The following is a 144179-nucleotide window of genomic DNA, read 5'->3' as shown; positions in this document are numbered from 1 at the left end:
GTCAGTCTCAGGGTTCAAACTATGGATGCCATGTCTTGCCTGGAGCACAATCCAGGGATCAGCAAGTGTGGACCCAAGGGTGATGTGGCAGGGGATCAGTCCTGTCACTATGAAGTCACCCCCATGAGGGCACAGCCATACCCAGGCATTGTATTTATTTCTTAGCTTCTCTACTGCCAGTTTTCTGTTGGATCAAGAAGCTGAACTGGTGACACCCAGGACTGCTATGAGAGGAAAGATGTCACGGGGGCATGCTGATCCCTGTTGGCAGTGGGCCATGGCATTACAGCCAGCCATCAAACAGGCGTAGCAGAAGAATCAAAACAAACTGAAATGTGGGATTTCCCATAAGGTTTTCTCATTCAAGTGCAGCAGTAATTAAGCCTGACTCCACTCAACTTTTTGAAATACTAAGTTTTGTTCCTAGACTTGTCGGGTCTTTAGGCTAAACAGATTGACAGGTAAGATACAGAATATCTCAAGGCCCAAAAGAGCTAATACTCAGTTTGATGTTGAAAGTGCCTTTGAAAAGCGGGATAATGAAATTAATAGTTTAGTTTTATCCTTTTTATATAGATTTGTTCAAAGAAAATTATTACTTGGGATATTTCTCTGTGTTTTCATTAATTATGCAACCTATTACAACAAGGAACTAATTAGGAAATATGTCTGGGTTTGGAAACAAACTGCATCAATACACTTTCACAAAGGGTTTTCATCTTCTTGAGACAAAGATCACTTTCAGCTATAATTAAGGCTGATAAACGTGGTAAAGAGGAAATTAACAAAAAAATAGCAGTGTGCTGAGAAGCTCAAAAGGCTTATGAAAATCTAATTCTGAAAATTAAAAGAAAAAATCAACACACGAGTGAATACTCCTCATGACATTCTTAATTATAGCAAAAAGTCACAGATCTTTCATCAAAAGGAATATTCCCTCTTACTTTCTACGGTTTAGTGTTTCACACCATTTAATTGCTGCTGAGTAAGAATGGAAGTCACTTTCCACACACATTAAGGGAAGAAGCAATCAGCAATAAATTCCTAGAAAACAGCTTCTACAAATCATTTCCTTAATTAAGAGAACTTGGAAGCACTGCCTGATTTACTGTTCCTTTTTTAACACGTTTGTCTTTTGGGAATATGTGTCAGCACCCCAGGGTCTTGTCCCAGGTTCTGTCCTCGATTTATTCTCAAGCTGTGGACGAATCATATAACCTCACTTATTATTCAAGCTTGCTTTGTCTTCCTATAAAAAGGACATATGACATATGAACTTCTAAGTCCTAGGTTGACTCTGAATATAGCAAATGTTTATAATGCCCTCTGAAATTCTAGTACAAAAGGTGGGCTACCATACGAATTACAAGTAGTGAGATATAAGGATATTTCAGATGCCACTCAGGTTCCCATGGGAATCTCCCTGCTCAGTGCACTTAAAAAGTGAAGAATTTTGTGCCATATTTAGTACCACCTGTGAACTGTCCATGAAGAGTAATCATCTAATTTTAGCCCATAACCCCACACAGTAGGTTTATATTGCAGTTTCTTAAAACTACCAGAAAAAAACGCAACAAAACTGACATCAGACCAGACATTACAAGTCTTAGACATGACATCTGCAGCACATCAGTAAGAGGGATTCTGTTACAGCTGATGACAAGGTGAAATCCCTCCAGCTATTTTCATCTCTCAGGTGAGGACTTTCCAGATGATCACGAATCTGCCCTATAGCGTTATCAGCCCACACTCTCCAAAAAATTATGGATGGAATTTAAAATCTTGTTGTCTTCATGTCATCAATCCTGCCAGAGAACTGGATGTGACACACTGGGGTAAGCTAAGAAACCTTCTAAAGAAGCAAACAATGTAGAACTAATGGGATGTTGACAAGGCCCATATGCCTAACAAGAACCTCAACCACTGAGTCACTAATGAGGGTACAAAACAGCATTCCTCCAAGTCCTCACCTGCACAAGTCTGGGAGAATGTACAGATCTACCTCAAATTTGATTTAAAAGAATAAATGGAAAGATAATCTTACTCATGATTGAGTTTGAAAGTGGTATTAGCCTATTCCAGGAGATGTTGCTGTCTATGCAGAAAGATGCTGTAGAGAAGATGGATTCTCTGCTGTTTCCTTAAACAGAAACTGTAGTTGTTGAGAGGAAGGTGTAGTCATGCTGTCTTGGGAGCAATGCATTGAAATTCAAAAGAACATTGAGGTTCCCAGTTCCCCAGTTTTCTCTGTGGAAGCTATGCTTTTAGACAAACTGTCCAATCCAAGGGGCCAAGAAACACTCTTAGCTCTTCAGAGGGAAGATATGGTCATGCAAAATGCATTCTGCCACATTTCCTAGAGACTGGTTCTGCCACTCAATGTTATGGTGGGGTTTAGTGGCTTTGTGTAGCGTAGGTCAGAGACCAGAACGACATCTTGGTTTCATCACAGCTTTCCAACATGACAAGAAATATTGCCTGGAAACACCAAGGTATTTAGGAGACAAAGAAATTAAGATGCTTTCCATCCTGAAAAAAACAGGCCAGAAAATAGCAGGTCTTTTGCTCTTCTAATAAGTTGTATCAGTCTACAGAAGATACAATTGAAAACTCTTTTTCTCTGTCTATATTTAAAGGCTGCATGTGTTGATCAAAGTGTGATATAATTAAATGTTCTTCAAATGCTCAAGCCATATAGCTGAAAGCCTTATTTTGTTATTTTTGGTTTTGTGTTGTCTTTCAAACAAATCATGAGCTGATTAATTATTTAGCAAGTACTAAACTCCCAGCCATCCTCTGTACACAGAGTGAATCTGATCCAAGCAAATGTCTTTTTGACAAATGGCTTCATCCTGCCTGATTTATCGGCATGGTATAAATGGGGTATTTTGACAATGTGACATTAGTTACAGAATTTTCTGTGTGTTGGTGGTCTTATATTCGTGTCAGCTTGCAAGGACGTGAGGAGAAAGGGATTGATATGAAAAGAAAAAATGTCATTTATATCAGTTTGTAAATACGTGCCTTGACAGCACCCATTCCCAATAAGACATACAACTTTGGCACAGCTTTCAGTGGTGAAACTCATCTGCTGACTCTAAGGCAAGAAAATCAAAAATATCATTGCAGTTAAGTGAGACGGTTAAATTATCAACCACAAAATAACTTCTCAAATCATAAATCTCTTCAAGAGCCTCATGTGGAGCAAGATTTTATACAGACCATGATAACATAAAAGTAGGTTAAATTTCACAAGCAAAACCTTCCTTCCTCTCGTGCAAATGAAGACAGGCAGTCTCAGTGTAGGAATTCACTTCCTACAGGGAGAATGTGTCCTTTTCGCTCTTGTTCCTGTGTTTTGCAATACTGTTGCCTTGGCTGAGATGAAAATCCTTTGCCCAATGGGACACAGCTTTCACTGCTGTGGGTGGGATGTGGCATAGCCATCCAGCCACAGAGCTGTTCTCGCTCAAGCCTCCGGTTCACAAATCTCGGACCACAGCCAGGGCATATGGCACTACAGCTGCAGTAAATGCCAAGAGCTTTCTTCCTGCCCTTCAACCTTCTCCACCATCACCAATACCAGCTAAATCCATTACACTCAGAAACTGGAGATGTCCCAGTGAGAAAGAACCCCTGGCACTGTGGAAGATAAGATCCCTGGCAGTGCAACTCCCTGTCGTGCAGTGTAATAGAGTAGAAATATCTCCCTGCCTCTTTAGGTATCTCACTCAAGGTGGTCTTGGAATGGGAGTGACAACTGTTACGATGTATTCATCTATGAGTTTTCATCCACACTGGATGAGGAAGGGAAAGTAAACAATGCAGCTGTGACTGCTGTATGAAGACTGTTGTATCAACACCAATTTACTTGGCAAGCAGGACGTTAACCAAGTAAAGAAGCCTCTAGACTCCATTTCTCCTTCCTTGCTGTGACCTATCTGTCTTCCCCAGCTGAGGGGTGAATCTAGGATTATGCTGCTTATATGAAAACAACAGCGCAAACCTTTGTGAACAGGACAAAAAAGAAACTTTCCTTTCTGAAGAGGAGACAGATGAGCAATCTGAAGCTACCAGTCACTTAAGGAAAATAGTTGAACCATTACATGTTTAGGAACGTGCTTCCTATATCTTCCAAATACACTCTGTGTGGACAGGTGTGCATTTTGCATACATAACGCGGGAAAAAAAAAAGGTCAAACCATGAGAAACTGACTACCCTGAATAATTTATCTCATTCTAATGGTCCCTGGGCATGTGGCAGTGGGAACTTATTAACTCTTTCTAAAATTAATCTGGTTTTAATTGAGTCCCAGACTCAATTTAAGTCAAGGGATACTCTATTTCCTCTTAATCAACTCTAGTTATTTCGTATTTTCTTTTCTTTCTGCCTCACGGCTATCTTTACACAGATCTCCACTGATTTCTCAAAAGAGAAGCTTAAAAGAGTTCAACCTTCAGTCAGCCCTCACACAGCCTGTGCCTCAGCCACTCCTTCACTCCAGTTAGTACAAGTTTAAACATGGGTTAAACTAAAGCTTGTCTTTCGCATTCTCTTTGTCATCACTTTTCTCAGTTCCTGTGAACGTCAATGCTGAGCTGTCCATAACTCCAACAGAGGATTTGTGTATCTTCTTGCAGGCCTTGGATTCTGACAGTGTCTAAATCTTGCATATTGTCTCTGCATTCATTCCTTAAAGATTTTACCCTTCTCAGCCAGCACTGTGAGTGAAGTCCATCTCTCCTTGTTTACATAAGCGCTTGTCCACAGCGAATACAATCCTTTCCTACACATTCAGAAGGCTTCCAGAAAGGAACTGCTCCAGCCCTGGCACAGGAAGCCAAGCACAAGACCTTAGAAGGCTGGTGTGGTACATAAATTCAGGACATTATTAAGCAATTCCTTTCACTGGCTACTGGAGAATGTCTGTCTGATGCAATGAGAAGTGGGCGATGCTCCAACACCATATATGAACATAATTGAAACACTGCAGGCTCTGCTTTTAAGTGACTAAACAAGGAGGAAGGCCCAAGCAGCCTTAAGAAACAGGCTTATTCGGATCACTCCTGACCACAGGAGCCATAGGAGAAGCCACAGCTAAAAGCCTGAACATGTGCCCGTTCTGACTCCAGTTGAGATTTCCTCCCTTGGTTCTGAGCCCTTTCCCACTTAGCGACAAGAAAATATGATTTGGATGCACACTGTAGGAAGGCTGTGAATTTTGTCTTTATTGTAACTCAGTGACGATCTCTTCCTCCAAATGAATAAGCAGCCACAACTAGAAAAATAAAATAAAAATAATATACTTGTTTTCCCAGAAAGGAAAGCAGTTTAAAATTCTGTTACTTTGCTTGAATATACAATCATCAGTCTCCAAACCTCTATTCTCTTTGTTCCTCTCTGGAATGTCAGGTTGTAGAATAAATGCTCAAGGAAAATAAAAGTTTCTTAACCTCTCAGAGCCCTAATTTTTTAAGAATACCAAAGACTTGAAAGGGACTAAGCTTATTCTGTTGTCAAGGTACCAGTATACCACAAGAACTATTGCCCATATTCTTCCTGAGACAACGGTGAATAAAGTACAAAGTGTCATTCATACCCATACGTGAAAAGATTTCAAGGTTTAACAAGAAGATTCTCAGTAGCACAGAAAAAAATTGCTAACCCTTTCTCAAATGATTTTATTATTTTAACCAGTTACAGCTGCCTCAGGATCTCACTGTGCAAGGGACTGTGCAAACGTGGAGTAGCTTTTTGCTAGAAAAGATTATGTTAAAGCTGACTCCAAAAGGCAAAGTATTAGAGAAGGGAAATGTCAAATGCCTAAAAACGGAATCTTCAGCAAGCAGGCTGCACCTTGATTCTAGAGCCCCTAAGAACCACTTGAAGATCAAAAATATCAGAGCATTCTTCCTCTGGAAGTTAGACAAGACAAGGATGAGAAACCCTGTGCCAGGTTTCCCTTGTCTATGAGATCTGTTTGACCATTGCTCTGTTTGTTAGTTTGAAACCAAAGGCATGAAGGAGCAGACCACTGAGAATAACAGTCCTGCCCCTTGTGCAGACACTAATTCTCCTGGGGGACTGCGTGGAGGTGATGGTGGAAGCTTTTTCCCAGAGTCAGAAAGTAGTCAAACTGTACCTCAACAAAGAAGTTTAGTGGACCAAGACTTTCTCCAGTTAGTGGAGATATACTCTTTTTCTGCCTCTGGCCTTGGGATCACACTGAGGATGCCTATCCACATCATTTTTTCTACATCGTTCTTTTAGGTACTTTGATAATTGCTTGTGAAAATTGCTCTGGAAGATATAGATAGCATTATTCTTGAAAAAATGCTTTTAAAGTATTGAAAAGGCTTCATAAACGGAGGGTGATTGTGTGCAGGTGGAGACACAAGGAATGAGGACTTCCTCAAGCTCATCCAGTGACAAGTAAAATATGAATAAAATACCGTTTTCACTGCAATACACGAATTCAGCTGGTAAAGGCAGAAAAAGACACAGAGTTGGAATGCACTTGAAATACAGATTTTCATTCTGGCTTATCTTTATGAATAGGATGGGTTGTTCTTTTTCTTAATGGTTTAAACTTAACCAATGGAACAGCACTTTAGCATGCAAACATCTTCTGGAAAGTATTTGTTCCATAAACAATCCCCCATTTCGTATCATTTACATCTGAGAAACACAGCCCGTTAGGTCAGGACAACAAAAAAAACATAGAGAACAAGCTCAAAAAGTACTGCTAGTACTGAGATATATGCTGTTTTTCCTCCTAATTACTCTTCTAGTTGCAAACATCATTAGTTGCAAATATCTCTTTCCCTGGAGTACAGAAATGAGAAACAAGTCTATTTTGAACAAAATCAAAAAAAACCCAACCAACAGCTACTATGTACAAATGGCGCTTTTTTCTTGAATTCCATCTGCGCATATTGGCAGCATTTTCATAAGCACTTTTTTTTAATTTGCCTAATTTTCCATTGGGAAAACAATACAACTGAATGGGCCTGAGTACATTAATGGGATTGGAGGCAATTCTTCCTATTCCAGTCAGACAGAGATACTGAGGGAAAGATAAGCAAGTGCAGTTATGTTCCACAGGTTGAGACAAAAATAGCTCGATTGAATTTAAAATGCATTTCTTGTTTCTGGTAGGCTTAACTCTAAAGATGTCATTTTAGGTACACAGGAACATCTAACTATGGTCTGCAGCAATTAGCTTTTAACCTTGTCCTTATTTTCTACTGATCACAGTCTTGCCAGAATGGCAGAAAATATATTTGACTAAGAAGGAACCTGGAATCTGGGCTATGAATGACAATTTTGGAAGCTTCCATTTTAGAAGCAAAAGGGCTAACTTACCAGAGAAAATATCTATTCAGCCGGGAGAGAAGTCATTGAATGTTTTGAGGACTGCTTCTATTCAGAACAGGTAGACGGTGTACAGTGGTCTGAGCCTTTATAATCTTTTCTTTAAATGACTTATGCTATTGAAATTCTTATGTAGAAGACTTGAGGTCTTCTGTCATTTGCTCTCGACTTATGGAAAATGAAGGTGCTGTTCCTTGTTCTTTAAAGAAAAGCATCATTAAACTGTTCTAACATCTTGCAGACAGTGCTGCAGTTCTTTCATTCCCTGAATTAATGGCAAAAATGAACAAGGGCAATTATCAAAAAATGCTAGGATCATGTAGCATAAGATGCACTTTATTTCTTTGACAAGCATAGTTTATTTTTAATTATTCTTTTTGCTTTACAGTACATTAATAAATGCTCTGGAGTATATTTAGTGTAAGTAATGAAATCTTAGTAATACAAGGCTTCACTACAAGCTTCTGATGCTTGCTGACAAAGAGACAGAGACCTTGGAGAAGATTTTGTTCATGAAAGATACTTCCATGGAAATTAGCAGCCCATAAATTAATGAGGTTCTCCCAGAAGTGAGGTTGCTGCTTAATTAATATGAGCTCTCTGAATTTGGGAACCCTTTTCAAGCTAGTATACAAACTCCTCGAAATTCAGAGGAGAAAGAGACTGACTCATCCCTTCCTGAAAGAGGAAGTCAGAATGCAGAGGCAGCAGAAAATACCTCCTAATTATAGATATATCCAGAGTGGAGTCATGAGCTAAAACACCAGCCTCTACTGCTCTAGCATTAGTGGCAGTCAATGCCTGTCAAGGCCTAATTATAATGATAGCATCAAAATCCCCACATCTTTCCTACAGGGATCCAAACACAGCAAATGTGCTGTTGGATGAGGAGAGTCTCTAGGGTTGCCAAGCCCCAGGACCTGGAACATCACTACTCTAAGGTGACCTCTAGGTTACAAACCTCCAGGATTTCCGCAGGATTTCACTGTCCTTGGCCCAAACCGCACACCTTCAGTCACTGTTGCCTGGACATGTCAAGTGTTTTAAAACTACTACAACTTGAAACAACCACTTTCTCTCCCCTGCAGCCTTTCTGGCCTCTCTTAGGTGGAGGAGGAGTAAAAGGAAGATAGAACTGTGCAAAGCATGGACAACAAACTCTGAGCAGAGTGTTGGCAGTAATCTGGAGAGCCATACAGTACTATGTCAATACATCTTCCCTAAACAGCAATCACGGGATGACCCAGGGCCCATTTTAAATCCCTTCAGGTTATAATTTATGATCTAGGAATGTATTTAGTGGTATCCTCATCCACTGAAGACTGGTGTTTGTACAGCACCTAGCATGTCAAGGTTGTCATCTATGAATAGGTATCCTAGAAATTACCATGTGCTAACAGCAGCAGTCACAGTACAAGCTAGCAATTCTAAACAGTTCAAAGGAAAAACACAGTTGATGGCATAAACATCTGCTAAGATACATTCTACTAGCCTCCCTGTATGAAAAGTGAATATCTTCTGTTACCATCTTCCATTACCCTTTGACAAGCCTGTGAAGTGGATAGTATAATCAAGTGTCTAAGTGAAGAGTACACCCTGCACCTCCATCACCAATGAATTCAGCCTGATTTCTTGAACTGTATAAGCATGATTCCTCACTAACCGTAGCTAAAATCAGTCATAAAGAGAAGGCAATCACTCAAGACAAACTCAGGGCAAAGACTTTCCTACACTTCATATCTTCCAATGCAGAAAAGTGTCCTGTTTGAAAAATGAAAAATAAATAAGTCCTCCTAACTGTGGGATGGTTCAGAGCAATCACATTAGAAAAGTATTTTCCATGGCTGGCAGCTGCCATTTTTCTACTAATCAAAAAGTGAGAGATGCAGAATTAGTTCTATAATATCAGCTGTTAAATTAATTCGGTCCAATATTTCTTATATTAGCAAGAAGAAATGTCCTCTGCTCCCAGTTTATTTCACTGAGACATGGACCTGACTAATGTCTCTGGCAAGTGTTGTGGCATCGAACAGACTGCAATTTGGCAAGGGCTTTGAAGTGAAGAGATGACAGGAAGAAGAGATACTTCGCCTTCAGCTTTTGGAGACAAAATGTGTGTGTGAAACAGCAGATTATACATAGCACTGTTGTGCAAGATTCCCTATCTAATTCCAACTTTTAACGTGATTTACTTGACCTGAAACACATTTAAAAGGAGACAGTATACTTATTCTCACTTCTGATTTTGAGATAACTATGTTTGAAGTGGAAAGGTTTTTACTACCTTGTATCAACTTCTGGCAGTAAACACACGGTACGTCATCAGACCACAAGCTGTCTCTGAGGTCTCAGATCTTACTATGCAGATACATGTTTAGCTGGGAGGAGGATTATATATACAGCGATGTTTTCCAAACAATAGATCAGCTGGGCACAGGTTATACAGGTTACACATCCAGGTTCCTGACACTGAAACAATGGCCTATGCTGCCTATATAGATAAAGACCTGAATTTTCAGTATTTTAACTCCAGTCACTGGATAACACTAAACATGAAATTCATATCAACCAAGATTTAGCAATAACAAACAGGGAGTCTTATACAACTGAAATTTTTCTGCCTTGCTTTCACTGATCTCTTAGGTGGGATTTTTTTTTTTACCTTTTTTCCTATACAAATATATAGATGCAGGTATCCAGGAGCAATTTGAATTGCTCAAGTTTCTGAGTGCAGTCAGGTGCTTAAACATTTGAATGACCTCCAGTGGAGAAGTGATTAAATTCCACTGAGGAAACTGTGCCTTGCTATGCCAGCTAAAGAGACAATATGATTGCAAAGTTGACAACAAATTCTAGGCTTCCTGGTTAACATGATACCTGACTGATAATGCTGCCATTTTCCCTGTTTAAATCTAAGGCTTTGCTGCTTACCTTCATCAGCACTGGTATGATTTTCATTTTCTTCATTTCACTTGGGAAATAACTTCAGTATTTATCACATCTTTCACTGCACGTGGTTGTATACCTTGAAAATCCTGCTGTACCCAGAGGATCTAAATATGTTTTGAACAGCAACTCAGCGCCATTCAGTCTGAAAGGCAGATAGAAATTATAGGCACCTGGAATATGTGGAACATTAGCATTTTGCATGTGTGTGGCCATCCCCATTCAATCAAAGAATAATCATCGATTACCATAATCTTACTGCCTACCCTGCAACAACTGCAGGTGTAACACAGTCTCTGTTTCAAGGAAAGGGAAGCTAAACCACAGGAACAGATTTAAGGCATATGAAAGTCAGAATCAATGCTGTGACTGAAATCTAAATTGCTGAGTTTTAGTCCACAGTTACATTTTAATAAGTCAAACATTTCAAAGGAAATTGAATAATACTAACAAACGAAGGCCACTACTATACACTAAAGCCCAAAGTCAGAAGGACACTAGATCGCTGGAGAGGGAATTCATAAGCAAACCAGCTGTATTAGTTAATTTCAAGCACAGAAGGAGCTCCTACCAGACATTCACCCCATCAGCACCTCCCTCCCTCCTTGTAGGCAGAGCTGGCAACAACTGAGATGCAACAAGATGAAATGGTACACGAGCTCCATGTCTATAGACCATTGGAATGGTCAAGCTGGACAATGAGGTCTCCAGCTGAGTAACAGGAAATATTCATCTCCTACACAGGTAAAACTGAAGGAATATGAGCTGGAGCCAAAAATACCCTGTATGTCTCCTCATTTCAGAGCTCTTCTGAATTAGATATGCTAGCCTCCCTACTAATCTCCCTTTTTCTCTTTTTTCTTGCCCAATTAGCACTTCATTAACCATCTACCTGCAGGCCTCTTGTCTCAGCCATATTTAGTCCCTAATTACATAACACACAGCTTGATAATCATCACTACAGGGGTATCTGCAGATGTTCTGCAGAAAAATCCAGCTCCTCCAGCCGTGACCCTGAGCTCTCCTGAAGATGATCACTTTGTTATCATTTTGTACATATGTAAACAGTTGCAGGCAACATAATACATTTTTGGATTATATTTCCTTGGTGACAGAAGTGCAGCAACCTCTGCTGAAGGAAGAAGGAACATATGACTGGGGATACTAGAACACCTTTCCATTTCTCAGTACTCATGTTTCCCAGTTCATCATTTTTCTACCTCATCTATTCAAATTGGTGTTGGCAGCACAGATTTACGGTCCTTCCCTTAGTTTCTACTAGAACATCTAAGTGATATCTTTTAGGAGCACAAAACTGGGCAGTTCTGCATGTTGACTACAGCAGTGATATTAATGATTTCTTGGCCTAAAGTGGGTCAAAATTGTTTGCTGTTTTGTTTCTTTAAAGGAACAAAATGCAGGTTACAGCTCCTGAAATAAACATCCTAAAATAAGGGCCAGTTGTTTGCTTGAAGATATTCCACAGTCATTGATCATCAATTCCAGCAATCATATAGTTAGAAAGAGAAGATGAGAAAGTCTAAGGACCACAGATGAGCTGTAAACATTTCTCAAGATCTTATGTCAGAATATGCTCATTTATCACCACCCATGTGAATCACATGTATATCAGTCTGAAAATGAAGTTTGCTTCATGGTCAGGTCAGCAGAAATCTTCAGTTTCCCAGGAAGACCCCGATCCATGTACATGTAGTGCTGGCACTCGTTATGAACTGCTTCTCAGTGAGGTGTTTCCTGCAGAAACACCAGGTATAAAGCTTTTGCTCTGTGACATGTACACCCAAACAGACTGTAAAAAATTGTATGATACAAAGATGGCTCTTTACTCACTTCCAGATGAATTTGAAGACCTCGTTTCCTGCAGACACAATCAGAAACTATCACAACTTCAGAGTTCAACTCTGCCCATTGAGTTACTGAACTCGGATCATCCAGGGATTTCTCAAGCAAGCTTGGCCAGGTCCAGGGGGAAATAAAAAAATCTGTCATTTTCTATTGCCACTGTTTGTATGTAGCAGCTGGTTTCCGAGACCATGTATCAAGGGGGTAAAAAATACAAATTGAAAAAAAAAAAAAAAAAAGAGAAAGTAACAGATATGTACAGAAAAAAGGCTAAAGAGGATAAAAATTTATAGATTTTTATTAAACAAACAGAAAACTGACTGTATGGTACAATCACAGAGTTGTTACTTCATGCAATTACTTTCTGGGTTTTTTAGAATCACAATAAATCAAAATATGACAACATTGCCACCTGAAAAAACATGTTTAGGACAGATAGTGGTGTAAATACATGTGAAATAGCCAATTTACACTAGCTAATCTGCTTTACAATACTCAGAATCACAGGAATAAGGAAAATCCTGAAGAATTCAGAATAGTGATTAGCCAACAATAGCGAACGTTTCTATCCTGCCCCCCAAAACAGGGCAGCTAACCTGAATCAATTGCCACAACTCCAGCAACTCATGAATAATGTATTAAGGTATGAAATATTCAGGAGAATACAGGTTAATAATGCCAGTACAAACCAAGAGGGACAGCCTCGCATTCATCATTTGCTAATGTTCAGCCTTGAGCCAGACCAGAGAGGGAGACACAAGATAAATGACAAAGAGCCAGACAGGTTCATAGTTAAAAACATGATAACTTACCACAGTCTTCCACTGGTGTTGAGCTGGAAAGGAGGGAAAATGATTTGTTGACATTATCTGGGTTTATTTTTGTTTAAATGCTTGGTGATGGAGAGTCAAATGGCACTGAAAAAGACTGTGTAGGGTCCTCGTAGGAGACTTGATATATATTCTTCCAAAATAGAGTAAGTAGACATCTCTGTGCAGTTTTCCAAACAAACTGGTGTGCAAGAAGGGAAATTATCCTTAACTGAACAGTCTTTTACTGATGCTTTTACCTCTATGGGGGATGTACACGGAGGGAAGAGAAAACCAGTGGAATGGATCAATGTAAGGGTAATCTGAAGTGAACCCTTTCTTCAATGTGCAAAGCTGGAGCTATTATATCATGGTATCCATGACTTTTGCAGACCTTGTCACTTGTTGCTGTGAAATCCATTCCCCCAACATTCAGGTGGGCATCATATTTATTATGATATTGAAGGAAAACCAAAGAAAAGTGAAGATAGCTAGACATCAAGCAGACCTACCTACAAGCAGACTATTTTACGGTTCATTTTTGCTTCCCTGAGAGTGAACTCTAGGTATTCTTTAAAATAGTCCATACAACCTTTCAGACTCCAGATTTACCTCAGAATAACCTCAAAAAATGACACAGATTCTAGGGAGTCTTTTATAAGAGTGTGAACACCAAACATTCATGTCTGTAAATACTGAGTAATGGCTGAGCCTTAGCCTCGGTCACACGGGCAGTGTATGAGGAGAGCCCATGGTGGAAGAATCTCTTTTCACTCAGTACTTTCTTGATAAGCCATCTCCCAGTGCCTGATATGGGGGGGCAAGGCAGAATCAGGAGATAAATCAGTGGGTAAGAGGACCTAATACATGCTTTAAGTCTGAAGATGACTTAATATGGAGCAGCACAAAAAAAAAAAAAAAAAACATTAATTGAGGTTGAAGTCTTTCAGGTACTTTATTGTTATTATTTTTCAGAAAAGAAAAAAATGTCTGTTCAACCCCAATCGGTTTACCTTGTTCTATTCAAATACAGTGAAAGGTTTATGTAAATTCGTTATTTTCTCCAGAAGTGTCATCTGGCTTTGCTTTTTATTAAATATTAATACATTTGTCTAGAGAAAAAAATTAAATTCCTTCTTTGGCAAATCCTCTGGAAGTAGAAAGTTAAACTGGAGGCATTAGGGTTAGTATTGTCTTCAGGGGAATCTCATCAGAGCAGATCCTTTTCCAGGGCTAATTTTCATTTCATGAAAACTTTTCTGTACTTTCCAGAGCTACAGTAGTAAGCAAGTGAAGCAATAAACTGAGTACAGGCGCTGACCGCGGAACCAGGGCTCACAGCTAATCCTGTCCTTGCAAGGAAGTTCAGGATGTACTTCTGTAGTCACTTGCTCTGTCATTTTAATTTGAGTGATAACTTGGAACTTTCTGCTTTGGAAAATGTGGACATATCAGATTACTCTCACTTTTCTTTCCTTCCCTCTCCATGCCTAAATAGAAAATAGCCGTGGCTCAGGGAAATCCTTTCCTTCACCATCCCTTGATATCCCTTGGCATCACACTTACTTGCCAGACATTGGGAAGGACAGATCCCTCCCCATGTATCAGCTACAACTACCCAAAAGGAGGTTGTGGAGAGGAGGGAGCTGGCCATTTCCTTCCAAGTGACAGGGGACAAGGGGGAATGGCCTCAAGCTCCACGAGGCGAGGTTCAGGCTTGACATCAGGAAAAACCTTTCAGGGAAAGGGTCATTGGGCACTGGAACAGCTGTCCAGGGAGGTGGATGAGTCACCTTCCCCGGAGGTGTTTCAGGGACCGGTGGACGAGGTGCTGAGGGGCATGGTTTAGGGAGTGTTAGGAATGGTTGGACTCGATGACCCAGTGGGTCCCTTCCAACCTGGTGATTCTATGATTCTATGATTCTACATGGACACTCAGGTCTTGCCTCAACAGCATTAGGGTTCGACATCTCCCTCCACACATAGATACACTCAGCAACACCCCCAAATGCCAGGGCTCCCTCATTCCTTTCCCAAGCCAAGCTCTGTCTTGCTTCTGGTGGGCACTCAAACATTTCACCAGGCTGCAATTCTCAATGCTGTGTTCACTCTCACATATAATTCTATGTGCCATCCTACTCTTTCCCAGACTTTGTCCATCATCGGACAGAGAAGGCCATGGCCGAAGAAACTCAGTAGTCATGTCTTGTCACACTCCAGAGCCAGAGCATTTGTGGAAAATCCTTGTTCTGTGTCACTTGCAGTTGACAACTATAATATTACATGAGAAGAAAACCAGGATTTCCTCAAAATGGAATTCAAATGGGATTTATTTTCTTAAGTTCACAACTCTGCATTTTCAGAGTCTGCTTCCAAGCATATGTACATTCACAAAAAGAAAAAAAAAAAAAAAGCCAACAACAATATTTTCATAGCAAGTTGTAGATGAAGGGAATTTTCCTTTTTTCAATGACTCTTAAAGAGCAAACAAACCATTTCCCAACCATTTTGACCCTCCAGCCTGAACCCCTCTGACCACAAACATATTTGATCCTATGTAAGGACTTTCCTGTATTACCTGCAGAAACCCAACCATCCCCATCCCATTTAGTTTCATAGCTCCACACTCACAATGTCCTTTCAGCTTAACCAGTTCACAGGCTTCTCCTATTTCAGCTCATGTTTCTTTGCACAATCAGTTTTCTTTCTCTTTTTGGCTAAGCTGTCTCTTTTTCTTTCCCCGCACACATGCACCTCTTTCCACAGCCAAGTGGCCATTTTCTAGACCAACAATTAGTTCTGTGAGGTTTCCACATGGATGATCTCCCTGCATTGTCAGTCACATATCAGTACACCAGTGTCTGTATTGCCAAAATAATCTCCACATCTCATTCCTGACCTTTCTCTTTGTTCTGATTAGAGGGGCAGAAAAAAAATAAGGGACAATAAAAGACATATCTTCTTTTGCCTGTCTTCCACATTGGATGCCTTCTTTTCTATTCTCAAATTCTTTCGGGTTTAGAAATTCTGTATTGTTGTGATCTGCCATAAAAGATCCATTTTCAGCACCTGTGATGTGATTCTATTTCAATCTCTCCTCCTTTTCAACTCACACATTTTGTTCCTTTCTTCTTGCCATATTTGTAACAAAAGGAGCTCTCTGTGTTATATCAAAGTGAGACCTTCCTAGGGGACCATTCAATTGACTTCCTTAAAGCCTTGTGTTCTGCTGCATGTAGAGGCTCTTCAAAAAGTACCAACACTAATATTTCAAGAGAGTTCCATCTCCCCTTCTCTCCCACTGTTCTGGTCAGGGAAACTGGACAATGTAAAGACCTGGATATTTTCCTTCTGTTTGTCAACAGTTAATAAGGAATAGGGCTCAGGTGTGCAAACCTGCAGTAGGCATTTAACAGAAAGGGGACGAGACCCTGAATCCAAATATCAGCAATATATGGAGAAAACTGGATCAAAACCCAACCACAGAGAGAATTTTCTCTTGATTTGATCGTTGGGAAACATATGTGTGTTGACTCTGTTCACCAGTCAGCTATGAAAGTATCAGTGCAGTAAAAGTACTCTCGTGTTCTGCTCTGGAGTTCACAAGGACTAGAAGAAACAGGAATTTGACCTAAACACAAACTGCCATTTGTATAAGTCTTGCTGTAAGTATAACGGTTCCTTTTCAGGGGCTCATATTCAGCGGTGTGAATATGCCCTGTCTTTTGAAGGTCTTGTTTTTGTAAGCCAGTTCTTTAAGGTGAGTGGATGACTACGCTTTCCTGAGCTCTCACTGATGAGTCAACAGTCATGGCCTGAGGCAGACAAGATAAACCCTCCTTTTCCTTTTGATATTATCACTATACGGGGTCACTTCTGGCTGTAGTCAGTAAGTAGCAAAATAAGACTCCCTCTTAGTCTAAAGTGAGAGAACATGTTGTATGCAGGAGTCTGAGTGAGAGTGTGTCTGTTTTAATATCAAAAGAAATTAAACTAATGATGTGAAATGAATATGAAAATTTGCAACAGAACAATTTGATTGTTCTGGGAAAACACATCTCCCATTTTTAATCATGCTAATTAATTTCAAAGATTAAGAGGATTCATAGATGAAAATAAAGCATTAAGATTAGAAGAAGGATATGCATTTTACTGGCATTTAGGTATTCATAGGATTTTTTCATATTCATTTTAAAAGCATAGATGATGAAGATATAAAAACAATACTTAATATTTATATACTGTAGTACTTTTCATCTTCAAAGCATTTTGCATACCCTGCCTCAGCTGCAGAAGACTTGAAAAGAAATGGATTTCATTTTATAAAGTAGAAGATTCAGTTACCTCCATGTTAGACTGTAGACAAAATACATCCCTGCCATTAATTTCAATTTACTTGTTAAACTGCAAACAGGTGTAAATCAAGCAAATTTACCATTGAAAAAAAAATCTAGCTATTTGAAACTATAAAAATGAAGTCTTAAGGAGAGGGAGATAAGTATTCACACAGCTTCATGGGTTAGGAAAGGTGAAATTCATTCCTGTGCACAAAGGTTTTCATGGGCACATAGATCCTATCTGACCTCCTAGTGAGTTTCACCTGCAATCTCCAAATAAACAGGTCCACGTTATCTACTGCACAGTTCACTGCAAAACCAACCTGTCTTTCTCCCTGTTTCATTTCAACCCAACCACAAAAGTGCACAACCTAAACCGTTCTTCCCAATTGTCCCTGTTAAAATGAGATGCAGACCGTCTTAACGAAGAAAGGAGCTCCTGATCAGTACATCCTAACTGACATAATTTGGTAACTTCCATTCAAGAAGGTCTTCCCTAAATATTTTCATTCCAGGCTATGGTTTGTTGTAAAGATCAGTGTTAAATACTTTTTGTGCTGTTCACAAAGCGAACTGCAAATAGATCCCACACACACCTTAGCAACACTGGGATTGCCTTCCAATTTTATTGTCATGATGTGACACCCCTGATTTCCAATATTTTATTAATAGGGCAATGCAGGAAAGATGTTGCTGTCAAAGCACCCCTTTCACTTTTTATGAGTCCTTTGGTACATAAATTCCCACATAACCTAGGAAAGGAGGTATTTACTGTGGTATCACTTTATTAGTCACCTTCGGCCTCGAAGTTCCCCTTTCTCCAACTCCACCTTAAATTCATCCCCGAGCTGCCCACTGGAGTAGCTCCTGGTGTCTCTGAAAAGCCCTCGCTCAGGCTGATAATAGCACTCCAGTGTAATGAAGTAATCTAGTTGCACCTTCCAAACATAAATTGCATGTTAAACATCATGAGATAACTACAAATTGCTTGGGGTACTCTGCCTGCTCAGAGCCCAAGCCCTGACCTTGGTCAACCACCACGGTCCCTCAATGCACCTCAGGCTCTTGCAGTACCACCTGGTTCACAGCCACAAACCCTGGAGAACAGCTGTGAAAACAGCATCTTGCAAACTACGAGCATGTAGCTTAAATAACCAAGAGGAAAAAAAAAATGCATCCAAATCCTTTAATTGCTTCCATCTCTAAAGAACGAAGAAGAAAAGGGGAGAAAGAAACAGCATTCCAAACTGTTTGCTTACAGATATGGATACATATAGCTTATTGTGCACACAAGTCTGTGCTTTCTAAAATCTCTCCTAAATAAGAACACAAGCAAATTGCCAGTGAGGATCTCTTATCTACACTGCCTTAAAAGAAGTCAGCAAAAGACTGATTCAGCTCTGATGGAGAAGAAGTGCCTTGCAGCTCCACCTGAACGTGCAAGTAGAAGGCAGGTTCAAGCCGGCTGGAATAGTTATAATGAGCTGTTTACTGTTCTGCTTGGCCAGGAGGTGTTGCTGTCATGGTTTTTTTTAATTGCAAAGTCCTTCTGTAGCACAATTTACTTTCATTTGATCATTGCAGTCACTGATGACATTTAGAGAGAAAGAGTTTGTGTGAGATATGGTGACTACAGGAAGTGTTGCTATCTGGCGAGCAGTATAATATACTGTGTAAAAAGGAAAATCCAAAAGGGGTTGCATTTATGAGACACAACTATAAAACCTCATTGCAACAGTTAAAGACAAACCTCTCAAGCACATGAAAGTTAGCTAGTGACACAATGCAGTAACTCTAATTTGATCACATTTGCCATATGCAGAGAAAATACACAACCCAAACCAGAACTCCATCTACCTGCTGCTTTAAAAGGTAGTGTAATAAATTGCTCTGCATTGGAAATGGTTATTTGTCAAATGAGCCAGAAGGGAGTATCTGAATTTGGGGGCAGTGGAAAACGGAGATTTGAAACCATTTAAAAATATTTAATGATAAAACCTTAAAGCCACATTCCTACTGTAAAAAAGTTTACTGACTAAAAAAAGTAACTTTTCTTAACTGAAAACTGGCTAAAAGGCATGTGAGTATGCATACACATAAATCATATGTACATATCCACTCAAAGGTGGTGTGCATTCATGGATACGTATTACAGATACATTGCATATAAACATATGCTTGCTTGATCAGATAAAAAGGTGATAATAATAAAGATATTGTTCAGACTTATTTAAGAAAACTGCTGAGAGAAGGAAAATAACAAATTGCACCAGCAGTTTATGATGTTTCCAGTTCTCTTCTGTGATGCAAAGAAGTTTTTAAGGAGTGTGGTCTAATGTTTCCAAAAGGTCTTAAGCTTGTCATGGGATGTTGACAAGTATTTTCTGGACTGTGTTAGGCTGGAGTCATGGGGTGTTTGGTCTTGTGGGTGATTCTGATTTTAGTCTTTGCTCCATGATTTTCTGAGTTTGAGGAGAACTGGGATGAATAATCAGGTTGTCCTCTCTTATCCTGTCTAGTCCAGCAAAATGAACCCTAACCAGTGTTAATTCATTATTGCAGGGCACTACTGTCACAAATGATCCTGGAAGGACAGAATTGTTGGATAAGTAGTTTTTTCCAATGTTCAGGGCAATCAATGAGTCAGGGAAATCTTTCTAATCTAATATTAATATTCCAGGATGTTATACAACAGCATTTAAAGTTCACGCTTTTCAAATCAATAAGAACAGATCACTTGCACACAAGAGTTTTAATTCTGAATAAAAAAAACATACCCTAGAATGTGACAGCAGGCACAGAGCATCAAGACATAGGAGCAGAGCCAGGAGTGATGATTCAGCCTTGGCCACAGTCCAGCACCCAAATTCTGCCATCCTGGAGAGGCTAACAGGTACCACCAGGGTCAGGGCAAAATGAGGACAGAGCTTTGTTTGGAAACCAAGAAAAAGTGGGGTAGAAGCTACAGACAACTGAACCAGAAGGTAATCTTTTTCAAAACGTGAAAGATGAGTTCACTGTATCCCAAGTAGGAAAATAATATCTTGGCAGCAGAGTGACTACATGATTTAACTTCTTGTACAAGCAGAAAGTAAGTAGATGTATGAAACTGCATTGAAGACTGAATAACTTGAGAGCAAAGATATATGAATACTTAACCACAGACCTGTTAAAGATTTCATCTCAGAAAACTCTCTCATCTTAGTCCAAACTTTCTATAGAACAATAATTTTAAAATATTTTTTTATAAAATAAAGAAAAATGCTTGACTGGAACAAATTAACCTAAAATTCTATATCTGACTAATTGATCAGAGTGTGTCCCATTACTGGCTCCTCATTCATTACAGGATATTTTCCCTCAGACTTGTAGTTACAAGCCTCACAAGGCACTGAGATCCAGCTCTGCATAACTGGAGTGTGGACTTACAATCAAAAACGTTATGGTGTCAACACAGGCACAGCGATAACCAAGAGCCAAATACCAAAATGTCAATACTCTAAAAAAAAATTACATCAGTCAAACGGTCAAGATATAGCACATAATGTGTTGAAACTATGCAACTTGACATTTATAGATCAATATGTATTTGAAGCTTTTGTTTTCCAAAAGTTTTGATCTTTTAATATTTCATCCCAAGTTTTAATGAAAACAAGTGTCTAAATATCAGAATTCCTCAAGGGAAACTTCATTTTTCAGTCCTCGCTAACAGTAAGACCAAACTTTTCTTCCTGAATCATGGAAAATTGCAGATATGTATGTGGGATCAGAATACACTTCCTATTGCTCAGGTGAAAATCTGACTAGATACCTTGAAGACTTCACAGGTTTACAACCTTCCCACATCAGTCCTTCCCAACAAAGCTTGAACCTAGTCCAGTTTAAAATAGGGTCTCAGATGCATGGGGTGCAGAAGCTTCCCAACACTTGGCTTCCTTCTTCTTGTAAACCCAAAAGCTTCAGCGGAGGAGCTGCTGCAAGAAGAGGTGTTGTCCACAGACATGGCCCAGGTACCAGGGTTCCCAAATCCATCATGTGCTCTCTGCCTCCAGCTGGCCTAAGGGCTGGTTTCCTCAGCAAGCTCCATGTGTTAGAGGAGTCATCTACTTTAAAACTAGATTAGTTCTGCTTTACTGAACATCCAAAGCTTATGATATCTAGCATGCTGAAATTTTATTGCCTTTAACGTTGTATTATAAGCACTTGAAGTTTCAGCAAAACTAAGGAAAAACTGTTTATTCTAAGAAATGCTTGAATTGGCAATCCAATAAACTCTCTAATAAGCTGCAAACTTAAGTCATCACTGGACCACAACCAACAATATAATTAGCCTGATGTACATCTCAGCCCTTAATCACTGCGCAAAAAAAACCGTGACACGCAGCTAATCCTAACCATTCTAAGGACAGGACTGCAAGGTAAGTCCTCAAAACATGAAAGCTTTGAGCAGTCTTGAATTGTTATAATTTTCCCTTTCTGCCCTGCATTATTATTATTATTGCTGTTCATTGAGGTTCACCTACGAAACAGAAAACACAGCAGAGATGAGGCCATTATTGCTGCATGCAGACACACAGCTAGGAACAGCCCCTGTTCCCAGAGTGCAAGAGCAAACAAAATAAAAGGGTGAGAGAGGAGAGGCAGTCAGTGAGGGAAGATTTCACCTACCCACCTAGTCTTGGTGCATCACTGGCCTTCACTTTGGTACTGGTCCTTTCCTGGCTTTGCAGACAGGCTATTCCCTCCTGAAAGACAGAGCAGATTCACTCATTTGTTTCACTACATTCTTCACAGTCAGGGAAAACAGTGCTTGACGTGCAACAACTTTCATGGCATCTGCATTCACTATCATCTCCTGTTAAGGGCAAGGTGCTGTAGGATGCGTCTCGTAACTTTTCTCCATCTCATGTTAACAGGTCGACAAGGCAAGGGTCCTCTTGTTTTCCTCTCAACCATTGCTTAAGGCTAGAATCACAGAATTGCAGAATCACAGAACGGTTGTGGTCAAAAGGGAACTCTGGAAATAGTCTAATTCAACCCCCTGGTAAACCAGGATTACCTACAGAAGGTTGCGCAAGAGCCCATACAGTGGATTTTTAATATCTCCAGAGAAAGAGATTACATGAACTCCCTGAGCAGCCTTTTCCAGAGCTCTGTGACCTTCACAATAAGGAAGTTTATCCTCATGTTGAAGTGGAACTCCCTGCGTGCCAGTTTGTGCCTGTTACCCCTTTTCCTGTCACTGGGCTCCACTGAAAAGAGTCTGGCCCCATCCTCTTGACACCCATCCTTTAAATATTTATAAGCAATGATAAAAGCCCGTCTCTGTCGTCTCTAGGATAAACAGGCTGAGCTCACTCACCCTCTCCTCATGAGAGGTGCTTCAGTCCCCTAATCCTCTTCATAGCCCACCACTGGACTCTCAACAGTAGTTCCTTGCCTTTCTTGAGCTGGGGAGCTCAGAACTGGACACAGTACTCCAGAATGTGGCAATAACAGCTCAGAGGAGAGAGAGGGTAACTTCCCTCAACCTGCTAGCCACACTACTCTTAATCCACCCCAGGATACCATTGGCCTTTTTGGCAGCAAGGGCAAATTCCTGGCTCATGGTTAACTAGTCTACCCGGACTATCAGATCCTCTGCAGAGCTGCTTTCCGGCAAAAAGAACCTCAGCTTCTTGTCAGAAAAGACGTCCTAGTCCATATGGGGTCAGAAAATAATGTAATCTCACTGCGTATACCATGCAGCATATGGTAAAAGATGAGAACACAATCCACCACTAATTCCAAATCTTTCCGTATAAAAAATATATTCAGGTGTTGGCTGGGAACTATTATTTCCTGTAGCCTGCAAAGGGTTCTGGATGAATTGCCTTTTATGCTTAACACTTTCCAGGCTTGTGCTCAGCCATTCTTCATACCATGTATGCAGTGAACATAAAAGACCTTCCCTGTCTTCTACTAGCTTTATTAGCTTACACTAGGAAAAAAATCCCTTGGCTTAATGAAGATATACCTTTTTTAATATCTATGTAAGTAAAATGAGAACCAGACCTCCTGAGTGAAAATGAGGATGAGGCTTTGAACAACCTGATCCAGTGGAAGAAGGATGTCCCTACCCAGGGCAGAGGGGGTGGATCTAGATGATCTTTAAGGTCCCTTCCAGTCCAAACCATTCTATGGTTCTACGATACTATGTCATGTTGCTAATGATTTTCACTTTTAGTGTAGAAATAATGCAGAGGAAAGTCAGCCACAGAATTTCCCTGGCAGAAGGAATAATACATAAAGATGAGATTCATCTCAGACATCTTTACCAATCCAAAGTTTGGGTGTCTCAGCATCTTACATAGGAGGTATAGAGAGGAAGGGTTGAATCTGTTTTAGATATCTGTCTTGGGATGAGATAAATCTTCACTGGAAATGTTTCTTCCTCCCTTTCATTGACTGTAAAGGAAATTTATAGTAGATGCTGAGGCTAGAAGACTAAACTTACATGAATCCCATCTCTGATCTCTGCATTTGTTAAGGACCTGCAATGCTTCAAATGTTCAATTTCACTACAAGACAGTGTTTCAGCCACTCAGCATTCATGGTGAGCCCAGCGTCTGCACTGATGCACCAGCTGAAGAGAAGAAGAAGAGCCCCTGTCTTTCCTAAAAATCCTCTAAAGACCCAGAACCAACAGCTTTGTTAGTAATTTTTTTTCTAGATATCCATACTGAAAAAGCAAATCAGAATATTCCTTTGTTTGATCCCAGACATTGTTTTTCTTCACAAGTTGTCTGCTGGAGTATGAAATTTTGTTTATCCAGAAAATCAATGATTTCTTCCATGTTATTTGCTTTACTTTCATTTGTTTTAAGTTAAGCACAACCAGGTCTGTTCCACTCAAATCAGAAATTTGATGCCTTCTGTGCATAATAAAATACACATTTTTGTTCTCTTTTCCAAAAACAGTCCTCAGACAAATAGGAATAATTTGTTCAACATGAAGTATTAGTTTTCAACAAGGAAATTATTCATCCAAGGAGACTCAAAATATTAGGATCATTAACTAATTACAGCTTCTGATATCCCTAGTGCAGTGCCAAGAGGACATTTTCCACGTTATTAAATTCCAGCAGGCTGGAATCAATGTATTTGCGAAGACCAATGAAGCATCAGCTCTTTTGAACATGACCCTGTGCAACGTATTCTAAGTAAGACACCAATTTACTGAAGCGCGGGTGCTTTCTTTTTACTTTTATTAGGCCATTGTGTGTCGGCTGCTGTATGTATTTAATCCTGTTGAATGCTGTGACATTTAGTGACACGAGGGCTCTGAGCTCATGGAGATTGTGTTGCTTCATGTCGCTGAGAGCAGATACCCGTTTAACCACCAAACATCCTATGATGTTCTTAAAGGCACCTGGCATGGTCTTGGCTGTGTTTGACACACAGCATCCAACTGCCTCTAGCTTGAAGTTTGTTATGCAAACTGCCTCCCAATGTGCTCTGTAGAGACAAATACAATTTCAGGCTAAAACAGAAATTTATCAAGTGAGGGATAAAGAAGTCCAGGAGAGGAGAAAAGATATTTTCAACTTAGAAATCGATGGAAGTGGCATTCTTCACATCAGAAGCGGCCCAAGAGCAGAGTCTTTCACTATAAAGGGGAAAAGGTCTTATTAGGGGAAAAGGGGGTATGTAGTGCCACTATACATTGCATCAATTTACAGCACTGGGTGCTTCACAGGGAGCTTTTTTGCTGGTGATGTTTAGGTCAACACAAAGCCACTTTTCCAGGCAGATATAAATATACGTCTCAAAAAGGCACCTGCCCTGTGGTCCCTTAGGCATCAGCATTATCTCCTTTACCCTGACCCGATTCTCACATGTTTCTAAATTCTGATCAATTCCTATCAGCCTATGAGCTTGCTCTCCAAAACTTCTGCCTGCTAATCTCCCTTTTGAATCTACCAGTTCTTACAGCTCACTAGAGTTTTCTTCTAGAATAAGGAGATCAAGAACCTAAATCAAATCTCTCTTAGTGAGCTGAGTTTTTGTACATTCTTTCTGTTATATGCTTGAATAATTCTGAGCAAAACATTTGTTGCTGAGGTCTGCACCATATAACTTGACCATTGACGTAGTGATGCAGAAGACAGAAGAAGAGACATACTGGGTTAATGAACTATACACACATCTATCCTTTCTGCAAAAGACCTTGGAAGTGGAAATTATTAAGGTTTCCTTTGAGTCATTCTATTTATCAGATGACCTTAGTCCTTCTAAATGTTTCACCACTGGGGTTTGATATTATAATGATGTCACAGAAAAAGTTCTGGAGTACAAAATTTCAAGACGGTCTGAGCATTACAAAATTATGTCCAAAATTGCTTCTGTGCCCAGGAACAGCTCTCCTGAGTTCTCTACTGAATGAAGACTCAGCATTTGAAACAAAAAATCATACAACCTAAGAAAAAACATGTGTAGAGACAGTTCAATCCAACCTGTCATGACCTTCACATTTTAAATTTATCCTTAAACCTTTTTTCCAATTGAGTAATTCATACTTTAACAGTTTATGATTGATATGCAAAACCAGATTTATTTGTATATCTAATTAGCCAATTATTTGTACTTCCCATAATGATAGCTTTCTGTTTGTTTTGCTTCATGTACATGATCAAAAGCCATCAGAGAGATAGCTCAGATGGTAGAAGACTTTTACGCTCGTAAGTATTTTTAGCTATAGCAGAAACATATGACATTGTGTTGAATATTTTCCCTTTGTTTGATGAGAAATCGGAAGCCATTACCAGCTAGCTGCTTCCCATTATAATCTGTATAACAAATATCAGAAGTTGCCAACCTAAGAATCATAGAATCATAGAATGGTTTGGGTTGGAAGGGACCTTAAAGATCATCTAGTTCCAACCCCCTGCCATGGGCAAGGACATCTTCCACTAGCCCAGGCTCCTCAAAAACCCATCCAACCTGACCTTGAACACTTTCAGGGAGGGGACATCCACAACTTCCCCGGGCAACCTGTGTCAGTGGATCAACATCCTCATCATGAAGAATTTCTTCTTAATGTTTAGTCTAAATCTTCCCCTCTCTGATTTATGGCCATTCCCCCTCATCCTGACACTACATGCCTTTGTAAATTGTTCTTCCCCAGATTTCTTTTAGGCCCCCTTCAGGTACTGGAAGGCTGTTATAATTGGAGGCTGCCTCTCTAGGAATCCTACTAAGAAATACATGTTAGCCCTGCTCCCATGACCTTCTTTCCAGAACTGAAAATAAAAATATACATTACATCAGAAAGAACTATACTGCAGTTTTAAAACTGAAAGAACAGCAGAAATACTGTTGTAAAGTGTTTTACTGAATACAAGGCAGGCTTGGCTTGGATAGGAGACTAAAAGGAGAACCAAAAAGTAGAAAGGCGTATGTGATTGGTACCTCAAAATAATTGCTGTATGGGAGGCAGGAAGCAGCCATGGCTATACCTGCATCTCCTTTCACTGCTCAATTTGGACAAGCGGAAAATGCACTTCACAAAGGTTTTTCAATATATCTGGTGTTTTACGTGATTATTTGGGCACAAACTAGTCTCCATGTGAGACTACCCACTCTCTGACTGCTCCAATATGCCTGCCAGAGAGGATATCAACAGAATTGGTGGTTTTGAAATACGTCTGTTCTAGTGCCTGGACGATAATCTTGGACTCACTTCTCTGCCAGCAGCTAATGGGTTTTTCAGTCATCATCATCCACCCAGGCCAGTTAGACAACATTGAACCAGATGCTCAATGTTCTTTATTGCATTGCCACTTTCTAAGCCATCTACACTTGACTGTTTGCCAGTTTTTCTTTTAATAAAAATTCTCTTTCTTCCTGTTTGTGGAGAAATCCATTATGGAAAACACTACTGCTCACAGTGTACTCTGGTTTCTTGCTATTCCCCCAAAATAGTACATAACAACAGGAGGTAAATATCTGCCACTAGTACCTCTGTGGAAAGTGCTATATCTAATGCCAGCTGCATAATTACTGCTCTTACCACCTCCAGCAAAATTTATAGGCAGTACTGTCATTTAGGGTTTCATGAGGGTGGACTTTCATGTTTTATGTCGAGTGCATTAATAGCTTCTAACTACTGAAGTTTCTAATCATCCACATTGAAAAAAGAAATTTATTAGCACCCCATTAGAGCCATTTTAATGTTCTAGAAGCATATTATTTGCACATTTGAGTATAAGTCATCAATAAGTCCTTTCTAAGGACCTTAATGTAACTAAATAACATAATGATTCTATAGACTATGGTGAATGTCAGCCCCTGCTAACAACCAGAAAAGCTCCTGGAGGAGGGAGATTCAAGTGGTTTTTCTGTGGTGGATGCTGTCTTGGTTAACTCAGCTGGGACTGAGTCACCAAGGAGCTGGAGAGTGAGCAAATGCTTTACAGATAGTGAAGGAGGGATATAATTTCTATGGAATGAAAACCAAAATCTACATGTGGAATTTATCTTGAAAGATAAAGAAAAGCTTTATGGACTTCCATGACAAATGAAACTAGGAGGAGGGAGTTATAGGTCTTTTTGACATTCTTGTTTGCTTCAAAATTTCACCTGAATTGTAACAGTTTAGGAAGCTACTGTTGTTCCCCATGACATTGGTAGAGTTGCAAGGTCTTCAATCCAAACTGTTGCACTGGACAGGGCCAGCTCAGAGATGGTTGCTTACAGCTGTGTCCAGTCAATGTCTGAAAATCTCTAAGAATGGAGACATCACAATCTCCTTGGTCCCCCCTTCCCATGGTTGACCACCCTCATTAGGGGAAAAAAATATAAGCAACTTTCTGCAAGTTGTATCCACAGCCTCTCATCTCATTGCTGTGCACTGCTGAGAAGAGCCTGACTCTGCCTTCTTCTCTTCAGCAGGCAGCCGAAGCCAGCACAGAGATCTTTCCTAAGATTGAGTTTGTTTCTGATTTTCTCCCCCAGAAACAGAGTGTTTCTGTAGTGTTTCCAGGCAACACATCGGAGTCCACGAGAGACTGCAGAAAGACCTTCTCTTTGAGCTGTTTCTAAGATGCTGCTGCCATATCATCCTGACTACTCTTCCCAAGTCAGATGACAGAAGCAGGTCATAGCTGCAGCAGCCTCCTTACTTCAGGTGCATGAACATCAGCAGATGAAAGACAAAGATTCCTACTGTTGTTGTCCCATTACTTCCCTCAAATAAATGCAGTCCATCTGTAAAGAAGTGAAAGCACAGTGAGTGTCAGCAATAAGAGATATCAAGATTAAACACCTGTGTCAGGTGCCACACAGCACCTCACCGCTGCTGGCATCTAACGATACATCTGGGCACTTTCATCTGATACTCGTGTGTGTTGTCTTTGGAGGCATCTCTGTCACTTGATACAGTTTTCAGATTTTCTGTGAAGTACTCAAAAAATGTTGCCTGAGTCCCTGTGGCAGAACTGGGGCCACACAGCACGAGCAGAGGTGACACCAAGCAATCTCTAGAGAAGGGCAGTGATGGGCCCACACACACCCTATCCTTTCCCCCTCGTCCCACTAGAGTCTGCCATTAAGTGCTGTGGCCAGACAGAAGCAGGAATGTTGATGTCTACCGCTGAAGCCACCATCCTCCAATAACCATCTCTCCTCCTCATCAGCACTTTCCAATCTCATGTGCCTTCAACAGCAGTGGAGACGCATTGTACCAGGCTGCTGATCAAACTACTAGGTTTCCTTGTAATTGAACATCTCTTTGAGTTCCCTTTTGATTATCTGTCTGAAAACAAAACTCCATAGCTAAGCATTACTTCTCTTTTTATGTCTCTGCTGCTGCTGTGTCAAGCTACTGATACTAGTTTTGGACACGCCATCAAAAAAAATTTCCTTTTGAGTTTCCTTCTTGCCACCTCAATCGAAGCAAAGCAAACAATAAAACTACTGGGACTGGAAAAAGGAACAAAGTATTAGGCTTTTTATTAATTACAGAATTGATTTCGCTGCTGTCTCAGCTTGCTCCCATCTTTGCCATGAGGAAATGTCTATATATATTTAATGGAAGGAAACACTACGTATGCTGTGGCCACATTATACTGCTGTGCAGCAAGGGCTTTAAATGCTGCAGCACCTTTGCATGCATTTCAGAAACAAAAATAAGGATTTGTACATGGTACTGATTTCATGTACAACACCATCACTTCTATAAATATGCTCATCTGTGCACATGCAGCTCTGTACGCCTGGTGAATTTGTCAAAATTGCAAAAAACATCAGGAAAAGGCTATTTGCAACACTTCTCTTATTCAGTGAGAATTATGATCATTTCACAGCCCAAATTTTGCTATAAATCCTTTTTTATTCACTTCAGAGGTGTTAAACAACAGTCCTTCATAAATGTAATTACGTGAGGGGGGTAGAAATAGAGAAGAAAAAAAATTGAATAATGAAATTTTACAGTTGCGTTGAAGTAATAATTTATTTTATCAGTTCACTAAAACACTCAGAACTTTACTTCTTTATCCAAAACTACTCTGGCAAAGTGTTTCAATCTCAAAAATTAGTCTGGGATGAGAAAGACAGGTTTTCTGCAATCTCAAGCACATCTCACGCTCAGCTTCACTGTTACTTGAAGTAAAGTCTGAGTCAACACTTGCTGTCTACTAATGGAGTTACACCACGTAGAGTTTAGAAGAATGAAAAACATTAGATCTAAAAATCTTACATTGCTCCTGCATGAGAACAGAGTGGAATTTTATTGTCTAGGAATCTGCAATATGGGAAACAGAATAACCAGGAAAGAACTCTCTAAAGGAAAGATTTAAATGGAACCTGCAACAAGAAGTGTTCATCTCTACTCAGAAACACTACATGCACCTGCCCACTTCCACACAGTAAACTTGCTTTTCAGCCAGTAACAGGCAGAAAAATATAAATGTACATCTGAAATGTTGTAGGTAGTGTTTCATGGTATTGGCTCCAACCAATCTGGGCTGATGGGGCTGAACTTTAGAAAACACATCAACAACAAATAAAAACTTTTTCGTCTTGTGCAGAATGTTTAAGGATAATCCATTTCTCCTATGCAAACATATTGATTCCTTCTTATTTCCAAGTGAACAAACAAATGCCCTTTGTCTTTAGAAAAACTGGCATTGACTTTTCTTTTCTGTGTGTGTATGAACATAAATGTAAGCATAAACACAAATTTTGTTTGTGTATGTGTATGAAGAGGGCTGATCCTTTCAGAAATGGTACCTCTTTTATCCGCAGAACAAACCATGGTGATACCCAGATCCACAGGAGGAAGAAGGAGCTTTATGAGCAAAGGGTCATAATCTGCTTTGCTTGTCTACCCCTCACACATAATTGTCTTCTATATTCAGACTGTTTTCTTTCTTCAGAGGTGGTCAGGAGAGAGGCCAGTCCCTGTCCCTCTGCGACAAAGGGGCACAAGTCAGGGGTTGTTGCCAGCTCTCAGGAAAATCCCTCCAGAGGGGAAACTGTGATGGCAAACCAGCAGCCAGAGCCATTTTTCTTGATGCCATATCCATCAGGTCATTCAGAAACAGGTTTTCGTCAGCGTTTCACATCATTGCACCAGGATGGCTCAACCACAGCATCCTGACATCCACAGAAGGGAGAAGGAAGCTAAACCCACCCCAACAAACCACCATTGCTGCTTTCTGGCTGCTGGTCAAGTTTGATGTTGCTAATTAACATCTCATTAGCAGAGCCAAGCAGGAAGTCCCCAACAATATGTAATTTGAAGAACGGGGGGGAAGGGAGAAAGGATGAAGTTTGCATTGAAGATGCATTGAAAATTGTAGTTTAGAGAAATTAAAGGCTAGAAAATGTCACTAGCTCAAAATGAAGTGTTTGAAATAATCTTTTTATGTACTTATATACAGTTCATTGGTTTGATGGCCAAAAAAAAACCACATCAAGATTTTGATTTTTTCATTCCATCTTAGAACAGGAAAAAAATTGTTCCAATCTCAGAAATTCTCCAAGGATGGCAAAAACATTTCTTTCTGAGCTTTAGCTGAGCAAGGGTCATTGTTGACTTACCGTGCTTCTTGCCTTTATTATATCTCACATCCACCCACTGCTATGGATGGCAGAGCAAGCTCTTGAAAGTACAGGTAGCCCGAGTGTACTGTGTGTAGGTACAATGTTAATGCATCCAGTCAGCAGAGTAAGCTCCTGCAAATCAGGATTGGATAATGACACCTCAGCATAAGGAATAAATTATTTTATTCTACATCAGCCTTACAGGCTTTGATCTTACTTTCAGTGGATGATCGAAGTTGGAAAACAAATCTAGCTTTGATTCCCAGCCCAAATCAATGTAATAGGACAAGCGTGGTAAAGTGTCCACCTAAGTCCTGAGGTCCCAAAAAAGAGCAAGATGCTCTGTCACAAGGTGACTACACTGTGTGGCACCAGGTAACCCACTCTCCCTTTTCCGAGCAACCTGTCTCCTGTGTGCTCCAACAAGCTTAAGGTTCCTCATCCAAAAAACTGAAAGCTGTAAGTAGTATTGTGCCATACAAACTCAGCAGGACAAGTCAAGGGTATTATTAATGTCCAAGGGGTTCTTGTAGTGATAAGAGGGTGGGGGGGAGGTCAGTCATTCAGTTCTTAGAAGTGCAGAGAAAAAAATTTACTCAGTACTATTAATATTCTCCTCATAGGCACAAAATTTCAGCAGTTGGTGCATCAAAGACTGCTTTCCATCACATATTCAGATATCTCCCAAAGTGTGACAAGACTACCAGCAGCCTCTCTTCCAGGGACAGCCCCTCACAATACTGAAAAGATTCTGTATAATTGGAAAATTAGTCAACTGTAAACAAGTGTTAGTGGATGATGGTATAGGGAGATACAGTTATGTTATCTCAGTGTTTGCAAACCTTTCCCAGCTCTCAACAAAGGTTTTACCAGTCCTCAATGGTAAAAAAAAGATTAGCTTTGAAACGTGTCTGAAAAATAGCACTGTTACTGAGTCCCACAGGTCTCTGGAAGTATCCTGGGCTGAATCTACCAGATGTACACCGTATCTAACTCTTCACGCTAATTCAGTGCACAGCTCTGTTATATCTTTGGCTCCCAGGAAGCAACTACCAAATTAGAGATTTGATGGGAAAAAAATTAGTTTGCCACTTACCATTACACTAATCAATAATCTATTAACTCTAACCTTGCTAGCAGTGGACTGTACTACTATTTGTGGTCAATCATTTGAACTTCCATTCTTCCAGAGTTATAGCCCTCATAATAAAAACAAAAAAAAAATTAAAAAAAAGGTAGATTATCAGTGGACAGAAATTAAACATTTAACCTTTACACAGAGGCTTAATATTAAACTTCATCCAACACATTTATCCTTTCCCTTCTATGTCACAGCCTGATAGCATTTGTTGCTTGAGTTCTAAAAGTTATTGACTCATGTTTCATTCTGTTCAGTATTGACTCAGTGGGATGGCAAGAAATGGCAAAGAAACAAGGGGTCATTGGTAGAAACAACTCCTAGGAAACAACTCATACTTTCTGCTGTAGAAGCCATTTCTCCTTAAGGTCCATTCCTGCCATGATTATGCGTTGCCTGAACACTCAGAAAGTCAAAGTGTCTAATGTCACATTCAAGGACAATGTCAGGTCACTGAGAAGTGTCTTATACCATTACAATTTAATATCATGCCACAGTTCCAAAATAGGAGTTTCATCATAAAAAGGCATCTCTGTCCTGGAATAGTGCCTCTGTGCTAGAAGATTTACTAACTGTATTGAGTAGCAGGAAGCAAGACATGCACTGATGCTTTGTGTCTACCAGATTGTTGTCCTGCTGAGTACTTTCCTGTGGGATTCTTTATCATAACAAGGATAGAGGCATTAGTCTGGGACTTGTTATGGGAATAATAAGGACTTTTGAAAACACAGTCCATCCCTTGTTTTCCTTTCACTACGAGAAACAAGTAGCTTGCCTCCAGTCTATAGCGAGGACAGGTTATCTCCTCATCTGTTCTCCTCAGTGACCATCTATCAGGCCTTTCTCAGAAATTAGGTCCACAGCTTTCATGGACAGCGAAAATCTTGCCATCTGACCTGTCTGTTAACAGATGCAGAAAGACTTACTCGTGTGTGCCAAAGGCTGAGCTGCAGCAAGTGTCATCAAGATTGATGACTTCAGTATGGCAAGCTGGACAAATCAATCAGAGTCCTTGGTGGCAGTAAGAAAGACCAGACCCCATTACCCATCCAACTCATCTGTCACCACGAGCTCCAGACACTGCTCAGCACTTGCTGGGCGTGATGGACCCGACACTACACTGCTGCCCTCAGCTCCCGAGACCCACTGCAAAGGCTCTGTCGATGCATACAGTATTTCCTGCACCAGGTACTCAGTGCAGCTCACTGGGGCATCCCAACCAGCTCCGCAGGGTCATCCCACAGATGTTAATGAAGAGCTGAGCAATAATGCTTGTCATTATTATGGCCAGCTGAACTGTCCCCACAGCAATTACACTTCCTAGGAAGCCTCTGCTCAGATTCAGGTAGTTCTCAGTTCATCACATCTACTTTCCTGTGCTTGGAAATCAGCCAGAGAAACATATTTTTGCAAGCACTTAAAGGGTGCAACATCTTCTGTTAGCTGAGCAAGTGGCAATGGAAGCTAAAACGCAGAAAAAAAAAAAAAAAAAAGGAGTCAAGCGCTGGTAAAACTTTTCAGTGCAAGATTAGACAAGGTTTATCTGACCTGCCAGAGAGACTAAGAGGAAAGCAGGTTATAAAGCAAAGTCAATGCATCCTCTCTTCCCCATTCCTCTGATATTCTGCCTGTGATGATGTGATATTCTCCAGGCAAGCAAGGAACACCCCCACCTTCACAGGGCACCTTGTCCTTGAAAGTGGAGCGCGCACAGTGTATGACTCATTCTCCCATTTCGGCACATACTGAAGAACCATTTTGCCCTCCAAAGCAGCCCGCTCTGCAGAGAGACATCTGGTAAATCCTACATGAGTTAACCTCATGCCACAAAACACACACAAGTGAAAGCAGGTCCCTCCTGCTGGCAGCTTCTCTGCATGTGAGAGAATAACAAGCTTTGTCCTTGAAAGGTGATTACTCTAGGATGTAGAATAGAGTCCCCTTACCAGAGGGACTCATCCCCATGTAGGGAGATGCTGTAATGCCTGTGCATGAGCTTTTTAATGATGGATGAACAAAATTTTCTCTGATATATTTGTACCTGATAGAAATCTCAGGGATCTGGGCCAAAGCAAACATTTTTGCTGAAGGTGGAAGGTGATCCAAAAAGTTTCTGTCCTTTTGATCCACCTTCTGCCAGAGACCTCCTGAGGATCCTTTCTGCTTTGGAGTGGCTGGAGCTCCTCACTGCCCACTCTGCCTGCTCTCCACTGCTCTCTGGAGGAGTTACTCCCTCAGGGAATACACAACTCTAACTGTGCCCTTGAGTACTGTTAATATTCCTGATGGCTCTGTGTCTCACCTCCTTGAAGAAAAATGAAAAAAAATAAGATCACAGCACATCCTAAGTAAAATATCCTGCAGTTAAATATCAACATACCTTGGCTTCTCACTGCATGAGTGCCAGTAGATCCTTAAAAGTACTTAAGTCTCTACCTTCCATATGCCAGCCTCTGGCTGACATATCCTCCCCGCCTTGAAGCTGCTGCAGAAGGCTGGTGCCTTGCTGAGTCGCAGAGTGGAGAGAGGCCAGAAGAAGGTCTGGTGGCCACTCCACATCAGCACCCATATCAACACCCACCCGTGCAGTGAGGAGGAGGAGGGGAGAATGAGCCATTCTGTCTCTGCCACTCATCTGCCTATCAGGATGACTAAACTGGCACCTGGTCCTCCCCTCCCTTATCAGATTTCAGAACAAAGACTCAGAGGTGATCCTCAAAATAAAAGTATGAGTAAGATTTGTGAATAGAAATCTGCATATGTTGTACTTTGATGATTTAGACTATGAGTTTTTTGTGATGGAAACATCCTGATCTACGGCCCTGTATTTTCTGTATTCCTACACATTAGTGGGGATTGCACAGACAGGAAGCAATCCACTGTGTCCCTCACCACCAGGTGCCACTGACAAAAGTAAAGGAGATGGGCTGACTGGTACCCCTGATGTTATCCCTCCAGAATGGACTATAAGAGAATGAGAGGAGCAATCCTTAATTGGAGCTCCCTCTCAGCTGGTCTGAGATCCCCCACCGACGTCAACAATCTACAAACACCCAACACCAGAGCGTTTGCAGAAACTTCACTCGCAGTAACTTCTTTGAGGAAATATCTAAAGATTTTATCACTGAACTCCATACAGGTCATATAGTGCCTCATAAATCCTTATAGGATACTAATATTGGTCTAGACTTAAGCTAATATTCTTGACTTAGAATTGTAACATTATAGGTAATGAACTATATGTTTAAATACAGTTCTGGGTCCTACTCTGTCTCCCTCGAGGTGTGACACTGGCATTACCTATTAAAAGGTCTTTGAGGATCTCAGTTTTATCTGGAACTTCTTGCTTCTGATTACAAACATAAAATAATAGATTCGTTCAATTGTTTAGGTTGGAAAAGGCCTTTAAGATCATCACAGCCCTTAAACTAGCATTGCCAAGCCACCGCTAAACCATGTTGCTAAGCACTAAGTCTACACATCTTTTAAACAGAGATGGTGACTCAGCCAGCTCCCTGGGCCGCCTGTTCCAATGCCTGACAACCCTTTCAGTGAAGGAATTTTTCCTAATATCCAATCTAACCTGCCCCGTTGCAACTTGAGGTGATTTCCTCTCATCCTATCACTTTTTACTTGGGAGAAGAGACCACCACCCACCTCACTACAGCCTCCTTTCAGGTAGTTGTAAAGAGCTATAAGATCTCTCTTCAGCCTCCTTTTCTCCAGACTAAACAGCCTCAGTCCCCTCAGCTGCTCCTCGCAAGACTTGTGCTCCAGACCCTTCACCAGCTTTCTTTACTGCCCTTCTTTGCACATGCTTCAGCAGATTGATGTCTTTCTTGTAGCAAGGGGCCCAAAGCTGAACCCAGGATTTGAGGTGTGTTCGCCAGCACCAGGTACAGGGTGACGATTGCTTCCCTAGTCCTGCTGGCCACACTGTCTCTGATACAAGCCAGGATGCTGTTTAGCCTTCTGGGCTGCTTGGGCACACTGCTGTATGTGACTTAACGGGATCCATAGCTCGTCCTACAGAATGCCCTGAGGCAAATTCCCAGTGATCCAACATTTTAATAGATCAATCAAAACACTCAGTTTAAGACCTTTTTCTACAACTCACATCTCAAACTTGTCATACTTTGCTGGTAGGATGCTGAAAGTCAGATGTGCAGAGGGCTTGGGCGCTATATTCTGCTATGGACCATGACTTATACATACACCACTATTTTACAGAGACTGAAATGTCTGAGCTCAACCAGTTTTTGCAGCCCAGCAAGAAAGAGGATTGGGTCTTGTGGACCGTCTCCATACAGGTCAGGGTTAAACTGATAGCATCAATGAAATGTAAATGGAAGGTGCTATGTAAAAAGAATTGCATAATGTTCCCAGATGTTTTCAATTTTCTAAATACTTCTAAAAATAAAATGAACTTTTAATACTTAATCAACATAGTTATTAATTATTTTTTGCCCAAGATGAAATTCCCCATGAATTTTTTATGGATACACGTTAGTTACTATTGCCTTTGCCTTCCTAGTTGAGACACAGTTCTGCCCTCTGTTCCAATGATTGTACAAATTATCCCGAACTGCAGAGGCTGGCTATACTCTGAAGTCCTTAAGAAAGCTCTTCAATTGATTTTATAAGTATGTTCAGGTTCGGCTAAACTTACTTCAGGAAAGGAAGATTTGCAAGGAGCACATTAGCTCCCCGATGGAAACATAGCTCACTTGTTAGTACCACCTGGTCACAGACCCAGGCAAACCCCCGCCCAAGAGCGACACCCATCTTACATGGAGCCCAGAGCAGCCTGACAGTATGGGCAGGGTACAACGTGTTCTATCATGGGTGCCTGTCCAGTATTTATGTCCTTTAATATCACCCTGCACTCATAGATGCTGATGGTAGAGCTGCTTTGAGCACAGTGGAATGAAGACTTAATTGGATGGTGCAGGCTGGATTTCTCTTCGCATTCAGCACTAATAAGAAAATCCACTGGAGGGAGGGAATGCCTTTAGGCCCATTAAATCAACAGGAACTTTTTTCATTCTGGACTTAAATGACTCTGTGATTTTTATTCCTATGATTTTTGCATAGCGTTCAACAGTACAAATCCTAAAAGATGAGAATGTGTTTTACTCACATGTCAGAGATGAAATCCCAGCTGATTTGTGCCTAAGGTTCTTGTGTAAATGCGTTGGATGCATGTTGGAGAAGAAATTATTTGGAAGGAAAAGGAGCACAGAGAAAGCTTGAATGACCACTGTGTGGTTGATTTGAGTGTCTGAACAAATAAGAATGCTTGCATGCCCACCTCCTGAAAACAAAGTGCTTCAAACAGCAGCTGAAGAAAATGACCAGGGAGATATTGAACTGTCAGCCAGAGACAACAGAGACGACACTCAAGAGGCATGTCAGCTCCATGTAAAAATAAAGGCTTGCAGCTTCCAAATATTTCTGTGAGTGCTTTACCTCGTCATGCCATCTTGCATCTCTGAGGAAATTATGAACCATCAGCAGGGAGGACTTCACATCAGGGACTGGTGAAAGGCAGGAAAATGTGGGATTGGTATCAATTCAAGCACAGCTACTGCTTGGCTTGATATCAGCATCAGTTTCTGCTCAGCACGTCCCACTCATAAAGCAGGAGATTTCCCAACAACACCATGTGCCCACGATTGCAATGCTGAAAGGCAATAGCCCATTATGTTGTTTTCAGCACCATTGGTATACACTTATGTGACATTTAGGAAAGGCATGTTTAGTGCTTTGTATGTCTTCTTTTGCCAATGCTGGGAATCCATTTGGAACAAACCATTGAGCTTTATTTTCATTTTACTTAATTTTTTCGAAATGCATTAAGATAAATATGTGTATTAGCAGTCATTAGGGCAAACAGAAAATATTCATTTGCTTTTATCACAGACAGTTAGAAACCTATCCCATTTTAACTCCAGTAAAGAAAATTTCTCCTGTGATAAATTAATTTTTATGAGTCAGTTCTTGTTTCCTTTATTTTTTCACAGCTACTATGTTTTTTAAAAAGAAAATGAGAGTTAATCTTTTTTTTGTTACATGAATTGCATTTTCTGCTAACTTTCTGGACCTGTAAAAGGGGTCCCTGATCCTCAGCTAATGTGCTGCAACTCAGAAATTTAAAAATAACATAATATTTACCCCTGTCATGTACTCAGTCCTTAATATTTCCACTGAATTTCCAGAAGCCCTTGAAGGGTAAACATTTTCGTAATGATCCAGTGTAGTCACCAGGAGCTATTACATTCTGAAATTAGAAACATGCTCTCTCCAGATTGCTCCATTTGTTCTTAGTTCACAGAAACCACCAAACAAATTCACGTGGGCTGCCATCACGCTTGTTATAAAGGGTCATAGGAAGAATAGGAGGGTGCTCAAAGGCTCCAAGAGGCTTTGGTGTGCTGTGTAGTTGTGTTGACGTATATCACCTGTGAGCTGCAAGAACAGCAGTCACCAAACAGCCATTCCAAAAGTGCACTGAACCCACTGCCTCCCTCCTTTCTCTTATCCTCTGCCCATTATCACACAGAGATTTTTCATTTCCAAACCTTATGTTTTTTCTGGGTTTGGGGGGACTCCTTTCTCTCCATGTCATCATTCTGCAGATTTCAAAGCCACCTGGCAAAGCTACAAGGACCACTGGGGACAGTACAAGGTATTAAAGATCAGCCCCGGACACCTCTTAGGACCACCACTGGGACAATGTGAGTGGATCCTTTGGGCACACTAAGTCAGTAGTGGAAGAGCTGTGACTTCAATGCCTCTGCTGCCTATCAGTTGAAAATCCTGTAGTCTGGAAAGCCAATTAACTGGCATTATTTAAAGACTACTTTTCAGGGGAGTCCTTTGTTTGAAGAACTGAATCTCAGCTCTCTGCTAAATTATGTAGAGGAGTTAAGGGAGGTGAGAGTAAGAAATCCACTGGGTAATCATAATCACTGTGCAATTAGGTTTGATATCATAATAGAAGCTTTCTCTCCTAGGGGTAATGCCATGAGGGTGAACTTTAAAAGGCCAGATTTAAAAACTATGAGAAAAATGATTAACAGTAGGCTCAAGGGCAAAGTGAAACTCTCTAACAACTTACAGCAAATTTGTTCCTAGAGTAATTCCTCCAGCTGCCCGAGGAGTTTTACCAAGGGTGAGTTTGGCTAATGCAATCCGTTCGGAGGCTATTTAAGAACCTGTTCTAGAGAGACAGATGGTGGTTGGACCGTTGAGCTGAAAATAAGAACAGGAAGGATAAAATATTCATGGCTGAGTGGAGTTTATTGAAAATAAACATCGTTTTAAAAATTAAAAAGGATATCTGACTAAAGAAAGGAACAGAGACTAGAGAGTATGTAGACAAGCTAGAAAGGAAATGGACATAGAGACATAGGACTAGAAAACAAAACGCAAGGTTTTTCTGAGACAAAAGAGAAGAAAAAAATTAAACCTCCAACCAGGCATTTAATGAGTGAAACTTAGAAATTGCTGCTTCTACAGGACAGGTTTATTATACCTAATTAACACAAATATATTTATCTACTCGAGGACACCATTTTTTGTGGTAACTCATTATCAGATGTACAAAGTCAGGCATTTCCTCTGCAGAAGCCCGTGTTTTTGTGGAAAGAAAGGGAAGGCTGAGAATCAGAGGATGCTGAAGGAAGGGAGAAAAAAAAAAAACCCTTGGTTTGAGTTATTTGTACAGGAGTAACTAAAGACATTCCTTGTCTGTGCTGCTTTCTGTGGGAAATTAGAGACTGACTTCAGCAGTGATTTACTTTAACTCTGTGGAAGTTGGTCAGGACCTGAGGAAGGAGTTATGTGACCACCATTTCACCAGGGCAGTAAATCACCCCCACCAGCTAGTTCCTAGCCCAGGCTGCAGAGAAAAAAAAGACACAATAGTGAACCTGTCAAACAAGGTGACCTGCTCACCTTACAGGGTGAAATGCCCCCTTGAAAATGAAGGAAGGGATTCAGTGCTGGCTCTTATTGCACAGTAACAGGAAGGGGGAATTCACTGCGAGCTAATGCAGGAGCAATACCCCGCGGTTCTTGCAGAAACACTATCCATCTTGGCAGAGCCACGGGCAGTGCACCAACCACAGCCAGCACCAGCACTGGGGGAGGGCACAGGAGCTCTAGGGCTGGCTCACACCCCAAAAGTGGTAGGGACACCCTGGCTGGGACGTCATCCCCCGCCCCTAGAAACAACCACCTTCTAGCTGGTGCCACACAGGACGCGAGGGCATGGACAGAACTAGCACATTTATTTAAACTTTAAGTTTTCCAAAATGTCACCAGTCTCTCCTTTCATGTTTGTGCAGCTCCAAGCACAACAGGGCCTCGACCTCAGCTGTAACCTGTAATGTCACCATAATGGAGGCAAATAAATGGCAACTGCGAGTAAACCCACTTCAGTCTCCATAAGGAAATATCGTTCTTTCAAAGCAATTCGTCATCTGAAAAGTTAATAAAATAGTACATAAAGGTGACCTGGTAGATATAATTTACTTGGGTTTTCAAAATGCTTTTGATAAGGTCCCTCATAAAAGAATATTAATGATAATGAGAATGATCTTACATTTATGGTGGTACCTTTCATTCAAATTAATCCCAAAGTGCTTTACAAATTTTTTACTAACTGATTGTACAAATCATGTGTCATATATATTCCCAAAGTGCTGCTAGGTCTGGGAGAAGGCATGACAGCTATTTAATTGCTTAGCATGCTGCTGTTCAATATTTTACTGCAGGGTGTAAAAGCAAAAGCTCCAACCATGTACAATTAGAGTGAATTTAGGCAGGTAAAAGCTACTTTCCAAAGCTGAGATTTGGCTGACAACCAAGCCCATCTTCTCCCTCTGCTCTCATCCAAATGTTGAGGGATGCCTTAGGCTGAATATATTAATGGCTCAGCTGGAAAAAAAGCATTTTTTCAGTTTTCCTACAAACATATAGTGGACAGTTTATGGGCACCTATACTTGGCCATCTAATGCCAGAGGAATACCATCATTTAAGTTTTCATCTCCAAATTTTCCATAGGTTTTTAACCTATGTCCTTCAGCTTCATAAGCAGCCACCAAAGCTGACAGCCACCAGCAGAGCATTTTCAGCTCTCATTAGTGTTTGGTAAGCAATCTCTGCCCCTGTTCTGCAGTCAGCTTTGCTTTGAGGTACACATCTGAAGCTACTAATCCGGACTATTATAATCTTGAAGACAGCTCCAGCCATAAGCATATTCAGTTTAGAGAGTATCAGAGCACTTAATTTAAAGTCAGAAAATGTCTCATTTAATTGCCTGAAATCAAAGGTTTCATATTTTAATTAAGCTTTTAAGAGGACTTATTTCACTGCTCTGATTTTTTTTCCTTTTTCCCTCTCAGATATGAAGGTCATTAAAGAATATTTTTACTGTTCAAGCAGTAGTAACAGTAATTTCACCAAATGTCTTATACAGTGTGGATACTATCCGAGACCTGAGCTTCACACATTATCAGTGGTCGGTGGATGAACATCACTTACTTACTATGCCTTCAGTGCAAAGGACCATCTGAACATCCTTATCTTCTGTTTCCTGTTACTTGAAAAGAAAGAAGATGCTAAGAAAGATGAATCATAACTCCTCTCTTGATACAAATTCTTCCATGGTTAGGCTGGTGTGGCAGCTTTTCTACTATCTTTTAAACGAGCAGCCTAAACCCAGATATGTAACCAGTGTAAAAGCAAAGCAAGAATCTTACAGATAGGGGTCAAAGAGGACCTTGGATGTACCAAAGCATCATAGCTGTGTAGGCAGAAAGATTTCAGCTCAGCTGTAATACCCTTAAGCACACCTTCGAAATGTTTCATCTACCCCTCTGTTCGCAGAAGCATGCATCTCCTGTTTATCACCATGCCACCCAACAGCTGCTGCACTTTTTTGAAGTGCTAAACAAAGGACAGGGTCCTTTCCTCCACTGTGACAACTAGTCAGACTTTGCAGTACATTCTATATTTAATATCAAAAGACTTTCCCTCCAATTCCAGATATATAAATTATATATTGCTAGGTAAAAATAACCTTCCTCAGCCAATTCTTTCAGGCCAGAGCCAGAAGCCATAACAACAAAAATCTTGTGAAAACATCCACTTTGACATCCAAGCTGCCAAAAATCTCCAGCAAGGAGCAGCTTTGTCAATAGAAGTCATCATTTCAGAAGGAGCTTGATTCTTGCGTCTGTGCTCCCCTGGCTAAATTGTGGACAGGGTTTTGCTGAGTGATTCCACACCCTCACAATATAGCCTTTTACTTCCCACATAACTCTTCTCAGAAGGTAGGGTAAGAAGGTTTCATTTTTAGTGCAGTCCTTTGGGAACAAGAGGGAAGAACAATGCTTACGTGAAAACACCGCCCCACAGTGCATCAAGAGCCTCCCCAGATCCTCGCAGTAAATTCACATTCCCTTGGAGAGGCTCTGTCTCACTCTCTGCTTCTCATAGGCTCTGGAAAGAAAAACCCTGACAGTTAGGCAATTTAATTTCGATTACGAATAAGCATTCATGCACTTGTGGACTATTCAAGGAGGCTCGTTAGGCAAAACAATGGTTTTAAAGTTCTTTCCACTGCCATGGTGACATAAAGAGGTCTCAGCGTACTGCAAGGCTGATATATATGCAACATATTGGCATAAGCTTTTGTCTCCAGTAAGTGCTCTTTGTGTGTGGTACACACCTGTCTGCTCTAACCTGAACAACAGTTATTGCTTTGTTTCTTTACAACAGGTTTTACTTCCCTCGGTAAAGACATTCTTAACGCAAAGAGCCTGCAAGTGCTCTCAGAAGCCACAGAAGTAAGGGCTGGAAGGTTTTCCAAACACAAAACTAGCTGCTTTCCCACACTCTCTGGGTATTCACGTGCCAGGGAGACACAGGTGCAGGCTGGTAGAAAGGGGGAAATAAGAAGGGGAGAGGAGGCAGATTGGTCCAAGACCCTTCTCACACTAGTGAAGGGCACAATTACATCTCAGGTTTCAAGGTAAACATCTCCTCTGAGCTATTCTCCTGCTTTTGGAAGCCGCTGGCGCTGCAGGCAACAGGGAAACTGGTTTTGTGGGTACAGAGTTATTTGAAATATTGCTAGCCAGGAGGTGATTGCTACTGCCGTTTGGCTTTCAGTGGGTGTCACAGCAGGTTCCTTAGGATGTTTGGGAAATGTCTTGCAATTATGTGTTTTATGACCACCCCAGAGAAACATTTGGCCATACGTATTTGCACAAGGAGGCACATGTCGAGTGTGCAGGAGTGTCTGTGCTGGGTGCTATCAACATGACAGAATTACTCTCCCTTTCACCTTTCTGCCTGTCCTGATTCACCTGACTGCTCCCTTAAAGAGATTAAGGGGGTGGAAATGCTAGCCTTAAGCAAGAAGGTCTCTAACTCTGACTTTCCCTTGCTTTGCATCTTCCTGCTTCCTGTACCTGTGACTTACTCCTAGACATGGAGCACAAGTGCTAGATGCAGTGTTAAATCGCTGGCTGTCCTGGAAGATCATTGAGCTCTACATTCTGTGGGACAGCCTTCAAGGAAGAATTCATTTGGTTTTCTCACTGTGTCCCCATTTTCAGAGCATCATCAAAAGGGCTGTGGGGATAACAGTTTCCGGCATTCCTCAGGAAAAATGCTTGTAACTAAAAAATCAGTTTAAAAAAAAAAAAAAAAATTGAAATGGACCAGTATCCCAAGAGGTTTTAAAGTCTTTTTCAAGATTTTCCCTTGATAATGGATGCTGAATACTTGGAAACCTGATTCCCAGCTATTACCAAGCCCTGTCCCAGGTGGGTTGACAGAAAGCCCAACACAGCAAGAGCTAACACCGTCTCCTCTCCACACATGCTTGTACCATTTTTGCCTAGTTGTTTAGTTCTTTCTTTCACAAGCCAATTCGTATGAGTAAGCCCCACTTTGTAACACTAGGAGTTACCCAACCACACTCAATGCAAGTTGGTACAAAAGCAAACTGAACCAGCCAACCAGAATTGCTCAGTCTTGATGCCATAAATGTGTAATTTTATAACAAAACGTTCTTTTTTCTCTTTTTAACCTCCCAGGGAAAGTGAAGGAAGGTCTGAATGTGGAGCGGAAACTTTAAAGTCCTGGACTCATCAAACAAGCACAACTGTCTTACTAGACCAGTAGTATAGCCTTCGCTAGTTCTGCTGGAAGGTCTGTCAGATAGAAAAGGAGAGGCAATGTATTTCAGTCTTCTCATGGAAGCCAAATTACTTCTCTGCCTCCAGCACACTGTGGTATTCTCTCAACATTAATCTGAGTTAATATATTTTCTTTCTTCAAGTGTGGGTTTTTTTCTTTTGTTCACTTTTGGAGGACCTCCTGTGGCTTTACAAAGAAGCTCAGAGAGGCACAATATGGGACTTGCGTGATTTCTATGAATCCTCCAGTTAAAACGGCAAGTGGCTCCACAGCATGGTTACCAAGTTAGACAAATCTGGCTGATACATACAAAACTATAGTTTGGGGAACCAAAAGGACAGGAGTTTAAGCTTTATAACCTTCTCGATTTTTCACCTACCCTCGCAAACAGCTGGTATTAAAAGGCATGCTTTGTTTTACAAGAAAGCTACAGAAATTGTTTCACTTCAAAAGTCTCCTTTCAGACTTACTTAGGAAACCATTGTTAGTCATTTTAGGAGAGTTTTATAGAAGTCTAAGTCATGGAGAATAACAATGTTTAACTGATCTTAGTGGTACATTATTGGTACCACTAACTCCACAGTCATTGTTCTTTCTCTCAGGACAGGAAGGTAATTTTCCTAAAATTACATTGTTTTCTAAAACAGCTTTATTCAGCACTACACGGCTACCTTCTGGCAGCATAGTTTAATTTGCATTTAAATAATTTCCTGATATCATTGGAAAAGTAATTATACATAACATTAACCAATATTCAAACCTGTTAGCTTTTAACTGGTCCATGAAAGAATACCTCTCCTAGCTTTTAAAACAACCTCTCCAGAATGTAAAATTCTCAAATACCAGAACCTGGCTCCTTATCTTAAGGTCCATCCATTTGCTCATTCATCTCATGAGGTGAATTCAGTTCAGTAGAACATAATATTGATATTTCTATCCCTGGTTTCTGTTTAGGTTTGTGTCACTTTGGTGTGCTGACTTTTCCCTGGTAGAAAGGTTCAACTCTGTCTGCTGTCTGAGGAGAAGATTTTATGGAGATCCTATACTTGTGATGCTAACATCCCTTTAGATTAGTTACGATGTTGGGTTATGGCCTGATTCTGAGATTTTCGTCACAGATGAAGCAGAGAAGGGGTGTAGTCTGAGCAAAGGAAGTAGCAGGACATCCTGGTTTTATCTAGAGTGTCTTGGGCCCTAGATTTTTGGGTGGCTCTAGAGACTATTTGTCACACATAGGTATACATGCACTTGAACATAAACTGGTTCGTGAATTTTGCAGGGGTTTGATTCAAGTTAATCATTCAACGAAAAACAAATAGTCCACTGGATATGTAGATCACACTCAACAAGGCTCCGTATCATATTAAAAGACAATAACCCTAAAAGCTGTTTGACATGCTACAGTATTTTTCCCTTAGAAAGATAATACCTACAGAAGAAAAGTTGTATTTTTCAGTGCTCTGATTATCTGCTCATGAGCTGTGTGAAGAGAAATACAATCCCCTGTACTAAAAGTGCCAACTCAAAAGCATTAAGCCATTAACTGTAGAACAAGTCCAATGTAAAAGAGAGAATGATGCATCGTAGGGGCTGTCATATGGCCCATAAAGTCAATATTGAAGCCATGAAATCCAGGCATGAGCGCAGTTTTTGTCAGGGTTTAGGATCAGCCTTGACCTAACCTGTTAGCAAAGCCCCTTCTCTACCATTAAAAGTGATTCAACCATTAAGATAATTCAAGACTGAAATTGCTAATGACATGCTGTGGATCTGCCTTCTAATCATCTCCTGAAGAACCCTCGATGCAAGTAAAGAACCCTAAGGATTTTAGTGAAGGAAATGTCTGTCTAAAAGCGGTAGCGACTTGTACCATTAATGCTAGCAAATCAGATGTTTTGCGATGTTGTTTACTGAGCCTAGAATGATATTGAAAAGGATTTCTTGGCACCAACCTTTTAGTGTCATACACCAGATTTCATCAATATGGTGATACTGAGCCAACAGAGTTTTCAGGTTAAACTTCCATGGCTTGTTCAGGCTTGAAAGCGAATGACAGCAATGACCCCTGCTATTTTCACCTCCCAACTTGTTTTTAATTTGTTCTTGAGCTTGGACTGTTTCACAGATGCTTGCAGGAGATCGCTCTAGGATGATTCTTCAGGTGGGTGACGGTGGCAAGTGAAAAGTCCTCACTACCAGCACCTGAAAATGCTAAAGAATTAATTTTCACTAAGATCTGATCTAGAAGGTGGATAAAAATGAACAGATCAGTGTGTCAGCCCAGTTCAAGTGCATGAAAGATTTGTCAGCCTGAAAAGATTGTCAATAAAACAACCCAGAGAGCTGTTTAATAGCAATGGCTCCAGACTGGGGCGAGAGTTAGGAAGTAATAGATCCAAAGCAGAAAAGACTAAACAAGTTAAGCCACACTGAACTCATAAAATTAATTACTGCAAAACTGTCTTAGTGTGATGCCTCGCTATGGCTTTTATGTCCTACCGATTTTAATTTGGATCATGAAGAAAACCTTCCTGAGAAGAACAGTGTTTCAAAACCTGTCTCACACCTGAGCCTGCTCTCCCCACCCAAACCAGCACATTCACAATAATGTGACTCTGCCAATTGACTACAAACTTCCTTGGTGACTTTATTTTTTTGCCTTTTGGTAACTTAAAAAGCCAAAAAAAGTGGAAAACAACATGAACAACCATATACAAAAAAGGCACAGCCTGGTACTAGAGATAGGCCTGTTTATAGGAATAGATGCATCACAACAGATATCAGCTCTGTAACCGTGCTGCGCAAAGCATCCAAGCAGCAGTAGCCAGACAATGATGTAATAAAAACAGAGGGAAGAAGTTGTTTAGAGATAAGAATTGCTATAAAATGGGAAAAATGTAATTTTGATTTAATTTAACGTATTGTGAACATATATATAAAAATAAAATATTTTTGTGCAATATAAAGATGTAGCAGAAATCTGAAGTCTCACTGAGCTGATCATTGTATAAAATCAATCAAATTTATCACTTCTCATTATTCCAGAAATTTATCTTCATTGTATCTGTCCCTGTCCTCCCAGTGCTCTCCATTTAAGGAGCCGAGCTATTTCTTTTTGAGCTTCTTTTCCCTCCAGAGAAAAATATGGCAAATCTTCTAAAAGAGTTCTCAAGACTTGGAGATAAGTCATATGCATCCTACAGACTCTCTGTCTAACTTCTAATAAGTTGCTTCATCCTAATCGTGTGTCCCAACTTGAAAAAAAATATGAGAACTATCCTTCTTTTTCTATCCAAAGACTCTAGAAGGTCTTTAGGACTGGACTCGTGCTTTACTATATTTTTGCACAGCATTTAGATTTCTAATACTCCCATTTCTTGCTCCTGCTTCCTCTGCCTACTTCCATACTGCATAATATTGTTGTTCATAGCCCTGCTTTATCATTGCTTTCAATATAGTGATGTTCTTGTCCAATCAGACAATTAATAACAATAATTACTTTAATGTCTACTTTTTTATTATTCTAACAGAGCATTTATTTAGTGCTATTCTGAAGCAAGGGCTGGGGTCTAGCCCTCCTTTGGTGTCTCCACCAGCTGCAGAAGAAACAAACTGGCATGAACATGACCTAATATTTTACGGAGTTTTAATTTTTTTACTATACCCTCTGCAAAAGCAATGAACATACACCTACTTCCAAACAGTTCTGGCCCTCACTGGATTGATGGAAAGCAGTTTAATAACATATCTGGGTAAAACAAATAGTTTGATGGAAAGCACATACTGATTAATAACTACTGCAGTGCCAGCAAACCTCGGAGAACTACACATCGTAATTCTGTTATAACCGAAGATGTGTTGCCAATGGAAGGTGAAAGGAGATTATCAACTGATTTGTTTTTCCACTGTGTCTGGTAGCTCAGTGTAATGCACAGATGTCGGGTTAATGTCTCCTCTCTGCTTCTGATTTCCGGGACAGTGAAAGATCTGGAGAACATTTGGATCTTAAGACGTGTGTTATATTAAGAATGTGTATTGCCAGTAAATCCCCTCTAGGATGAGCCTGAAGAGGGCTTGAGTGCAGATTAAATGCAGGATGACAGGTTTGAAGAATGTGAAGTGAATACCTTGCACACGAGCAGGAGGATCCCCGCACTGCAGGGCACCGAGTGGCTGCACAGAATCCTCCACAGTGCTCAGCCCTGGGCTGGCCAGGATGGATCAGCCCAGCAGGAGGGGGACAAGCTGCACATGAGAGGCTGACTTTTCTCACCTACACTCACACCACAAATGTGCCGTCACTGAACACCCTCACTTTTTGTTTGGCAGTAAATAATTCACATCCCTGAGCTGTAGGTAGGATAGATTTCAGGTAGAAAAGAAGGACGCCAATGAGCAGCTCTTTAAATATACATTGCCTCCTGTTTGCAGGCACAATGCGTGGGAGCAACTGTAAACTGAAATGGTCTTGCGTTCACTGGCACCTCTGCATACAAAATTACTGCTGTGGTTATTTTCAGGGTAAAGGGGGAGGTAGGCTTCAAAAAGAAAAATCAGGCTTTTTAAACCTGATACCTTTTTTAAGCTGAAACTCTTGGCATTTCTGTGGCGACGTTGTATCCCCAGTGGGAGAAAGAGCTACAGGTATTTTAATTATATATTAGTACAGCATTAAGCTAGTTTTATTTGCTGAACATTCTGTCAATTACTGTTGTTACTCGAGAAGCATGACTGCTCCCAGGTTGATCGTGTATTTAACTAGCCAGTCAATGCTATTAATCACCAAGCAGTTTCAGCCAAGGATATTAACATTGAAACCTATCCAAGAAGGCTTATAAATGGGTACTGACGTTCTTCCAAGGGAAGCGCTGTTTTCCAATGCAAGGGAGGTTCTCTCAAGTCTCTTTTTTTTCCTTTTTAAAAATTGCAATCTAAATCCAAAAGGGGAATGAATAATTGCCCTTAATGAAATAACTGCCATCCTAGAAAATTAGTAAATATGTGATCATCTCATTACCATGTGAACGGAGGGCAGGAGGTATGTTTCTATGTTGCAGCTGCTGTAAAAACCAGTGAGGTATAAGAAAGTAGACATGAAAACTAAACAGGGACATTACCCTTTCTGGGGACCGGAGCAGGGAGAGAAAGGATCCAAGTAAAGATGAAAAACAGTTTGCATTTAGGGACTGGAAATAGGAGTCTGTAATCTTGTTCTTCATCATGATACCCTAGACTTTCAGGTAGAAAAGACATTGGCCTTTCCCTGCCTCCTGCCCGTAGAAGCAAGGGAGAAGAACATGACCTGAAGGCAGAGGCTTTGATACAACATAACCATTTGGAATCAAATGCTCCAGATACGTGCTTTGCATTTTGCATTGCACTTAGTTGACATGTAGAATACATTTATTTCCACATTGTGAACAATCAGCTGAAAATCACTTTCGTTAGCTTTATCTACCCATTGTTGGCTCACATCCTGAAGTTTTCATACAACATCTGCAAAAGTAATAAACTAATTATAGAAGCCATCTGGAACAAGAACAGAGTGGAATAATTATTTTCTTTTTTTTTTAAAAAAAAAAAAAAAGCCCTCGCTAAATAAACAGTGCCATAATAGATGGGATGTCAGAAGAACAATGATCATAACAAACTCACTATCATTAAGGAGGGATGTAAGGAGATTTACATCAAGAAACTCATGATCGCTCATTAGCAGAGACATAGCAGAGAGGCATTGCAATCCACCAATGACACAGCCTCCATACTGAGAGGGAAGTCCTAACAAAGACCAGATGCTACTGCATGGCTACACCAGCTGGCAAAGGAGAGGAGGAGCAATTGTTGCTTTGTCCTTGTGTTATGGATTCAAGACCAGGAGACATACTCCTGAGGAGGGAAGGGTGAATCAATCACAGGTAGCCACTTCTCTATCACCTTCCATTGATGATGATACTGGTATCTAATGTCAGCACACAACAGTGAAGTGTGATGCTGATAGTCTACTAGAGTAAGTGAGCAATGAAGAAAACACATAAAATCTTGACTCTCATTTGCTGTGGTATAGTTTCCTCTTTTTTTTCAAGACCTGTCTTTTGCTGTTAGACCTTTCCAGAAAACTATGTTGATCTGTCCAACAGAGAAAGACACCTCATCATCACTTTTGGGCTGTCCTCGGTCCCCCAAAATCCTTAACTTTCGAGAAACTCATAGTAACTGCTGAAGCCAATTGTTTCAGCAATGACTGCTTTTGAACCATGAACTTCTTATTCATACTTTCCAGCACAATGCATCCCGGTGAGCATCATCCTCTGAAACATAAACCGCATCCACTGCCTCCTGGTCCTGGGCATCAAGAGAGGCTCACAGTGTGGGAGGCAGCGAGGCCCTGCTCCCAGCGCAGGGATCACAGACATACACTACAAAGCTGGAGAAGAGATTTCATGCTAGACAGAGTCCTTAGATAAGCCCGTAGTGGCAGGATGCCTAGACCAGCCACAGATCCCATGGGCGCCCATGTGCAACAGGATATCCAAAGGGAGCGAGAGCCAGGAGTCCTTCTGACCTCACTAGCGTCCCCAGCAGTCATCAGCTTTGGAAGGCACCATACAGGAGTAGTTTTTTCTAGATGAGGTGAAGATGGAGCTACACTCCCTTTTCTATGAGGAGGGAGGAGTTGGTAGGTCATTCTCCCCAAATCGAGCTTGAATGTACATTTTCACAAAATACTGGAGATTTTAGGAAGGTGAAAACCTCTTCTATCTCCCTAGGCTTGTATTAAGTGATGAGCTGGAGATCAGGTTGTACTAAAATGGGATTTTGTATTCATTACTGCTGGTTTTTACTAATTAGAGGTGATTGTTTTGATGTAGAAGATTCCAATTGTTATCTGCTCAGCACATGGTTTCTGTTAGCGGTGCTTTGAGGGCAACCTGTGCTTCAGTACTCTAACAGGAGGATGACACTGTGGTAACACACCTGAGCATTTCATGCTTGATAAATGCACATAAATTTGGAAAAGCAGCACATATATTAACATCTTCCAATAGCCCTAACAGCAAATAACGTATTCACATCACCATTCTAACACTCAAATAATAAATAAATGAACGAAAAAATGTTTCCCCAAAGGAAAGTACAGCTTTAAAGGATTTCATTATTTATATTCTAGCTAGCTACCTTTGGCCTGGACTTACTTAGAAAAAGTCTGAGATTCTGTTAGATACCCAGCTGCTGAATCAACGCATCCTGCTATAATATATTTCAACACACGTCATTAATTCTGATTAAAAAGCATCACCCAGTTGTGATTCTTGTTAGAACTCTATTAGCATCTCTACTAATAGATGCCATCTCCCTTATTATCATAATTATTGTTATTTATCACTTATGTGATAAATAGCAGTGCCTTGAGGGCTCATTCATAAGACTTGCCCTTATTGGTCATTAGTGAATACAGAACAAAAAAATGTTTCTTGCCCTCAATGCTGTCATTGGTAAAACAACAGACAAAAATGGAGGAATATACGGAGACAAAGGGACCATCTGGGTCAGCACCGAGACATCGCCTTCCACAGATCTAGAACCTAAGAACTGCCACACTTCACCAAACCAACCCAAAAAATGGAACCCAAAATTCGGCACTTGGATCTTGATTTTGGCGTTCTCTGTGTCTTCAGATGCTGAGGGTGCCACTACGAGTGGCTCCTGGAATCGCTACACATTTCCAGCAGACCACATTTCCATTGAGCCTGGGGATTCAGAAGACATGAACCACATATAGCATTGCTACCAACCACCAACAGTGGTTACATGTCCAAGTAAATTGTCGCTCCTACATATTCGAGGCTGACAGGACAAGTTCAAGCAATGCCTAAAATGATGAAAGCCATTTATAGCAGTATTACTATCAGCAATGTGTTTCTATATTTGGTCTGATTAATAAGCAATCTGATTTTCAAAGTGGCACAAACACTCTGAGTAGCAAACTTTATGTTTGATGCTCCAGGTGTTAGCTGCCACACGGAGGGACCATGGCCCCTGAATATTCTCTAGCAAGTTAACTGGCCAGAAAGTCCCATGTGTGGAAGGGATAAAGAACACGGGGAGAGGGGGGAGGAGGGGGGGGGTGAAATGAGGGAACAGGACTATTTTCAAGTAATAAATAGAGCAGGCAATGTAAGAAAATTCAGTTTGATGAAGAAACAGACCAGACTCTACTCTCTGTAGTTGCTCTGATCCTCCCGACCATCTGGAATCAATCGCTTGTTTCTATGTGGCCTTGTAACATTAAGGAGAACATGAGCACTGGTTTGAGTCTTGTGAGATGCTTCGTAATCCCAAGACAGAAGGTATCAAAGAACTGCAGCATACTTAGTTTTTAAAATGTTTTCATTTTGGATTATAGTACCATTACAAAGAGATCTTGCATTCCTTCTTCCCTGTAGCCTTGGGTTGCCTTCTTTCCACAAATTCTTTTGCAACTTAGCTTGGAAGATTAATATTTTAAGAGCAGCTAATGCTACTAATTGAACAGGGAAACAAATATGTCAACCTTTGTTTTCCACGGGACTCACTTCAGAAACACGAATGATAAATGCACCCCAAGAGACATTAACATAATCATCACTTCAAATAAATTTTTCAGACAATGGAATTCATGGCCATTAACTTTCAATGAGATGTAGAAAACATACTCAGTGCTAAGCTACTTCCTAAACGTATGAATATGGATGTTTTCCTGTTATAATAAACTGATATCATCTAGATGAAAAGAACCATGACCAGGTAAAGGCAACATGGAGGAAGCTCACAGCAAGGAGAGACACAGAATTAGCAATCTCATTTAGCCTGTGTACTTACAGTAGAGATCCACACTAAATGCGTTGGTAAGACCACACAGCCAGTGGTTCCTGCAGCAGCTTTTGGCAGCCAAACAGGACAGTGGCTCTGCTATCAAAGAATGGTAGATATTTGTTGGTGTGAGATGGAGAGTTTTATTTCCTGGTATAAAACAGTCCACTGGAGCTTAGAAGAGCTGCAAAAATATATCTGGCTTTGTTGTGCCACTATTGTTGTGCACCAATTATTAAAGGCGACTTCTTTTCAAACATATTCCTCCTCAGCTCTGTAATTAATTTAGTATTTTAGGCTGTGTTTCCCTGGGTTGTGTTTTACCAGAACGAAGTGGTATTCTGAGGCAGATGTCACATCCCCAGGATCTCTGATGTGGGGCTGGCAGGTTGTTTGCTGTGCATGAGATTCAGATCTTGTCCTGAACCACATCAGTCCCAGCCTGAGATTTCACTACAGAGTTGTTCCCTTTTCTTTGATGCAAGAGATTCTTGCACCAAAATTTTAACTGGTTTGGAGGAGATGCTTCCCACTTCTCTATGCCTGGTGCTTTTGTCAGAAAATAAATTAATCACATTTTTTTAAGTTTTTTTTTTTAATGGAATTAAAATAGAAAACACATTTCTTCTCTGTGATTTTTAATAAAGAAAGACCTTTTTTTTTAGAAATTACTTTTGGCAACTTTTATATCAATTGTCTTCAAAGGCTGCCTGCAGCGGAGGCACATAGCTGCTTTCCTAATTACACTGCATTTCTTTGTGGATTCAGCTGAAGGAAAACACGTTAAGAAAATTATTTGTTTCCAGTTACTCGTTCAGCTCTAAAACCAAATATGTACACATGTCTTTATGTAGAGACATGGCAAGCACACCAAAATATTTTCTATTTTATGAGCTTATTGGGAAATAAAAAAGACAAGCATCTCTTCTGATCATAAGCAGGCATGTCTTCACTCCTTGTGCATAACACAGAGGGCAGAGGGTTGTTCCTGTACCACAGGTAACTGAAATAAGATAAAATTGCAAACCTATAAATATCACTCCATAAATGTTTTATTTATTTTAACAGGCACACACCTGTTGTGTAATATCTTCACCATCAGAAATACAATCTATCACAGTAAAGATATTATGATGGGAACTTTGGGAAGCTGTCCTCCCTCCTGATGCTGTCTTGTATCATTGTCTAAGTGGTAGAGATGAGACTATAAGAGAAACAAGCATTCTTTCTCATGAAAAAAGGGAAAAAGATTGGGCATATTGCCCAATAATACAACCCTATGCTAACAGAGCCACATAATTTCAAGTCTTGCTGCTCTGTGTCTGCTCATAAGCGCAGACCTTGGACCTGTCTGGTTTTCCTGTTTGTCTAGGAAAGGGATAGAAGAAGCTTATAGAAGTCTTGGATTTGCATTAAGTAATATAATAATGTAATAATGGAAGAACTTCAGACATCGCTGAGCTATTCATATTTCCTCAATTTGGAAAATTGCACTGGAAATTGAGAACCATCAAGCCTGTCATTAGCTCTGTATTGTCCTCAAAACATATTTTGCAAATACAAATTGTGGGTTTCTCCCTCTCTTTGTTCACACACTTTGCTTCCAAAGGCAAAATTTTACTTTAGAAAATCCATGTTTAGCCTCTGAAGTGTGAAAAATATAAGCCAAAAACTCCTGAAATCATAGAATCATAGAGAGGTTTGGGTTGGAAGGGACCTTAAAAATAATCAAGTTCCAGCTCCCCTGCTATGGGCAAGGGAAACCTTCCACTCAATCAGGCTGCTCAAAGCTGCATACAACCTGGTCTTGAACACCTCCAGGGATGGAGCACCCACAGCTTCTCCGGGCAACCTATTCCAGCGCCTCACTACCCCTATAGTAAAAAATTTCTTTCTAAGATCTCATCTACATCTCCCCTCTTTCAGGTCAAAACTGCTCCCCCTTGTCCTGTCGCTGCACTCCCTGATAAAGAGCTCCTCCCCAGCTTTCCTGTAGGCCACTTTAAAGTACTAGAAGGCTATATAAGGTCTCCTCGTCTCTAGGCTGAAGAGCCCCCGCTCTATCAGCCTGTCCTTGTAGGTGAGGTGCTCAAGCATTCTGATCATTTTTATTGCATCCTCTGGACTCAGTCTGACAGATCCATGTTCTTCCTGTGCTGAACATGCCAGAACCGAATGCAGTACTCCAGGTGAGGTATCTTGAGAGCAGAGGGGGAGAATTCCCTCCCTCAACCTGCTGGTCACACTCCTGTGAACGCAGCCCAGGATACGGCTGGCTTTCTAAGCTACAAGTGTTCATTGTCAGCTCATGTTGAGTTTCTCATCCACCAGCACCACCAACTCTGTCTCTTCAGGGGTTCTCCCAATCCATTCTCCTATCAGCCTGTATTTATGCTTGGGATTGCCCCAGCCCAAGTGCAGACCCTTGCATTGGCCTTATTGACCTTCATCAGGTTTGCACATCTTGGTCTTTTTTGTTTTAAGAAATACTCTGGCTGATAAAAAAGCTCGAATAAGCAACAAACGAACTTCAATAACATTGTCTTCTTTGTGTCTTTGCAGTCATCCTTGCTTCAGAGAGAGTGTGCTTGTGAAATCCTAGAGTTTACGTTATTTAACAAGTCCCTTAAGCTTAAGCGTTTGTGTTACATGTTAATGAGTGCAAATTCAGCAATTTGTCTAAGCGTTCTCTTAACATTGTTTTGAGCTCTGCAGATTTCCCAGTAGATTGCCGGCCTTCTCCAACTAATTGACCTGGCTTTTGCTTCATAAAAAAGGAAAAGCAATGCAAAAGGAAGCATTCATTTTCTACAGCAGAAAAGGCCTCTGTCATCTGGGCAATCCTTACTGACTTGACTGAGAGAGAACCGGTAATCGCACAAATTCCTTGAAGTCAGTTGAGTTGGTCACAAGGTTAGAAAGAGATCCAAAACCTCTATGAATTCAGGAGGACTATAATAATGATGTCTCCTCTCCGCTCACTTGCTGCAGAACTCTCCTAGAATGACCCTGCCGCAATAAGACCTGAGGCATTTCAGTGCATATCATACATAAGAAAGAAGAATCATCCAAACAAAGTTAGTGAAATGAGAAATAATTCTTAAATATTAGACCTTGAGAAGACTATTGAGACCTGGTAGCATTTAGGGGAATGAAATTAATTGAAGTAAAGATTTCACTCTATAAATGACCAAGAATTTCTCTGGACAGAGAGTTGATGAAACCAAGGATGAAATGTTTGACAGCCAGGGGCAAAACATTATCTGTTAATAAGATATGGCTTGAAAAGCATCTTCCAGGGAAGGTTAACTTAAGCAGCAGCACTACCACCTTTAGGTTACAGTTTGAACTCTGTAATAGACTAATAGTGCAGTAACAGCACAGGTTTGTCACAATATAAGTAATTCCATGAAAATTTCTAGCTTTTTCACTACTGTTTTGAAAATTCATACCATATCAATATCTTGTTATGTAAATACATGTTAGCCTAGCCTCTTATCTATACTTAGAGCTAGGGACACAGAAACAGTCTCCATCTCCTGGCTGACCCATGGTAAATTGCTGAAGTGCAATAAATTAATCATATGCATGAACTCTTTTTGATAAATGACCTCTCATAATTATTCCTTTTCCTAAGGAAATTTCCAAACTAGAAATTTAATCATAAGGAAAGAATATACTGCAAACTATTCCTCCTAGACATGTATGTAAAATTTTGGATCAATGGTTATATTGTACATCAAAAAGGCCATAATGTATTAATTAGCAGAAGACGTTGGGTTTGCTTTACTCCCTTAGCAATCTACATGTGTGATGCCTCATGTAAGACTCACAAGAGGCTGTGGTAAACATGCTGTGAACAACTAACTATTGTTCTCATTCAGCAGTGCCTCTTACTACAGCAACAGGAATGTGACCGGATCCGAGCCCCTGCCAGTGAGGTCAGTCCTTACAAAGAAAATCTTGGCCAATGAGGCTTTTGCTCATCCCACGGCAGTGAGGAACTCACTTGCTTTTAAATCTGATCTGGAGCAATTGCCGTGCACCACCAACAGAGCAATAATTTCAGCAGGAGCAGCCTACAGCTTGACCCCATTTAGTGTCTGCAGACCCAGACCCTCATGCTTGTATCCCTGCCAACACAGGGTCAAGCGGCAGCCAAGAGCATTTTTTGCTGCTGCTGGTCTCGTCCCCCACCACGCCACAGGGCTGCCCCTGCATCAGCAGAGAGCTGCCGGCCAAGCCGCCAGCTTGAAGGAAAGATTAAATAGTTCTCCAGCTGGAGCTGAAAGCTAGAAGCAGCTTTTTCTCACTCAGGGCATCAGAAAGCTGTAAAACAGCATGGTATATGTGGGAAAGAAATGGAGCCTGACAGGTTCGTATCATGAAAGCACCAAGTGTAACCCACTAAAGATTTTGCTATTACTTAGTGCAGTCATAGCATGAAGACACTGCAGGGTAGGAATCGTAGCTCTGCCATAGCACGGGAGAGAGAGACAGATCTGCTCCTCTGTGTGCGCATATGTCTGTGTGTGATGTATGTCAGGGCTCTTTCGGAATCCATGCAATGTTTGTTCAGTGTCCTTCTCCCCCACCCGCCTCCCCCGGAAAGGGGAAAAAATGAGAAAGAGAAATTTATTTGTCCATGAGGCCTTTTTAAACAGACAAGGTAATTACCTGAGTACATCTATTATATGCAGAGCTGCTCCAATCATCACAAGGCACGGCTGCCAAACTGTAATTAACGGAGGAAAAACAAAACAAAACACTCAATCTTGTTTAACTAACTTTAATGCAGGGACGTGGACCAAATTTCTGTTGTCAATCCTGCCATGCGAGGTCAGTGACAGGGCTGGAGGCTAAGAACAGGGTTTCACCCTGAAATATATACCTGTGGCTTTTTAGTTTCCTGCATCAAGAATTCTTAACACTGTATTTTTTTTAGAACCAGCCTACTATGGAGAGTTACTAAACATACATCAGCAGCCCAACAGACCACTAACAGGAGTATGTGGCAATCAACTAAATGGACCAAGCAAGAGCCGGGAGGAAGATAGTGTGCAAGAATTTTAAGTGAATTGGTGTGTTCATAAAAAATGACAAACGGCGCAAGAGACTCAAGGTCCCTCCTCATTCGGGAAAGACAAAGAAGTGATGCAAGCTTTTAGAGGGTGGGGTGCTGGTGGTGCAAAATGGGCTGGGACTGCAGGACCTGTGGAGTTCCCAGGGCAAGAACCCCACTTTTCCTCACGCTTGTGTGCAGACACTGGTCTAAGCGTGGACATTTCTTGAGACTAAATGCCATGATCTCTTTCTCTCGCACTGTCTCCAGGGCAAAAAGTCACACCAGACGGAGCTGGACATTTCCCCCACGTCAGTGCTAGGAACACTAGCCCCAGTGCTTTCCCTTCCCATAGCTGTTGGGGGCCCCTCCTGCTGAAGAAAGGAGTAGCTTGACTGTGGTCCTCAATCTTCGTTTCTTCCTCAGTCCCCAAATACTGCCAAGGTGAACCCTGGAAACACAGAATTCACCACCTGCTGAGAGGCCAGCTCAGCTGCAGTGGCCCCTCCTAGCTCACCACTGCCTCCAGCATCATGCAGTGCAGGAATAACGGAGCAGCCTTTTGTCCTTTTTCCCTTCTTTCATGTCTTCCGAGTTCATTTTTCACAGTTTCAGATGGGCTTGAGTTTTCTTGTGCCTCCATGCCAAGGGAAAGGCAGGAATTCAGCAGATTGCATCCCTACTGACCAGAGAGAGAGGGTTCAGTTGGAGCCCAGTCTGATCCAGCCCCTCCCCGCTTCTCCTCCTTTAGGAAACAGGTGCAAAGCCAAAATCAGCCCGTAAGTGGGGGGATAATAGGGGAACCTGAGGCTCAGCGTGCTCAGATCCCAACGTGATGTGTCAGTGCAGACACAGTTTCATTCACAGGCCTAGAGCTGAGGACCTCTGAGAACAGAAGAGAGTGTCTCCAGGGAGAGAGACATTACCTGGAAAAACAATTTCTTCTTGCTAAGCCCTGCTCTGACTTTGTACTGCACAACAGCACGCATTGTACAGACTCCAGCTAAGATTGGCTACATGGGCAAACACCTGCAACCACGGTCCCCACTGCTCCTCACACAGCACCAGGAACCGCTCCACTACCTGCCACAGAGAAACCTCTGGAATCTGTGGAAATGTAACTGCCTAAAGAGAAGAAAGATGCCCAGGAAGCACTGAGTGTGGGTAGTTAGGTACTAAAGCACCAGGAGTGTGAGAAGTGCTCATATATCCACAGGCTCAATACTTTCACTGTTCAGAGGCACTGAGCTGGACAGGTTCTTACTGTTGTCATCGCTCCAACAGAACTGTGCCAGGCACTTTTCAGACCCACCGGGATAAATGCCCACAGTCACCATTTAGTTCTGTTTAGAAATACAGGTATCTACAATAGCACGTCAGCCGTTTTAAGAAGCTCACACCATTGGATAGCGGCCAACACACTGCGCTCACAGAGCAGCCACGCCAGCTCGCTTCCCAGACAAGTGAGCAGCAGCAGCAAAGCCAGGTGGATGGATCTGGCATGGTGTGGGTTAAAAAGTCTCAAAGCAGGTGATTCTGAAGTGACCCTGCACCTCTCCACCCAGTGGAGGGCCGGCAGGGCTACAGGAGCCAACCTGTTACCTGATCTGAGCCCTCACCCAGGTGAGAGGCGCAGACAGAGAGCTTAGAGAACCAGGCACACGGCTGTAGCCTTGTGGACACCTGCAATCTTCCTGGACCCACAAGACAAAAAAAAAAATGTCCTACAACATGCAGAGCCTTGAAGGTGGTGACTGTCATTAAGTCTTCTGTCTCTCTTATAAACTATTTTTCTCTTTTCCCTCTTTCTTTCTCTCTCCTCATTCTCTTTTCCTTTTTTTCCTGGTAACAAGGGCAGCTGCAGCAGGATGTGGCAGGCAATTTTGGGTTTGCTTTAGACTCCAGCAAGTCTAGGCCTTTTTACTTTTTTCAATTCCCCTAAGAATATTATTATACAGTCTTACCAGTGTTTTCTAAGCGGCGGATTGTTGAGGTAACATCAGCCTTTGCCTTTTCTTATCGGTGCTCCATTGCATAGAGGTTATTGATTGTTTGTATCCAGTGTTTCAGGGCATGCACCTTTTTTAGTAAAACATTGTTTACACACTCCTCCTAAGGGGGTTGTGTCACTCTGCTGCTGATTTCAAAGAACTCTCCCCAGCCACAGCTTTAAATGGGACACAACACCAGGTCACCACAGCTTGTTCCCTAACCCACACCCAAGCATCCAGTGACTGAGGAGAGTTACAGAAGACCAAAGCAGGCAGAAAGGGAAACATCTAATTTCCCCCACTCCACTTCCATGTAATTCCATAGAGCTCACAATCAATTTGTACTGGCTTACACGAGCATGGAAAGAGAATCAGGAGTCACATATTTATTTATTACATAAAAGGGAAAAAATCAAGCATATAGCAAAGCAATGCATTTTTTTTCCTTTCTTGAGCCCTAGAGTTTCTGGGACATGCAGTCAAGTCACCCTCCAGAGACACCACCTCAGTCCTGCGGCTGACTTCCACTATTGAGCAGATTGCTTAGTTGCATTTACACTGCCTGACCCAGTTTTCATCTCTCTGTTTGAAGAGAAAATAAAATCATACAGAAAAACAAGCATAGCTCAGATGCACTTAGAAAGACTTCGGACTGTGAATCACATTGAAAGGAAACTTGAGGAAAGGAAAGGTTTGATCTTACCCGCTGTACAAAAGGTACTGGTGTCATATTTACTCTCACAGTGACTTAATCTCCTCCATGGCTTCCTCCTTACGCCAGATTTCACCCTTACTAATTAGGTTATAACCGCACACATCTGTTCCAAAACTACTGTAACTTCGTGTTTGTTGTAGGTGAAAGCGAGCAATGTGTGAGCAAATCATCGTATACCTTATACAGCTTACTTCTAGCTGTTGTTTATCTTCTAGAACCCCAAAGCTATCTAACAAAATTAAGAGCTTCTCAAAATTTAAAGTCACTGACTTCAGTATTGAAAACCTGGATATCTCATCACTTCACATATCTCACCACATTTTCTGTGGCCATTTAGTTCCCAGGCCTTCAGCTCACAGGTCAGGGCACATACATCCATTTTGAGGGGACCACTGGCAGAGACACCAGCTTTTCCATCAATTCTTGCAAGCCTTATCAGCTTCCACACACCTAAACTAAATTTATTCCCAAGTCCATCCCCACATCATGTTTTGTAACTGGTCTGATTACAGCCTGAGCGACTGTTCCCAAAGTTCTGCCTAATGAATCTCATAATATAGCCTTATAATTGATTTCGCATCCAAGTGAGTATGAGTGGACTAGGCCTTCAATTAAGAAATAATTTCCAGTTCTCTCAGGAGAAAAAACTCCACTCCACATACATGTGTGTGCACCTATATGCACATGTACTCTCACATGCAACAGACCATATTTTGTCCATTTTCAGCCAAAACAGGCAAATTTCAGGCAGTCCTCTAGAATAAACTTTCTCCCTCTACCTTAAGTGTATTAACAAAGCACATCATAGTATCCTATTTGGCCTTGCATTTTTAAAAGTGAGAGCTCTGGAGTAATTTAATGTCCCCATTTACCACACTCTTTATTGAATACAGAAATCGATAACAAACTAGTGGTCAATAAAGAGCCGCACATGGAGAGGAAAAGCTTCTTGCAGGTGCTAAAAAGGAAAAAAAATAGAGGAATAATTAATATGTGTTTGACAGTGGCCACCGGGCTGTAACTAATAAAGGGAACGTATCATCTGTTGGGAGAAAGTTTTCATTTCACAGCTGCCTTGAAGGCCTGGGGACATTCCTCTGGCTGCCTGCCAGAGCTAAGCACTGATAGATACCATCCCAGATGGATGTCTTAACCAGTCAAGGAAAACTTTTCTGCAGTTATTTCCTGCACAGAATTGTTTCGTTCAGTCCCCAGCAAGTCAAAAGCCACTTTCATATTCCTTCATATTTCAAAGTAGGATGTAGATCCTAATGTCCTCATTATCCTGCGGCTGCATCCACTGTCTCATCAGGGTTTAGATCCTGCTACTCTTACTGGGTGACTTAAAAGCAGATGCTAACCGCAGCCTATCATTCAGCGTTCAGTGGTCTTGGTACCATCCAGCAGAGTAGGCTGACGTAAGCCTCACCCACTTCATCACAGAAGTGATTTCATTCTGCCCCCATTGAACTGGAGAGGACTCTGGTCACTCCCAGCAGGGTGGCTCATGAGAATAAAGCAAAACGGAGAGGAAGAGAAATGTTATGGTGGGTACTCTCTAAAATAAATTGCCGATGAAAACTGAGCCCTCAAACTGATGGAGGAATAAACACATCAACTGAACCACACAGCACTGAATTCATGGGCCCAGGTGCTGAGCACTATAGTTATTTATTCATTAAGCAGATTATAACCTATTTTTTTTTTCCAAACAAAGGCAGACAGATGAAAGAAGAGAATTGCACCATGAAAGAGTGAGTCCATATGGCAGATTTCAAATCCTTTGCCTTGACAGTCAGGGTCTATTGGTAAGGTTTTGTGGACATATTCCTTCTGTGTTATATCACTAACCAAACATTTCAAATGCACCTTCTGCCTTCTTTTGCTCCATAAACTTTTATTTTCTCCTTCACTGCCATCATATTTTAGTTAGAAGTGATCAGTCTACATTATCCTGCTGTTCTGACCTCTCAGGTACCTCAGGTATTAGATTATACTGCCTCATCAGTGCAGACAAGGATATCAATACTATCTATAGAGCCATCCTGAAGAACTGCTAACCACCAAAAGAACACCTTGAGGAAGGAGGCATTTAAATGCCCAAGAATGAAATTTAGAGGGAAAATAAGACAAAGCCAAAAATAAATCAGGTGTTTGCCTGCATGGGGTACAAGTCCGTGCAATAACAGCCTTCAGCAAAGATTACCTCCTTCCAACAAGAAGAGGTTGCTGCCGCTGTTGTTTCCATAGAACTGAGTATGAACAAAGGACTGAGCTGTTCAAGTAGGATAAATAATTGTGGTTGTAATCAGTTACGTGTCTCCAGACGGGAGGCTCGTTAACTTTTCAGACAACATACATTAATATTCTGACAAGTTCATACTGAAGTCCAAACAACTCGAACCCTTCCCCATCATGTAAGGATCTCTTTTAACCCTTGCCACTACAATGTTTTAGTTAGACGCAATAAGGAGAATGCTCTGGCTCTGAACCTGATCCATACACAGCAGTGATACGAAGGCATCAGGATGTAAACAGACTGACATTTGGTATATTTAGGGTTTAATCTATATGTAAATTCACTGAGCATTCTTCAATAAAAAATAATTCACAAAAATTTATGTTTACAACTTTGGGCGTGAATCTTTATGTCTTTAACTAATGGACTCAGATCTGTACTGTTGTATATTATACCACAGAGTTGATAGATCGTTTCAGCAGGAGCAGAACTGAACATTTCCTTTTGCAAAAACAAAAGAGACTTGAGAGATTTTGCTAGATGAGCCACAGGCAGTGGTAAGGCACATAAGACCTCTAGCGTGTTTAAGTCTCTTGTAAGCTAGGCATCTGTGAACTGGTGCAGGAAAAATGTAAGAACACAGACATCCAACTTAGCTTCTAAATCACGTGACCTGCTGAACCCTTGCTGCCTGCCTGCTCCATCTCCAGCTGTTTATTAATATGAGGTGGGCAATCCACTGCTTCACATGTTACATGTGAAGGATGAGTCATTGTTCCAAGTACTGGGACTGATTCCCAGGAATGTGTTCAGCTACATATTTAAATCGCTGCACATTTCCCTTCTGCTGCTAAGCATCATCTGGACTATACACATTAGAGTTGGAATTTTAATACCACGTGGCGTAGCTGAAATGAGTCCTGACCCGTAGAAACCTTAAATGTTTTTCCATACAAGCAGTGGTACAATGTGAACAGTTGAAAAACACTGGTGAGGCACTGGAACAGGTTGCCCAGAAAGGGGTAGAAGCCTCTCCCTGGAAATATTCAAGGTCAGGTTGGATGGAGCTCTGAGCAAGCTGACCAAGTTGAAGACGTCCCTGCTCATTGCCAGGGGATTGGACTAGATGGCCTTTAAAGGTCCTTTCCAACCCAAACCATTTTATGATTCTATAGGCCTTCTCAAGACATGTTCAGCAGGATCAGGAAGAGCTGAGACCGAGTATAAGAAAAGCTATTTGCACCACAGCCATCATATTAAGTCCAGAAAAGGGCCTTAAAAAAAGACATAGGTCACCACCTCCTCTAGATCCTCCTGCAATAAGAACAATAACTCTTCAAGACAGACAGCCCTGATTGAAAGTCTTCAAGCAATGGAGATTCATCATTCCATTAAGTATTATAATTTCTCATTTCCCTGGCAGTGAAACAATGGTTTTTAAGCAAGCTGAGAAGAAAGCATGTTGAAAAGAAATGCTCATACATATAGAAGGATTGAATTGCAAATGCTCATAATTAATATCCATTTAAATCTCTCACACTAACATGCAGGTTATAAGCAACAGATGTGATTATTTTCAGATCTTTATCTAAATGCAAAAATGTTCTTTTTTAATCTTAAATCTCATATAATGTATGAAATGCTAAAACATGCATTTTTGCATATAACAAAGTCATTCATATTCAGATGGTTTAATTACCTAGTTCACTTGGAGCTGCATTACTCAGCTGCATGTAATTTTTGAACAATTTTATTCACATTATGTTTGTAGAAAGACTGAAAAAAATTGATTACATTCACTTTGATGGCTTTGTCTTAAAAAGCAGGAATATTTACACGCCATATCTGATTAAAAATTTACCAGTTAGTAATATTGATTTGCGAAAGCACAATTTCAACACAAAATACGTGAAGTGCACATGTAGGTAAGTTAAGAGCAAACCTGTTGCAAAGAAAATCAAGAAACATATTCGTTAAAAACTTCAGCTGTTCAGAGTTAATGGTTCTCTTAGAAGGGTCTCAGACACTTTAAGGAGGAGAGAATGCATAATGAAGATATTTAATTAACCTTAATTCTGACCCCTATAGCAAAGTCCACATATCTTGCAATCATTACTTCTTTCCTACCTGCTACATACCTCTGAGAACACACTTTCTCATTACATTGATCATTCTGAGTTCTAAATTTCTCAGAGATAAGCATACAGGACACAATGGAATCACATAAGAAAGTATAGGCAATGAGATGAGATTAAAGATAAACATAGATGGAGACCATCTCTTCTGCTGGAATGGAAAAATCTTCAAAATATGAGAAGGTAGCCTATAGTGATTCAAATGTAGCTATTCCTCTCCCCTGGCTGTTCCACAACAGATCATTGAACAGGGGGGAAGAGTGATAGGGAGAAACAATCTTCTATTTTACAAACAAGAGAAATTACACAATTCTGGGAATGAATAACGCTACTCTCTTGCCTTGGTTTCCTTTTTGCAAGAAATAATAACCAAGCCTTCCCCATGGACACCAAAGTAGCAAGCCCTGTGGAGGTAAGATGAAGAATGGGAGGAAGAGATTAGTTTAGGCTCCTTCTCAGAAAACTTCCCGGATTTCTACTAAGGCTCTTTGTAACCTCCTCATACCCCAACGCTGTAACCATGAGGAGAACTTCAGACTAGGAGTTGTTAGAGATTCATTCCCTCCAAGTTTTTCAATTCTCCTTCCACATGCACAGCAAATTCATGCATAAGTGTCAAGAACTCTTGAACAAATGCAATTTCAAAAAAGAAAAAGGTGAGGATTTTTAAGAGATGAATGAGAAATGCCTGATTTACACACAGAATTGCTCAGTACTCATGGAGGCCTGTGAGGATACTGAGGTTTAATGGGAAAGGAAAGGACCCCTACACTTCAGAGAGGATGGGATGTACCAAAAGTGTCATTTCCTTGCCCCACAAAAAATAGTCACAAAAGAAGCCAGAGAGGTGTTAAAAAGGCAGATCTGCTAAAGGCTGGCACACATTAAGACTTCAGTTGCACTGAAAGAAGAGCAAAAAACACATTTGAAAGTTGTATTTGAAAGTTATTGAAGAAGAAGAGTACTATCTTTTCTGCCTCATAACACAATAGACTTCCTATGCTAAGTCACATGCTTCCTAAGACAGCATAGTTATGGGAAATAGTGCTATAAAACAAAAGGAGACCATTTATGAAAGTATAATTTGGTGTAACGTATTCTTTCTCTATTACTTGCAGAGGCAGTATACATACTCTGTACTACGTGGTAACTAAGAAACTAACCCTCTTCAGTCAATGAAGAGGCTGCCATTGACTTTATCAGACTATAAATCCAGTCCCAAAGAAGATAAGTGCACTGTGTGTCTTTTCTGTCATTGATAAATGATGGGACTGAGGAGAGCTCTTTTCCAGCAATAACGAGTTCCTTTTAATTCAGCCAAGTGCAACTCATGGCTGAAAGCAGCATCCTCTGAAATGCAGCCTCTGCTGGAGCAGCACATGGATCTTTTAAACAACGTGGTACAGCAGCATTACCTGTTTTAGAGATGAGAGCAGGTCAAGCACTCACACCTTGGTGAGGAGCATTATTTGGTTGATCCCCTACCCCCTGATTGCCCAAAGTTGTATGGAAATGTTTTAATTTCTGGAGATCTCAGAACAAATTTGAGTGCTGCCAAGGACCTGAAATTCAGTCTCAGCAGAGATCATATGGTTCCTTCAATTGTCAGACATGCTCCCTTCGAAGATGTTAAGACAAAGTCCATGCAATCCTGTTTCATTTATGAGAATAGAAACGATGACAGGCCAAGGCCTTACAGCCTGAGGGCAATGACTTCTTGCATCTCTATACAAAGCAAAATATCTGAACTCGTTACTTGCTGGAGCAGACAGCATCTCTTGTACTGTGTCATCATGCAGACTGTCCAAATAAATTACTTGAGAAGATCAATACTGACTGGTAAAAGGTACCAAGGGAGAAGCAGACAGATGGCTTATGTGGGAAAAGCCAAACTCTTCATCAAGGCTCTGATTTGTGCTTATAGTGTCTCGGTTGTTTCCTTAACCTGACTTTTCAAACACTCTCAGGCCTGCTGACACAGACAGACTTGTCTGCAGGTGAGCTTAGAAAGCCTGAAGAAATAGCCCAGACCCTGTCTGTGAGAGCTGTAAAATCACTGCTCTTGTTTCACAGCTAGAAACTAAGTCCTGCATTTAACATCAACACCCAGGCTTTGGCTGTATTGGCTAAGTGTGAGTCTAGTAGTACATCACAGTCTCTTACTTTAAACCAGACTTGGAAAAGCCAGACAACACTCCGGCCTGAATTACATACTCTTGAACACCTATCCATGTATCCTGGGTTTTGACCAAAACCCAGTGACTCCAAAGTCCCTTTGATCAAACTGCAGAAGACTCTATCTGACAGCAGAGATGAATGACTTTCTGATAAATACTCCCTCCTCGCCCTTTGAAATCCACATGCTGCTGCTAGCCCAGCTATCGAGTCTTATCGGACTCTTTTCTCTGCCGTCTCTTGCTTTGACCCTAACTGCTAGTTCAGTGCTGCCATGAATTTTTGCCTTCTTGAGTGTGATATTTTGTTATCCAAAGCAGGAAAAGCACGAGGAAAAAGCTTCTCATCCTAGAAGGAAATTAGCAACCGGCAGCCTAATAATTGATTCTCTGCATCACATGCAGGGTGGTATAATTAAAGTCATAAAATATTCAGAATTGATTCCTGTATTTGGAAGATACACTTACAACATAACTAATGCCGGCTGTTGCTGTATGCCTGGCAGAAGAATTCTCCCCCAAAAGGCTGTTCTGCCTAGGAAGCCTGCTGGTCCCATCCTGCCTTTCCCAGGGGAGAAAAATGTCAAGTAACCTACGCAGCAAATAAGTTCAATTCCCAACCATCCCCAACACACTTCCCAAGCATTTGCAACTCAGTGCTTCAAAATTTGAGCTGGGATGTTATCCTGAAAAACGGCCTCGAGTACATTTGTGGTGTTACCCAAATACACACCAAAAACTAGTGATATGTCCTGTAGCTATGCTGAGCTGATGCAGCCCCTGCTCACCCACTTGGCAGTGACTGAACTCATTAGCAAAGCAAGGGGCACCCAGATATCCAGATTAATGAGATGTGTCCACAGATTTACAGCTCTTGTGGAATTGGTCCCACTTACCAAGAGGCTGGTAATTTACCAGTGCACCTCATGGCGCTGTGAAGTTTGGAAGTCTTCTCCTACTCTGCCAATATCACCACTGCTTTTTTTCGCGTGTGCCATTTCTTATAGAAAAAAAGATCACCCTGACATAGGATTTTGCTTTGATGGTCTGGTTTCTGCCCAATGAATGTGAAAGTCTCCTTAATTTAGAAAGATTTAAAAGGAAAATGGGAAGTCAAGATGAAAAACTTCTTAAGCACAAGACATTGGTAATAGTGTATTAAACTCTAGAGTAAACAGAAAGTATCTGATCTGCTTCGAGAAGGCATCTTTTAGTGGGATGTCTATCCCCATGGCAGGGGGGTTGGGAATAGATGATCTTTAAGGTCCCTTCCAACGCTAGCTATTCTACGATCTTTAAGCTCTGTATTGCTTGTTTCAGCCTCTGCTTTCTACCCCTATCCCAGCCACTCTAGTGACAGCTTTGCCAGGTCTCACTCCTTAGAATGCATGGCAAGGTTATGAAACCAGCGTTCTCCTTGCAAAATCAAAGGAGGCACTTTCTTATATGTACAGGGCTGCTTAAGAAAAGAGGGGAGGGGACGTAGCTGCTGCAGCCAACAGTGCTACATTCACAAAAGAAATAGGATCTATCTTGAAACACTTTGGTAGAAGATTTCCAGGCTGATGCCTCCTGCCAAGTCTCCGTCCACCTCAACACAAGAGAAAGGATGAGGAGCCCTATAGCCAGGAGCCTTTCTGCTGCACTGAACCTGCTGCACAGCAGCAGTTATCCCAACCAGTTACATGGAACAAAACCCATTAGCAAAACTCTGGACATCAAAGTCATCAAGTGCAAGAGCTGAGTTTAAAACCTGGTATTTTTTTCCCATTATATTTCATGACGGGAACCAGAAATTCTGCCCTGTCTAGTTAAGAATGGCAACACAGCCTGAGGTCCACACTGCAGCCATTTCTGAGCTAGAACAAAGCTATTCAGCTAAAATTTTCTTCCTGTCCCTTGAAAAACAGAATAGCTGTCTTATAGAGCCTATCAGATGATTGTCTCTGGTTTACAGATACAGTCTTTAGGAAATGTAAGAAATAATAATGACTTGCATCTGAAATGTCTTGCTTCTGAAAACCAAATACAATCTGAGTAAAAAAATCCATTGTTCAACATTCCCCCACCAATTTTCTCCAATTAACCCTATATATACTAGCATAGCTTAAAAAATACTCCAGAGCAAAGACATCATGGGCTCAGCCTTGGCTGTTCACCTGTGAAATATCAAATGCTTAATTTTTATGTGATAATATTATGCAACTTATTTTTGGAAGTAAATAATTCAGCAAGCCTGAGATGTACAACACAGAAGAATGGGAAGTGCTTGTGTTTTGCCTACTGATAAGGGATAGTTTTGCTGTCCCTTCTAATGCCTGCAGCACCAGAATTAACCTCTGCAAGCATCTTGACAGAGAAATTAAAAAAGCCCTCCCAGCAAAGCTGAATTCCACTGCCAGCTGACATTTGTTTCTTTTTATCTATACATTCGTCTAATTAAGAAGATATAGTGCCGTTTTAATTTTCATATAAACTCTCAACTTCAATAGGGATGCATTCTGCAAACCAAACAAGGATTTATTAAGATAATAAAGCAAGCACTTCATGAAAATTTAAATGCCTGCTATGAGCGCCTTTTTTGTAGAACTAAGAGGCCAAGAAAATCTCTTAAACTGGGGGAGGGATCTGCAGTACTGAAGCACTTCAGCTAGCCCGTGCTCGAGGGCATGCGGGGAGCCCATGTGCACAGGGGTGGCTTCCCATATCTGAGACCACTTTCCTTCCCCCAGCATTGAAACTTCAACAGAATTTGAGCTGTGTGCCAGCTTTGCACATTTTAAAGCACAGGGGTGCACTGGTTCAAATTAATTGACTCATTTACAAGGACCTCGGCTCGGGTGGGGGAAGCGTATTAGTTTCCCTCACTTGTGCTGCATCGTCTGTTTATAACAGCAGCGTTAATCAAAGGAAGGGAAGATAAAGACCTTTATTTGCCAGTGTGGCAGGAAAGACCATGAAGCTTTAATTGACCCATTGAAAGACAAAGTGAAAAGCTTGTGAAATGAGTTGAATTTTTCACACAAGGGCACATTTTCCTTTCAGTTCTGCTCTGGAGATTAAAAAAAAAGGGTCACGTTCCCAGCTCTTGAACATCCTGAGTGCAGCTGCTCTACCACCTTCCTACCTGAACCATTTCACCATTTTAGAAGGAATGCAGATATTACCTCAGGGTAATGACTCACAATAATCCCTTAAACCCCATAATTGGAAAAAAAAAATCGTCACTGCTGACTCATGATTTTGGAAGCTGGGACATAATGAATTGAGTTCTGCATAGGATGCCTGAGGATTTTAATGTGATTGGTAGCTCTACATCACTTTTCTGGGCTGTGCAAGGTGTCCCCAAAGGCAATGTGTCCTGCGTCAGTCACACAAAATGGTATCCAGGTCCTCTGAGACAAGGACTACAAGAGACTAAGGAAACTGTCCCATGTGCCACATCCTCCATTCCCTCCCAATACATGGAGACACCGAGGTGGATTTAGCAGTCACAGTTCTGCAGCAGGCTTCCAGCAGGGTGGGTAAGGAGGGACGATGGCCCTTGTGACTGAAGGAAAATTTTGCAAAATTAAAGAGACTGACTAAAGGAACAATATTGCACACCTCTTTTTTTGAAAGGGGGCTAAAAATTCCAAACTCAACATTTAGAAAGATCATGGAGGATGAAAGGATTATCAGAAATACTCAAAATGTGATGAGAAGTTCCTACAGAGAACTGATGAAGTGCTCCTGGTCTCTCTTAGATCCCACAGGCTTTTACCTGACAAACTGTTCCAGTTATCTCTATCAAATCAAATTTTCCACCTTCCCCTTTAGTTCTCAGAGAGAAAGAAACCAAGAGGCTAAAAATACATGTTACAGCACAGGCCAGAAAAGGACAAGCTTCCTGCTCACTCCTCCTCTCCTGGTGATGACCTACAGCAAGATTGCACAAAACTGCGGATGGCAGAGATTAGTAGGCTGGCTGGGTGAGGAAACGTGTCCTCAGAGGCAGTCTGTGATAGTAAGATTTGATAACGTTTGCGTGTCATAAAGGTACTGTCACATCTGGAATGATAGGCAGCAGGTACCAGCGGTGAGGGCTGCTGAGGAATGATGAAGTTTGGTCACAATGCTGCATGTGAGCTCTGCATGTCTTTCCTTTCCTCTCTCCTGCTAAACCTGGAGCACAGAGGCAGCAGTTTCCTTAGTGGACCTGGCAGGTAACAGGCTGTGACAAGTCCCAGCTGATATAATCCTTGATTTAACACATGGAATTTCCAGGACGAGATAAGCCTATAGCTTTCAAATGCTATGAAGAGCTATTCCTATAGCCAAGGATCGTTCTAGGATGATCCACTTGCAACTTGCGTCATCACTCCTCAGATGTAGACACCTACATGGCAACAATTAAAAAAGGTTTTTTTAGGTAGTGGCAATAACTTTTGTTACAACTAAAAGCTAACACTTTCCTCACAAAAAATCCTTTTGCCCTTCTCCTTATACCACTGCAGCTCCAACAATGTCATCATAAATAATGAACACATTCAACCATGTGAAAGAAAATCTAAAAATCACTATAGCTGCTACTCAAATTAAAATATTCTAGTCAGATTTCCTCTCTGCTGTAACAAACATTGTTTTCCTTCTTCCTCTCAAACAGCAGAGATGCTCATGACTACATTGCAAGTAAGTTCCCTGCAAGCCCCCAGCGTTATGCAGCCTCATTAGGAGCTTTGATTACTTATTCGGCACGTCTCCAGCTTGCCTGAGTGTCTGTAAGACTGTGAGTCTTGTGCACCAATTCATATTGCTAGCGGACAATACAGTTCAAGTGCCAAAGGCAAGCCAAAGGGCAAAGCCAAAAATAGGTAGCAGCATTAGCTGGGAGAAGTAACCAATTCACATAATGTCAGCAACCCCATGATGACCCTTTTCAGTTGATGTTTAATAGAAGGCATTGAAAACAAATACTTCAAGCCTAAGGACATATTGATATCTTCATGGAAATTACCGTAACCCAGCACTGTTGTTCTGTGAGTTGTTTTCTTAATGATTGCTAATCTTGTTTAAGACAAGAAAAACTGCAGTTTACTTGAATGTTCTGGGTCTACAGGGAGGTTTCATTTCGTTCTTCCTTTCCTTTCTCTGAAGCACCAGATGCTAGACAGGATTAGACAGCCGTTTGAACTAGAATGTGAAAAAATAGCCTTAAGAAACATTTGCATCTCCTTAAAAACGCTCCTGGAACCAGACATCCAGATCCTGGTCCTCGTTTGAACTAGACTTTTTTCCTGCACTGCAGCAGTGTTAAAAAGGTTGACCGAAAGTTAGCAAAGTTGCCTTATGTGCAGCAGCCCCAGGACAACTGACCAATGGCCCATTGATTGTTTCTAGTTTTTAGTGAGCAGGGCAGGAACACATGTTCAGCCTTGTCTGGAAATGCCCAGTTTTGACCTCTTCGTCTTTTACTAGAGGAAAAAGCATGACCGCTCTTCTCTTCATTCTGTGGGAGTTTATTTAGAATCATTTCCTCTGACTTTCCAAATCAAATTGTAACCTAGAAATTCTTCATCACTATAACCAGACGCAAATGATCAGTATTATTGCCAAAGGGAGTGAGAAATGAATTAAAAAATCTTTATTTTTAGCTTATGCTTTAAAGGACATGATGACCCCAGAGGTGTCCCACAGGAGTTATCCTTTATCGCCACTGGATGAAGAGATATTTTTCTGGTTTGCAAAGACAAATCATCCACATTCATGCCAAACACACAGAGTTCCTGTCAAAAAGGCTTTAATCAGGCACAAGGAAGAATGTATGTTACTCTCCAACCAATAGGTCCTGATGTGGTGATTTACAAAATGTCATAGCAATCACTCCTGCAGTGGGCTGAATTTTCACTGACTTATGCCAACAACTCAAACCATATCTCGAGACGCAGGCCAGAGCAAGGAACAAGCCTCAGGGACTGGTGGCATCCTCCTTTTCAAGCTGCCAAGTTCTTAGGTTGACTTATATGAGGAAAAAAAGACATGAAGTGAAAAGGCAGGAAGAATTTGTACTGAAAATATTCTTTCCACTGGAGTTACACAGTACATTAAAGCTGAAGCATTATGTTCAAGAGCCGGCCACTGAGAAGACAGGTTCTCCACCCTATGGGTGTTGCTGGGATGAGATCTGGCTCCAGACATGATATACTTCACAAGTGTCAATCTCGCCAGTATCCTTAAAGAACAGCTGGCTGTGCTGCGACCTTCACAACATCCTAGCTTGTAACAAGAAAAACACATCTCAACTCAACTACACCCCTCCAGGCCTCCAAAGCTCATAGGGGATCCAGCACTAGAGAACTCTGGAGGATCATGACCTAGATATTCCAGGAAAACTAGAAATGCTTGTGCTGCTTATAACTTATACAGCACAGTGTGGCCATAACATGGCCTCAGACATGGAAGTACATATGTTCTCCAGCCACAAAGCATCTCACCATGAGAAACAGTTTTATGGTATCCACCACATCTTCAAAAAGTACTATGGGACTTCAAACACCTCTCATCTCCTTGATTACATTCCCATCTCTTCACACTCACACCATCTGTTTTTGTACTCTGCTGGGGACAAGGAGAAAAGGAGAAGGGATCGTACCCTTCTTCAGGAAATGCTGATCAGATTATTTCAACTTGCTCCCTTCAAAACATACTGTTATGGACCAACAAATAGCATATCCAGAGGTGACATAACCTAAATAAATGATTACTAAAGAATTAGTCAAGCAGCTGTACCAAAGGCATGCAGGAAGGATTATTGTAGCAATGAATACAGATGACAGGACAGGGACCCATCCTTCCACTTCAAATGAATATAAATCTTCTGGCTCAAGGTCTGTCTACCTGTATTTGGCACCTCCTAGATGCAGCACTGCATTTGGTGATTAAGAAAAGAAGGAAATCCTCAGTAAAAAAAATAAAAGGTGTGACAAACAGAGAAAAGTGTTTGATTTCCCAAAAAAATCTTGATCAATGCTCTAAAAAGTCTTCCCCCTGCAGCTGGCAGTTTCTAAAGGACAGCAGAAAGACAAGAACTTTCTGAAGCTTTTTCAAATGCAGAATTCATAGTGGTACCCAGGGAGCTCTCATTCTGCCCTGCAAGCACAACACGCTCGGCAAACTCCCCTCCAAAGTGCCATTCCTTTCAAGCGAGCTGAGGCCGGGGAGTTCATGTCCTCCTTCAAACCCAGGAGCTGCACTCACTTTGAGGAAAACCATTCTCTGCAAGGCCCTAATCCAAATTTTAGCACTGATAAGGGTGAAAAAATGTTACAGTTGACTTAACTAAGGTTTCAAATCAACTGAGTTGTCTGTTACATTACTAACTGCAGCTTTTAGCGTAGGGGAGCCCAGCAGTTACTTCGGATGTAGCAGATGCCCTTTGGTTGCTCGGCTTTTGTCCTATTACTAATTTATCACTCTTGCGACTGTCAGCAAATTCCATGGGGCATTTTGTTCTTTTTGGAGGGGCAGAGTGGAGGGGGGAATGATGCTCACTCTGTAATGCACATGTAGAGGCACAAAAGAAAACAAACTCCTGCTTTCACCTAAAACCATACATAATTACCTCCTATTTGTGCCTTAATGCCCACAAAATCACAAACAAGACTATTACAGTAGAAGTTTGGTAGCAACAGGCTTCAATTTTATCAAAGCTCCTGTACCTTCATGATTGCAAATACTTGTCAGCAGTAAAAAGTGTCAAGCAAACCACAGGAGATGGGAAAGGCTTGATTACTTTTTTCTTCCTTTTTTCTCCCGTTTTTGGGGGTATTTTTTCCTTTACCCGTAGCTCTATTCTATGCTAAGTTGCCATGGTAGAAAGGAGCTGATTTACGCTGGGTCCCTGCAAGGCTCGCAGCCACACTGCATCACTGTGTAATTACCAGGACATTTTCCTAACGGCCACACAGGCCAAAGGGAAGGAGGTGAATCCAGCTTTACATCTCCATGCCAAGTCCGCTCTTTTCCATTTGCTCATGCCATCCTGTTTTTTATCACCCTTAAGCCCGAGCTTACAGGGCTCGCTGAGGAGCACAGGCAGCCGGGCGGCCCCCGGCGGGGCTCTCCACGGGTTGTCACTGGTTCCCCAGCCCAGAGATCCCATGGCCGGTCCGAGGGGTCCCTCTGCTGATGGGAAGAGGTGGTGGCTGGAAGCAGAGCCGAGGACGAGCCGCCCAGCGAGCAGGTTTGTCTCCGCAGAGCTCATCTCTCAGCGCCTGCCCCGCTGGATGCCCCAGCAGCCTCCCGGGATGCTCCAACATCTCCTTGCAGCAGCCAGTGGGAGTCCAGAACGAGTGGCTACACACCAGCAACCACGAGGAATCTGAGCCAGCGGTGCTGCAGGATTCATAGGATCACAGAACCGTGCAACTGCTGGGTTGGAAGAGATCCTTAAAGGTCATTTTGGTCCAACCCCTCTGCAATGAAGAGGGACAGCTTCAGTTCCATCAGGCTGCTCAGAGCCCCGTGCAACCTCATCTTGAATGTCTGCAGGGAAACATCCCTCTTGGGTCAGGCAGCATCCTACTAGGTTGGTGCTAATAAATCCCATGACAAGGGATGTAGGATCATAGAATCATAGAATCACCAGGTTGGAAAAGACCTCTTGGATCATTGAGTCCAACCATTCCTATCAACCACTAAGCCATGTCCCTGAGCACCTCACCTATCTATCTTTTAAACACCTTCAGGAATGGTGACTCTACCCCCTCCCTGGGCAGCCTCTGCCAGTGCCCGATGACCCTTTTGGTGAAAATTTTTTTTCTGATGTCCATCCTGAACCTCCCCTGGTGCAGCCTGAGGCCGTTCCCCCTTGTCCTGTCCCCTGTCACTTGGGAGAAGAGGCCAGGTCCCTCCTCTCTACAACCTCCTGTCAGGGAGTTGTACAGAGCAATAAGGTCTCTCCTCAGCCTCCTCTTCTCACAGCCCCTAAAGCGGTGCAGGTTACAGTGCAACCCCGCAGCATCCTTCCCTCTCCACCTCAGGGCAGGGAGGGGTCAGCAGGTCACATCCCAAAGGTAAAACAGGACTCTGCCCACATTCAGGCTTTTCAGATCGCCATATAATCTGTCTTTTAATAGAGTCTCAGCTGTTATGAACAAGAAACATTACTCCTCCCCAGGCTCAAGGGATGAATTGATAGTCCCACGACACAGAAAGCAGGGACACAGTTGCATAGCCCAACTCCCACGCGTGCAGCATTTTAGGGAGAGAAGCAAGAACAGAGAAAGATCATCTTAGCACAGTGGGCAGGGAGTGGATTTTTCTAAACACTACCATTCAGCAGCTTGTACCAAATAAATTCGCTTCAAATACCTTTCTCACAAATCTCCTGCAGCACCTTTTCTCTGATGTAGTCCAAACTAATGAAATCTTCTTTAGAAATTGAAATGTAGCCACTATTTACATTGCAATTACCCCAAATCACTGTATTGAAGAAAAGGCTGATTCACATCTCTAAGGACCTGGCAAGCTTGCAGGAAGGGTGTGAGATCTAAGGAGGTTTTTCAAGAGCCCCCTGGACTCACGGGAGACCAGCAACTCTGCTAAGTGGAAAATAATGTGATGCTGGTCCCAGCCCTCTATTCACAATCATTTAGCCAGGTGTGATGCTGTCAGTAGCGGTGGCAATGCATTACTTCAACACAGGTGTAATTTAACAGAGGGTCATGTCTGCTTCTTCCCCTAAAGAGCCTTTAGGAAGAGCAATCTGTCAGACCTTCCACTTCAGGTCATTCCCAAGTCATGTTCTGCAATACAGTCATAGAGAAAAATGTAGAATGTTTTCACTTTAAAGTGTGATGATAAAAGAATATGTGGTAGCCAGCAGGAAATTTCAAGGGGTGAGAGAAGTTGTTCCAACTCCTCTGAGGGTCTGACATTACATACTCCTCAGGCAGGTAAGTTATTAACTTGCCTCATTCATACCCTTTAGCCGGAAGCAGAATTAAGTGCAAACTCAGTTCCTAACTATTGCAGATTTTAGGCCAAGTTTGACATCTTAGTTTTCCCAGCTCTCATAAGTGGGTGTTTATCATCTGAGAAGCTCAGCTTTAATGGATGAAGAGTCTGTCTCTCCATCCTCCTGTCTGCAGAACACAGGTGTTTCCAGTTGCATCCTTTCAGAGGGCACTGTGCTATCTTTCTGCCGGTGCTCCGAGGCAGCAGTGAGGTGTTTTGTAAACCGGTGAGGATGGTGGCTCAGCAAACTCTGTTGAAGAATCTCTTATACACACCACACAAGCAGACTGGCTTGTGTTTCAGTACTGACACACTCTAGCAAGGTCCTGTCTGAATATCATGGATGGTGGCAACGCTCCCTCTTTCTCACTGACAGCTGGTCCCTCGTGTGGGACTGGGTAGCTCTGCTCCACGATAACTTCTGTATGTTCACAGCTAAGAGGCAGAGCTGGCCTTGTGACCAAGGGTCTTAGTCTGCTGCAGAACACAAACCTCTGTGCCTGTAGGCAGTTTTCATTGCAGAGGCACTCACACACCCCAAATACCATTTTTAACCTAACAGTGAGGAGCTACAAGTGCAATCCAGCAAATACTTTGCTCTTACTACTCACCAGCAGAATGTATAACTACAGTCTTAGAGCTCTGTTGCCTGTTCAGTGTGCTGTGCTCAGAGCATCCTCTGCATGGGAAAAAAAAGAGCATTAAGTAGAAACTTTATGCTTCAGTTTATTCCTGGTTTACTTTCTTCACATTAAAACCACATCCAGTCCTGCTTATAATGAGTCCTGCTTATAATGACAGCATTATTCCCTAGCAAGGCAATCTTTGTACCCTCAGAGATGCATTTGCCTCCACAATTCTCACAGTTAGTAATGAAACTCTCTACTTTCTCAGCACTTTTAACCACCAACCACTTTGCAGCAGAGAGACAGTGACCCACTGAAGCAGACAGATAGACTGACTTTGATTCTGATGGGCTCAAATTAGGATACAGGTTCAGCCTCAAACTTCTTCGCTCCGTCTGCAAAGGACCCAGGCTCCCTGCCTGATTTACAGGGACCAAAGCCATCCAAACATCTTCTTGCATATAGATTTGAAGAACTAAGTGTGAAATCAATATTATGGACTGATACCAGATTTTACCCAACAATGTTTTAGTTGCCTATTCCCTCTCTTCCCAGACGTGAAGTTTGTTTCACAAGCACTGCCATGTCAAAGGTGAAGCAGCAAGTACTTAGCATTTCAGAAGCTGTCTGGCAGCTCTGGTGCTACCAAGAAGCTTCGGGGAACTTCAACACATTTGCCAAGTTCAGCACATCACAATGTGTTGCACAAAGAAGCCATAAGCTCTTTTCTTTTCCAACTGTGGGGCACGCAAAGCATTTGTTTCATATCCCTTTCAGATACCTGAAAAGTCTCCCATTAGTCTGGCTGAGGTTTGAGTTGCGCCCAGAGACAAGAGTCAGCTAAATTTTGTCAAGGTCCCGCAGGTAATGAGGTGAGGTGTTTGTTTCTGCTTTGAGGATTTAAGATGTTCCTGTTGGATAAATAACAGCGGCATCCACTCTTGTCATTTCTAATTGCCAGGAGTGGGAGGACGTTGCTGGAAGGGAAGGGAGCAGTTGCTGGATGCCTCTCTCCACCCAAATGGCAGACAGATGTCTCCCTCCCTGGACCCTCTCAGCCAGCTGGTGAAGCTCCTTTGTGGCAACTGCACAAAGGTCAAACTTCTCAAAACCATGCTCATCCCTTGGAAGATGATTTTCCCACACACATGAAAGAAGAGAATACAACCAAAACAAAATTAGGGTATAAACATACAGAGTGTGAAGCTGAAAGCTTATGGTACCTTTATGATGTCTCAAACTCAATTAACAAGTTGGTTTGTTTTCCAGGAGAGTTCAGTCCTGTTTCATACTTAGGGAAAGGATGGGTGAAGGAGTGTTCATAACACTTCAATTCAGGCTTTCTTCAGAAATGTCTCTCTTTCTTCTGCCCTGGGAAGCAAAGGACTCCCACCTCTCCAGCACAGATGGGCAAATTTGTGGCCAGAGTTGTCATTTATGCACAGTTTGTCAGATTTGGGACTGAAAAACATAAAATTTAACCACGTCTGGTTCTGGTAGAGTGGGGGGGAGGGGGAATACTCAGCCTGTCCAGAAAAACTGATAGAGCCACAAGCACATCAGGATGTCCCAGAATCAGCACACTCACGGCAGGCAAAATTAGTGGGTGGTGCACAATATTAATTTGGTTCCTTATCCATGCACACCAGGATCCTGCCTTTAATTAAATTAGAATAAGTTATCTCCTTGACATTCTGATTTAATATTATAGGCTTGAGGTTTTATTCCAGTAAATGCATAAAATGTGAATGCATATCAGAGTCATTTTTTCATGTTTCCTTGTACACTCACTGTTTCTATTGTCTTAATGATCTAGTTTTAATTGCCAGCTGGGATGTGCATATTACAGACTAAGCCAATGTTTTGTTGTCAAAAAGAGAGAGCAAATCACTACAGTGGCTTCTTTATTGCAGGGTTGTGGAAGCTCCCCAGTGAGGTGGAAGAGCCTTATGGTTGTCATCTTCCCAAAAGTCATCCTTAGCCTGGGAGACAGGTGCTAATTGAAGAACAGTTTGTGCTTGGCTTGAACCTGCTCCTGCCCCATTCACTAGGGCAGAGCTCTTATAAGTCCCTCGACTATTCTCTGAGGATGCCTGTGGAAAGGCTCTTCTCTCTGGGCTGTTTCCTCTCTTTTAAAAGCACTTTCACACTCTTAAATGGTGTGAAAATGTCATGGATAGCTGAGAGTCTTATTCAATATACAATGTACAAAGCAGGAAGAGGTCATACTGACTTGGCCATACAAAAAGCTCCCCTGCACTTTCTTTGGGTAGAATTTGTTTCAGGTCTCTTGTGCGTGAAGTCTCTGGACTACACTGACCCCCTTGGCCAGGATCTCATGTCCAACTCACTGCCCACTGACATCTATAGGTCCTTCTTCTTGTTGGGTTTCTGCCACCCAAGTATCTGAGTGCCAACACCAAACCTGTCCTGGATTCTTCATTGGTACCAGGACTTTTGCCTCAGACCATGTTCTCTGCCCAGAAATCTTGCTGGGAGGTGGTAAACCCAGGGAAACCAAGGAATCGATCTTCAGTTCTGCCACACAGCGGTTATGTCCTTCTATCCAGTCTTCTCATTTGCATGTTTAAATTAATGCATGTTGATTTTCTCATATCAATAAATGCACTGAATGCAAAACAATATCATCCTTCCAGTGACTATTGCTAGCTTTGCAGCAGATTAAATTTGCTGATGTTTAAACACTGGCATATCATGCATCTTCAGTTCAATTTTTAGTGCTAGGCAGGCTGTTATTAATCGTGGGAAGGCTTGTATTAAAAATTCTGTGATTACAAAATGCACTTTTGAATGCTCGACCATGATGGCATAAAGCTTACTTGCTTTGTTTATTAAAGGTGATGGGAACCATCTCTACTGCCTGTTAGTTGTGATTCTGCTGCCTTTCTAGTGCTGTTGAACGTCTTCTCTGGATTCATCATGTGGATCTTTTCTGGATTTTTACAACTCTTCCACCTCACTTTGGGAAGTCATCCCTCTTCCCTTCTGTAGGTCTAACCGTGTCCCAGATATTTCAACCTGCTACAACTATCTGATTTGTGATCGAGTGAGCAATGGCCCTCATGCACACAAAGAAATTAATAAATGGAGTCAGAATGCCTTCGACAGAAAGCCTCCTCTCTAATGTTAGCTCAACATCCTACCTTTGTAGAAAAACCTCCCACTTTTTCAAGAGCTTTGCCATTTACCCAGATCATGCACAACAGCCTGTGATCACACGTGTTGCAAGACAACCTTGTATCGTCAGGCTCAGGAAAAGATGGGTGCCCTATTTCTTCTTAACACAGCTCACACTGCTTAGGGAGAAGACTACAGGCAGAAGAGAGTGAGTGACACCTGGCCCGGGGCTTGCCTTCCATTCCAGGAAAGGAGTGGCAGCACCACATGGATACAAGCAGACTGTTCCCTGGGAACCACCCACATTTTGACAATGCCAGCATCCCTTGTTAGAGTGCTGGATTCACATAATCTCTTATTTTTCAGCCTACATCATGTTTAATGAGCTGGACAGGCGTTACACCATCCTTCCCGAGACCACAGCAGAAAGTGCAGTGTGCTCAGCTAATGATTAAAGCCACGTCTGCGTGATTTTACACCTAAGCTTGGTAGGATTCAGGGTTTCTTTTTACTGAAAGTAGATAGTTAAAAGCAACATTAATTTCTGGTTGTCAGCTTTTACTGCCAGTTAACTTTCCTGCTCTCCGCTCCTGTCCTGGGGCCCATGGTGCCCACTCTTTCATGCCAGCAGCTCCTTGGCGCTCAGCTGGTGTCGCTTGCAGAATCCAGGCTTGATAAGAAATTATAACCAGGGCTGCAGGAGTAAAAGGCAGCACACAAAAAAGCTGTCTCTGTTGATACTTAACAATTAAAACTGGGTCCTGCCTATGCCTCCTTGTAGCTATGCTGAGCCTTTAATATAAAATGGGTTTGCAGCTTTTGGTGGAAAGCCCCTGCAGGGAAGGAGAAGGGAGCTGGGTATCTCTCCATCAGGCTGCTCACGCTATCACAGGTAACAATGCTTTCAGGGGAGCTCTTTCCAGGAGATATTACATTTCAGCCTGGGCTTCATAACGGGCTGGTTATCCTAAAATAGCCACAGTCTTACCTGTTGCTTCCTGCTCAGGAGGGAGTTTGTGCTGCTGACTCAGTGGTTGCTGGGGGGCAAACAAACAATGGGGTGCTCCAGAAACAGCTAACTTTGCTCCTGTGGTGCTAATAAAACGTGTCTTTAAACAGTACACTTGTGGAGAGGGGTTATTTTTTAAGCAATGGCCCATGCACCTGCCTCCTGTCGCCTCTGCTTTGCGGCAGAAGCAGGGCAATGCCACCCTACTAACGAGCAGCAGGGAGCACTTAACTCCATGAGACATCTCTATCACATCCTGTGCACTGCAAGGCATGCAGGTACTTTTACCCTTGGACTTCAGCGAAGAAAATGCAAAAGCATGAATTCCCAGGGCTATTGGCTCTGTCAAGTGGAAAACCTTGTTCACATTCCCCTTTGGGAAACCCAAAGATGGAAGCAGCACCTGATGTCTCTGCCCCAGGTGGCGAGCCCTGTTAAACTGCCTTGCCCAAGTCTAGACAAGATGCTAGAAGAAACCTGTGTTACCATAGCTCAGCTGTGGATAGCAGAGGTGGGATGCAGTTTGCTCACTGGTCTGTATCGGCACACGGTGCTGCCTGCCTGCAGATGCCACAGCAGCTCTCAGAATCAGCAATGATGCCCAGACAGCTGATTGCCACAAGTGTGGTTCATCAAACTGCTCACCTGGCTCAGCATTTCTGCCCAGTTGGGTTTAAAATCTGACTGATTTCTGCCCAGTTCCATTGGTCCGGATTTGAAACACTTTCAAAACCTGAATAGTTGAGAACTTTGTAAATGATGCAAGCGCCTCAGAATCGGTAACGCAGCATTGTGCTCAGATGAGGTCATGAAGGTCCTACATGGGAACTGTTGTCTGGCACAAAGGAGAGGTTTGCATGATGCTCCTGACTCTTGTCACTTGAACACTGAGTTATTTATTCCACCTACCTGAAACAGTGTGCCTGAGATGGCTGAGAGAGAAACCTTGCCTGCTTGTCAAATCGAAGGAAAAGGCCACAACCCCAAAGGGACACTTTAACTCATAAGTATGCTACATCATTTCTGGGGTTACTCATCTCTCTCTGCTGACTACAGAAAAGCAAACACAAGGTATTATCTCTGTTTGAAAGAATACACACCTCAATGCATCTTAGCTCCTACTCCTGTTTCTCAGTTGTAATGCAATCACTGCAGCAGGAATTTTTCAGCAAAATGTTTGACTTCAAGGGGTTTTTTTATGGTTTTGTTTCTTATCTTAAGAATTCAAGTTCTTCAAAATTCAATCTGCGCAGGGGATTAGGGCTAGGTTTCATCAGGTTTCTGTCAAAAAATATTTTAATACAGTTTCACAAATTGTCAGACTGCCTTGTTCCAACAAGTTCTAAATGGAAAACTCCCAATTTCAGCATTTTTTTTTTGCCTTAAAAATTAATAAAGTTTTTCAAATTTAATCAGGATAGAATCATAGAATCATAGAACAGTTTCGGTTGGAAGGGACCTTAAAGTTCATCCAGTTCCACCCCCTGCCACGTGCAGGGACCCCTCCCACTGGATCAGGCTGCCCAAGGCCCATCCAACCTGCCCTTGAACACCTCCAGGGATGGGGCAGCCACAACTGCCCTGGGCAGCCTGTGCCAGTGCCTCACCACACTCATAGTGAAGACAGCCAGTATTTACATTTTCTAAAACATCTTTTAAAACAATGAAAACTCAGTGGTTTGATGGATGTCACTCTTTTGGCTCAATAATTATTCCAGGTTTCTGTTTAGCAGAATTTTTCATGGTCTTGTCATGCCCTTATTATCTTACTTCAGGACAGAGTAACCCTACAAAGTATTTCTCAAAGGCAGAAAAAAAGAAAATTTCCCCTTTGTCCCTTGATTTGACCAACTCTGAAATTGCAGTGGTTACTGCAGTGCTGAGCTCCCACAGGCACTCAGGCTCCTGAAGGGAGAAAGGGAATGCTAATTCTATGGTTGACTTTACTTAATTAAATAATAAGAATATTTTGGCAAATAAAATAGTATTCTTCCTGGACCCTGCCTGGATCAAACTGTGCTCAGAAACATCCAATCTCATTATCTTTATTTCAGCAAACTGACTGTCAGGCTTTGCGAGCCAGCAGGAAGATGGGTTATTAACAAGTCAGGTATTTACAGCACAGATGTCAATAATCTGGAGTATTTAATCACAGCTTACTTTGTTTTGTCCACAGCTCAGACAAACAAGCTGCTTGTGGCAAGAGTCATGGATGTGTAATGGAGCTGGTGAGGGTATGTCTAATATCATTAGGTATCTCCTTGTTCTTGCATGAAAAAAAGAAATAACGGGACCCAGTTAAAAGAAATAATAACGGACTCAGCTTCTAACCAAGCCCTGCTGGGTTATCCCATCTCTAGCCAGGCCAGCTCCCGCGCACACACTAATGCTAAGCTCTCTGCGGTCCTAAAGAAGTTGCAGGCACGGAAGATTTGCTTTTTCTGACTAATGGCACGGCATATATTTTGCTTGTAAAAGGCCTCTCAGATATGAAATTTCACAAATATTATGAAAAGGTCTTTTCTGAGTGCCCAGGGAAGGTGCACCAACTAATCCTGTAGCGCTGAGACGATAAGAGCACACCCTAAAGGAATGAATAATTGAAGCCTGGACCTAAATATTAATAGCAGACAAGGGGAAGGGGACACTTCCCTCAGTTTTGCACTTGCTGAGCTGCCTGTTCGGATTAGAGCACAGATATTCTCACAACTGTTCCAATGTCCTTAAACCCCCTCCTGGAGGACCATGGCACTCCGAACTAACGCTACCATCATCTGAAATTCCCCAGCTCATTTTCTATTCAAACCTCCGGAGGAACATGGTGGTGTTTATCAGAAGATGTGCTCCAAATGCAAATGGAAACAAAAGACACTCACCAAATCCCCTGCCACTGAAGAGGAGGGAGAAGCGTCTCCGTGGGAGAGAGGATGCACAAAGGGACAGCATGCAGTAAGTGAGGGCTTGCTCCAGCTCTGGAGATGCCTCGCTACGGCTGTTTGACAGGATGCTGAAGTGATAAGGAGGTATCAAAGCTCATAGTAGACCCTCTTCAGTAGGCTAATGCTCCATTTTGGGAGGTGTTTCAAACATGCTGGCCCGGGAGCTTTATAAGCAAGATCAGTCCAATGCAGATCTCCATGAAGGAGCCAGACTCTGTGCTCGTCTGGCTACTGGCCCGTACAAACTGCCCCAGAGTCTGCTGCAAGAAAGGGCTCACAGCAGAGCACACACACAGGAGGACACCCACCTTCAGGCTCTGTGAGCAAAAGGCTCCCATGATGCCAGGATCCAGAGCAATACACTGGCAGGGATGTGAAAAGTGGATGAAGGATGAGATTGGATTTTTTTTTCTTCAAATGCTATCTGAGTGTGGAAATTGCTCTGCAGGCAGTGCATCACACAAGCCAGGTAGCAAAGCATGTCAGAAGCCTGTGCTCCCCGGAGAGCTGATGATGGGCAGCCCTGAGGAATGAAACTCCCCTACAGCCTTCACCAGCCTTCAGGCCAGTAAAATATAGGCAATTTAAATTATAAAAAAAAAGATTTCTGTCTGTCCATTGATATTATAATACTCAACCTGCTCTCTGCTCTCTCTGTGTGCTCCTTGTGTATTTGTGGTCAAGATCACCGTCAGCACTACATGCACTACCATCCATCCCTGGATCAAGCACTCAGCTGGGAGCAGGGTGATGTGGGGTCTCTTCTTAATCAGGTTGATGGTTTGTTAGAAGAGTTCAGATCCCTGTCTTGATGTTTTTCTGACCCCAGATACCACAATCTTGCTATTGCCTCTCCTAGCTGCTTGCCTGCAGCTTTTGCTTCAGCAGCCAGCAGAAGAGATATGATGCTGAAGTCCATCAGCAGGATTGTTCAACATGAATCTCCTCCAGACCCTTCTGCCAGTGTCCCTCTCCCCCTGGCCAAGCTCACCGAAGATGGCTGTGGGTGGAAAGCTGTTTGCTTCCTGTCCAAAATGCCAAAGCGCCTGCAGAAACCTGCCACCCTGCAGTCTTGCTGAGGGCTGCCCTTCTCCTTGTCCTGGCCAAGCTCCTGACCTATTTTGCCCTGAAGCCTTCCCCTCCTCTAAGAGACACTATGAAGGGGTTTGATGTTTGAACAAGAGAAGACTAGTGGTCGCTGTTCTCCTTGACCCCCTTCTCCACCAGTGAGGTTTCATCTACCCTTTCTGCTCAGTCATTTCTTTTTTAGAGCACTGTACCTGAGCTTGGCTTGTCCAAATTCGAGATACGTTGTATGTGTCCAAGAACATAACATGACATACCAACCCTGGGACTAAATTTCTTCCTCTTCATCTAAATAAACAGCTCTCATGGAATGCGATGGTTAAAGCCCTTTTGATTTTCACAGAATCATAGACTTGTAAACTAGATTGTGTTGGAAGGGACCTTTAAAGTCAATCTAGCCCAACCCTCCGGCAATGAGCAAGGACATCTTCAACTAGATCAGCTTGCACAGAATCCCATCCAGCCTAACCTTGAACGCTTCCATGGTACCTTCATGGTGAAAATTTCTTCCTTATATCGATGATATATTTTGGTAATAAGTCCTCTCATGAGTGTCTCCTAGTGCAAGAAGGGTAAGCAAGGACTTGAGTGCAGTGATGGCACAAGGTCAGAGTGTTTGGTCTGGTCAGAAGCAGGAGGTACAACCACTCCTCAGTGTTCAGGATGGTAAACAACTGGGGAGAAGGAACAATTTGAGTAAATGGCATTAAAATGGCCTTAAGTACTTTCTGACTCTAGATCAGAAGGTTCCTAGCCATCAGCGCAGTCATGCTCTCTGACCACATTGCTTGAGGTGTATTTCGAGGGGGACCCCCATCCCTGCAGCTCATGATGGAGCCAGGCAAGCTCCTGAAGGGTAGTGCTACACAGTCATGGGACAGCCAGCGAACAGGCAGGATAATTCAGCATGTCCCTTCCAAACATGTGCTGCAAGGCCACACCAGCTGCCCTAGCTGTGTGTGCCAAACCAATGCACCCCACCACCAGCTCGGAGCCACCTTGTGGCCGCCAAACCCCCTCCTCATAGAGCAATGCAGAGAAACTCTAAAAACCAGGAAGTTTTTTATGGGGTCAGATGTACTACGGTTTCTTTCCCACTCTAATCTTCATCAGGCAGCTGACGCTCCTGCCTCACGGAGGCAAACGTGTCTGTGGGCATCTACCACATCCCAAATTTAGAACAATTTAACAAGCCGGAAGGAGCAAAATAAACAGCATTTGATCCACAAACTCCACGTTCTTGACAGTGTCCCCAGAGGTGGTGGAAAGCTGAGGAGATAGCTCCTTGCTTTAATTGGTACATTAAAATTCTTCCAGGCCACTACACAACTGTTAATAGGCAACTTAATTAAGCACTAACCCAGTTCATATTTCTACCTTCCAGAGGCTCTTGTTTCATTTTTTTTTCTTATTACATCCAAAGCCATGGGGAGTTTTGTCCTAATCATGTATAACAAGCTGAGGGCAGTGACACCAGGCAACTAATTTAACTCCTGATCTCCAGACACCTCCGCCAGATGCCCAGGCCTGCAGTTTCTTCTCCAAATGGAAGATGGATGACTCGGAATGAGCTGCAAATTACTGCAAGTCAGCAAAAATAAATGGCAATAATCCAGCAACCAACTCACCCACACTGAGTGCAAAAAGGAGATGGTGTTGGGCAAAGGCAGGTCCTCCCTGGGCACAGCTGCCAACAGGCACATGTTTTATAGTCAGTTGCCTGAATGGCTGAGGATCCTCCTTCAGTCTCTCATGAGTGACATGCAGGTGTCTTCCATGCTGTCCTCTGCCACACAGAACCCAGAGGAGAGCCCTCGAAGCACCACATGACAGAGATGAAGTAACAAACGAAAGAAAATGTCATCTCTTGATCCAGAGGGGAGCTGTAATATTTGGCTGCTCCAGCCTCTTTGCTCTCATTGTTGCTATCTGCTGAAAGAACCAGAGGAATAAGCATTCGTGCCCCACAACAACCCCTCTGCTCCCTGGCAAATAACTTTGTGCAGCCTGAACTTCAGGGTGGTTTGATGGGTTTGCTGAGGAGGTCCTCAGCAATGACATTCTCAGACATTTCCTTTTTCTTTCTAAAGCTGCGTTGGGGTAAATGAAAACTTGCTCCAACAGCTGTCATGGAAAGTGATGGGTTTAATAGTCATGCAAACAATAGCGAGGTTTCTATTACAGGTGAGTTATGAGCCATTTAAGTTAAAAAACAACTGGATTTTTCTGCTGCCAGGCACATTTAAGGTAATACCCTCAGACTGAGGAAGGAGGGGTGACTGTGAAGAAGTCAAGCAGTCTCCTGGCTTATGGAGGGAAGGAGCATTTGTTGCTGGTGATGAATGAATATTAATCCTTCTGCTCAAGGAGAAATCATCTGTTTGCCTCAAAAGCCTTGTACACCAGCCGGCACATTGCCAGTGCACTTGTAACGATTCGTGATTGAACAGTGAGGCCAACGTGGACATTCCACACTGAAAAATAGTCTGTCTCCTGCTGTAACATATTTATTCCATGGGAAACGAAGAATCTTGGAGCCCCCAAACACAGTAATAATGTAGCTGGAGATTTCTAGCACAAACATTACCAAACAGCTGAGCAGGGGACAGTGAAAGTGTTCTGGTGACATAAATCAAGGTAGCCATAGAGACTTCGAGAGTGGTTTGTATTTGCTGAAGATAGGTGCTGGTGGTGATAGCGGTGAGGTACCACTACCCACTGAGCCTCTGGGTTGGATGAAGTGAAAGGACCAGACAGGCTTACCCCAGCAAACACCCATGTAAGAGAGACTGTATAAGGAGCAGAAACATCCTCTGCAGCATCATCTAAAACTGTGAGACACTCACTGCGGTAAAAATACTGCAAAACTGGATGAAAACAGAACATCAGGCATGCTGTTATTGAAAACACCCCTTCTTTTCCACAACAACAAAAGTCTCTATGGAAAGAAAATATTTTTTTATAAAAAAGATCAACTAAAACCACAATTTTCACTTGAGAAGTGTAATTTAATGGTAGTTTCTGTGGATGGCACTCACACAAAAATAAACTCCAAACCTGACAGAAACTTGGTTTCCATTCATTTCCTTGCTCCTCTCTTCCTTAATTTTTTTCCTTCCATCAGAACAGGGGAATGGAGAGATCACCCAGGGAAAACAGGCATTGGGGGAATAAACCAAAACCTGGAAGAAGAAATAAAAAAAAGGAGCCAAGTTTAATTTCTGCTGGAAACCTGAACCTCAGACAAGAAATGGTATAAAACGTAGCTGTGTTTTCAAGGAGCAGATAGGGAAAGAGGCAAATGCCTTAGAGTTAGAAAAGCATGTCAGCCAGCCCTGCCCTGCGAAACACCCCATCTCCCCCTGCTGAGGTGCCAAAATTCAAGAAAGGGGTAAAGTTTTCTGAGCTGTGACCAAGATGTGGTGGCAGACGCCCTGCAACAGAAGCCCACAGGGTTGTGGTGGGATGAGCTGGAGAGCGGATGGTAAGAGGTATCTACTGAGGCTCCGTAGGTTGGTGCCTAGAGAAGACAAGTCTGAATCAGCCCACCTCTGTCCTGTGCACTGGAGGGGACTTTGGGATAGAGAAGAGCCATGAATTTCTAGGATATAGATGGGAATAAACCCAGCTTGGCATCTGACTGCAAAAAGGGAATCAAGGTGAGGAAATGGTCTAATAAGGCTATTTAAACCTAGCAAATTGCATTCAGCGTCATGTCTCCCCCCACCCCCGACACTGAGGTGCCTGAGTCAGCCACAGTGGTTTTGGGTTAAGAGGACAGTTGTCTGTTAGCTGTTGTTTTCACCTTTTTGTAGAAATCCTCCTCTTCTCTACCCACAAGAAACACTTGTCCTTGGGTTTGGAGTGAGACCTATCCAGTTCGGGTCTTCGCCAGGACATCCAGGACACGGTTCTTCAGAACATCTGCAGTCAGCAGTGCAGCCCCTTGACGACCAGCAGAATCACCTGCTCAAATCTCCACCAACCCCCTGGAGAGCAGCTGTGTTCCTCCCTCACAGGTCTCCCCTCCAGCCTAGAGAGGCTGCAGCATTTGCCTGACAACCCCACGATTGTTCAGCCTCACTGCACGCACATCAGTTTTGCTGGGAACCTCCTGGTTTGTCACAGCACCACCTGTTCAGAGATCCCTCGCTTGTCTTTTGGTCCTGTGGCAGAGCCACTACCTACAGAGGCAACAGGCATCTCTGGTAGAAATGTTTTCCCTGATCCGTTTTAATCGATAGCATGTACTCATGAGACACAGTGGACTGGGCGGTGTGTCAGCAGGATTTCCCATGGATACAGCTTCAGATGAAAGCCGATACTTCTGGGCAGGTGGGGGGAGTGGGAAAGTGCTTTGATATCTAAATACATACAGGTGTCTGCAGAGGCTGGGGCGCAAAAATGACCTTTTAAAGCATTTATTGCACTTTTATCACCTTCTTTGATAAAGTAGCTAGAAGGCCAGGCAACCTTGTTTCTTTTCCCAGTCCTTTTCTGTTTGACTACACAATACTGCTTCCAGGTTCCAGAACTGGAGACAAACACTGGACTCAGGTCAGTTAACAGAAAATAGTATTTCCCTCTCAGAACTTCCTGCGGAGATGGGTAAAGAAAATCCTGTATAAAATCATTTCCAATTGCACAGAACGTTTCTTTAATATATCAAGAATTTGAATTGCTGTTACCCAATTGTTCCTTTTGGATCTAATATTGAACTTGAGTTTGACCGAAACACTTCCAGTGTAAATGTTAAGAATGACTTCATCTTTTAGTAAACATATTCCAACCCCATCATGTAATACTATGGACAATGCTTTGATGCAACTGCACACAGTGATTCTTCAGAAGAGCGCAGAGCAGAGACCTCCCTCTCCGGGGTGGGAATCTCTCCTAGCTGTGTCTAACTCGTAGTAGCTGGCTTGACACCTAGATGTCTTTGTGTACTGCGTGGCAACCCAGAGCACTGCTCCGGATAGCCAACACCATGCCGATTTCGAACTAAAGCTGCAGAGGCTTTTTGTCCACTGTAGACATATCTTTTTAACGTAATAATTGTCTTGTGTCCAGGAAGAGCTGTAATTCCAAGATACTGCTCACGCATCCTGCACTGCCAAGGGTTATATAAGTCATAACAATAGACAGAAGCCGTACTGGCCTTGGTGCTCTGCACACATAAACCTGCGCTGAGCACCAGTACATTCCCTCCACAATCTGACACAAAGCACAGGCAGAACCGACTGCTGTCATCAGACCTCTTCACAACAGCTGCCCAGCACCTAGCTCAGGGCAGCCCTACACATATTTCTTCACTGTTGGAGCTGGATGAGCAACAAGAAAGGTGGAATAACCTGGTTCTTGCCCTTCTTCAAGCTGTCAAACCCAACAGATCACTGCAAGAGAAGGCAGATGGTGCAAACAGCAGGTTGGAATCTTTTATTCAGTCATCAGTCCTGTTGTGTGGGTAGCATCTCAGCAACTGGAACCCAACTATGCAAAAATATTGAGTTGTCACAGTGAAAAACCAGACAGTATAAAATATTCTGGTATTTGCCTCTTAGAACCATTATTTCAACAAGACCCCTGTTTCAAAGACAACATGCTTATTTATACTGTTTGCTTGCTATCCTCAATCCCTCCCCCCCAAAAACTGTTCAGGCAGTAACCCCCGGCATCACCCACTCAGGTGCAGGGAGAGAAACACTACATGAAATCCCCTCCCGCTTTCCAAAGGTTTATTAAAGAACGTTCTCCCAGTGGTATCAAGGGTGAAGACGTAGATTACTGTGACTCCAAGCAGTCCTGATGTTTTTCACAGTGCAGACAATGGTGGTGCTACTGAACTCTGATGAGAGGCTCTGTCTCTCGGATGAGCCACTGAAGAGCTTCATGCCGTCCTTGTCTCTCCAATTCTGCTCCAATTACTTCCCTGCACTTCTGATGGTAGTCATTCACCCAGTTACACTACAGAAAGGGAGAGGGTGTGACATTCAGTATAAACAAGGAAGAGCTGGTGCCATTGCAAGTTGAGTACAGCCACAGACATTTGTAGGCCCTTGTGTTCCTCGGGACTGAGCTGTTAGGCTGGGATGTGATCCTGTCCCAAAGAAACAGACCTCTACTATATGGAAGTGACTTGTAAATTTGATAAAGGTAGGAACTGAAGCAATTTGTCCTGGGTGTTCAGAGGAAGCAAGGTTCAGTTCCTCCGACAAGTATTTAGAATCTTGCAAAACACTGCCACCAGCAAGTCAGAATTGCTGCCTTGACACAGCCTAGTAAATAGCTTTGCAGATCTGTTAACAACGCAGTCCTGAGACACAAGTTGCCCTACAGATCTGAACAGGTAGCCTTACGGCAGATCCTGGTACTCTTCACAGTCCTCTTCAGAAAAGGAAAATGCAAATAAGATTTTATCATTCAGAAAAGAAGGAGGGGTTGAGGCAAAATAAAGAGAAAACTAGGATGAAACTCATCACAATGAAGGCAGCCAGAGACATAAAACAGAAAGTTGAGAGTATGAAGCTATTGAAGACATAAATGCTGCTGAGTGGTTATCATTGATGTCTGCACAGAGTCTATATATACTGCAGGATGTGGTATGGCTGAAAGGTATCAGTCATGAGTAGATGCAGATAACACGGCACAGGCATTAGTACAAGCCTCTGGAGAGACAGAATAATAGTCTGGCAGAAGTAAATTAAGGTGGGAGTAGGGAAAGAGAAGACATAATAGTAGCAAGTATAATATCAAGGGAACGACCAAAACAACATCAGAGGGGTCTCTGCTGCCTTCATCATAGAATAATTTAGATTGGAAGGATCTTTGCAGAGCTCGTCTAGTCCACTCTCCCACTCAAGCCGTATCAAATTTAAAGTTTAGTCAGATTTCTCAGTATTGCTCTCTGGATCTAAGAAATGGAACAGAGGCTACTGATTCTTGTAAACAGAACAGAACAAGTTGGTTCTAACGCAAAGAAAGCAATGCAAATCTACTGTTTCACTTACCTCTTTTTGCGTCAGCAAATTAACATCAATCATTTTTGTCTGGATTGGAACCAGGGTTAAGGGTTCAAAAGTCAGGCTCCCTCTGTTTTTGAAATTGTACTGCAGTAGAAAGACAAATGGGGTTGTAAATCTTTAGAAGCAGATCTACCTGCATCACAATTACTCCTCGGTGCAAAATCACCACTATAGAAAATCCACGTAACATTCAAATGAGAGGGTAGCAGCTTACAATTACATTTTTCTTACAGCTCAAGCAAACAGTCTCAATATAAACCTTAATTATTTCTTTCAATGGTCACTTCTTAAAGACTATGCCCCAGGTCACAATTGCACAGGACTCAGCTTGATGACTATACAGTGATTTGCAGTCTGGCTTTTCTAAAAGCATAACTCAGCCAGACTGGCAATTACAATGTCAAAATCTGTCTGTAATTGTGTTTCTACTGCCAGCAAGAACTCCCTATCAGAGAAGAAAAATCCACCTTGAGACAATCAACCACCTCTACAGTAATGACTCAAAGGAGGTGAACTGGTTTATAGTTGTCTAAATATGAACCAGCCGTGTGCCCAAGTGGGCAGCAGCATCCTGACTCTCATCAGAAATAGCCTGGCCAGCAGGACTAAAGCAGTGATTGTCCCCCTGTACTCAGCGCTGGTGAGACTGCACCTGAAATAGTGTTTTGTGTCCCTTGCTACACAAAAGCTATCGAGCTGCTGGAGTGTGTGCAAAGAAGAGCAACGAAGCTGGTGAAGGGTCTGGAGAACAAGTCTTATGAGGAGCAGTTGACGGTTGTTCAGCCTGGAGAAAAGGAGGCTGAGAGCAGACATTACCAGTCTTCGCAACTACCTGAAAGGAAGCTGTAGTGAGGTAAGTGTGGGTCTGTTCCCTTCAGTAAAAAGTAATAGGAAAAGAGGAAATGGCCTCAAGTTGTGCTGGGGAGATTTAGACTAGATATTAGGGAAAAATTTCTTTACTGAAACGGTTGTAAAGCGTTGGAAGCAGCTGCCCAGGGAAGTGGTTGAGTGACCATCCCTGGAGGTAACCAAAAAAACACATAAATGTAGCACTTAGGGACATGGTTTACTGGTGGAGCTTGCAATGCAAGGTTAAGAATTGGACTTGGTGTTCTTAAGGGTCTTTTTCAACTTAAATAATTCTATGATTCTGTAATTCTATGAATAAAAATGTTTCTGATCTTTGACACCCAGATAAAAAACATTTTAAAACAAGTCTCACATATGTATTTCAACCTATGGAAACTCTGCGGAAGCAGAACTGTCTCTGTGCCCCCATTAGCAAGGGAGACAGAATCAGTCTTCACCAAAGCAGGGTTTTGGAGACCAGGAGTCTTGAGTAGGATTCAACTGTCTGCAGCATGGTCCCACCTCAAGTTCCAGTACTTCAAGTTCTACAATCAGTGAGTCATGGAGAAAGGTGCATCTTGAGCAGGTCATTCACCTTGGTTTCAGCAGGGATCACAAGGACAACATTTTCAATTCGGATCCCAAAGGACCCGTCTTCATAATACCCAGGCTCTGCAGAAACAGAGAGTAATTAACCAAGCCACATAGCTCCTCTGCGCAAATACTTATTCCCTATGGCAAAACTTTGCCTACATGGCTTCAGTCCACTAAAGTCACTAAGCAATCTTGACATCAGGCGTCCACAGAGGCAAACAAATTTCTGACTCTACTAAATCAGCACAGAAGCCCCGAGCAAGGTGACAGCAAATGTGCTCAAAGAGAGGAGAAGTGAGAGAGACAGCCCTCAAACTCACACAGTCTCTTTCCACATCAAGAGAGAGCACAGAGTACATGTGTTCCAAATACCAGAAACTCTGAAAATATTAACGCCTTTATGAAAGGCAGTTGGGTAACCTCTTCCCCGAAACACTTATTTTCAAGAGGGCTCCCCTGACTCCCTGAGAGGACTTTGCAGTCCTAAAGGACTGTAAGTCTCTCACCAAACCCCAGCATGCTGTAAATTTACTACTGGAAGAATAAGGCACGTAAAGATTTAACAGCTAACTCAAACAACCCATAGCAAAGACAGGATCAGCTCCTTCATGTTGGTGTCTACCCTGTACTGTAGTCAGCTCTTCCACTGCAGAATGGGAGGCAGCATGCCAGAGCATGCTCTGCTCACGCCAAACTCGGCTCTGCTGAGCTTTGCACTGTAGACAGCATGAAGCAGGTCTGCAGCACCCAATTGCAAAGATACTTCACAGAAGATGAAAGAGCTAAAATGAGGGTCTTTACCTAGAGAGCTTAAATGACAATTGAAATAATCTGGGGAGGTCAGACCATAGCTTATGATCCCACCTTTCCTTTATGCCATTGTCAGATTTATTCCCTCCGCATCTTAAGGAGCTTGGTCCCCCCCCAGTAATCAAAGAGAATCATCAATACTAAATACCATCAGAGACAATCATGCCAGCCTCCAACGGCTCGTCTGCAAAGGTTTTGTAGCTAATGCCACAAGGACCCTCATGCACATTCAGGAAAGAGCCAACTCCATGTCCAGTCCCATGCAGGTAATCCAAACCACAGTCCCACAAGGCAGAGCGGGCAAAGGAATCTAGAAGGTGACCTGCAGACAAAGGGCAAGAGAGACACAGAGAGAATTTGATCAAGTCAGGCTCCCTCAGAGATGTTGATAATCACACTAAAGGCTCAAACCAGGAAAACATGTCAAAAAAACCCAAACAACCAAAAAAAAAGCCACAAACATCCCCTCAAAAAAGTCCACCAACAATCGAGGAAAGCAAGTCACTGGATTGATAAGACAGTACAGGGCAAGTTTGGCAAGTCTGACATTCAAGCCCTTTCTCAACTGAAGAGAGTGCTTAATTCAGAAAATTCAGTACCTTTCTTAAAGGTAGCTGCACTGAGTGAACTCAAAGTAGGATATCTGCCAATTGTATTTGGTGAACTAACCAGTCAGACTTCTTGCCTGGATGGCCAGTTATTTCAGAGTGTTTCAACCAGAATGCATAGAATTTCTGTTGCCTGCACGTGAACACCAAGACTATACGTCCAAGTTCAGGCACCCTCCAATTTCAATTGGGGTTTCTTGTACCACTATACAGCTGCTTTTTCCTTACCTACCCAAGAATACAAACTGGAGAAAACTCTAAAAGGGGTATCTTTGTGTAAGGTATCTTATCAGAGACAAAACAGCTCTGCAACAAATTCACCAGGGATGAACACATGTCACAGTTTCTCCTGCACAAAACCAAAATAGCTCCCTTCTGTGTAATTTTGCCATGCTGCTCACTGATAAAAGGGATTCCACATTAACTGGAAGAGAATTACCCAGTCCTTTTGAAGCTGGAAAGTGACCTCTTGCTTTGATAGGGCCACGAGTAAAGCATAAAGACAAACCTTCAAGGCACAGGAAGGCCACAGATGTGTTAGAGTGCCACTGACTGATGAAAGTCTTTATCATCCTAGAATCAGAGCACTTTGAACACCCTTCAGACTTCTCCCCTCAGAATTTTCAGCACTGGTTGATACAGAGAGAAGGCATCAATAATCCAGAATCCAAAATGTTGTGATGAAAACAGACGTTACATCAACATCTGCCTAACACATGTTAACCCGTCAGCCATAATGTTGCTCTCACACCACTTAATGGTTCTTCAGAGGTCTCTGCTATGGTCAAAACACTTCAACTCACCAACTTACCTTTGGTTCCATTTGGAAAGATGGCTGCACTCACAGCTATATGTCCCTTCAGGACATACGTGAAGCATTCCTGTCAAAGAAATGTGTGCCATAAATAAACAGGGAGAGGCAAAACTTTGTCTTCCTCGGGAATGCAAGACTGCATCTTGTAGCAAGTCGCAGAGGATCTGGAAAGACTTGCTCCAGCTCTCTTATGGCTGGCAATGCCAAAGCAAACCATGAGCAGAAAGAGTTTAAATTAGTCTGAAGACTTTTCTTTGCTAATTATGGAAAGAGTCAAAGTCAGACTGCAGGTTTATCAGCAGGATTCACCTGACCTACATGACTCATTTTCTCTGCAGCTGTTTTTATTTCCTGAACATATCCTATAACACATATTCATCACTTAATGAACTATAATGATGAAATTATTTTTAATTAAAGAAACAATTTAAAATAAACAAAATTACATTGCTGAATTTCCAATATGCACCTTCTCAGATAAGTCTGAGACTAGTTTTTAATATGGCATACTAAAATACAAACCACTACCACAGCCTTGTATTAGAGACTGAGCTTTGCACTAAATTAAACCCTTCTAACTCCCACGTTGGGCAAGCCAGTAATGTTTATCCTCAGTCTGCTGAATGCATTATTTCTTAGAGAAGACATGTCACTTTGCAGATGAGAGGTGTGCATTTTAAGACAGAAAGGTGTCATTCTCCAAATCACTTAGTTTATATTTTGGAAGTATGAAGTCTGACAGCCTCCCTTTCAGTCTTTATCAAAATGTTGTCACACTAAATAAACGACACTTGATAGAGCAATTTGACTATATAGCACATTACTAATTTGTTTAAGTATCTCTAATAATAAGGGTCAGATTGTAAATCACATTGAGATGCCACTCACCTTTTCATAGGCTGATGGCGTGCCAAAATGCATTGTCCTGGTCACATCTGTTGTACCATCTCTTCAGAGGCAAACAAAGATGCAGGAAACAAAGGGATGGGGGGAAAAAATCAAAGCAAGAATGCACAGAAAACCCAGTCACACTGCAGCAAACCAACCAAACTCACACTTGCATAAAGTATCTGCTCTATGCTACACAAGACTGATGACATAACTGTTCCTAATCTCAAAAATTCCTGAACACACATCCTAGATGCAGCAATAGCAATTTACAATTCAAAATGTTATCTTTCATCCATAGGCATGTCAAAGCTCTTTGCAAATTAGAATCTAAACAGCTCATAAAAATGCTGCTAATTTGAGGTTTAGGAACAGGCAGCTATCCATTGAGAACAGAACCAAGAAGACCAAATTTAGTCTATTTGTATGGAAGGTGATTCACTAGAAGCTTAAAAAACATGCTTATGCACAAATGACAGCTACTAGCTGAGGAAAGGGAAGTGTAAAGGGGTGAAGTGTCCCTCAGGATGTCTTGTGCTAAGATCTCTAAAATTTATCCAGCATTTGGATAGGAGTTAGCCTGAGACATCAGACACTGGCTCTAAGTTCCTTCTACAAATACCATTTTGAGCCTGCTGTCAAAAACACAGAGGCTCTTGAAATAATGAGTTCTCTTTGAAACACTCAGTCCTGTGCCTACGCTTTTCCCCAGCACACACAGGCCATGGTCACAAAGAGCTCACGGTTTAACTTCTCAGCGGGGACAAGCAAAGCATCTCTGTCACAATGTGTGTGGCTAAGTGCCATTGACGTCCAGCTTATATTGTATTCAAAGGGCTGCTTTTCATAGTAGCACTAAGGAAATCGTTAATTAGGCCATCAGAGGGGAGGGAAAAAAGATCTCCTTGTAAAAATCTTATCAAAAGATGTCTGTATGGTTCTTTTTCAAAGCTCTTCCTGACTGACATAACAAAACAGCATAGCTCTAAAGATGAAGCTCATCTCAAAGGAGCAGCCAGGTCTGCTCTGCATCTTTCTGAACAAGCAACTTCTCATCTATTTACACTGGTTAGAAACACCACTCCTTTCATTTTCCACCGAGTCAAAGTTCCACAGTAAACAGCTGCAGAGATTGAGGCCACTGAATGGCACTGTCAAAACAGCACTGAGTGAGTCAACAGACTTGATGCCTTTCTAGAAACACACCTGAGACACAAGTGGCCACCGGGATGAGAAACTCTGCCTCCAAGTCACTCTCTGGAAAGGCAGAGAACACCACAGGGTGGTGTTGCCCTGCTCCTTTGCCCCACCCGTTTCTGACTTCAAGATCCACGGGGCAGATCCCAGCAGGGCAGCTGTGTAGGCTGCCGTGTAGGCAGCCCAAAGCTAAACCAGGTCAGTCAGGCCTGCTCCCTGTTCCCTGCAGCTCTAACACTAATGGAGTAGGTGAGCAGAGCTGCAGTAGACCGAAATGAACACCACCAGCGAAAGCTCCCACCGACTGATGCACTTGGCTGTACTCAGAATCCCACATGCTCCCTCCAGAGGGAAGACACTGAACAGGCACGCTATGAAACGGCACTGTGCTCAAAACTACATATTGCCATGCCTGTCACGGGCATTGTGAGCTGACCATGCAGGTGGTCACTGGAAGCACAGCAGTTCAACACCATTCACCCTACTCACCTGTACTGTGCTCCTGAGTCCAGGAGGTAGATCTCATTCACAGACAGTGTTCTGTTGGTCTCGGGAACTGGCCTGTTCAGTTACACACAAAGTTTTTTGTTCCACAGTTTTAAGATCAACACCCCATGTCTACAGTCCAGAAATCACATAAGTGCAAGCTTGGATGTGTCAGCTCTGATTTCTCATAGCAGTGGTGGAAACCCAATACATGCTGAGCCAGGGATCATACTGAGGAGTGTATATGTCTACAGTAAATAGCACTACAGCACAGAATAGCTTTGTTATTTCCAGAAAAACCCTCAACATCAGTTCCTGAACATATTTCAGAATAGTTTGCACTTCAGACTCATCTTTCTCAGACTTCTACCCTCAAAATGGTCCTCTTCTATTGCCCCTGAGCAGATCCCCTGAGCAGATCAGCATCATAATACATGCATCCTGCCAGCAGGTAGAGATCTTTATTTATTAAGTGCGGGCTCTGGTGGAATAAAACAAGATGTCAATCGACAGTGACTACATCTCCCTGGAATATCCTGCTGTGACTCCACAAAGAAGCTAGACAGCTCATTCCAACTATGTCTGCTGAACAGCGAATGAAGCAGCTGTGTTTCTCTTACTTGTAGTGAATGATGGCTCCGTTTGGACCAGTGCTTGATATGGTAGCAAAACTCAATTCAACGAAGTCTTTCTGCTGGCTGAAAGAAAACATTGTGATCACTACAACACAAGTGAGAGGTACACACTGGGCACATGGAACGCCCCATCCTCAGTTTCACATCACCTCAGCTTTCCCCTTAGCCTTGAAAGACATTTGAGCAAGCACACTCAAGCAGGAGAATTGTACAAATCAAAGCCCTATCCTCCCAGCCACGTAGAAAACTGCTTTCCATCTCTACCCTTTCCTTAGAAGCAGAAAATTCACCACCCAGACCACCCAAGGAAGAAATGCCCTCAACAATTTCTTCTGTGTTAGTTATTTTCTGAAAGGCATTTTCAGAGGTCTTGGTGATGCATACATGGGAGTATCCCTCTATACAAACTCCCCATCAGAGAGGAGGAAATCTAACTCTTACAGCAACTCCTCTGCGGTAAGAAAACAGCTGTCTCGTATTTAAGTGTCCTAACCTTCAGCACTCCTCACTGCTATCTGAAAAGGCAAGCTGATAGGATCCAGTGGGTTGGGACTCATATCTCCCAAGAGACCCAATTCTTCCCCAACTCTTTCAAGTGTTCAAAGAAATCCTGCAGTAATGGTCTGTCCTCAGGTAAAATATATCTGCAAGTGAGCTGAATTTCTAAAGAACAAAACAAAAACAAAGGATAAAAACACCACCCAGAAAACATCCTCACAGGAGATTTACTTTTTTACCTGCGAAACTCCTCTGCTTTGTCTGCAGCAATTATTTCTGTCACTGTTCCCTTTGGAACCTAACAGGCAAAAATGTAGGTTGAATTAGTACACCAACAAGCAAAGAAAAGGCTATAGGTTTAGGCCCCAGGCCTCACCTGTGCATTGCAAAACGCAGTCTTGAAGTGACTTTTTCCCCTGTCCTCATCCCTCAGTAATGACAAACACAAACTTAGCAATATTGTGCAGGGTATGTGAGAAGCAGGGAGCAGAGACGGTCACAGCAAGATTGCCGAGTTCTGACTATGGAGTAGTTAATGTGGTATTAACTTCATTGAGATAATGTTCAGAGGTAACTTCTCACAACGCAACGTATCTTCACAGATAGGTTACACTAAGCTTAAACAGCTTCCTCTAACAGCAAATGGCATTAACAGAATTGTTATGCTTTTAAATCAGACATGGAAGCAGGTGCAGGAAAAACAAAGGATGTCAAATTTTACTTTAGGTATTTGGTAAATTAAAACCTGTGACACAACTTTCCCAGGACTGGACAACAAGCAAAGAGGAGCAACAGCTACATTTCATTAACCCGAGGCAGACTTCCTGAGGTACTCAGACACGTAAAAAGGAACCTTCTGGAAGTCATCAAGCCATCTCCATAGGTAAAGTCAGTGGACTCAGACACACAGTAGCAAAGAAAAAACAGAGCTCAGTAAGTTGCTGTGTAAAACCTGGCACTCTGCACCCACAGTCATGTTTTTTCTGTTTTAGAAGTCCAAAGTAATTTGTCTTTAGCCCATTTTCACTGCACATGCGCATGACTGCACTTCTCCATTCATAAATGCCAACTCTGTCCATACTACCATGAACACCGATTATTATGAGAATAATTCCAAAGGATTGCAATAAACTGGATATTACTTCATTATTTACACTACCAAACCAGTAGAATACAGCATTAACACTATATTAAGCCTGTTCAGGTCATTTCTCACCTGCTCTGGCTTTGATCTCTGTAAAATGAATGGGAGTATGTTTTCAAAAAAATTCATTCAGCTTTGGACGAAAGTATGACTGCAACACCCTCTAAGAAACAGAAGAAACCCCAACTGTTTCCCTACTTTTGGTAAACATACTATAAAGACTATCATAAAGTTTATGCTAAAGAATTTTACATAGCAATAAAATCTCCAAGTTAAAAAAAAAATTAATATACTACCTCTTTCTCCAGCCAGTTGAAGAGTTCACATAGGGCAACAGCATCTTTAATCTGCATTAAAATAGGCACAAGAAAATGGAATAGAGAAGAAAAAATAATTATCAAGCCTCAGTATAAACAGTTTCTGATGGGAAAGAATTATATCTTTAAGTTCCACAAACACAAACTAAGAGATGACCTAAGAGGTCTTTCCAGGTTCTGCATCCCATAATTAATACAAGCAGTGGAAATGCATCTGGACAATTAAATAAATGTTAATAAAACAATTAAATAATTGCTAATAAAATGTTACTGCTGAGGAGTATCTTACGGTGAAGAATTACCAAGTACTCAGCAAATACTGGCTTCACCCCACACACGATTTACAAGCCTCTTTTGTTTCAACACGCAAGATCCTGCATTTCTGATCATGGAAGGTAACCACATGACACATCTAATGTCGAGACAGGGGAACAAGCCCTGCAGGCACACCAGCACTGCACCGCACAGTCTCTGTCACATAGCCTCTGGCTTCTCTCTGGCCTGACAACCCCCATTTTTCTTCCTTTTTTTTTCTACATTTGCTGCATGCAGGGGCAAGAAGCAGGAGACAAGTGTTTAAGAGCAAAGGACAGTTTTGTCCTCAGGTGGCAAAGTGTCTCTGCTCAGTACAAGTATTTTTACTTCCTCTTGATTAAGAGGGAAAGAAAAGCACTGAAATGGAAAGTAACAGTTTCCAAAAAGTTAGCAAGAAATAATGGGACAAGAATTGCCAGCTCTGCTTTAAATGGCACATTTCTCTTCTTGTGAAAACTGCTGCTTGAAAATTAAGAGGAAATAATCAAGAGAAAACTTCAGCCCCACCATGAACTTGTTTCACAGGCAGCTTCTTTGCTTCAAAATATGAAGCTTCAGCCTCATTTCCAGTGTCATGATAATGACACAAAGACAGAGCGCTTTGAGGACACTGGCTGCTCTTCAAGATCTTGACCTGTGTTTTGCACCATGTGTCAAAGAATTTCTCTGTGTTCTTTAGGCTCTGTTTATTCACGTGATAACAATTTGAAGACTCCACTGAGAAAGACAATAAAACCAGCAAAGGGGAAAGAACTTCCCTTTGAGGTCTCATGCTCTAAACAACACTTGTCAAGTATGCATGGTCTTCCAACAGAGCAAGGTTGGTTCCTCACACTACTACAAATGTTGTTCTTCACTCCAAGGGAATGCTAAACAAGCAAAAAAACTGCTTCAACAGCAGTAGATGTCTAACAGAAAATCATTTTTATCCTGCCATACAAATTCTTATTTGCTTTTTAATCCAAAACACTAAAACTGAAAGGAAAATGTAATTTCTTTCCTTAAATGTAAAGCAAACCTCTTGCCATGTGCAAGGAGGCTCTCAAGGCTTCACTTACATGTGCTCTTCTCATGCCTTCTGTTTCTGATGCATTCTTCACAGCTTTTGCAATGCAGATGGGGGTATATGGGGTGAGGTATCGGTAAGCCTGCAGCAGAAGGACAGGGATTACTCGTGGATTAGTCAGACTACATAATCCTACAGGTTTAATAACTCAGCCTGACTACAATTTGTACTTTGGCAGTCTCTCTCAACCTTCAGCACTGTGAGACACTGACTGCCAGTAGTCAGCTAAGTGTACTGAGGAATAAAGAGGAGATACAGTCCCTGACTGAAGGAAGAACAGACACAGGGAAATCCAAAGAACTAAAGGGTCAACAGCTTGTCATGAAGCAGGGCGAAGATATGGTTATCCTAAATACAATATATTCACACACATATATATATCTCTCAACGTCTGAACCATGGGTTTCCTGTTGCTGGTGTATACTCAAGGCCCAGAGACAGTCAGTAAGAAATACCAATCCCATGGGCTAAGGTAGAACTTACACTGTACAAACAGACCTAAAGAGCCACCTTGCCTTCTTACCTGTCTGTCACCCTCAAGTAGCAGGGAGCAAAGGGCACCCAGCCCAGGTACTGAGCACTGAAGTAGAACTGGGCGGGCCCCTCAAGGCTCTAGCTCCTCACACACTAAGCATCACCAGCTTCTAATGATCAGAAGCTCTGACAAGCACATCAAGACCCCAGGAAACATGAAAGGCCTTTGCAAAGCTGAAAGGAGGTTACATCAGTGGTTTGGCACAAACCTTTCCTGTCCCTGGATGGGGTGGTCCTGGTGACTGCATGAATAAGCAGCAACCATTGTGCATTAATAAGTAGTTACCATTGTGCACTTCCTCAAATATCACCTATTCTTAGATTAGCAGGAATGCATGGCTGGTTCTGAGCATATCTTCAGGAACTCACCGAGTGAGGTGACTTGCCCAAGCCTCACCACACTTGGCATCAGGAGAAGGAACAAAAATTAACTCTTTTGCTCCACAGTTCTCTGCTCTACCCATTATATATAAGGAGATGGGATGAGCACCTACACAAGCACAGCCCAAACAACATGCTGTTTTCCTATTCTCAATGTACCAACATACAAATTCATAGGAAAGGCCTGTTAGACTCTAAGCAAAGACCAATTTCACACAAATCCTATAGGTTTAGTTTCCAAATTCTTAAAAATAGCAGACAGTTACATGAAATTATGCAGAAACTGAAGTGTCCTCAAGAAAGTCAGAGAAGTTCTTTAATTAGAGTCAGGACACAACTTCTCTACAGTCAGATTCTTAGATTGGCTTGCCTTTTAGAGATACTGGCAGGTTCTATTAATCTTCTGTGAAAAGTATATTTACACACAGCTGTAGTCAAATCTATAAAGGGTTTGCAGATCTATGTTTAATAATGAACTGGATTGTTACCAGTGTCAATATTTGGCTTTGATGGAGACAGACACTAGATCGACTTCCAGCATTTGGGTTCTTCAAAGTACCCCAGGCCAGTTGCTCAGCTGGAATAAAGCGATGAAGAGCTGGAGAAAATCACCCAGCATGAGGAACTGGGAAACTTCTGGCTCTTTCAGTGACTCTCTAAGCATTTTTTAATCAAAACATCTCAGTCCTTCCTCTCCTGCTTTCTATTGCATAGAGCTCCTTGAAGCAGGGACTCTCACACTTGGTACAGAGTGTATGTAGCACTGTAATGACTCAGTATCAGCCAAAACTTTGAGTGCCAAAAGACAAAAGAGCAGTAACAATTTATCCTGAATGCTCTACAGACTCTATGCTTTCTGCTATTCTGAACAAAACAGAGTGGACAAAATGCCAGTATTCTGTATTAAGAGGCCATTTGCCCCTAAAAATGGATTGGTGGTGTCAGAAGATGTAAACCTTGGCAGAGGCAAAAAACTGTCTATCCTGCTCATGTACATGTCATGTTTTTAAATTGCATGGGCAACAGAGCTAACTTCTATTTTGGCCATGAGAGCTGGAGAGTTTAAGCAGAGATTTGTACTGGTATAAAACCATGGCAGCCTTGGGATACTCAAACAGACCCTGCTCTTGGGATTTTGTCTTTGGGGAGACACAAAGCTGAGACCACTCTTAAAAGCCCTGTACACAGAAAGAGCCTTGAGGCCTCATGAATTAGCTCTGCTGCTACAGCTAGGGCTGTATCACCCATACACATGCAGCACAACAATGCAGTACATAAACAGGGAGGAGATATCTGCCACCTAATGGAGGCAGAAACCTGGTGGTGGGTGAATACAAACTTGCAGTCAAACACTTTTTACGACTGAGCTTTCCTTTCAGCAACCCCTTCATCTGAGCCCTGTGACTCTCAGAACAGGAATACTGAACTGTGTAGTAACCCAGCACAGATGCAGACTCTGCTCAGAGGGTCTGGCCTCCCAATGAAACATCTGGAAAATACCCACTGGTCCCTAATTCCCAGACATATTTATTCACAGTATCTGTTAGGTACTACCTATCACTGTAAATTGGATAGTGTTCCAGATCATGTTATCACTAGCAAAGAAGTGATGCTACAACTGCCCCTCAGCTGGTGCAGCCATTGCATGGACAACCAGTGCCTGCAGATTATCCATGTCCTTACAAGGTTTCCTGCTGCAACAACTCGGTTGTCCTGTTCCTCCTGTCTTCAACGTCACAATTCACCCAATATCCTCAAGCTACCGAAATAAATAAGAAGAACCATCTTCAGACACTCCGATCAAGCCCAATGCCCAGTCCTGAAAGTCCTGTCCAAGCTTCCTCCTTCAGTTTCTGCAAGCTTTCCACTCTTACTGCTGGTCCACAGGAGGCTCATGCTCCAGCCATAGGCACAATGACCTGAGTTCACCCTGCTCCCTCTCTCACTGTACTTGTCTTACCTTAAGCTGACAATTCTTTAGGTAAATCAGCTTAGCGAGTTGGAAGGGCAGCATCAGCGAGAGCAACCTCAGGATTAACAACCCCTTGATACCTCAGCATGGCTGGATCTCTTCTGCACAAGTTCTAGCCTGCATCACGCTTTCCAAAGTGGAAGCTGAGACTAGCTGCCCTCATTAACACCATTCCTGACCACTTGAGAGAGAAGAAAAGTATTTTCCCTTGCAAGGGCCACTGACCTTGGGAACGGCCTCAGTTAGAGCATAGCTGGCTTTATCACTGATCCACACTTTCTCCTTGGGTGAGAGGCTTGCGCCAACAGCCTGCAGCTCTGACAGGATAGATCCGTAGGGCATCACCTGGATTTTAAACTCAGGTTCCAGAGTGGAGTCAAGCTGTAAGTGCTCTCTTACAGCTGGGTCCATCATCCGGTCACCATCGATGAAGAGCCTGAGAAACAAATCAGACAGAACAGATAGGTGGGACAACATGTGATATTGTTTGGAATAAGGTAGGGAAGGAGAAACCATTCTGGTGACATTTCAGGGGGAAAGGAATTCATTAATTATGTGCTATACTTTGTTCTATACTGATTTAACCACTGGCCTTTACACAGTTCAAATCCTGCTTTGAAATCAAGATGTACCACCTTGCTGAGAAGAAAGGCGCTGATGGCATTTTTGTTTGTATAATACATTCAAAACGGTTGCATCCCATGACTGCATTTCAAGGAGAGACTAATAGAGGCAAACAATGGTTCTTCTCTTTTAAGGGCAACATCCGGAAATAGAAATGTTGTTCTAAGTACCATGTTCTAAGTTCTTGCTTTCACTAAATTGGAAAGTCTAGCTCAACCTTCACATACAACCTGTATGCACTCAGCCAGGTTTTTCCTCAGATGCTGGCAGCCTGGAGACCCCTCTAAGACTTGGGCTTGTTGAGGCTCATTATAACACGGCATTTACAGCGAATAAGCCTTCTGTCATAAACCAACCCTGAAACTTTTCTATACTGTCCATGCAGTTTTGAAGTGACTTATCAATGACGTGAGAGAAAGGTTTTCCAATGCCCAGGCCAGTGTTGGCTCTCACCTGCATTTCAGCCAGGGCTCTGAGGGCCCTCCACGTTATCTCAGGGAAGCAGACAGAGGGGTCAGCCATCCTCCCAGAGGTCACCCAGCAAGTCAGCTGAGGTGCTGAGGAGCACAGCAGAGCTCTTGGCTGACTCCCTAGTTCTGATCAGGTGAGGAATGTAATAAACATCGAAGACAAAAGTGCTCAGAAGAGACATTAAAGCGCATGAGTGTAGTCATTCGAAAAAGATAAACGCTTTGCAAGAACAGTTCTCCAAAAGAAAAACGCATCTTGGGGGACAGAAGAGGATAAGACAAGCACCTGATTGTGTTCATTCCTATGACGGCGTATGCAAAAAACACGGGATTGTACTCAACATCAGAGCCTCGGAGGTTGAAAAGCCCTGGAAAATAAGAATGCCAAGAATCACAGTCCTGGTTCATCTTTTGCAACATTAGAGGAAGCCAAAAATAATCTCAGCAAAACACAGTTAAGCAATGAGTCGTCATGGGTGCAGGCCGTGGGTCCAGCTCCCACTCAGCTGTGTCATGTCCCGCTGTTTTTCCGGCAATCCTAAATTTTTGCCAGGAGATGGCACCAGAACTGCAGTTTAAACACTCCCATCGGGCAAGGAAATCGAAGTTTAACTTCTAAAGGAGGCCTAGCTTGGAGGAAAGTTGAGTACAGGCAAAAAAACTGACAACACGTGAAAAAAAAAGTAGTGTTTGCCCTTTCTGGTCTGTGTAATGCAATAAAAGCTCTCTTCTCAACAGCTAGAAGATTTCAAAGTTACAACTAATCATTCCATTCCAATTCTTCTTTTGATACTTGAGGGAAGAGGGAGACAAAATCGGCAAGACCAAAATGCTCCCAAAAGGCCTCTGATTTGGGTGCCCCCAACATCTCAGATTCAGACTGCATAGTCTTAGGGTTTTTTTCCCAAATATTTTATTCTGCACAACTCCAGGCAAATTCAAGAGAGGAAGTAAATGCTCAGCATCTCCAAACTCCTGATTTTAGGGTCAAATAAAAACCCCAGGGTATCCAATTAGCTGAAATGAGTTACTCAAGGCAATAAGGCCAGCCAGCAGGACAGCTGGGAAAAGAACCAATATGTCCTAAATCACAACACAGCACTGTACTCATTGAGCTGTGCAATTCTGCTACAAAAGTAAAAATAGAGTTTGATTCTCCCCAGGGAAGGAGTAGGTCACTTGAAAGCAGGAAAGAGCCACAAAGAACTCTTTACTGCACGGATACAAACTTCCTCACTCAGCCGACTCCCAGTGTAGTAAGGTGGCAACAGTCGCGCCTGTGCCTCTTTTTCTGTCCTCAGAAACTTATCTGGAGTTTAATACAGTGAACTGAATTAGATAAAACTAAAGACACCCCCTTTAGGATAGGAAATTAACCAGGCACTTAGCAATCAGCCTCTTTCATGACCCCCTCTGGTCCATCTTAAAACCCTTGATTCATAACCAAGCTTGGCTTTGCTGGAGACATTTGATCTGAAACCACCTCAGGGCACCAATTTATCATTAATTTAATTGGAGATACTCCTGAAAAGGTGAGACATACAATCTCTGCTCACACGGGCCTCCCGAGGGAGGAGTCATATTCAGCACTCTCAAAAGTACTTTTTCAGATGTAACAAGCTCTTTGCACAGTGTCCCAGATCCAGAAGAGCCCACAGACCCCAGGAAGCTGGCTTCACCCAACACCAGAGGTGGTGTACTAGCAATGCTGGAGCTAGGAACACATCACCTTTGTTTCTAACTTTTCAGATCTAATAAAGGGCAGAGACACCAGCAACAGTCACATCCTGCCAGTGCCATGTTTCCACTGAACCAGTCTGTGCACTGGTGATTTTTGCACAAAGGATACACAGCAGTAGTAACAACAGTACTGGGGAAAAAAACTGCTGTTTCTGGCCGTTCTCCCTTCCTACACACTGGGCTGGGAGCCAGCTGGTAGAGATCTAGTCATCCTGGGGCCCCAAACACAGAGAGGACTCTCTAAGTGGAACCCTGAGACCCTGGTTTGAAATGATCTGGAAATACAAGTTGAGCCCGGACTTACTTGTTTTAAGTAAGGCATTTGCCAGACATGGAGAGGTAGATGCTGATCTAAAAGGTCGTGATAATTAGGAAGATTACTGTGAATGCTGTGCACCCCACCCTTGCTTTATATATACAAAGCCACATGTTGCATTGCTTTGTTTATAGCCCAGCCTCCACAGCCTCCATCTTTCCACAGGGTGAGGCAGCATCACGGTATTTTACAACCAGAAAATCTCAAAAGTCTTTTTTTCCTTCAAACTGCCTCAGGCTTTATAAATAACCTTCCTTCCCTTTGCCTGGGCTGTTTTTCAAAGGTGGTGATTTGCTGCATTTCCTGGGCCACAAATGTGCTCAGGAGCTGCAGTGGTGTAATAAGGGACTGTGTAGAAATATAGTCTCACTGTTTGTGACCTGTTAGTGCCACTGCACCTGAAACAAGTTAACTGACTTCCAACAAACATGGTGGCTGTCACAAGTGACCCATGCAGGGTTCTTCCTTTCCAAGGCCAGAAAGGCATTTATTTTGTAGGAATAACTGAGAAAAGAGATGCAGAGACTTACATGCTACTTCATCCAAGGCCGTTACCACAAACCATGGGACTTTCCTCTCAGCCATTTTTGAACGGAGGGCTACAATTTTGTCTCTCCAGGTGACTCCTGCATAACACAATGTGAAGAGCTACATTCATCAGTTTTGCTGAGAATAATGATGTAAACACAGACCAATGCATTGGATGGAATAGGTGATCTTAAGCGCTATCATGAAGCACATCAAGAGAACCAGGTGATCAGGCCCAGTCAACACAGGTTCATGAAAGGCAGGTCTTGCCAAACTAACCTGATCGCCTTCTATGACAAAGTGACTCGACAACTGGATGAGGGAAAGGCTGTGTACTTCTTGGACTTCAGTAAAGCCTTTGACACAGTTTCTCACAGCACTCTGCTTCAGAAACTGTCTGCCTCTGGTCTGGACAGGCGCACACTCTCCTGGGTTGAAAACTGGTTGGATGGCTGGGCCCGGAGAGTGGTGGTAAATGGAGTTAACTCCATCTGGAGGCCAGTTACAAGTGGGGTTCCTCAGGGCTCGGGACTGGGTCCAGCCCTGTCTTTATCAATGATCTGGACGAAGGCATTCAGTGCACCCTCAGCAAGTTTGCAGATGACACTAAGCTGGGTGGAAGCATGGATCTGATGGAGGGTAGGGAGGCTCTGCAAAGGGACCTGAACAGGCTGGACCACTGGGCTGAGACCAATGGCATAAGGTTTAACAAGGCCTGATGCTGGGTCCTGCACTTGGGGTGTAACAACCCTGTGCAGCACTACAGACTAGGAGAAGTCTGGCTAGAAAGCTGCCTGGAGGAGAAGGACCTGGGGGTGTTGGTTGACAGCTGACTGAACGTGAGCCAGCAACGTGCCCAGGTGGCCAAGAAGGCCAATGGCATCTTGGCTTGGATCAGAAACGGCGTGACCAGCAGGTCCAGGGAGGTTATTCTCCTTCTGTACTCGGCACTGGTGAGACCGCATCTTCAGTACTGTGTTCATTTCTGGGCCCCTCACTACAAGAAGGATGTTGAGGCTCTGGAGCGTGTCCAGAGAAGAGCAACGAAGCTGGTGAGGGGGCTGGAGAACAAGTCTTGCGAGAAGCGGCTGAGAGAGCTGGGGTTGTTTAGCCTGGAGAAGAGGAGGCTGAGGGGAGACCGTACTACTCTCTACAACCCCTTGAAAGGAGGTTGTAGAGAGGAGGGAGCTGGCCTCTTCTCCCAAGTGACAGGGGACAGGACAAGGGGGAATGGCTGCCCAGGGAGGGGATTGAGTCACCTTCCCTGGAGGTGTTTAAGGGACGGGTGGACGAGGCGCTGAGGGGTGTGGTTTAGGGAGTGTTAGGAATGGTTGAACTCGATGATCCAGTGGGTCCCTTCCAACCTAGTGATTCTATGGTTCTATGATTTTGGAGGTACCCAAAACACACTCTGCTTGTGTTCCTCCCTCCTTCCGAATAACTGATAGGAATTCCCTCAAACAAGATGCCCTCCAAATATCCATGGATTTGTTTTGAAGTTATCTAGCTTCTAGTAAATGCTTATTTTAAGTTTTGAGGATAAGGGGGTCATTAGCCGAGGTCTGATCACCTTCTTGACCTATTCATAGTGCATCTTATTATGCTGCAGTAGCATTTTCCTCTTACTTCGTAAGAGGAGATAGGGCACTAGAAACAGTCCTTGTCTGCTGGGAGTTAAGCTTCTCACCTGTGTAACTCAGGTCGAGTGTGATGAGAGGCTTGCAGGGGCGCTGAGGACGGTCTGTCCAGATTGTATCGATCAGGTTTTCTTTGACAGGCACAAGGTCGTGGCCAGCACTTCTCAAGGCTTTGGACATCCTCTTCCACTGGTCTGCCAAAGCGAAAAGAGGCACGAGCGATGGTTTTACAGAACACACACTGATTCAACAAATTTGAGTCTTCTCCTTTCCTTTCAGCCTCTCCTTCGTACCATTCCTTACAACGCAAAAGCTATTGCAGTAACGATTCCACAAACACAGACACAACAGCCAGCAGCTGGTAGAGGATCTCGCAGCTCTGGAACCTCATGCTTGAGCTGAGGATTGCTCCAGCTGGGAGACATAAGTCACTGGATAAGACCCCAGAGGCTGCTAAAAGGGTGTCCTCTATCCCACTGCAGAACCACACTACATCTAAGCTAGATGAGATATGAGATGGGCTTCCACACAGCCACAAGACTGATCCTTAGTCCATCTGAATCAACTAAATGTCTCCCCTTGCCTAGGTAAACTTTGGATTGGGGCTTCATGTTCTGAAGCACAAGCAGATGAATAATCATTCATCTGACACAAATGGTACCTCTCCAGGAATGTGCTTCCTACAGCGAGAGCTGCAGAGATGCCAAGATCATCAAGCAGAAGTAGCAGTGTGAGTTTCGCCTAGGTGTTTTAGCTCACATGCCAGTCAAGGCACTCAGCAACTTTGCAGAGAAGAGCTCGTGACAAGCCACAGCATAAACAAAAGGAGGTGGATCAGGACTCTGCTTTTCAGTAAGGTTACTGCAAGCCCAGAGCGTATTCTCATCCCTTGTCTTTTGGAGTCAATGCACTGCTGTTGAGCCTTGTGATACATGCCTAAAACTAAAATCCAACCTGTTTTGCACAACAGTTGAACCCACCACCCCATCTGGGCCGAAACACTGTTAGCTACACACCATTACAACAACAGTTTAGCCAGAGAAGAGAGGAAGCAAAATGTAGTAGCCCAATCCAGAGTTATAAAATAAAGTAAAACCAACCAGCTGGAATAATGAAAGGGTCCACTCCCACCTTCGAGCCTTCTGGGAGGACACTCACTAGCCAATCCTCCTGAGTTGGGGTATCTTTCAGACCTTCACAGATTCAAAAGAAAAAAAAAGAGGTTCAAAGAAGCAGTCACACTGAAACGTTCCCATACTACCCAAAATGTATAAGCTAAGGCATCAGATACAGCTACTAATGAATGTCTAGACCCATGGGCAAGAAGTCACAGAACTCTAAACCAGAAGTAGCAGTGAATCCAAGATGTCACTAAGCCACTGTGTGATGGGGTATCCAGACAGACCAAGCTGGAACACGTGTGAAGTGACCAGACAGCCCATGACCTTTCTCTGTCTATCAGCAGAGCAGTACCCCAGCCTCTTGCGTACCCAGTTTCATAAGCGTCCAGTTGTTATCCATTTGATGTGCAGCTTGCAGAAAGTAGCGCCCATCTGTCCACATTGCTGCATGCTGTTCAGTTACTATGGCAGTACCTAGGAAGGAAGGCAGAAAGATGGGTGATTTAGAGGTGGGCAGCCACCATGCAGAGACTCAGACAGCAGGGGGAATGTTTGAAATGCACCTCAATACCTCAAAAGGCAGCTCTGCTCACTGTTCAAAAGTCAGTCTAGTTTCAGTGGAGATATTCACTGTTTCCCCTGTACCTTCCAAATCCATCCAGAGATAGCACGAACAAGGATACTGCTTGATTAATTGCCTCAGATGAACTCAACTTAAACATATCTCAGCCAGCCAAGGAAACTGGGTAAACGAGGCTTTCCAAACCTCCAGTAACAGAGACTGTAGTCTCCACTTGGCAGTTGTCACAGTAACACATGCTGTACATCCCCAGATTCCATCCCATCTTCTTACAGGGAGGAAGCCTGGGCTCTGGCCATCCACAAAAACATTGTTACTAGGCTAGCGGATGTGGGTATCACTCCCACCTGTCATCTGTACCCCTTTCCCAAATGTTACAGCTCTGTCAGAGATGGCTGAACAGGAAATACATAAAATTCTGCTAGTTTCAGTGTCTGTCCCATTCCGCTGACTCCAGATGAAGGGATGCAAGCAGGCAGTGAAATCTCAGCAAGGTACTCAAGCTCCCTTGCCCTTGGCAATTAAAAAAAAATGACACAAACAGAAACTGAATCCAAGTCTTTAGAGTGCCTGCATCTTGACCATGTACTGTCACCAGAAAGTGAAGCTCAGATTAGCAGAGTAGAGTTTCCAAATATGAATTCATTGTCTTCTACCTAACGCTCCCATCAGAAACCCCATTTTAAGCTGCTTCAGCCTGTAAAGATGAAGCAAGAAACTCAAAGTGAGCTGCTGTGTGAAACCTCACTGATTCACTGAGTGCTAGGCTGGGAACACAGACCTTCCAACTACATAACAAGGGCCAAAAATAGAGAGGAAGGTTATGAAGAGGCCATGCAGAAGGCGTGAAATGAACAGAGGATTGATGTTATCCATTAACAGCAGCCCACAGACTTGGATTTATTGCCTTCCACACAAGGTCCCAGAGTAGTTCATAGGAACTGATGAATGGACCCTCCAAACACATAGGTAGTAGTATTTATTAATCTAGTTTACAATTGGAGGCAGGGGAAGACCTCAACAGATTAAAATGACTTTCCAACAATCACAGAGATTAGGGTACAGCTAGGGTAAAAACTAAGTCTCTTGAAATGCAGACCTATCAAACAGCCAAGAAAACATCCTATCTCAGCAAGACAAGCAAACTTTTCCACAGCGTTCAGTTTCTAAATGCAGCATTTCTGGCCCTGGTTCTGTTTAAACAGAAAGCCTAGCTAAAGCCTACCCACTATTCACCCAGCCCAAATGAGCAATGTGAAAATCTGTTCATACTGGCTGCACATCAGAAGAAATGCCCATAGGTTACAAGTACCACCGTAAACAGTTAACAGGATTTTACTTTACAAGAAGTTCATTCAGGGGTCAAACATTTTCTGAAAACTTGTTATTGCACTGATATTATATAATTCCAGCGGGTAGCCAAGATATAATTCTGCAGATGCTGAAATGGGAAGAAAACAGTCCAAACATGCCAGCTAGATTTCCTTTTCCATCCGACCTCTATGTCAAGAATGAGACTATTTCTTTAAAGAGGAATTATGTACACTAGCAAGAACTTAAGTTCTGGAAAAGTACCTGCAGAGCCATCAAATCCAGAAATGAACGCCCGTCTGCAATCACAGGGTGCAATGTACTCACTCTAGAAAACAAAAGAGGCAGCAATTATTTATAGCAGCAGGAGGGTAAAAAGATCAGCTGATGACAAATACTTTGATAAGCTTTTTCTCCTAAAGGACACCACAGAGAGAAAGAAATGAGTTAAAAAATCCAGGCTCTACTCCACTGGAACATTTAATCGTCTGTGATTATACTGTATTTATATCCAACTGGGTTGGGTTTTTTTTAAGCTCCAGCACTTTTCTCCCACAAAGGTCTGTAAACACTGAAGTGCTTCAGAGTTTGCAGATGTTTATTTCACACTCAGCCTCCCCTTTGGGCAACAAACAAATGCTGCCTTTGAAGCTGCAATGTAAAAGGAAAAGAAAACAGAAGCACCCCTTGATCTTGAAGACCAGAGTAATCAGTGCATAAAATTTGTAAAACTCACTATCTCCAGTGAAGTCCCCTCACCACATTTATAAGAATTCCTTTAAGACTTCCCTTTCCACAACAAAATTGAAAGAAAATCATCAAGGTGGTAAAACTGTGAAAACTGTAACCCTTAGGACCTTTCATAATGCTGATGCTCTCACTTCTTCTTGCCTACTCAAAACCTGCCTACACCAGAAGCCGAGTAAGAGGGAATCAAAATCAAATCCTAAACCCAAACCCACCACAACCTGTGCTTGTGGACACATCTCTTGGCAGCATTACAGAGCAGCCTGAAAATGGACAGATACCTGACATCCACAGCAGCTGCCAAAATTAAAAGAACAATGGTACCTTGAAACACCCCATACACCATTTTTATGGGATCCCATTCTGGTAAATTCACAGGTCAGAACTGCTGAGTAGGCCTGTTAATTAACTAGCACAGCTCAGCAAATCAGTTTAATCCCAGCTGACAGCACTGATGTTTGAGCTCAAACCCCCTGGATTTGTACCTTACAAATGGTCTGAAACCAAAGACACTTCCTCTGCCCATAAAGCTTCTCTGGCCCAAGCTGCGCAGTGGCCAAAGAAAAACTTTGGGGACTGAGCTGAGAAATCGTAGCCCAATTCTCAGGTGGTTTCAGTTCCACTGTGATAGATACTGCATTTCCCTGTCTCTGGCCAGGGCTATTTTTAAAATCATCTGATCATTAGAAAATACTTCCTTCAAAACTGTTACTCTGTTCTAAAGAAGGAAGAAGGTTCAAAGCACAGAAGTGAGCAAGAAGCACAAATCACAGCACCTGGAACCAATTCTTTATTTCTGCTCCCAATCACCCCCCAGTCAACACCCCTCCAGAACAGCTGTCTTTCCGCTCCTGGGAGAAGCCCTAGGCAACAGATACTAACCCTTCACCACTAACGTTTTGAAACTGAGCCCACGGGATAGCAAAACCCATGGCGCAAAAGAGGATCGGGCTGAATAGCTTTCACACCTGACTGACAGGGAAGATCCCTGGCATATGCTCCCAAGAAATCACCTATTTTATCCACCGCAAATGAAAGTTGGCAGAAATGGGGTGGGTATCAAGACCATGGGTGCCCTCATCTCTGAGTCATTCCAGTTCCCTGTGCCTCTTCCTGTCCAGCCCCACAGACTCCACAGGACTGGGACATACACTCAGCAGCTCTGAGGAGAAGAGGGGTCAAGACACCCACCTCAGGAAGAGATGACTGCCCTCAGCACATCTCTAACTGACAGGGTGGATCCACCTCAGCCCACCACAGCTCCACCATTACCACCAACTCCTTTTAAAATAATGATGGAGGCATCAGCAGACAGAAAGGACAAAGTCATTCTGGGAACAGCAACACGCATCCGTTTCCCTGACTGCCTATCTCACAGCAGCAGGACAGAACATGAAGGCCAGCCCTGAAGAGGATTCCCCATTTCAACTTTCCTAATGACTACTCTGCCTGTTGAACACTATGACTTCCCATCTCCTACATTTGTCAGCTCAAAGCTGGAACACCATCTCCCAGGGTCTGATGCCTAAAGGGGACGCTGGAAATTTCCCAGTGTAGATCATATCACTAAGTACATCTCAACTTAGACCAATGGCTTCTCTTCCCTTTCTCTTGGCCAATGCAGCAGAGACTATAGGCTACCCTGACGAGCAGATAAGCAATCTCACATTCATAGGAAGGCTTACCACTGAGCTGTCTGCATTAACAGCACAGAACAGTGAAATGGATTAAAAAAATATATTAAAAAAAAAATCTAAACAGAAGAAAAAGTTTATCAGTTTTAGATCAGCTAAAAGCTGACCTAAAGTATCAAAGACCTTGACTGCATGGGAAATACCTCATGCTGTCCCATTCACAGACAAATCCAGGGGATGTTTTAAGAGTTTACAATGAGGCAGGTGGGCTTTAAAAGTGACTATGAGGGATCTGGAGGGGAAGATGGTTCTTTCATGTGTCAGTCTGAATTCTTGCACATCCACCTGTTCTGTTCCATGCAGCAACCCCCACTGTGGAAAGATAAGTGCATGTTTGGCACAAGCTAAAATTACAAGGGGAGCACCTGCATATGCCACACAAAGTACAAGCCACAGTACAGTCAGAAGAAGGTATTTTCCTGGGGCTTGTCTTGCAGCTCTGATGGCCTTGAACCTGGTCCTCCTCAGGCCTTTCACGTCTGCTTTCAACCATACTTGTCAGTCATTGATATGGAGACAAAACTAGGGTCTGCATCACAGAAACCCTCAGCTAGGGCAGGAAGAACCCAAAACAAATCAGTGGTGCTTATCACCAGTCTGCATGGTTGGGCCATTAACATGTTAATGCTTATTCTACGCTAATGTCAACCAAGATCAGCAACAAAAAGTGCAGCGCTCTGCCCTTAGAGCTAAGACACTGATGCCATTAAAAAAACAAACACTGCTGTGTACTTGGAAGGAGGTCGGTATTCACTGCCAAAAACCTAACTGCATTGGTAAGATCTGGAACAGGTCACTGCAACCTATGCACAAGCTGCTTCTTTCTTTATAACACCACTGATTCCTCAGCTCAGAATAACTGTGTGTCAAAAGAGCCAGCCCAAAGACAGCATCCCCGCCAACTCAAATATGGGACCCAGAGGTGGACAGGTGCTTCCTTGATGTGGAAGATCGGCCAGATCTGACCAAATTTGTTTTCACTAAGTTAAGGCCTGGGAGTGCAAGCCAGGCCCAGTTAAGCTGTGACTGGCTGCAAACTCAAGCTCTAATCCAAACATTTTCCTCACCATTAAGAAGAAAGCTCCTCCAATCTCTGAATATTCCTATATGGGCAAACATCAAATTCAACGTAAACTGCATGACTCAACATAAAAACAGATCCTGCATTTACCACTGCAACACTCCAAAAGCTCAGACAGGCATTTTTTACCAAACCACGAAGGACTTGAATGCCTCATTCCCGAAAACATGGTATTTCACCCCTTCATGATCCTTTGACACCTCCAGCCACAGGATCCACACAACACTCATGAAAGTAAGCAGAGTTCTTTGTATGGACTTCAGTGCACTGTTGGCTGGGACTGCCCTTCTTTCTCACCAACCTTTGGACCACCCAGGCCCCCTAGGAAACAGTTTGTTTCTTCTGTCTTCTTATAACCAGCATTAAAAGTTTCAAAAAACAAAGCAGCCAACATTTAGGGCTGGCTGCAAGAGTCACAAATCCAAGGCATTAACAGCCTTGGTTAAGACAGAGCCAGAATCAGTTGTGTTTGAGAAGCTCTGCAAGTCTTTCAACTCCTTTACACAACTAAGCATGGAAAGCAATGGATACAGCTGGTGGCAAGCCTCCTGGCAGTACTGTAACCTAGGCAAGAAAATGAGTATGAAAAGTATCATAGAACTCAGAGCTCAAACATTCCCAGTGTTACAAAGAGGAATTCCTCAGCAAGTTGCAGCACTGGGAGTGTATCAGCATCAGTCAAACCCAGCAATTCCTTTGCAACCCAGAAAAGAATAAAGTTTCCCTCAATCTAAACCCTATGTCAACATCACAGGAAGGAAAGCCCTCTTTATCGACAAGTTCTCTGATGCGGATCCCAGGACAGCCTCAGGAACAGCAGCGAGAGGCAAGGACAGCAGTAAGTAGATTTGGGCTGTGGGGAGGAAACGGCTCAAGCCACCAAAAGCATGGGTATCACTAAACCACAGCCTTTTGAGTCATGGCGGGAACTGCCTAAGAGCAAAATGTGACTGCAGGGCTGTATAGTTCTTATTTGCGTACAGGAAACAAACCCTTGCTTGGAATGTCGGGAGGCTGCAAATCTCAGCTAATCACAATTTACCTGGAATCAGTAAGCCTGTTCTTGGATCAACAGGTGTCCAATGCCTAAAACTGCACCAGTTCCCAAACCTCACAGACAACCCCCTGCACTAGCTAGTCAGCAGGCGCCAGCATCAGCAGCTTTTAGTAATCGTTTCTGTTCAGATAGGTTTGCTCTGCAGAGAAACCTGACCAACTCACCCAGCAGGAAATAGCAACATGGAGTTCTCCGCTTAACTGCACTCTGTCAAGGAAAAGAAAGCAAGAGAAAAACCCAGAAGACCTGAGGGTCACATTCTTCAACTCACATGACAGCATTTAACATCTAGTGAAATGAAACCAGAGTTATATATGGATGGAGGCAGCTTGAGGCAGGAATGCAGCAGACAACAGCAGCTGCAGAAATTGCCTTCCCTCTACCTGCCCAAGTTTGGATCTCCCTAAGAGGAAACACAATGCTGCACATACGGTCCCAGGGCACAGGCAAGTCTGGACCCAGCTCAGCCCTGTGCCAAGTCAAGGGCAAAGGTTCCTATTCAGTTGCATTTTGCTCCTGTGCACCCTGGGGTAAAAGGGAACTTTGGGTGTGAGCCAGGAAAGCTTCAGGTCTTTTGTTTCCCGAAAATGGCTGAGGAGGAAAAAACCCTTGGCAGTTCTTGGGTCTCTTAACAGAGTGAACAGAAGAGTGAAACTAGTATATGAGCAGGCAGAGGAGGTGAACGGCAGTTCAGCAATTCAAAAGTCATGTCACAGACTACAAAAATCTTCACAGTGGAAGAAGCACACAACAGTTACTGCCACGGGTTACCACCCTGGGCCCAGACTTTCACACTTTTTTAAGTGCACAGAACAAGCTGATGCAGAGCAGCATTAGAAGGGAAGTGTCACTGTCACCTGTTCTATCCCTGCCTTTCCAATGGCCTCACTGTGTGGGATCTGAAGGGCTTCAGCATAAGGGAGAAATTCCAGCAAGAACTGGATCTAGCAAAGGGAAAGCTCTGCACTAATCCTTCACCCCATCTCTTAAGTGTATGTGTTGATTAGGATGTGCTAATGGGGAACCTAATACCCAGATAATGCCTTTTACTCCCCCAATAAATCCGTTCTTCCCCACAGCCAGGATGGGGACAGCAAGTGCTCTGGCAAGCTCCCTGTTTTGCAGCATGAGCTTCACAGAGGAAATCTCATGAGAAACTGCTGGTGCAATAGACATGCTGATTTGTTACAAGAACATAAAAACCTCAGTCTCCTGGACAGACTCCAGTAACTTTTTCCAATATGATGTTTCTCAGGTTACCTAGGCTTTTATGCTAGAACCATTAAAATGAGTGAATGAAGGATGATGTTGTTAATCCCCTGGCTTTTCTTTTTTGCAGGGAAGGAAAGTGCAATAATTCTAATAATCCATCCATCCATACCTGATGGGCATCTCCAGATGGCACTATGTAGGCTTGGACAGGCTCCTGGACATACTTGGGACTCTTCATCACCTGCCGCAGTTGCTTCAGCAGCTCTGTTGTAATTTTCGGACTCATCTTCCCACCTGCAAATAAAACAAAGCATAAAACTTCAGAACTTCTCCAGCTGTCCCAGGCCACTCATGCACAGTTTGGAAGCCATGATCCCTGGAAACTGCCCTGTGGGACAACTGTGCCAACATCACCTCTCTCAGCCCACAACTTCTTCTGTATTGTCACTTCATTCATGTTCCTTGAGAAGGAGGGATCAGGTTGAGGTCAGAAAGTATCTTTGCCACTGCAGTGAACATAAGCCTCTCAATTTGCTACCCAAAAATCATCAATAGCCAGGGCTAAATGTGAGCACCACATACAGTGATGCATCAGGCCATGCGGCTGTGCTGACGTGAGCGAAGGCTGCAGTGAAAGGCACCAGCTGACTGCAGAGGATGTTCAAGTCGTGGGGGACGCCTGGCCCAGAAGCCTACAAAAATCAAGTAACCTGAACCTCTTCAGAGGTTCTCTCCTTCCTCTCTTCGCTCACATCTCCAAAGGGTGCCGACAGTGGAATAATGCCCTTCCCAGTTCTCTATCTATTCCTTTCACGTTTTTGAGAACACACTGGGATCTTACAGCTTTAATTGTGTCACTTTCCCGTGCAAGGTAGGTAGGCTCTGTGCTGCTTGAATGCCATGCTATGCAGTAATTTATTCTGACCGGTTCATTTCACAGCTCATTTCATAGCCACGTCCATAAACAAATAATAGATGGCAGAAGCAAATAGCATGCAAGTCTCAAACATTTTTTGCTTATGCTGGCACTTATTCTATTTACACCTCAGCTACTAGGAGCCCTAAGAAACACTACGGTCTTATGCCAAAACACAATAAGGCACAGCCCCTGCTCTGCAATGTTTGCCATCTAAACCAGAAGACAGAAAAACTGCCTCCATTACACAAACGTTGCAAGACCACGGTCACACAGCAACACCATGACCAAGTCAAGAACTGAAACAAGATCTGATGCATTCAGGTGCAAAAATCTCAAACTAAGACCACCATTCACATGTCTCCTCACAGGAAGTTTAGAGCTCAGCAGACTTGTGTGTGACCAACCGTCTGCCCACAGGTACACCGTGTTTTAGAACTCAGACCACAACAAGTAAATCAAGCTCAAAAGGCACCATACATTTGGTATCCTGATTCCAGTGCCTTCACTGGGATTAGACTACACCTCAGATTTACTCCCAGGACAAATTTAATAGTTTTATATAATGCTTGCAAGCTACACTGAACTTTATTATACCGTGATTGTTTCTGCCTGCCCTCTGTAAACACTCTATAACATTGCTGCTGATTTATGTTCAGACAGAAGAAAAAAACAATGGAGAGAGAGCAACAACATAGTGACTAGCCAGCAGAAAAGAATCTCTTTCTACAAACTCATAAGGACACAGTTTTCTTTCTCGACCTGTGCTTTGTCTCCAGGAGCGTGAAAATCTCATTTAAGTAAGCAAGGAATGACAAGGCTTTGCCTTTTAATAATGCTCCTTGCTGACAAGCCATGGTTTTCTCACCAAGAAAGAGATTCTCTCAAGGACAAAAAGAAAAAAAAAAAACAAACCATTTCGAAAGTACTCTCACTGCTGAAAGATTCGCTTCCAATATTAAAGATACGTCTAAGCTAGATTACCAACAAAACCCATATTAAGGAGTGCACCTATTTCAGATAACCCCTACAGTATAAGAAATCACTCTAAAATAATCCTCCACAAACTTCCCAATAAAATTGTCTTCAATTTCGAGAGAAAGAGAAGCTATTTTCTCCCAGATCTTTCATAGTCATTTACTCTAGTCCCCCTATAATTTTTAACAAGTGACCTTTCCTTTCTTGGCCATGATTATAAGCCTCTACAAAGTTAAAGCAGTTTCTCTATCATTATTTAATCACTCCAGTGACTAAAACAAACCACAGATGAAATAAAGGTAGAGCATTTAGCAGTGCAAGAAAAGCCCCATTCCCTGCCCTAACTGCTTCATTACCTGCCTTTGTAGTTCCTCACGTCTGGATGCCTCTTGCCTCTGCTCACACAAAATACAATTCAGCTCTTTGCTTGGCCTTCATAAGCTCCACTGTGCCTGAGAAATCAAAGGGCAAAACTGAAGTGGCTAACAAACTTTGCCCCCCATAAAACACTCTCACCCCCCAGCAAAGAGCTGAAAATGCATTAACTGTACGTTCCACTGGTGAGATTACAGACACACTGAGGGTGAACTATGGGGTAGCAGGGAACCTCAAGGGCCAGGCATTTGCTAGTCAAGACTTACGATTAAGTCTTGCGAGAGTGTGCTGTTTTATGCCAACTTGTTTTCACAATCATTCTGTTGGAGGCTACTCCTCATTTTACAGATGAGGAAACTAAGACAAGCAGAATTAACATGCAAATATCACTGCAGCATGATGGCAGTCAGAGCGGGATCCCAAAACCTGTCACTGTCTAGACATACATATTCTCCCATATCATGGCAGCTGCGTTGGAACTAGATGATCTTTAAGGTCCCTTCCAACCCAAACCATTCTATGATTCTATCTACACCTCACTCAAATCACAGGAGACAGTTCTCCAAGAGCCCAGGCCAGATCCTGCCTGGACAGCATCTCTATCAGGCACACAGGGCAAAAAGCGACGGCAAAAATCCTGCTGGAGGAAGCACACACCTCCTCCTACCTCCCACATGCACACAGAGCAATGGGCTGCTGCAACCCCAGGCGCCAGCAATGACGAGGGTTAGGGCCAAGAGGCCTGTGGTGTCAGGGCATACGTCAGTGACACAGCAGGGAAGGGAGGGGAGGCCAAGAGGTCAGGCTACATCTGGGTCTGCCTGTGGCTGCTGTGTTAGACCACCGAGCGTTTATGTCCTGTTTGCTTCGGATACACTCGTCCTTCTGATAATTTCCTCATAATTTTCTCTTTTATGAATAAATGTGTTCAAGTTAATTATGACTTGTTTGCTTGGGATACACTCATCCTTCTGATAATTTCCTCATTGTTTTCTCTTTTATGAATAAATTTGTTCAAATTGATTATCATAGGATCATAGAATAGTTTGGGTTGGAAGGGACCTTAAAGATCACCTAGTGTCAACACTCCTGCCATGAGCAGGGATATGTCCCACTGGATCAGGCTGCCCAAGGCCCCATCCAACCTGGCCTTGAACACTCCAGGGATGGGGCATCCACCACTTCCCTGGGCAACTTATTCTAGTACATCACCACTCTCATGGTGAAAAGTCTTCCTTATGTCTAGTCTAAATCTGCCCCTCTCCAGCTGCCTCTAGTCCTATCACTACAAGCCTTTGTGAACAGTCCTGCCCCAGCTTTCTTGTGGTCCCTTTCAGGTACTGGAAGGTCACTATAAAATCTCCTCTGAGCCTTCCCCAGGCTGAACAACCCCAATTCTCTCAGCCTGTCCTCGTACGGGAGGTGCTCCAGCCCTCTGATCATCTTTGTAGCCCTCCTCTGGACCCATTCCAACAGCTCCATATCCTTCTTATGTTGAGGATTCCAGAACTGGACACAATACTCCAGATGAGGTCTCACAAGAGAGGAATAGAGGGGCAGAATCCCCTCCCTCGCTCTGCTGGCCACGCTTCTTTTGATGCGGCCCAGAACACGGTGGCCTTACGGGCTGCAAAGAGCACATTGTTGGCTCATGTCGAGCTTCTCATCGACCAGCACCCCTAAGCCCTTCTCTGCAGTGCTGCTCTCAATTATGTCCTGTTTGCTTTGAATATACTCGTCCTTCTGATAATTTCCTCGTTGTTTTCTCTTTATAAATAAACTCGATTGAAATGAGCCCCTAAGTTTGCATTGCCAGGAACCAGTGACGGGGCCTCAACCCCGGCCCGGGCCGGCCAGGCAGCCTGAGCCCTCGCTGCCCCGCGCCGAGGCACAAACCCCGCCGCTCGTCCCCACCCTGAACGCACCGAGACCCCCAGCCCGGCCCGCCCCGCCCCAAGCCAAACCCGCCCCGGGCAGGGCCGAACGGGCCGCCTGGGCCTGGACACGCGGCAGGGCCCGGACGCCCCGAGAGGCTCCGGCTGGTGGGGGAGGCCGGGCCGGGCCCAGCCCGAGGCCCCCGCGCCCCGCGGCCCCCGCCCGCCGCGCCTCACCTGCCGCCCGCCCGCCGCGTCAGAGACCACGTGGGGACCGCGCCGTGACGTCACGGGCGGCGCGCGGCGGGTCGGGGGGGGCGGAGTGGGAGCGGGAACCGGGATGGGAATCGGGACGGGGGCGGGACGGGGACGGAGATGAGGATGGGGACTGGGATGGGGATGAGATGAGGACAGGGATGGGAATGGGATGGGGATGGGGCCGGGGACGGGGATGGGGCCGGGGACGAGGACTGGGACGGGACTGGAACCGGGAATGGAACGAGTACAAGGGCCGAGAGCGGGAACGGGACCAGGACTGGAGTGGACGAGGACGAGAGAGGGGAATGAGGGCGGGGAGTGGAACGGGGGCAGGACCAGGACAGGAACGAGGACGAGGGACAGGGAGCAGAACCGGGGCAGGAAATGGGACCGGGACAAGGAAGAGGGCTGGGAACGGGAGCAGGAGTGGGACACGACAAGGACGTGCAGCGGGAGCAGGACGAGGGGCAGGGAGCGTGGCAGCTCGCCGTGCTGCCGCCGGCATCCCACGGGGGGAGCCCGGGCAGGGGCCTGCGGGCAGGGCAGAACCCGCCGTGACAGCCGCGCAGGGCGAGCTGCGAATGCTTCCCAGGGGGAAAAACGGGAGCCGAGTAAATCGCCTGTACCGAAAGCCTCGTCCGTGCTCACCTCTGTGCCATGTTGCTCTCCAACATCCAAAACCGCTGTCGCAGAGGGATGAACGTGAGCCAGCAATGTGCCCGGGTGCCCAAGGCGGCCAGCAGCATCCTGGCTTGTATCAGGAATAGTGTGGCCAGCGGGACCATGGCCCTCTATTCAGCGCTTGTGAGGACACACCTTGAATCCTGTGTTTAGATTTGGGACCCTCACTGCAAGAAAGACTTTGGGCGGCTGGAGCGTGTCCAGAGAAGGGCAACAAAGCTGCTGAAGGGTGTGGAGAACAAGTGTTCCAAGGAGTGGCTGAGGGAACTGGGGTTGTTTAGCCTGGAGAAGAGGAGGCTGAGGGGAGACGTTATTCCTCTCTACAACTGCCTGAAAGGAGGTTGTAGCGAGGCAGGTGCTGGTCTGTTCTCCCCAGTTACAAGTGATAGGATGAGAGGAAATGGGCCTCAAGTTGCACCAGGGGAGATTTAGATTGGATATTAGGAAAAATTTCTTTGCTGAAAGAGGGGTAAAGCACTGGAGCAGACTGCCCAGGGGAGTGGTGAACTCACTGTCTCTGGAGGTGGTCAAAAAAATGTGTAGATTTTGCGCCTCGGGACATGGCTTAGTAGGCACAGCGGTATTGGGCTGATGGTTGGACTTGATCTTAGAGGTCATTTACAACCTTAACATTTCTGTGATTCTATGATTAGAGGCCGCCCACAAATGTTCCTCTCACTCCGCAGCCTGTGCAGCCCTCCTGGCCTTAGAGCCCTTGGGGCTTTGGAGCTGCTGAAGTGGAGGGGACAAGGAGCCAGGCGGAGCCAGAGGTGCTGGGGGCTTACAGTAGCTACCCCAGCACTGAGCTGATGGGCTTTGTGTACCCTGCAAATTTGTCTCTGGTGCTGAACATAGCTCCTGGAAAATGGCAGCATCCCATTGCTTGGCTTACAGCCTCAGCAGAAAAGGTATCATCTCCTTTTCAAGATGAATTACCCTCAGTTTTCTCCTTGGGAGTAGATTGTATTTGTAACAACAGTGAGTGCAATTGTAAAAATCTGGCCATTTGCCATGCATGTTCCATGATGAAAATACCTTCCATCACTCTCCTCTGGCCCTGGCAGTTTTTTACAAGCAGACTATAAGTCAACCCTATTGACAAAAACAGGAGGCTGTTACAGAAATTAGGAGATCGCCACCAAGAGAGGCTACAACAAAAGTGAAAATTCTGCTTTGTAATTGTGTCCATGCTGGAGGGATTTGCTTGCAGCAGTCGGTACCCTGGGGACCCTCTGGCCCCCATGCTATGACAGAGCTGCAGTAACCTCTTTTCAATAGGGTTCATCACTGCTCCCAGTGTAACCGTGACTCTGCGAGGACGAAGACAGGACGAAAATGTGGTTCTCGGTGGGGTTCATCTTATTTCAGGGCCTCCTGCACATCCTGGGAGAGAAGAGCCTGGGCTGGCTGCCTGGTGCTCGGGACTGGGCCCTTAAAGATGCCCAGGCTGGATGCTACAACCAGCATCCCGCTGGTGAGGGAGAACTGTGGGTACACAGCCAGCTCATGGAACTGCTTGTGGGCCTCGGTCTGTATGCATTTTTCCAGAGCAGAAAAAGTGTAGTCAGCAGCTCCTCTCCCCTTCCTCCTTCCCCTCCCTCAGTCCATGCCAGTGCTGTAGTCCACAGAGTTGTACCCACAAACGGCCAAACATTTGCTGCTGCATCTAGCAAGCAAACACAAGCTAGGCTTTTACTAAGCCACCTGGGACTCCACAACTATTCACCTATTTCCAGGGGAAGCATGAAGCAAATAAAGGATGAGAGAAATGTAGAGTAATTCAGAGGGTAGAGGCTTTTTGAGGTCTTCAGTCCAACCTCCCTGCTAAAAGCAAAGCCAGCTTCAAAGCTAGAGCAGGTGGCTTAGACTGTCTTGCTGGATTTTGACTATGTGCAAGAAAGGAGCAGCACGGGCTCCCTGGGCAGCCTGTGCTAGTGCTGACCACCTTGGAGCAAAAACGTTTATTCCTGGTATCCAAGCAGAATTTCCTTGTTGCAGCTTGTCCCTTGCTCTTTCGCTGTGCATATCTGCAAAGGATCTGGCTCCCTCTTCTCTCTGACCATTCTTCAGACTGAGCAATTCCAGGTCCCCTGCATCCCTAAATCCTGCAGCCAGCCCTGGCCAGCAAATGCCACCCTGTGCAGCTCTCTCCATGTTGTGGAGCCCTATCTCAGACAGTGCTGGAGTAAAATCTAGGGCATAAATCAGCACAGCATAACTTGTAATACAACAGAAGAGAATAAAAGGTCTGTCCTGCAATCAGCATCCCAGCACTGTGAAGAGTCATTGAATGGAGCTGGAGCTGCAGGCTGTCCCTAAGGAGGAACCAGAGAGAGGGGGAAGGAGGAGGCTGGTGATCATGACTGTTACAGCAGAAAGAGTTTTCTTCCCTTGTTAATTTCCTTGGGTGAAGCTAATTGCTATTTCCCAAGGATTGTCATCACATCTTCCAGCCCTGCTCACAAGGGACCCATACAGTCCTGGCAGTCTGGGCTGGAAAAGCCCATTTAGATCATCACATCAGTACATCCCTCAGGGTAAACTACACTCATGTTTTGCATTTGTATTACAGACCACGTTATGCTCACCCCGCATAATATTTGCTGAGAAGATTCGTTTACTGGAAACCAGCCAGCATCCAGCAATGCTCATACTAAAGCACATGTCAGGACATTTTAAAAGCACTGCAACATTGACATAACGATCACCGTGATCATCTGCCAATGGTGACCTCTACAGATGAATCCAGTCAGAGTTGTGAAATGGTCCATTCAGACTCTTCTGACTCATGATAATTTGGGGTTAGATTTTGCATTGGGCTGCAGCTCTTAATGGAGAGTTGTGGAGAGCTGCACCTGCCGGAGCTCTGCACAAGCCCAGGGAAGGGAGACGGACAAGCCCAACACATTTCAAATGTTCATCACGTGCCTTTCCAGCTCTCCAAGTAGTGCTGCTCCACGAGAATGCCTTTTCCTCCCCCTTGTTTCCTTGCTTGTGCATGTTGTACCCAAGGGAACAGGAGACTCCGACCCCTCCTTGGCCTGGTCCACGTGCTCCACACTGGCTTCCCAGGGACAGAGCTAAGAGTGTCTGGCCTCTTCCCTTCCTGCTGTGCAGAGCTTTCAGTTTGGCTTAATTTAGGACAGTGGTTTAAACACAAGGTAATCTTGACATCTGTGCCAGTGAAATTGTTTGTTTGATTATTTTTTGTGCCAGTGAATCATTATTAAATCTGTTTGGGTTAGCTAACGGACTGTGGGAGCAGCAGCAATCAAACGCAGGGAGGAAAGAAAATATATCTCCTGTGTGGGAGTATGACTTGGGGAGTGTCCACAGCATGAAATATGCAGGCTGTTCACAGAACCCAGTGTACCAGAGTAAAAACAGGGCAGGGGAAAGCTCATCATCTCCATCAAACTTGCTTCATTAATTCCTCCAGGTCTGAGATGCCATCCTACCTGTGAGGAACTAGTTCAAAGAGAGTGGCTATGGCATGATTGCAGATCTGTTCTACCTCCTCTAACTGCCCTATAACGCCAGGAAGAGAAGGGAGCAAACCAGGAGGACTGAATTTGATTAAATTCCTCTACTTCAGTCCCAGCTCAGGGCAGAAATAACAGACACAGCTGTGGACAGGTTATCAATGTGGTATTGATGATTCTCTGAAATTTAAAATGAAATAAATTAAGCAACCACTGAAAACACCTTACTATGTTGTTTGGTGACCAAAATGTGTCCCCATTCTGTCTTCTGATCAAGATCGTGATTTAATAAAGGTTAAAAGAAGTCTGTACTTCCCTCTCCCAAAAATGTGCCAAAGGAGGCAGAAAATAGAAGGAAAAACATTGCTGTCTGCAAGAGCTTCGTAGCTGCTATTGAGTACCCAGTATTGCAGAGCCACATTGTAAAGTCTTCTGTACCAAGAGGTGACTTCTAATTGGTTTTGACTTGTAGAGCACTAAAATTTAAACTAACTTCCTTCTCTTCCTTGTAGAATTAATAATAACAAACTGATGGGTACTCTGCATAGGAACATCATCGCTGAAGAAGAATGGCCTTTTAAGAAAAGATGTATTTAGGCCAGAAAGGATTTTGCAGATATCTCCTGAATATGCTGGTGACAAGTCCTCTGCAGTAAACAGCCATTTTATGGGTGGGAACGTGACTGCACCACATGGGCTAATGTCCTGCCTGTTTGCAGAGACCTAGATCCAAACACCGCAAGCATCCCAGTACCACCAGTGGCCTGATCCAGCAGGACAAGTGTTAAGCCCATGGATGAGCCCTGGTGGGATCTGGGGTGCGTGGTAGATTGGTGCTGAGACACGGCCCATGTGGAGGCTGGTGGACACGCAGGCTGATTGAGCCAGTTGCTGCAGAAGGTTGCCCAGAGGAGAAGAGAGGACAGCACTTTTTATTTCATTTGAATAATACATGACTAATAAGTTAAATAAGAGAAAGTGGAATGAGCTTTCCAGTTAAGCTAAAATGTTTGGTGCATGTTTCCTGGGCACTCAGTGTCTGTGGGAAGATTTGACATGGCCCTAATGAACTTGCCAATGTAGATAATGTAAAATACTTCAATAATTAATTAATCAGGTGGTGCTGTCTATGATATATAATCTGAAATGCTTAAAGATATGAAACTGTCCTTTCTAAGCAGCTTTTCTCTCTCAACTAAAATGGTGCAAGTTCTGTTGCAAAGATATTTTGTGAAAGTACTTCAATATACCTTGCTTTTAATTAAATTGTCTTAATGAGGCTTTTATGTTCTTATAGCACTGTATTTGCATTCAGTTATAAAAGAGAAGGGCAAGAGAGGAAGGCCTGACAACTAGCAACCAAAATTGCCAAAGACCTACTTTGCCAAGTGACAGAAACGTTAACTCTGTTGCAATCTTGATCCCTATCAAGTGATCAAGGCCAGGAAATAAGCCACAAAACAAGACCTGTTATCTTATCAACCCTCCCATACCCATTGTATCTTTATTACGGTTGTAATATTCATTTCATTCACTCACTTTCTCCTGGTGCCTGTGAAATTTAGACTCCTGTTTTGCAATCTAATCTCCCAGGATGCCCCCAGCCCACAATGCAAGCCCACAGCCTTTTCATGGTGGGAACTGTTTGCCCACATTGGTGGGACCACAGCGTTGAAGGCTGACTCAGTGACCTGCCTGCAACCAGGACATACCTCTTTTCTCCTTGAAGTGCCTGTGGTGCTATGGGACACAGTAATAGGAAGCGTGGATTTGTAGCAGAGGGCTGAGCATCTGCACAGCTCTCACCAAGGGCAGGGAAAGCTACAACTAAGCTCATGCTATGAGCCTGGCTCGTGGATTACTACAACATGCCCCCAGTGGCTTGGGGCATCTCCTGGACACTGGCTGATGATGTCAGTCCCACTTTCCCACCACAAGGACTGGGCCATTGCCATGGTCTCTCATGGCCCTGCTGCCACTTGCAAGCCAGGGAACATCTTAGGAGACCTCTGTGGGGTTATAGGTAGGGATGGGGACCACTTTGCCTTTGCTCTTACAAAGTTGCAAACATGGCCAAGCAGCCCTTTCCATCCGTGGGACAGCACTGGGATTGCCTGGACAATAACTGACCCAGTTGTATTTGTGTTTTGCAGGGGCTGTCCTGCAAACCATCACGTGCCAGTTGTTTTACTCAAAAGCCCTGCAGTGAGTACGGTCACGGTCATGCCTCATGGCTCAGCAAGGTCACATCCTTCCAGCCTGAAGGCACGCCTGTGTCCACGTGAAGAAAGCAAGTATTTTAAGTACGTTTTTCTTCCTATTTCCACCCCAGAAAATTACCTAACAACAATTAATGCCAGTGTTTTGGTAGTACATAACAGCAGCTCTGTAATGTGCCAAGGCAAGGAAGAGCCTGGGGACGATTCAGCAGAAAATTGCTTTTATTTTAAGCAATCAGCTCTTAGTTAAATGGAGGATTCAAACAAGTCCTTTTGGATCACATTTAAAATAAATTTTATATGTTTGGAAACAATGAAACTAGAAACAGCAACAACAAATGATGTGTTTGGGGGAAAAAGATAGCGCAGAGAGAAGGAACAAACATATCTAGAGATCTTATCTTAGTTTTTGTTGGGAGGACAATTTATCCAGCCAGCACTGGAAGTTGATCATGGCTGGGTGGATCCCAGCAGCTGCAATTGGAAAGGAAAGGGAGGCAGCAACAGGCCAGGTAGATATCCAAGTACTTCCACGTCTGCTCTTTTCAGTTAAATACCAGATGTTAGGACTTCACTTGTAAACCTTTAACAACGAGGATGAAAATTAAATGTTTGCTGAGTTTTCTCTCTGGCTCTGTTTCCATACCAAACAATGCACATACATCCCGGCTCACCTGCACTCGCCTCTTTGCAAGTGAAATGTGAGCCTCATGGCAATTTCCAAGACCTCTTAGTTTTCCCTTGTCTGCTCTAGCAGGAAAAAAAATATGGCAAAAGCTATATTTAATGCACACAAAAAAGACCATGGTGGCCACTCGTGCCCTGTTAAGTGCTTTAGAAGATCATTTGTTCAGCTTGCATGAAACTCCATGCCGCTAAGGAAGTATGTCGTAATGAACTGGCTATATTTATGAATATGTCCCATATTGAAAGATGACAAATCATGATTATGGCACAACAAAGGCTTTTGTTCAGTTCACATGATGCCTCCACTCTCCATAACACTGTTAGGTCCCACTCTTCTTCCTGTCCACTTAGAGGGAAAGCAGGAGCTGGAAGGTGGCTGGAAAGCTGCATGGCGGAAAAGGACGTGGGGCTGTTGGTTGACAGCTGGCTGAATATAACTCAGCAATGTGCCCAGATGGCCAAGAAGGCCAGCAACATCCTGGCTTGCATCAGAAATAGTGTGGTCAGCAGGACTAGGGAAGTGATCTTCCCCCTGTACTCAGCGCTGCTGAGGCCACACCTCAAACACTGTGTTCAGTTTTGGGCCCTTCATTACAAGAATGACATTGAGATGCTAGAGCATGTCCAGAGAAGGCCAATGAAGCTGGTGAAGTGTCTGGAGCACAAGTCTGATATGGAGTATCTGAGTGAACTGGGATTGTTTAGCCTGGAAAAGTGGAAACTGAGGGGAGACCCTATTGCTCTCTACAATTACCTGAAAGGAGGTTGTCACAAGGTGGGGTTGGTGTGTTCTCCCAGAAAACAACCAATAGGACAAGAGAAATGGCCTCAAGTTGCACCAGGGGAGGTTTAGATCGGATATTAGTAAAAATATCTTCACTGAAAGGGTTTTCAAGCATTGGAACTGGCTGCCCAGGGTAGTGGTGGAATCACCATTCCTGGAGGTGTTTAAAAGACCAGTAGATGTGGTGCTTGAGGTGATGGTTTAGAGGTGGAGTTGACAGTGTTAGTATTATGGTTGGACTCGATGTTAAAGGTCTCTTCCAACTGATTGTATGAATCCTGTCAGGGCTTGGATTAGTGGCATATCTCCTCTTGGCAAGGCTAACCCGAGCCTCTCTCCACTATTGGTCCTGTTACCAGTCTTGCCTGGGGCCGATTAAGGGATTCAAGGTTCTCTTTGGAAATGGTGATGGACAAACGGATGTGGGCAACGCAAACAACGTCATTTTCTTAGGAAGCCACTTATGAATCAGGTACATATTTCATTTGGCATTGCTACACCTTTGATATGCATCTGGGACTGCCAGTGAGAGACCAGACATAGACTTTGTCTCCAACTAACATTTGCAGTATAGTAGAGGTTTATTTGTAAATATATATATATAAGGGCCACATTTTATAAGCCCCGACTCCCATCCAAGTCACTGCCTTTGTGAGTGAGGCCCACTCACCTGCCGAAAAATCCTTCGGGCCTGAACGTGTTGAAACAGTTTGGCATCCCGTGCTGTGCAATATATTAAACGACTCACAGTACAAGAAACAGATGTTTATTCCAGTGGGTGCAGGAGTCCAGACACAAAGTATTGAGTTCCTGTCTGTCTCAGATAATGGGACAAAGCGGAAAAGTTAGGATTAAACATTCTACAGATGTCCCACACTGAAATGGTAAACCTTAAAAATGTAGTCCAGGTCCTGTAACTGTCCCTACGGGAGTGAACTCTGCAGTTGCTGTGCAGCAGTCCCAGGCTGCAGTCAGCACTCAGGCACAAACCTGGGTGCTGGCATGTGCCTTGCGTATTAAACCAAAATCCGAGGCTGCTTGAGCACTTTACTTCAACACCTGGCCACAATTCATAACTCCCATGCCTAAGGATCTGTAGCTCGTGTCCATGAGATGTTTGGGACCATCTGAGACCCCATCTATGATATCTCAGGTATTTGGGCACTGCTGCCAGAGATCTAACCGCAGAACCGGGCTTTTCAAATGAGCTGCTTTCCTTAGAACAAAGGCTCATGCTGTTTGATGAGTTATGTTTATTTGTGAAAACAAAATTCTAGATTAGGAGTCAGAAGAAACGGGCTGATTTTTTTCCAAATGAAACATGAAATGTGAAGAGCTCCAGGGAAGTTTGGGGGCTGGGGTGTCCCTGGCTGTTCGTATGGTCAATGTTTACTCAAAACTCTGTGCAGGAGAAACTATGAGCCTGAAAAAGCAAATGAAGCAATGAAAAGGGTTCCTTCAGAAAGACAGTGCATAACCAGGGATGTTCCTTGCCTGCAACCTTTCTGCCATGCACTAGTTCTGTTACCATCAGCAGGAAATCATTGTCTATGTGGTCCTCTTTGGAGTAATTTCCAAAAGACCTGGGGGTTTGGGCAGTGCTCTGTGCTTAGGGTCTCTGAGGGATCGCAGCCTCTGGCCCCGCAGGGTGCAGTCGCTGGAAAGCAGCGTGAGATCAGACCTCCAGCCAAATACCGCTGGTTTAAGCCCACTGTTCCTGTCACCTGCAACCACTGTCCTTTGGCTGGCAGCAATTGTGGAAAAACAAAAGCACCACTTTTACATTTTAAAATCTGTCTAAACAAACAGTTCTTTGCTCAGGCAGACCTCTGCCTCCTCTCACATCTCACCAAGTGCAGTATCAGCCCACGTGCTTCCTGGCTGCAGAAGCTGTGCTTCACTCATAAAGGAGGAAAGATCTGCTGCTTCTTTCCTGTTCCTGTTTGCATCCCTCACCATGCTTAAAATGTGCTGTATCCTGAGTTATTCTTAAACAAGCCTTCCCATTGTTCGATTCACTGGTTATGAAAGCTGTCCCTTCGAAGAAATTTGACCCGTGCTATGGAAAAGGGAGAATGATGTTAAGTCTGCACGAGATACTCATGACAGTGACATACAGGAAAAGGATGAGTGCTTTTCACTGTCCTCATCAATGAAGCCACAGGAAGGAGGTGTGACAGGGCAGCGGGTGAGCTGCTGGGAAACTTCCATAGTTCCTGATGTTACACTGGCTCAGTTTACATCCTCACCCTGTGCTTCCATTGACTGAAAATGCTCCTCATAATTCAAAGTACTCCTCTGGCACTGAAAGCCTTGTCTCTGCAAAGAGTTCTTTTTTAATTCCTAACACCAGTGATTCAGACCTGATGTGTGACATTTGTGTCATGATGATCTGTGCTGAGTAGATTTGGGTAATATGGAGATAATCATCAGTGCCTTGTACATCTCTCCACACTAGCACTGCTTCTTTTTTCTCATCAACAATGCCAGCTGAGTATTAGCAAGAGTGGGAGAAAATACTTGTGCTGATAGAGACCCAAAGTGCCTCTCTGATGGCTGCATTCTCCTCCCTGGGATGCCATTACCAGTCATGCAGGGTGTATTTTGCTGGAGCAGGGAAAAAATTAAAATGCTGCAGCCAGAGGCCTGGTGCAGGCAGCCGCTGAGCATCACTGGGCGCGTCTTGCAGTCCAGAGTGTTTGGGGTCTGCTGCTGGAGCTCTGTGCCCCACATTGTCCCTGTGGTTACTCAGCCTTTTGTCCACCCAGCACCACTCTTGGCACCAGCAGTGCCCACACTCGCTGCCGTGGGCTGTGCTGCCCATTGCCAAGCTCCTTCCAATGCTTCGGCACCTCACTCCTGGAGGCTGCTATCACGTGCAAAAAGGATGAAGAAGTCAAAACAAGCACAGCCAGGATTCACATAATATTGCTGCAGCTCTGCCAGGAAACAGACTGTAAAAGTTCCCGTATTTAAAGCTGAGAGATGAGCTTTATTGTTAGTAGTTGTTATAGCAACCCGAGGTGCTAGAGAGTAATACATGCTCGGCGCGTTGCAACAGACTCTGACAAGTTCAAGGCTGTCGCCTTGCTGCTAAATCTTGTTGCCAAGGCAATGCAACATAAGGAAAGAGCCTAGAGAAATGAATTCTGCTGACAGCTCGTGCCAGCAGGCTCAGTCGGATTAAAAGGGAACTTTTGAAAGTAACATTAACTTAAATAGCGCAAGAGCAGCAGAAGAGAAAGGGGAGCATGGAGATGGAGGAGAGGATCCACAGGAGGAGCAGTGGGTTAGTGTCAAGCAACAGGTAAAGGAAAGCTTTCAGTTATCAGTGGCTGGATAGGCTGTCTTAGCTTGTAATGCAAGAAATGTGCCACATTTTTTAAAGGATTAAAAAAAAAAAATCTCAAAATTCTCAGTTCTAACATTTGTTTAACTTGGGCAGTACTGCTGTAACTTGAATGGGAACTTTGTTTTTTCCCCAATTGTGTTGACAGCAAAAATTGTTTCCTCAGTAAATTTGTTCAGTGATGTGGTTATTGTTGCTGCTGTAGTAAAAGTTATGAAGTAGCTCAGTTAACATTCAATTTTATGTTCATTTCTAGCCTTTTTAAACATGCTCCATGGCAAAATGTTAGCTGGAAAAGAAATGAGGCTGAGAGTTGATTATTCTCTCTTGACTATGATTCACTGTTAATGTCAACAGTGCGCTCTGAGTACTATGCCAAGGACCACAGAGGCAAAATAGCTAATCAATACCAAAGAAGTCAGGTAATTAACTTAATTTCAACTACCAATATAATAGTTCGACATGTGCTTTCGGATACTAGAGTACTAAAATGCAAGCAATACCGAAGTGCCTCAAACAGATACACAACAATCTCAGATGAACCTGTTGACTTGTCTATTGATTTGTGAGTAAAAGCATAATATTTCTTAAACAATTACCAGACCAGTATTCTGATTCACTCCTACTTACATCTCACGCATTTTACATTTTCATAGACCATCAATATCTGAAAATGACCTCATGTTTTCTTATTCAAGGACCATTTCATCATGTGCCTCTTGCAGTACAGTGGCAGTGCACCCAGCAGTATACCTGAGACCACCAAGTGCCCTATGGGGGAGTGGCACCTGCTGTGGATTGTGGAAAAGCCAAGTCTGTGAGTACCTTGTACTGTTTAAAAATGGGAAACCGAGACGCAGGAAGTGATTTGCCAATTGTATTGGAAATTTTTTGTGTGAAATCAGGGGCAAAGCCATCTTCAGTGTCCTCCAGAAAATTAAGGCTTTTATTTACTGTGATTTATTTTTGCACTAACTTGAAGTTCTTAAGCCAGGAGCCAGAAGCAGGCAGGTGACTGGTCATATGCTTGTACCCATCATTTGTTTTTCAGCAGCTACATTGTATTCAAAGAAGGTAGCGATGTGTTACTTGCAACCTTACTACTGTTTCTGGCATTTTTCCACAGTCGCCATGGCTAGCTGTGAGAAATCATATGAACAGAAAGAAGAGGAAAACATGGTTCAGGCAGCTGTGAAGGGAACATAACACTGCTCCAGGGGATGCTTTTATTTGAAGACTGTCCATTAGATAAAGAAGTGTGAGAATCATAGAACCAAGCATGAGCATATTTTTGAATAAGAAAGCAAAAGGAAGCTCTGTTTTTAGTCTTAGTTGAATTTCTCTGCTGGTGATTCCACACATGGTGTTACTTCTTAACACATCCAGAAGAAGGTTTCAAAGTCTTCCAGAATATCCTTCCTTTTTTCTGAAGAGATGCATACACAGAAGTCTGGCTAGTGAAAAGACAAAACCATATGGTCAGGTCACGCAGCAACATCAACACTTACTTGCTCTGCAGGATCCCACAGCATTTCCAAGACCTGGCTATCCTGTCTGGAGGTCCCATCTGCCCTTGATGCCTGTGACAGTAGGGCCCTTCTTGGAAGGTTTCTAGACCATCTTACCACGCCGAGCATGTTGTGTGATGTCTCCTCCAGAACAGATGGGATGCATAGAGGAAGCTCACACCACCTGAAAGGAAACCATGGCTGAATCGCACTGCAGCTAAGTGCACCCTGGCACACTCCAAAACACAGGGCACAACCAAAGGGCATCACCTTCTGCTTTCTTCTGCCTCCTACCCCTCTTCTCTGGTGTGCCCCTATTCAGCTGCTTGAGGGCTGCCCCCAGAGAACAGAGAAGCAATGTGGTGCCGGGACAGTGTGTCTTAAAGATAGCTGATAGCAGAGTAGACAGAGCTATTTCCAGAATGATTAATACTATTAGAATATGCTGAAGCTTAAGGCTGAACATGAGCTTTAGAGGAATGGATATTGATGTAAAAAGTGAATAAACGAGACGACTGTCAGAACAATGAGTGGTGAACCAAGTAAAGATTCTTAGCGTAGGAGATGTAAAACAGTGCCTGCTCTCCTGATTTCATGGAAGCCACTGGTAAAATTTCCATTGCCCTTCAGGCCGGAGAAATTGCACAGCAACGGCATGTGGAACAGAGGTAACAAAACGAGCAGACAGCAAGGCCACTTCCATAGCTAACTAGTTCCCCCCCAGCGCAAAGGATGCACCACCACTCCTGGAGCCTGTTCAGGGGAATCTTTGTACTGCCCTTTACTGTACATACCTTGAGTGCTTGCAAGTGTACCAGTCTGAGGGCTCGTCCTGTTGCTGAATGAAAAGCACATCTTAAAAGGGCGATCTTCACTATAGTATCCTCTCAAAATGCCCACTCTGAAGGTCTCAAATGCCATAACTGAAAACCTCCTGCTCATCTTCCGAAAGTCAGGTTTAACCTACTCTAGGCAGCCCCCAGAAGGGCAGTATTTTGCATAAACCATTACATTGCAGGGTATACGATTAGCATTTTTCTGTTTTTCTTCTCCTGGAACTTTACTCCCAGGAGAGCAGGCAAACCATAGCTGTGCAATATCCTCTTCCCCAGGTCCCTTTTTTAACCCTAATCATCAAGGATATTTGTTTTCCTAAGAAGATCACATTGTATGGGCAGTTTTTAATTTTTTTATTGAAAATCTATTCCTCTCTTTCTTACATGAGATGTCTTGGCAATATATGTCTCAAACAAATTCATCTGGTGGGGGTTGTTACCTTAGATCTGTGTCTGCAATGAAGTCACATGCTCAGCGTGCTCCTCTGGAATAGCTAATTCAGCCTGGACCGAGCCACATGATCCCCTTTTCCAGTCTTGCCTTATGGCCTCTGAGGAATGTTGCATTGGCTGCGAGGGAATTACTAGGTCTTGGCAAGACATGTTAATATCCTCGCAAAGACTTGTTAGGGACCAAGACTTCAGCCTCCAAGTATTTCCTCTGATAAAGCAGAGTGTTCACAGCAGTTCATTAGTCTTGAATCACCAGTCTGACTTTGAGAGAAACAAAACTTCCCCACAACACAGAAGGACTCTGCAAGTAAAGCTGTCCGGTGTTGCCTGCCTGATAGGGGGCTTCAAAACAGAAGCACTAAGTGTTGGATCTAGTTAGAGAAATCAGTGTCTCAGGAGACTTCAGTCAAGGGTTGGGAAAACACAAACCCAGGTGGAAGAGAGTTTACGAATTCTGGCAACACCTTCTGCACTGGGATTTGAAGGAGAATTATACAAAGTCTGTCAGGAGATCTGAAAAGCTGGACTTTCATATGTGAAGATGCAAATTTGATGTTTTCTCCTAAAGGTGTGCCCATGTTCATACATAAAGTTTGTAGCAGCAACAGAACTACAGTCCCACTTTATTATACCTGTTGTTTTGGCGTATTTTTAACATCCAGTTTAATCTTTCCATTAGCATCTGAAATTACACTGATAATCCTTGAAAGCACCAGAGTGTGACTATCATATCTGCAGCTGGATCTCTCTGCTCGGAAGCTGGTTACATAGTATGGAAAGTATTTTTGCTATATCATTTGAATGGTTGATAACAATATCACAAAGTGAAGGGTTTGTATTGTTCATCCATGAGATGGAGAGGAACCACTCCTGCAGCCCCAGCACATTGCTGTTCCAAGTGCCTGCTCGCAGGGCAGAGACGCAAGGTCAAAGTTACACATTCTGTAAACCAGGAGCAATTTTTGCAAAGCATTGGGGGCACAGCACTGGTGTGAGTAACAGAATGCAGATCATGAAACAGGTCCCTCAGTGATGGCTTTCAAAAGCACCTGTGTCACTGATCTGGGCTTTAGAGGACACCGTTAACCGAGTCATTTCCCTAAGAGCTGGCCCCCAGCAGCAGCAAGTGGCCCCAGCCCCAGAGGCTGGAGCACTCAACCTGAGTAAGGGTATCAGTGAGATGCTCAGAAGCTCCCAACTGACTCACCACTCAGTTTCTTGGCCGTGTGCTCGTCTCTTTGCACCTCAGGTGTTGGAAAAGGAAGTGAAACAGCCGGTTCTCATGTATATGTTCAACAGCTTTGAAAAGCCCCCGATGGTGAAAAAATGGAGCAGAGCTGTGAGGTCTGAAGCTGTTTTTCTCCCTGAACACCAAGCAGGATGCCGGATCCATAGCTGCAGTTTAGTTTGACAGAGGGCCAACTCCAATACCACCTTTCTCATCTGATTTAATGTCAGCTGAACATTTGTGTGCCGTTTTCCCATTCAGCACCATCCAAGCGTATACCACAGACTAAAGCTTCATTAACCTTCTACTGAGTGATGGCACAAATTTCAGCCTTCTTCAGTGCCATTTGCTGTCACACAACTCATATTTTTGACACTGGGATCCAAATCAGGACCCCAGTTCAGCAGCTATTCAAGGATGCATCCCATTCCAGCCTCCCTTGGGCTGTGCATGTCCTTAGTTAAGTACATGTTTAAATAATTCACTACAGCCATGCTTAAGCCTCGAGAAAAAGCATCACAGCAGAAGGACAGAGAACCAGCTCAAGCAACCATACACGATGAGATGTGTTTAAGCCAGCTCATGGATAATCCTGTGTGTACGTACCACAAATCCACAACATAACTCACTGTCCTGCTTGGCAGAAGAGTTTTGTTGCCTCTTGGGAAACAAGAATTCCTGATCAAAGACTGTCCTTGTAGAACAAATAATCAAACCAAACTAATGCATGTGTATGTGTATATATATATTTAGTTCACATGGATTCATATGACATGTTTCATATGCTATTGTCAGTCCCTCTTGAGAGGGCAGAAACTGATGGGGAAGTTGTAGATACACAGAAAGCATGGGAATTTTCTAGTGAACTTAAGCATGGCAGAGAGACTGTTCGCTGAGGTCGTAAAAGACTTCTGCAGCATGCTAATTATGTACTAGCCAAATCTTATTACAAACAAGTAATAAGTATAGGCACATTTGTTGGTTTTGCTAATGACATTAATGCCTTTTTTGATGATTTGCAGAGCTACAGGGAGCCAAAGACTTAATTTGTACTGATGTATCTCCCACTCTGGTGAAGCCTAAGGAGGTCTGTCGATGTCTGACATCTTTTCACCATCTATCTTTAGACAATTCAAAGTCTGCTCTCTGCATAGTACTTTGAGCTGCTGCTTCTGCTGTGTAACACACATTCAGAACTCTACTTAGATAGTGGATCTGTGTATTATTTTCTAGTATATTAGTGATGGCATGTAGAATTACACATTTCTGTTGTTAAAGGGTATTTGTGTTTTTACTCCTTCACATTTTCTTTATCTCCTTCAGCAAAATGACTGTGGCACTACACAGTCTGCTATGTAGATTCATTTATCTTTCCCCTGTGGACCCCAGAGAATTCAGATACTCTGGTTAAAACCACTGACTTTGCATTCTAGGGTAAGTCATCATGAGGGAAAGAGACAGTCTTGGAGCACGTTAAAACACATTCTGAAGAATTACCAAGGATTTGCTGGACAAAGACAAGCAAAGGTCTTTCTCTTGCACACTATCCACATAATTCTGCAACTGATTTGTTTTGATTTTCCAGCGTCTATTTGCACAGGCTTGATCATAAGTCCCACTGCCCTTCTCTGCTTCCTGTTTGAGAACAAACCGAGACAGTCAGCACAAGCAATCTCACGTCCTTTAGTATGAAAATCACTGAATATGGTTTGTCTTGCCAGGGAAATCAGTGCCGTAAGTATGTGAGTAATCCACTGACTTCATAGGAATATCTTTGGACGGATTTTTCAAGCGTGCTTTCAATGGCCGCAGTGACAGAAGGACAGTGTGCTGAGCGCGCGGCTGCACGCTGCAGGGGAGCACCAGGGCGCTCCACATAGATGCTGCTGGCCTGTGCTGCCCTTTGGGAGCTCTGCTGCACTGGGGCACTGAGCTCCTGCCCCCCGGCTTTTGAGCTGGCTGTTCCTAGCATTAGGCATCCCTGGGAATACACTCAGAAACTACAGATGAGGTCATTCCCAAGAGTCTGCTTAGGTATTTGGGGCCCTTGAAGCTGAGAGGAGCTAAAATCTTATACTTTATGAATGGTTTTTAAAGGGAAAGTGGAACTCTTTTTTATAGTACATTAGCAGTTTGTTAATCTTGAACAGGTAAATTATTAACTCCTCTACAATTTGTTTATCCTTATCGTTAGAGATTGTGCTAACATATGTTCTTCAATCTTATTTGCTTCAAAAGAGGCTTTGGGAGTAATAGTTACCTATGCAGAATCCAAAATCAAATATTATTCATGAACTAATATTGTTTATGCATATCAACAACTTTGAAGCTGATTTAATATCTGTGCTGTCCTTTCAAGTGATTCATAAAATATCAAAAGCAACAGCTTCCCCGAAAGGCCCGGCATTTGACTTGGTGCTCTAAAATTCAAATGTTTTGTCCAGGAAATAATGCCACATGGCCCTCTGCAGGTCCAGAGAAAGAACAATAAACTCAGCATGCAAAGAACCATCACCACTGAGGGTGGGGGTGACTCTAGCTTTGCTCTATATCCAATTTGTCCTGAGATAGCGAAGAAGAAAGTGGATGCTAACCCCAGAGCCTAGGATAGGTAAAGAAAACCTTTTTCAGAGCTCCTGAATCAACAGCCACATCCCACAGCCTGTGACCTTCCACGCTCACATTTCTCCTCTCCCCCAAGCAGTTGTACCGGGCTTCCCATCAGGTATGGGTCTGGCGACAGCACACCCCCCTGTCAGAGGTGGCAATTCAGCTTTGAGTCACAGTTTATGTGCCGAAGAGTCCCTACCTTGTTGTTCAACAGACATGAACCTTTTGACTCAGTGCAGATGGTGCTGAGCCAACACACATGCGTTTCTTGATGCAAAAGGATGTGCTGTGCTCCACATGCATCATCAGAATTACAGATTAGTGATGTCTTTTTAAAAATGTGCTCTGAACATGAGTTTTGCTTCCAAAAATAACTTGTATTTTGCTCGTATTAGAAGAGCAGGATGTTCTTTCCTGTCCTGAAGGGATAAGGAGGAAATGAGAACTATGGGTTTTTTATATGATATGAACTACTATTCTTCTGGACTAACGCTGTGAATCTCAATTTTTTTCCCTCCAGCCTTATAATTTTGATCCCCACAGACCTCATTTTGCTTCTATTTATGCTGATGTTACCCCAGTGAAGCTCTCTTTGATTTCAAAGGAATTCCTCCATATTTACAACCTCTCCCATCCTAAGGCAGTAGGCATTAGAAGGGAGGCAACCTACTAAAGACAGTGGATGCTGCATGTCTCTAGTCTCTTTTCAAATGAGATAAAGTCAATTGAGAGATACAAGTGGGGGCAGAAAGCATCTTTTCCTGTCCTCTGTGTTTGAAGGAAAGAGAGGGCAGTTTGGAGGAAACGTGAACGTAATGGACTGTACATTTGTGTCCCATTGTACTGAGGTCTGACAGGAAACACTTGGGGTTTGATTCAGGAAAAAGTAAATCGTATTCCTTCATAATACTCTCATAACCCCAGTTATCCTGCAGTATTTGACTACATCCCTGTCTTTAATGT

At 43.1% G+C, this 144179-nt stretch overlaps 1 protein-coding gene and 1 long non-coding RNA gene across 5 annotated transcripts; one reads left to right on the top strand and one right to left on the bottom strand.

The window, feature by feature from the left end:
- Window positions 1–92401: 92401 nt before the first annotated feature.
- XPNPEP1 (X-prolyl aminopeptidase 1) lies at window positions 92402–125408 on the bottom strand. 4 transcript variants are annotated; one of them, XM_054071503.1, is made up of 21 exons: window positions 125359–125408; window positions 123229–123324; window positions 121148–121272; window positions 115452–115515; window positions 113666–113770; window positions 113276–113368; window positions 112226–112369; window positions 110541–110636; window positions 108241–108322; window positions 107086–107296; window positions 103966–104055; window positions 102572–102622; window positions 101371–101429; window positions 100619–100696; window positions 100002–100073; window positions 98316–98376; window positions 97425–97494; window positions 96154–96327; window positions 95197–95273; window positions 93738–93836; window positions 92402–92694 (listed from the first exon to the last, which is right to left on the bottom strand). In XM_054071503.1, exons 3-21 carry the CDS (start codon window positions 121262–121264, stop codon window positions 92566–92568), a joined length of 1872 nt encoding a protein of 623 aa, XP_053927478.1. In that variant the 5' UTR covers window positions 121265–121272; window positions 123229–123324; window positions 125359–125408; the 3' UTR covers window positions 92402–92565. The 4 variants fall into 4 exon arrangements, with proteins under 4 accessions (XP_053927478.1, XP_053927479.1, XP_053927477.1 ...); XM_054071504.1 differs by lacking the exon at window positions 123229–123324 and having other exon boundaries at window positions 125359–125381; XM_054071502.1 differs by lacking the exon at window positions 125359–125408 and having other exon boundaries at window positions 123229–125066.
- Window positions 125409–136296: 10888 nt separating this feature from the next.
- Window positions 136297–143400, top strand: LOC128852761 (uncharacterized). The gene is made up of 3 exons (XR_008450814.1): window positions 136297–136539; window positions 137280–137398; window positions 137708–143400. It is a non-coding gene; the product is annotated as an uncharacterized LOC128852761 (long non-coding RNA).
- The last annotated feature ends 779 nt before the right edge of the window (window positions 143401–144179 follow it).

Source organism: Cuculus canorus, chromosome 7, assembly GCF_017976375.1.
Source record: "Cuculus canorus isolate bCucCan1 chromosome 7, bCucCan1.pri, whole genome shotgun sequence".
Taxonomy (NCBI): Eukaryota; Metazoa; Chordata; class Aves; order Cuculiformes; family Cuculidae; genus Cuculus; species Cuculus canorus.
The sequence above is the reverse complement of the archived record's forward strand: the minus strand, read 5'-3'. Positions and strand labels throughout refer to the sequence as shown.

What these genes read in the sequence shown, in the direction of transcription:
- XPNPEP1 (XM_054071503.1), bottom strand. Translation starts at nt 121,264, where the DNA reads ATGAGTCCGAAAATTACAACAGAGCTGCTGAAGCAACTGCGGCAGGTG. An exon ending in AAGGCATGAGAAGAGCACAT is followed by an intron (nt 102,623 to 103,965) that starts GTAAGTGAAGCC and finishes ATTTTAATGCAG; the next exon opens with ATTAAAGATGCTGTTGCCCT. An exon ending in CTTTCCAAATGGAACCAAAG is followed by an intron (nt 96,328 to 97,424) that starts GTAAGTTGGTGA and finishes CTTTGTCTGCAG; the next exon opens with GTCACCTTCTAGATTCCTTT.